General features: G+C 52.2%; 1 protein-coding gene across 7 annotated transcripts; it reads left to right on the top strand.

Annotated features, from left to right (window-relative positions):
* The first annotated feature begins 22,012 nt into the window (after nucleotides 1–22,012).
* Nucleotides 22,013–136,935, top strand: NECTIN1 (nectin cell adhesion molecule 1). Of its 7 annotated transcripts, none has more exons than XR_008463010.1 (11): nucleotides 22,013–22,772; nucleotides 73,866–74,216; nucleotides 74,869–75,171; nucleotides 75,591–75,708; nucleotides 80,930–81,081; nucleotides 118,283–118,430; nucleotides 120,694–120,781; nucleotides 121,282–121,392; nucleotides 126,107–126,291; nucleotides 128,316–128,360; nucleotides 134,070–134,113. XR_008463010.1 is itself a non-coding variant. In XM_054176217.1 (11 exons), exons 1-11 carry the CDS (start codon nucleotides 22,691–22,693, stop codon nucleotides 134,116–134,118), a joined length of 1,557 nt encoding a protein of 518 aa, XP_054032192.1. In that variant the 5' UTR covers nucleotides 22,013–22,690; the 3' UTR covers nucleotides 134,119–134,226. The 7 variants fall into 7 exon arrangements, 6 of the variants coding, with proteins under 6 accessions (XP_054032192.1, XP_054032194.1, XP_054032195.1 ...); XM_054176217.1 differs by having other exon boundaries at nucleotides 126,107–126,216; nucleotides 134,070–134,226; XM_054176219.1 differs by lacking the exon at nucleotides 128,316–128,360 and having other exon boundaries at nucleotides 126,107–126,216; nucleotides 134,070–134,226.
* Nucleotides 136,936–140,254: the final 3,319 nt, after the last annotated feature.

Here is a 140,254-nt window from a genome sequence, read left to right as displayed (position 1 = left end):
CCAGAGTGGCAGCTCCCTGCATTGCCATCAGCTGCTGGCTTCACCCAGCAAAGGCAGCACTCTGCAGGAGGTGAGAAGCATCTCCTTGGAAGCTGAGTCAGCTGAAGGGACATTTAGGTTCAGTGGAGGATACCTTGCTTCTCCAGCAGGATTTTAACAGCCAGCTCCCATCAGCTCTGCCTCTCTCCATAGAAGCTGAGATTCTTCTTGGTTTAGTGACCAAATTTCCCCCAGAGGAGCAGCATGTGCAGCATGTTTGCCAACTGCTGTACAGAGCTGGGTGTGTAGCTGTATGAAATATTGGGGGGGTTGCTCCTGTTCTTAACATCTGAGCCTCTGCCTCCAGCCAGCACCCTGACACTCCCACTGAAGGAGCTGCTGCCTTCTCAATTGCAACACACAAAATCCCTTCAGATCCCAGTGAGGGAGAAGGGACTGCAGATGTTCTCAGAGGTGGAGAATGAAGCATTTGTGGCCTGACATCTATGCAAGACCCCCAAAGACTTTGGGAGACACAGAGCTCTGCCTGCCCCTGTGCACCAAAAACATCCTGAGGTGGTGCCACGGCTGCGTTCACCCTGCACAGCTCTGCCCAACCTTCCTTGGCTTCTTCACATCCAGATGACCTTCTTCAGGGACACTTCCCCCTCTCCACCCTGCTGCCTGCTCATCACATGTGTGGCTCCTGGCAGCCCAACGTGACGCTGACCTGAGCTTGCCTCCCGCACGGGCCGGTGCTGCAGAGCACAGAGGCAAACCCAACAGCAGCTTGCTGGCAGCCCCGTGGGTAATCCTGGCGAGGAGAGAGAGCCTGCCATGCCCTCATCTAGACAGCACTGTGGCCTCCTCCACACAGTTCCCAGTACCTGAGTCCTCTGCTACACCAGCACAACCCATTTGGGATTTGCCCCCCCCTCCCCCCGCCCTCCTCTGCCCTGCTGCACTGCACCCTTGCAGGGTGGCTTTGTGAGCCCCTGAGCTGTCACAGGGCCACTGTTGGCTGCCTCCACCCCACTGGAAGTGAAGCTAATGCCGGGTGACATCTCACTCCCAGCACATCACACACCAAAGACAAGACCAGCTGAGGCTCCTCCCTGCTTCCTGTCCTGGAAACTTCCAGCACCAGACACTAAGTCTCCCTGCAAAGAGCTTTTTCAAGGTGGTGGAGAGGGTTTGCAGTGCATCTGAAATCAGTCTGTGGCTGCCTCCTTTCACCCCAGAGCAGGGTCAGTAACTCAGCAGCAGAAGACTGGGTCACAGGCTGATTCCTGCTCCCATCCAACCAAACCAGGAGAGGGAATGTTAGAGGAGACTCAGAACTGCCAGGAGCAGTCTCCACAGCTTCTCTCTGCTAGAGGTTGGCTGCATCGCCCTCGGCTGTGCATGGCAAAAGCCATCAATAAGGTCTGCTAGCAAGGAAGCTGGGTAAAGGTTTCTGTCCTCTCCTCCTGCTTCTGTAGAGAGGGGGGGAAAAAAAAATCATCTCAGCCCTGCAGGCTTCTTTTAGCTGCCTCTTTTCCTTCTGTATGCAGAGAGTCACAGCCAGGCAGGCATCCCAGTGCCTGTGCCTTACCTCCTTGCTGATAAAATGCCCCTCACGACAAAAACAAAGAGCAGCATCTAACTGAATCTACTCACCCTCTACCTCCAAACCATGCTGCACTTCTGATTGACAGCTTAGGAAAGTTCCTAATTATGGCCCCTGGACACTTTGGAGGCGACCCACCCCTGAGCACGATGTGATGGCTCAGCGAACGGATGGCCTCGTTTGTACTGATTTATCCCACAGAGCCAGAGCCAGCCTCACCAGCCTGCCCTGACCTAGTTTTTTTCTTCCTCTTGTATAGGTCAATAAAAACACTGCAAACAGAGCTAATCAGGCACTGAGCATGCACAGTTCATTTGAGCTGGTCCAAACTTCCAGCAGCACTGCTAACTCTGCCGGGGTGAGGAGGGAGAGAAGAAATCCTTCCCTAAAAAGTCTGCATGCCAGGCTGTGCTCTTGCCTCTCCTTTCCCCTGCCTTCTGTGGAGATTTTCCTGCCTCAGGTGAATGAGCCCAGGCCTGAGTGACAGCCTAGCAAAGGCATCTCACAGCCATCTGGAAGGTGTGCAGAGCCCACCAGAGTTCAGGGCTGCCTTGGTCTGGGGCTGAGGTCAGGAGGATTCATTTCTCTAGGAAAATGACTGGTTCCTTTCTGCCAGAACAGACATGGTGCAGACTCTGCAAAGAGGGCAGGAGCTGCTGCCTTTCCCAGGCAATGCTCCCTCACAGGCAGCTGCAGGAGAGGCTGCTTCCCTGTTTGCAGCCACTGCTGCCATCTCCACTCAGGGACTGCAGCTTCAGTGCTGCAGGCACTTGGAAGCAGCCTCATAAGGGCAGGCAAAGGGGCCAAGGTCACCCATACTCAACGCTTGCACTCAAGTGAGAGCAGTCAGCACAGTGCTCCCATGAGAATAAAAGCTGGCACCAACATGCCAGGAGTGATGAGGTCTCCACTTCTGGACTGAGCTGCAAAGCTCAAAGTGGCCTCAAACCACCCTGGTAAAAAACAACAACAACAACAACAACAAAAACAAACCAACCAAAACCCCACACCCAGCAATCCCTGCAGGCACTGAGCAGCTGAATCTCAAAAACAAACAAAAAGAAGTGGCAGGGCTGCCTGCATGGGGGGAGAAGCGGGGGGTGAAGCAGGGCTAGTGTAGCTTGGGCTGAAGCAGCCCACGTAGAGCTGCAGGGCACTGTGGCTGGCTCCTCTGTTAAGTCACAGAGGACCAAAGGGCAGAGCAGAGAGGGAAGGAAGGGGCTCCCAGCCCACTGCAGGGTGTGCAAAGCCCACCTGCACGCTGCCCTGAGACTGGACATGTGGGTAGCAGGCTCCATGCACCACCCTGGGGAGCCATGAGAAGTGCACCAAATACCTTCACCAGAGAGGGAGAGAGAAGCAGCAGGTTCCAGCTCTGTTTGCCCACGTGCTGAGAGCTCTTTCAAGAGATGCTTGCACGTTTGCAGAGAAACGGCAGCTGACAGAGGCCATTCCAAGGCAATTAGCCCCAAGAGGCCAGGGAGGGCTACAATTGCTGTGCTACATTGCATCCATGTTTGACTGTGCTGTTGCCAGGGCAGGGGGAAGAGGCAGGAGCTGCATGCACAGAAATATGCCTGTGCAGGAGCTCCCACCCTTCTCATGACAACGTGAGGGTGTTTCCACATGGGGATCCAGCCCTTCTCCTGCTGCACAGGGAAAGTGCAGCTGTGAGATTTGGTCCTTGGCTCCAGCTTTCCACATCTTGACCCGCTCATTGCAGCAACTTGGACGAGCTAGGTGCTTTCAGAGACTCATTCCTCAGGGAGGGAGTTGTGCAATTCCAGATGCTTGCAGTGACACAGCCTGGCTTTCTCTAAAGAACAGTTTATTCAAGAGATGACATCATGCAAAGATTACAGTATTGGTGAGGGGAGGTTGATCAGCAAGGTTAAGCTCCTAGGCCAATGTCTTTGCAGTGACTCAAAGAAGAGAAAAACACAGCAGCAGTGCTTAAGGACATTGGAGATGTCTGGGTTTTGTTCCCTCCATTTTACTACCATACATCATAGAATAAGAGACTCATAAAATGGTTTGGGCTGGAAGGGACCTTCAAGATCACCCAGTTCCAACCCCCTGCCATGAGCAGGGACACCTCCCACCAGTCCAGGTTGCTCAGAGCCTCATCCAACCTGGCCTTGAATACCTCCTCCCTGGACAACCTGTTCCAGTGTCTCCCCACCCCCACTGTCAAAAATTTCTTCCTCATCTCCAGTCTAAACCTGCCCTTCTCAAGCTTCAATCCATTCCCTCATCCTACCACAACATCCCAGCTCTACTGTCCCTTGGAAAGCACAGCAGGGCCAGGCACAGGGATGCCAGAGCCAAGTGACACCCTTAGCTGATGCTAGCCCCCAAGAGAAGCTTGCCCTCCCCTCCTGCTTCCAGGAACACCCTGCTTCAGTGTGCCATGTTGCCAGGACTCCAGCAAAGCATCACTATTTGCAGAGCCAACTCATCCTCCTGCCTATCAGCCCTCGCCACATCCCACCCCAGCGCCTCATCCCTGTGTCTCTGGCTCAGGAGCATCAGCGTAATGTGATGTGACACCTTCCTCCACACGTTGTTATAAATATCATGTTTCACTGTAACTCTGTCTGACACCCCCTTGGAGGCATTTTCTCATACTCCAAGCCAAGATGTGGGCACATGCAGTTCCCCCCCACCCCCCCACCCCCCAGCATGCACTGTCTCTGATGGCAGGGGGCTGCCCTCCATACCCTCTCTTTCCCCCACCACCAACAGCGAAGATATTAGTGGCACTGGGGCAGGGTTGTGTGGGGTGAGCTGTCTGCAGTGATTCCTTTGCATTCAGTTTGACTCTCCCAAGAAATCATGCTGCTGGATCACAGAGCTCTCCCTTTCCTCTCCCATAAGATGGATGCCACTGCGAGAAATGGGAGCTTATATTTCCCTGCAACCAGAGACTGCTTTTAATTTGTAAAGCAGAAGCATCTCCTTGCCACCACGTCCCACCACTTGCCCCGGCACCCCCTTCTTAGCCATACGTGCCTGTAGTTAGTGTAAAATGCCACTAGATGTCTGTCAGGGTCCTGCACATTGTCTGCTAGGGACAGCCCTGGTAAACAAGGGAGACAAGGCTGGGGTGCGAGCTGTGCAGAAAGCTCTGCCTGTTTCTCACTTCATTATTCCACTTAGGACCTGTGATCAAAATCTTGATTTTCTTTTTCCCCCATTTATTTCCTTCTATGAAATGTAGGGGAGCTGAGGATTATCCCTGTGTGTCATAAACTCTTCTCCAGTTTCACTGCAGCTGGTTTTAGACAGGTTTTGAAAGGTTTCCCCTCAGGACACGACCTCTAGGTAGGGAACCTGCATTGGCACTGCTTAGAAAGGCCTTCACAGGCATTGGAAGACCTGGCCAGGGAGGATTAGGTTGGAGATGTCTTTGCTGCAGGAGTGGTCAGGGATTGGAACAGGCTGCCCAGGGAGGTGGTGGAGTCACCATCCTTGGAAGTACTCAAGAAACCTGTGGCCATGGCACCTGGGGCCATGGTTTGGTGGCCATGCTGGTGATGGGTTGCTGGTTGGACTCAATGGTCTTAAAAGGCTTCTCCAACTCAAACAACTCTGTGAGTCTCTATACCTTACCATTTGGGTATGGACAACAAAAGGTGCTGTTGCAGTACCAGCCAAGAGCAAAGTCAGCCATTGAACACACTCTTCCTTGTAGCAAACCCAAATGGATCCTACAAGGACTAGACATTTACACTGCTCAAGTGCTTTGAAGAGCTGAGGGTGCCTTGCAAAGGCTACATCACTTCTGGGACACCCAGCAGGTTCAGGAAGGTGGCAACCTCTCTAGAAAGAGGACAAAGCCACTTCCATGCAAACACACGTGCCTGTTTATTGCCCAGTCTGGTTCTCTCTCCTGGGTCAGCCTGGGAGCAGGAGCTGCGAGGTGCAGCAGACCTGGCTGGGTTGGGGCAGTGACTGCAGCTGCCTCTGCTCCTGGAGTCACTTGTGGTGCTGGGATCAGAGGTCAGATGCTGCCCAAGAGCCATCACTGAGGCTTCTTCCAGCAAAAGGGCAGCTGCAGCTTTATGGTTTCACCTCTTGGGTAAGTGCAGCAGATGCGGTGCAATTACCATCCCTGATGTAAGCACAATTACTGCTTGAGAAATGCCAGGCCTTTTGCAGAGGGAATTTGGGAGGGAAATCAGCTCTTTTTGTGTGTTGAGGAATTTGAAATTTCCACCAGCTTCTTTTCTCTCAAAAGAAGAAGCCTGAGAATCAGGCTGTGCTTAATGGTGTTGATGTGAAAACATATTAAGGAAACACACAGCATAAAAACAAGAGAGAGGAATTTGTAAGAGGGAGGAAGCTCCTTTTGAGCACAAAAGAGAGCACATTACATAGTTTGTTGGGTTTTCTTCTTTTAATTGGCAATGGGGGGAAAAGAATCTTTCTCTTTTTTTTCTATTCCAAGAGTATTTCTCTTTCTAGGGTAATAAACATAGAGGGAGAAAAATATTAACCAGCTTTATGGCCAGGTCTCTACATCTGAACCAGGTCTCTACGTCTGAACCAGGTCTCTACCTGCAGAGATCAGGATAACCTGTGAGCCTCTGCGTTCAGAGCTGTCCCTCGCCGTGCCTGCGTGCTCCAGGAGGCCAAGGAGATTGTGACAGTCATGGAGAAGAAAAGCAAATCTCCTTCCCCCTTTGCTTCTCAGTTGACAGCCCAGTATGAAACCAAAGAGAGACCTTGTTAAAACCACCCAGAAAGGCAGCTGTCTGAGCACTGAGTGGGGGAATAAAGGCAAAAGGCAGTTAAAAAATTCATGGAGAGGACAGAAGAGAGAGGCAGGGATAGGTACTTGGCTCCCAAGATGTGGGGATGTAACGAGCACAAAGCATTTGGAAACGCTCAGAAGTTGTGTCTGAAAAGCTCCCCTGGCTGATGTGTCAAGGAGCTTCCAATCGCCTTTCAAAAGCTTCCCTCCTCTGTGCGGCTGCTTGCTCCCTTTGTAATGGGTGGCTGTTTCTAATTATCTGTAAATGTTAAATGTTCCCTAATTCAATCAGAACAACTTGTTCACAGATGGCAAAGCCTTCATCTGCTCAGCTTTCGGCAGAGCCTCTGACTCAAGAGCCATTGATCCCTTCCTTCCCGGAGAGGCTAGCTTGAGACACGCAAGGAGGGTAGAGACAAAAGGAGTCTGCAGTGTACAGGAGCATTTCCAGGTCTTCCCATTCTCCCCTGATAGCTCTGGTTCTATCCTCTGCTCCTGTGTAACTCAGTGCTCTCTCTTGGGCAGGACTGCCCAGGGAGATGACTGAGTCACCGTCCCTGGAGGTGTTCCAGAGAGGATTGGACGTGACATTTGGTGCCATGGTTTAGTAGCCATGAGGTCTTGGGTGAGAGGTTGGACTTGATGATTCTTGAGGTCTTTTCCAACCTTACTGATTCTATGATTCTATGAGTCTATGACACTGCAATCATGCCAGTGGCAGATGCGTGGCTTGGGTTCAGTCTTTTCTCCTCTCCCCGCTGAGCTATCAGCTCCTTGGATCATCTGAGCGAGCAGTCCTGTTCTGTGCCACCTCATCCCGCTTTGCAAGAGGTACTTCACAGCATCACAGAATTGCAGGGGCTGGAAGGGACTTCGAAGAATCATCTATTCCAACTTGTGGTATCCTGGATCCCCATGCAGTTATGCCATGGGCCTGTGCTTTATCTTACCCTGCATCCCAGCTCCTGTCACCACTGTGCTGGCTCTTGTCAAGCTCATGCCCAGCTGATGATTCTTGAGGTCCCTTCCAACCCCAGTGATGCCGATCCCGTTGGACTCTGCATGTCTTACCCTGCTGGCTGCTGGTGAGTAGCACACACTGACACCGTGTCCTCTCCTTCCCTGGCCCCAGCACATGCACTCACCCGTATCTATCCCCCTCAGATGTAACACTTCTTCCCCTGCTGCTCTCCAGACCTCTTGATTACGGCAGAAAACTGCTGGCCGGCGCCCAAGAATAGCTGTGAGGGATCCTAAACGAAGTGTCCCCATTCATGCCACTAACGCTTGCAATTTACATTACACAAGCCAGGGAGGTTTGAGGACAAAGGAGGGGAGTGGTGAGGCTTTGTCGTTAACCTCGGGGGCAAATTCTCTTTCCTGAGGATTCCTAATGATTTATTGAAGCATGTAGTCTTCCCCTCAGACCTAGAAAAGGGTCTTGCCTTTGATCAACCAGTGACTCACCATCTGCAGCCGAGGTGATTTACGACAAATGCAAGCTATTTCTGCACATGGAAGGGGAGAAAAATAGGTCTCATCACCAATGAGAGGGTGGGAAGGATGAAAAACAAGCCGCCCACAGGATAATGCCGGCTGGGCTGCTCCTCGCAGCTTTGCTGCTCCCCCAGCACCTCAGCAGAGTTCCTGGCTCCCTACGGCACAAACACTGCCGCAAAGGGTTGCGTGGGGGAGACTTTTACATCTCAAACAAACGGCTTCACGCCAGGATCGGAAAAGAACAGCTTAAATGATGCTCCTCACACTGCGCCGGGGGGCTGGGCACAGCCATGCCAACGGAGAGGGGCTGCGAGCACAGCCCGCGGGCGGAGAGCATCGACAGCCGCTGCTGAGCATGCTCTCTGATCATGCTTCCAGGTCTGAACCCGCTGGTTTCAAGACACATCCTTCTCTTTCTCATGGCATAGCCAAAATCTAAGCACTTCCCGCTCAGGGATCTGTATTTCCTGGGAAATCTTTTTTTATTTTAGGGGGTTTGTTTGTTTGTTGGTTTGGGTTTGGTTTGGTTTGGTTGCTTGGGGGTTTCTTGTTGTTTTTTGGTTGGCTGGTTTGGTTTGGTTTGGGTTTTGTGTGTGTGTGTGTTTGTGGGTGGGTTTGGTTTGGGTTTTGGGTTTGTTTTTTTGTTTGGGTTGGGTTTTGGTGTCAAAAATCCCCATCTAAATTCTGGGTCTAGAATGAAATCCTTAAAGACCCCTAAGCTCTTTTCATGACATGCCTAAACCCTTGAGGTATCACCTCCTCCATCCCCTTACCCTTCACTTTCTGACTGCAAAAATGCCTTTGGCTGAACAAGGGCCAATGGATGCAAACTGGAGCCCAGGAAGATCCACCTCAACAGGAGGAAAAACTTCTTTACTGTAAGGGTGTTGGAGCAGGCTGCCCAAAGAGGTTGTGGAGTCCCCTCTGGAGCCTTTCAGATGCATTCCTATGTGATCTGCCCTGGGTGACCCTGCTCTGGCAGGGAGGTTGGACGTGATGTTCTTCAGAGGTCCCTTCCAACCTCTAGATTCTGTGATTCTATTAAAGGCTGGCCCCAGTTTAGAGAAGGAAAATGTTTCATTGTTCAGGACATGAGCAGCTTCACAGCTAACATCCAGCCACCCATGCGAGCTATGCAGAATCACTGCTCTGTATCCTGCAACAACTGGCTAAGGAGAAGCAGAATCATTTAAGTGTGCATTACACTCACTGGAACAATCCTTGGGCAGAAGCTTCATGCAGAGCCCCAGTGGGCAAAGTGCTTCACTGCTCAGAAGCAGTGATTAGGGAGAGTTTGTTAATGAAGCAGATTTTAGTGACTAAAGGCAAGTAGAGAGAGAAGAGAGAGAGAGAGCAGACTCTCATCAAATGGTATAATGTGGTCTTGCTCCAGCTGATCTTTACTGGACATAAATCACTTCAGTTCTCCCAGCTTTTATCAGCTGAGGACCTGACCCATGGAAAGTGTGAATCATTGAAGGGCAATAGTACCAATCACATCATAATCAAATTGCTCCTCTTTGGACACTGGCTGCTGCAGATCTCAAAGCCTTTTGCAGATGTCCAAAGCTGCTTCAGAGCCACAAAGGTTTTGCTCACGTTTCCAAACTTGCCTTTCTCATACAGTCCCTGGAGGTTCAGCTGCCTCAAATCAGGGTGATTCCCCCCCCCTCAAAGCAGAGGAGGGGGGTGTAAAGGGACCCTGAGTTAAAGCACAGTCAGCCCTGCTGTTCTGATCTTGCTGGGCTATCCACCTCTGTAATGAAAATCAGCATCAGCCTGTGGATAGCAGCAGAGCACGAGCAATTTACTCTGTCTGAGGCTCTGTTCCCAGCCCTGTGGTACGTGTTTTGCCCTGCGTGAGAGATGAAAGGGTGGATCGGTGCTCTTAAAAGACCCAACGTGGTCCTACCAGAGCACAGATGGTGTGTACAGGAGGACTAGACACACAGCATCCCCAAATGCAGAAAAATATGCTTCCTGTTCCCTTCCTCCCTCTTGCAATTTGTCATCCTGCTCTCCACTCCCATACCTTTCTCCTCAAGCAGGAGCAATGGCTCTCTACAGCCAGACAGATCATTCCTATTTTGTGCAGCAGATTGCCAAGTACCCAGGTGTGGTCTTCTGCCTTTTACAGCTTTCCCTCAATGATGTAACTCCACAAGAGCAAGTACCCTTGGAGCTGTGAGTCCCTGCTCATACACAAGTTCAGCTGTGTCCCTGTTGCAGTGCAGAAGGGTCACGAGGAAAGAAATGAGCTGGAGGTGAAGGGGTTTGGCAAAGGGCAGAGAGGTCACTGTCCCAAAGTCTCTGGAAAAGGAATTCACAGCTGTTTGCTAACCTAACTGAAGGTAAGATCAGGGCAAGTCCTTCCCCAGAATGACTCCTTTTAGAGGCAGGACAGATGTTCCAAACAACTCCAGAGCACTTCCCAGAGGATCCAGGCACCAGGTGCATGGCTTTCCCATGGATTTTTGGTACCTTCTGTTGTTGTCCATAGTGTGGGCACTTCCAGGGGCTGTAGTCTCCTGCCCCATGCTGAATCGTTTGTGACTGAAGGAAATTTGCTTTGATGGGAACAAATTCAGGAGAGAGATGGAGAGTGAAAAAGAAGGGAAAGAAGCCTCCTCCTGTGGTGCTAGGTGGTGTACAAGCACAGGAAAGAGAGGCAGAGAGATTGCAATCAGATCCTACACAGGCTTTCCACACCTCCTTCAGGCACAAGTACTTCAGTTTGGCAAGTCCTTCTGAATCTCAGCATTTAGCTGTAAAAATGAAGCATGTTCCCAGCCATCATCTGATCCTCTTCATCAGTCACTGCTCTGCACTGCCCACCCACCCATCCCTACTCATCGTGAGGATAAAACCCACTTAGCCAAGCCCTTTCCCATACAGCCCTTTATCACTGGGGATCGATTTCCTATATTGACTGAGCAGGTCCCAGCCATTAATGTCTTCATTTTCCATCACTTAGATGCAGATGGATTCCCTGAGGAGCCCCAGGGTCACCAAAGTTTCATTAACAGACACTGCAAAAGTATTTAAATCCATTTTTAAACATCACTTGACAAGTGGAGTGAGCCCACAGTCCTACTCCTCTTGGGTTATCTTAAAAGATGAAAGCAACCTCTGCTGCCCACAGAAGGACAGAGAGCCCTTAACAGCTCGTCCCTGCTATTATCCATCTCACAATGCATCGCCTCTAAAGAGGTCCAGCTTCCCATAATGCTCCAGAAGGAAGCCATCTATTCATTTATCCCAGCTTTGACTGAGCATATTCCAACCACTAAAGGGCTTTTGACCTCCAGCTTTCCTGTTAGCTGTGACACCTTGTCTGGTGGTAAACTGAGGCATGAAAGGATGCCCTAAAGGAGGCTTGAGAGAGGAGAGGGACAGCCTCTTTTCCCTGGTGGCAAGCAACAGGACTGGAGGAAATGGTTGCAAGCTGTGCCAGGAAAGGTTCAGGCTGGATGTTAGGAAATATTTCCTCACTGAATGGGTTCTCAACCGCTGGAATGGTCTGCCCGGGGCAGTGGTGGTGTCACCATCCCTGGAGGTGTTTAAACAATGTGTGGAGGTGGTGCTTAGGGGCATGGTTTAGTGGTGACCTCGCAGTGCTGGGTTGGACTGGATGATCTTGAAGGTCTCTTCCAACCTAAGATATTCTGTGATGCTGTGAATGCTCAGACCCAGCCCTAGATGCTCAGATCCACTCACTGAATAAGTACCATGGACAGGCATTGGTAGCTCTCCTGCAACGTGAATCCTTTGTCCCAGTTGTTTTTTAAATAGAATAGGATAGGATAGGAGAGGAGAGGAGAGGAGAGGAGAGGATAGGATAGGATAGGATAGGATAGGATAGGATAGGATAGGATAGGATAGGATAGGATAGGATAGGATAGGATAGGATAGGATAGACCAGGTTGGAAGAGACTTTCAAGATCATCACATCCAGCCCATCATCCAACAACATCTAATCAACTAAACCATGCAAGCAAGCACCCTCTCAAGTCTCCTCCTAAACACCTCCAGTGATGGTGACTCCACCACCTCCCCAGGCAGCACATTCCAACAGGTAATCACTCTTTCTGTGAAGAATTTCTTCCTAACATCCAGTCTGAGCCTCCCCTGGCACAGCTTGAGACTGTGTCCTCTTGTTCTGGTGCTGGATGCCTATCGGGGGGGATGGGGAAATAAATCTATAACCAAGCCCTATCTGGTCTTGGACACCACACAGAAGATTACATGGGAAAATATGTCAGAAAGAAATGCTAGCCTCAGAAGTTTCCTTCTGCTGCTAAAAGATTTCTGTCTTCTTGCCACAGATCTCTAGGAGACACACCGAATTTTATTGTCACAGAACTCCAGGTAGATGCTGGCTCAGCTGTCAGGCCAGAAGTGGAGGAGTTTGGAAGCCTCACCAGATCTCCACCACAAACATGGCCACGGAAAGCTCAGCCCTGCAGACCCTTTCCACCGAGAGCTCATTTCTGTGGCGAGCTCAAGCTATGCATCTGAGACATTTGCAAACAGAAATGTAATGTGACATTTTTCTCCCTGCTTGGAAAGAGATGACTCATTAAGTCACTCCTCAGCTCTTATTGGCTGCCCCAAATGGCAGGGGCTCACAGCACTTTGAAGCATCATTATCCCCAAACGTTAGGAAGTAGGACAAATAAACCTGGCTCCCCCAAGTCCCAGGCCTCCATGAATGCTTTCTCCTCACAGGAAGGCTCTAAAGAACCAGAGATGTACTGACTTTTTTTTTCCCCCCTGGTATCCCAACCAAAGAGCTGGCAGAGCCTGGTTCTTTGGTTTGCTGAGTGAGAGGCTGGGTAGGCTTGCCATGAGGACAAATGCTTGCCCTCAGTGCCAGGCCAGCAGCTCTCCCAAGGAGATGGGCAAAGCTTCCCTGTCCAGCATCTTTGGAAAGAGCTCAGGATCTCCTAGGAGTTCGGCATAATGAAGGTGACCTCCTTCCTCCAGCATCTGCAGAAGAAAGCAGAAACTCATGGATGGAGGAGAAAGATTGCTCCCACAATCAGACAGGAGAAGGGAACTGGTCCATGAGGAGAGGTTTGTCCTCTGAGAGAAAATAGTAATGTCACTTCACTGGCCCCTCTGCAGTTACTCCAGGCTGACAGAAACATTTCCCTTGGAGTCCCTCCAAATTCACATCTCTGACTCCTCACACTGCAGCAAAACTCCTCAGAATAGAAACCAGCCAGGCCCAGCTGGCATTTACAAGCCAGGCTGCAAGGAGGATTACTCAGGGTTCACAAAGGCGCTGCCTGCCCCGGGACGGCGGCAGGGTGTGCACAGGAGCCCTCCACTGCCCGCACACAGCCTGGCAAGGGTCTGCCCTGCTCACCAAGAGGAGATTCATTAATGTCGACAAGGTAAACTCAGCCTGTATTATTCATATCTGTATTTATCAAGTATTTATGCTGACAGCCCAGAGGGCAATAAATCAGCATCACAGGGATGTGTTGATTCCCGTGGCTGACTCCCATGCTGACAAGGCTGATGCCTACCTCGCCTGGCGCAGGGGGGCAGAGGCCTTGCTGGCAAAGAAACAGCTCGGTTGTGGCAGCTGGAAATTAACAGCCTGGCTGGCAGCAGGTGAGAGGGGGAGAGGACAGTCATTGCTGGATGTGCCTCAGAAGCACAGAATGGTTTGGGTTGGAAGGGACCTTCAAGATCAGCCAGTTCCAACCCCCTGCCATGGTTAGGGACACCTCCCACCAGCCCAGCTTGCTCAAGGTCTCATCCAGCCTGGCCTTGAACACCTCCAGGGAGGGGGCATCCACAGCCTCCCTGGGCACCCTGTTCCAGTGTATTCCCACCCTCAGTGTAAAGAATTTCTTCCTAATCTGCGCTCCTCCATCTTCAGTCCATTCCTCCTCATCCTATTGCAACAAGTGCATGTCACAGTTCCTTCACAGCTCTCCTACAGCCCACTTCAGGTACTGGAAGGATGCTCTAAGGTCTCCCCAGAGCCCCCTCTTCTCCAGGCTGAACAGCCCCAGCTCTCTCAGCCTGTCCCCATAGAAGAGGTATTCCAGCCCTCTGATCATCTTCATGGCCTCCTCTCCAGTAATTTGATGTCCTTATTATGCAGGGAGCACCAGAACTGGACCATGTCTGGGCTGGATGTGCTGCAGATTCTCTGCAGTTAATACTTTGGTGTTGCTCCAGAGGTACACCTCGACAGGAGGAAGTTGATCTATTTCAGTTCCTGGGACTGGAGTGGGGTGACAGTGAAGTTACCCTGCAGGTGGCAATGTGCCCATCCAGACTCACTGTGGTCACTGCAGGGGCATCATTCCTCTTCCACAGCAGCAGCTCTGCTGCCGTAGCATCAAATTTACTCTCTTGTGCTATTGACTTGACAGCCTGCAAACGAGACAGGCCTGCAAACCTCCTGACTTCCCGCCCCATGATCCACAGATCAGGTCCCAGCAGAGCTTATGCAAGAAGAGAATCCTATTTTTCTAACTAGTAAAAGCAAAGGGCTTATTTCCACTTGTGAATTTACAGCAAGTCCTGATCCTGATTCAAACCCAAAGCAGAGCATGTCAGTGAATTTCCAGTTCAGAAGAAATCCTCTCTGTGGCTTTTCCCTCATGGATGACTGCACAGCTGCTTATAAACCCCTCAGTCAGAAGCCTATTCTGGGTATTGGTTTGGGACTCTGTGTCCTGCCTTCCCTGCCACGCATGGGCAGTGCCAAGGCACTGAGGAAGGCAGGGCGACAGTGTTGCTCAATAATGCATGCTATAGTCTAATACAATAACCACTGAGGCTTGTGCGTGCTCTGAATGAGCTCTGCCAGGGCTGGGGAGCCTTCAGATCTCCACAGAGCCACAGAATGCTGGAGCTGAGGGTCAAGTCTTGGAGAGAAAGAGAATTACCTTTGCTGGACCTCATTAAGGGAGGGGCTGTTTAGAAGGGCTTCGACAGGACGAGGAGAAATGGTTTGAAACTGGAGCAGGGGAGATTTAGGTTGGACATCAGGGGGAAGTTCTGCACAATGAGGGTGGTGAAATACTGGGGCAGGTTGAGGTCCCATCCCTGGAGACATTCCAGATCAAACTTCCTGTGGCCCTGGGTAGCCTGTGGTGTCCCTGTTAGCTACAGGGGGGTTGGGCAAGATGCCCTTTGCGGGTCCCTTCTAACCTAATGCAGTCTGTGAAGCTGTGAATTAGCCATGCCAGGAACACAATGCCCTGTGAAATATTCCTGCTGGTTTCATTTGTGATTTCTCCTCTCTGTTTTCTTTCTTTTCCCACGGGCAGGGACACCTCCCACCAGCCCAGGTTGCTCAAGGCCTCATCCAACCTGGCCTTGAACACCTCCAGGGAGGGGGCATCCACGACCTCCCTGGGCAACCTGTCCCAGTGTCTCTCTACCCTCACTGTTTCATTGCTTCTTAGATGTCAGCTCTATCAAGAGATATGATAGCTCCTTCTGTCGAGCATCAGTCCCTTCTGCTTAGTAACAAATGACAGGACAAGAGGAAATGGCCTCAAGTTGCACCAGGGGAGGTTTAGGTTGGACATTAGAAGAAAGCTCTTCACTGCAAAGATTCTCAAGCACTGGAACAGGCTCTTCAGGGAGGTGGTTGAATCCCCATCCCTGGAGGTGTTTTCAAAAAGGCAGAGATGTGGTGCTGAGGGACTTAGTTTAGCACCAGACTTGGTAGTTACAGACTGGTTGGACTCAGTGATCTCAAAAGTCTTTTCCAACCAAAAGAGTGCTGTGATTCTGTGGTTCTGTGATTCTATGGTTCTGTGATTCTGTGGTTCTGTGGTGCTGTGGTTCTGTGGTGCTGTGATTCTGTGGTTCTGTGGTGCTGTGGTGCTGTGGTTCTGTGGTGCTGTGGTTCTGTGATTCTATGGTTCAAGCAGCTGTGCTGAAGCAGGTGACACGCACCCGGACCCCATGGAGAAGCAGGCAGCCAAGGTGCGAGACCTGCCTGCGCCGGGAGAGGCTGCAGCGCTGGGATGCTGCACGGGGCTGGACCGCGGTGGCTGCGGGCAGATGAAGGGCAGCTGGGCGCCGCCGTGCCCATACCTCCGGTCCCCGCACGCCCGGCGGGGCTGCTCCCCGGGGCAGGGCGGCGGACACTAGATGGTGCTCGGCGGTTGTGCTTGGTGCCTGGGGCCAGCTCTTGGGCTCTCGGTGGGCACCGACCGGCTTCTGCCTGCCCTCTTCCTTGCCAGGTGTCTGCTCCACCAGAAACTCATCTCCTGCCTTGCCATCTGCCCCGGTGCCCCAGTCCCGGGAAGGGTGGGATCGGCTGCACAGCCTCCTGCCCCACCACGGGAGAGGGGATCCCTGACCCCGCAGCTGGAAGCCTGGAGACATCTCAGGAGCACTTGGAGTCTTTGGTGCCCTTTTCCTAACAGATAAACTGCTGGACCTTCCATTCCTGTCTCTGCAAATTAAAACCATCTCCCAGCAATGCCACTGCTGTGGAGTGGAAGGTGTGTGTTGGCACAGAAAGCCAGGAAAGAGTGGACTAAAGAGCTTCACGGTGCAGTTGTTTGAGCTAGACAAGGATGCTGCTTGCAGCAGTCTTACCAATGCAAGAGCACTCCAGCCCAAACTCACCCCCAGAGTGTGGCTGCTTGCCTTGAAAAGCACTCAGCCGTGGTTGGGCATTTCCAAACTGTGGATCCTCCCAAGACCACCACCAGCCTTGCACTCCCTGCCTGAAAACCCGCACCAGAACTCAGACTGCTTTCTGCAAGGCTGAGATTCCTAATCTCCCCGGGTTTCTTTTCGCCGTGTATAATGAAGATTATGGTTTAATTCCTGCCTCACAAGGGGGTGCTGTGGGGATTGAGAGGGTTAAGGCACTCAGATAGCATTGCTGCAAGGCTATTACAAACCCTTCAACAAAGGAGGACAGAAAAACCTCGCTGCTGTTCGCAGACTGCTTACAACTTGCATCAGCTTCCATCAACTGGGAGGCATTTTCCTCACCAGTTCAGATTTAATTTCTTCTCTGCCTGCCTGCCCTATCCGGAGAGCAGCAGGACAGGAGTGGCTATCAGCCCTGAACTCCCTTTTTACAGGGTGGTGCTTTCAGATCTGGAGGAGTGTCTGCTGTCTGCACACTGAATACGTGTATGCATGTGTGTCAATGCAAGCATGTAGGGGGCTGCATCGGGAGAGCTCAGAAGTGAAGCCAAGCAGAGAATCTGCTCAGGAAGCCCTTTCCACCTCTGATCCTTCATTGTTGACTGTGCTGCAGACACATTATGTGTGTTTACAGATGAAAAGGGAAAAAAAAAAAAAAAAGAAAAGAAAAAAGACTGATGCTGGCTTTAAAATTCCATTCAGCACAGCCTTCTGCACTGATTCAGAATGTTTATAAACATTGAAGCTAATGTAATCAGCACTGCAGCAAATACACACCAGGTACACAATGGAGACAGGAGTGTCAAATGCACTCCCAGCTCAGAATGACAGGTCTCTGCTGTGGGCTCTTCATCCTACAAAAGCAGCTGAAGAACCCCACTGAGGAATGCTTTAAAGAGCAATTCTTGTCCGTCTCCCCTCCCCCCTCCCTCCTTCCAACCCCCTCTGGTAACCATAATTATATTTTTTAAAAAAATAATAAAATATATAAGATGTCCATTCCCAGTGAGCCTTTCAAGTTGCAGGGGCTTGCCAGAGCGTGTGTGTGTGCAGGAAAACAGCCACTGCTCGGGAAGGGAAGTGAAGCACAGCCTCGGACATCAGTGTGGGGGAATTCCTGGGGAATTCCTTCTCGGTGGCCGGCAGCAGCCTAGAGGATGGAGAGGCCGTGGTCCCCCGAGGGCTATCCATCAGCCCAGCCCCATTGTCCCAGAGCAGATAGGAGCTGTGTTTACAAAGAGTTGGATGAGCCACTTTGCCCATACTCAGCCCGGCAACCTTTCAGCCCCAGGGAAAGGATGTGTGTCAGCTTGCCAGGAAAGACTCCATCCATGGGGTCATTGCAGAACCCTTACCAAACCCATCCTGTGTCCCCATGCACAGTTCCACATTCAACCACGTTAGCAAGGGGAAGGATTTAGCAAGAGGATGATTAGAGGGCTGGAGCACCTCTCCTGTGAGGACAGACTGAGGGTGTTGGAGATGTTCAGTACGGAGAAGGCTCCAAGGAGACCTTCTTGTGGCCTTCCAGTATCTGAAGGGGGCTACAAGAAAGCTGGGAAGTGTCAGGGAGTGATAGGACTGCGGGGGGATGGAGCAAAACTAGAAATGGGTAGATTCAGATTAGATGTCAGGAAGAAGTTGTTCCCCATGAGGGTGGTGAGACACTGGCACAGGTTGCCCAGGGAGGTGGTGGAAGCCTCATCCCTGGAGGTTTTGAAGGCCAGGCTGGATGTAGTTCTGAGCAACCTGCTGTACTGTGAGGTGTCCCTGCCCTTGGCAAGGGGGTTGGAAGTGGCTGATCCTTGAGGTGCCTTCCAAGCCTAACAACTCTATGATTCTATGCTTCGGGGAGGTGCGTGTGAAATGTCCTATCACAGCAGGTTGCTGCAGAGACGTTACCTCACATGTCAGGATCAGCAGAAAACTCTTGTGCTGGCTGAACAGCCAAAATGCTGGGAGGACAAAACAGTGCTTGACTACAATCAAGCCTTCTATTTTTTTTTCCCCTTTCCACCCAGCCAAATGTTGTTTCATGCTTTAATTGCAATTTTCAAGAACTATATTAGCGTGACAACTTATGTAAGTGTCAGCCAAGTTACTACACCACTTTGAGTTCTCTGTGCCTGAAACAGATTTTTACAGGGGTGCAGAGGAAGTGGTTTGTGCAACTTTGGGATCTCTCTTCTCATGGCTAAAATGAGACTTCTACCAGCCCTAAAAAAATATCAAGAGGTAGTAAATAGCACTGTTGTGCAGTTAAAGGGGTGCTTTTCCTTGGGGAAGGGAAGATTCCTCACTGCCCACACCTTCGGACTATCAGAAGCACCAGGTGGATTGGTTCTTTTCTCTCTCTTTGTTTCTAGTGGAATATGTTTAAAGATTCATGAAAGGGATTTCTGAGCCTTAGAGTGGTTCAGATGTCCCTGTACCAGGTGTGGAAAGGATGGGGGAAACCACTGAAACCTCTGATCTATTATTACAGGCACCATGGTATATAAAGTATTTAGGGGCTCTCCTCCACATCTTAGGCTGGGATGTGCTTTAGAGCCCCACTGCTGTGAGGGTTAGAAAGGAAGAAAGAGACAATTGCTGATACAGCAAAGCAGAAGTCAGTCCCGTCAGCCTCTCAGAGAAGATGCACAGAGTGACCTCAGAGTCACAGAATCACCAAGGTTGGAAGAGACCTCAAAGATCATCAAGTCCAACCTGTCACCACAGACCTCATGACTAGACCATGGCACCAAGTGCCACGTCCAATCCCCTCTTGAACACCTCCAGGGATGGTGACTCCACCACCTCCCTGGGCAGCACATTCCAATGGCTAACAACTCTCTCTGGGAGGAACTTTCTCCTCACCTCCAGCCTAAACTTCCCCTGGCACAGCTTGAGACTGTGTCCTCTTGTTCTGGTTGCCTGGGAAAAGAGACCAACCTCCTTCTCCCCCCCCCCCCCCAAAAAAAACCAACATAAGTATGATGCAATTAAATATGTTACATATGATGACCTTGCTCCCCTAGAAACAACAAAAAACTGCCAGACCCAAGTGTTCTCCTCCTGCCTTTCCTGCTCATGCAGAAGTCTCTTTGGGCTTCACAGAAATTTTGGACTCACACACACACAAAAAAAAGGCTGCAGAACTGGGGGCCCCATGGCACCGTGTAATAAATCTCGGAAGTTAACAGCCAGAACTGTGCCAAATGTGATGGGGCTTGCTTTGTGCAGGATCAGGAAAATAATACATTCTGGCTCAATAAATTAGGCCTGATACACCAGGGCTAATGGTCTGCTGCTGCTGCTGCTGCTGCTGCTAATGGATTTGCATTTTGGTCTCACATGTTTGAGGTCTGTGATTCGGGAGGCTAAGGCCCAAAGCTCTGTCAAATCTCCCCATATTCTTGAAGGCAAATCTCAACTGGACCCCAGGTGGAGCCCTGAAATGTCACTTCACTTAGCTCAAGCTATGAGCCACCCCAGCTTTTCCGTTCTGCAGTTCATTTCAGATTCGAGTTGGCAGCAAACTCAGGGGGTGGGGTGGGGGAATTTTGTGCCTTGGCCACGTCTGTTCTGTGCCACCTGCAAGTTCTCAGGGGCAGCATTCCCCTTCCCAGCCCTCAGAGTGAACGACTTGGGCAATCTCAGTGTTTGCTAAACCATCACTGCTCCCCGTGGCCAAGCAGGTGCACCAAAGAGTTGCCAAGGGTGAGAACAGACCTGCCTGGTGTAATCCCAGCTTTGGTTATTCTCTTTCCCAGAGGAAAACCTTTTAGCTGCCTCACCCTGACCATGTGAAGCACCCCACGCTGTCTTTGCCTGGGTCTGCAGAAAGTTTAAAACAGCAGAGCTGAGGTCTGGCCTGAGCCACACATCTCAGCAGGGGCAAGTTCAGGTGCCTGTGGCAGTACATTAAAAGGGAGATGGGAGAGGAGAACTCTGGGTAAAAGATAAAAATAAAAAGTGGAAGCATTTTATAGTGTGGGGGCTTGATGGCAACCCAGAGAGCCCTGCCCTGGGGAGAAATGTCTCACCAGAAGTATTTCTTGAATGGAGGTGGGGGGAAGGGGATAAATTAATGTATTAATGGTGGAAGTAGCCAAACACTGCAAGGACAGGAAACCCAGCCACTGAAACAGCTGTTGCAAGGATGGTGGAGCTCTCCAAGGACAGGGGGGTGCTCTCCTAAGCTGTGGACTGCAGCTTTACAGAGGAGGTAGGAGGCTGAAATCATTGGGGCAGGCTCGTCAGCCTCCAAGCAGGCTGTCCAGAGGAATTCCACCAGCCTTACAGCCTGCGAATCTATTCACTAACCCTCGTTACTACGTAATAACTTCTGTTATTTTGGAACAAACCTTGTATCAGGCTAATCCGCTTTGTTACCGAGCTGCCCATCCTTCCCTCCAACAGGAATTAAGTGCTAAAGGAATTAAAAAGAGGAGGAGATTGCTGAAGTGGTCCTTAGAGGTATCTTTTTATAACTGCTGGCTGCTTTCCCCCCTTTCTTTTCCACTATGTGCGGTATCCTTCCCCACTGATTCTGTCCTTTTCTGCTTGCCAGGCATTGATTTGTTCCTGTGTTGTTCTAATGGAGCTTGAAATCAACATGACTTTGTTGTTCGTTGTTGTCATTGTTGTTCACATCTTTGTTTGGGGTTCGGCATCCTTGTGGAGGCCAGGGCAGCTCAGGAGCTGGCGTTAAAGAGGCTAAATACCTCCTTAGCACAAGATCCACAAAGGCTGTGTCGGTGTCCAGCATAATAAAGGCTGCTACACAGCACAGCAAACCAGTGCCTCCCTCCTCCCGAGCAGCAGCCCTTGTGCTGGTTCTGAATCCCCTACACACACACACACACACACTTATCAGTGCACACAGAACGTGGCCAGATAAAGCTCCTTCTTCCAGCAGGCCCCATAAAAACGCTGGGTATCACTCAGGATCCACACCCAAAGCGTTCACGAGTATCTGTCTCTATTCCAGGGGAGATCTCTGCTCATTTCACACGCAGTTTATCTGAGACATTTTTATCTGCCGTACCAACGGCCAGACAGGTAGGGACAGGCTGCCAGGGGCAGCAGCCACGGCACAGGCGTCCCACCATCCCGGTTCCCAAAAGGAGCCTGCAGCTTACATCACGCGGGTGGGGAAGCACTGCCGAAAGGCACCACCGGAGCCCCACCGAGAGGCTCTCCGGACTCCGCGATTCCCCCCTGCACGCACACCGGACTCTCGCCGAACAAAAGCCAGCTGCCGACAGCAGCCCGCAGGGGGTTGGGAGATAACGGCGAGGGGCGAGGCCGGGCAGCCCCGACCCCCACCCCTCCGCTTCCCGCAAGCGGACAGAGCCCGGGGCTAGGCGCAGCCCCGGCGGAGCGGCATCGCCCACGGCGGCAGAGCGAGCCGTGCCGGGCCGTGTCGGGCCGTGCCAGGCTGCGGAGCAGGCAAAGAGTTAACGCCGCTCCGCTCCTCCGCCCAGCGCTGACATCACGCAGGAGAGGCCGAGCGCCGCCGCCGCCCCGCCCGGGACTGTCTGCGTGTGCGTGTGGAACGGCCGTGCCTTGCAGCCCCCCGCCCCGCGGCCGGCCCGGCCCCGCGCCCCCCGCCCGGCCATGGACCGCCGCAGCCGGACCTCCGCCGGTGCCCCCGCCGCCGCCTGAGCGCCGCCGGCGCCCCGCGCCCCGGGAAGCGGAGGGCAAGAGGCAGCGGGCGGGGGCTGCCGGAGCCCCGCCGCCGGAGCCACGGGACCGCCGCGCTGTGAGCGGCCGCTGCAGCCCGCGGAGGGCTCTCCCTCGCCTCTCTTCGTTTGTTTTGCCTTCTCCCTTCCATTATTCTTTTGGCCCTTTTCCCTCCTCTTGTTTTTGTGATTGTATTCCCACCCCCACCCCCTACTTCCCCTTCTCCCTCGCCCAGCTCCGCGGACGTGCCCGCTCCCGGAGGAAGGCACCGGCACTGCCCCGCGCCCACGGAGAGGGGCCCCGCCAAGCCCCCGGGCCCCTGAGCGGAGCTCTCCTGCGGCCGCCCGTCCTCCCTGCTGGGCGCACCGCCTCTTTGTCCTCCCGCACCGACTTTTTTTATCGTTATTTTTATTCCCCCCCACCCCGCATTTTTAAGCAGACCTGAACATCACCGGGGGCGGGGAGGGTGGGGGGCCCAGCGAGACGCTGCCAGACCGACCCCTGCCCATCTCTCCTAAGGAACTCTCATGGCTTCACAGCTGCAGACAAGTTGCCGTGCATCTTGCTGGACTATCGGAGTTTGCATCCTGGCGGCCGCGCTCCTCCCAGGTGAGCCGGTGTCCCCCGGGGAGCTGCGGGGGTCGGGTGAGCCCCGGAGAAGGGCTGCGGGCTGTTGGTGGGGGGAAGGGGGTGCGGGAAGCGCTGCGGAGCGGCTTTTTGAGGGTGCGCGCCCGGCTGTGGAAGCATCTGCGTGAGGGGTGGGAAAGAGTTGGGGCCGATTTAATCTCTAGCTTGGAGAGGAGCAGCACGATCGTTTGTTTTGGAAGCGGCTACAGGCAGTGGGCACCGGAGTCCTGCGAGCTGAGGCGGTTTGTTTGCTTTTTGGATCGAGCAATGTCTAGCGAGGCATAGCAGCCAGGCTTCCCGGGAAAGGGAGCCACGAGGCTGGGTAATGAGCGCAGATGTTTGGGAAGGAGAGATGGAAGGTTTCAGCCGTTCAGATCCCCGAAAGCCCCACTCAACACCCACGCTTCCCACGGGCTCTTTTGCGAGGGACTGGACCGCTCCCAGATTTCAGACCTTCCCTTCCCTGCTTTTGCTCTTGGGTGCCTGATGGCATCTGATCCGTCTCTGGAAAGGAGGAGATGGGCAAAGCTTTGGGTTGAATTCTCCCCAGCTCGTTCGACCGCTGCTGGCGATTGCAGAACAGTCACTGTGTCCACACCCCAGGGTTTGGTCCTGCCCCGGGCTCTAGCACAGGTCTTAGAAGCTAGAGAGTGACCCACTTTGTGAAGTGCCCTGGAGGGGACTGTTTTATTCTGCTCCAGTGCGGAGCGGGTTAATGCCATACTGGAAGGCTTTCTGGAGTCGGCAGTGGAGACACGGAAAGGAGACCAGCAGCTGGGTTTACATCACTTGTGAGCGAACTGGGAAATGCAAGTAGAACCGATGTTTGCCTTTTCGAGGCTAGGTTCCTGGCAGCTGGGTCTGGAGTGCGTGACAGTGGGCACATGTGCCACCCCCAGATTGATATCCAGCCTTCTGCAGGATCTGTAAGAGGCAGCCTGTGCCTGCAGAAGTGGGGGTTCTGCCGCTGGAGAGAAGTTGCAGGGTGGAATTGCCTCCGCTTCTCCTCTCGTTGGGCTGGGGCAGCATCCTAGGAGAGCAGCCGGGCTGGATGGGCTGTGACAGAGATGTGACCACTTAGCAAGGTTTGGGCCAAAAGACCATCGAGCAAATGGCAGAGCCCAGCGTTCCACAGTGCCAACAAAGACAGAAGTGATAATATCCAGGGCATGGGAGATCAGTAAGAGCCCAGGGACTTGGTTGTCTAGTTAAAACGGGTGAGGACAGAGGCGAAATGGGAGGAGATGGTGGTCAAGAAAGCAGGAGACTGTGAGAAGGAAAAGGTTAACAGAGTGATGAGAAACCAGGTCTGGGCATACCTGTGTATTCCCAGGACAAAGGGATCTGGATCTGCTGTGCATTGCAAAAAGAGGTGACGGAAGGGACAGCCTCGGGCTCCCTGCACTCCTCTGTGCTTCCAGGCAGGTGCCTGGCTGAGCTCTGACTCCTCTCAAGGAGGCTCAGAACTTTCCATACCATTCTTTCCTCCTTCTCACCCATTCACCAAGCAGCCCCATGCGGGAAACCCTCCCTGCAACCCCTGGGAAAAGCACTGGAGGTGGAGTAATGGTGTAGTGACTGTGCTGGGCAAATCAAAAGGGGTTTCTGCTCCTCTAGTCCCCCTACGTATTGCTTTCACCAAGGAGATACACAGACAGTAACCCTGGGGAAGCCTAGCATCTCACCTTGTCCTGCCAAGAGGGACTTCTTTTCTCTTTCCTATCCTATTTTTGGCTGTTCTCAAGGCTTTGCTGCCAGCAGCCAGGCGTTCCTGTCTCCTGCCACTCTGCAGTAGGCTGGTAGTTTGTCTTGCACTGTCCCGCTGTCAGCTCTGCCAGGATAAGTCAGTGGTGCATCTAGTGGTGCCTTGCCAAGGAGAGGGTACAGCCAGCTCTGCAATGCTCCAGGAAATTAATCCTTCCTGACCCCTGCCCATGATCACTGAGTCCCCTGCAGCCTGTGTGGGTGAGACTCTCGGCTGGACCGGTTTGGTGGTGGATGCAGCACGTTTGCAGCAGTGACTGATCCTACATTACCTATTTATTCATTAATTCCTTTCATTCAGTTGTGCATTTAGGTGGTGGTTTGAAAAAAGAAAGAAAGAAAAAAAGAATAGCTCTATCCCAGCCAAACCCAAGACAGCTTATTTGTGCTCTGGATGCATCCCAGAGCTGCAGGGAAGGACCAGCACAATACTGTGCTAGGTGCTGCACAGAGCCACAGCACACTGGCAGTCCTTACTAGACCACAGGTCTGAGGCAGGCAAGTTCCTCAAGCTCATGATGAATTGTGGCAAAATCAGCTGAGGGGACATCTAGAACAAGCCATAGGGAAGCTGGTGAGGGGTTTGGAGCACAAACCCTATGAGGAGAGGCTGAAGGAGCTGGGGTTGCTTAACCTGGAGAAGAGGAAGCTCAGGGGAGACCTTATTGCTGTCTACAACTACTTAAAGGGAGGTTGTAGCCAGGTGGGGGTTGGTCTCTTCTCCCAGGCAACCAGAACAAGAGGACACAGTCTCAAGCTGTGCCAGGGGAAGTTTAGGCTGGATGTTAGGAAGAAATTCTTCCCAGAAAGAGAGATTTGGCCATTGGAATGTGCTGCCCAGGGAGGTGGTGGAGTCACCATCCCTGGAGGTGTTTAAAAAGAGTCTGGAGGTGTTTAAAAAGAGCCTGGATGAGGCACTTGGTGCCATGTTTGAGTTGAGTAGATGTTGTTGGGTGATGGGTTGGACTTGATGATCTCTGAGGTCTTTTCCAACCTGGTCTGGTCTATTCTATTCTATTCTATTCCAATACAGTCAAGCTTGCTTACCCAGGAGAAGGGGAGAGGGCAACTTAGGATCCCCTGTTGGTAAATGTGGTTTGGTTCCTAGCACCCAAGAAAGAAGAGAGGGAGGCAGGTGACACTACCTGCTTTCTGAACAGCCTTTCATGCTCATCTGATCAATGCCATTTCATTTTGTCCCCATCCACATATACTGCCTCCCCCTTCTGACAATGTTAGCTTTTCTTCTGATAAGGAAATAAAAGTTCCCCGCTGTAAAAGCTGTAAGGAGTCCCTTAAAGCCTGCTTTACAAATTGTCTTTAATGTGATCGGCTCAATCGTCCAGAACTGATTCAATTCAGGGTTCCTGCAGCCTTCCTGCCATGCAAATTTATCTGCCAGTCCATTTGGAACCAACAGCCAGGTATCAACTCAGCCTTCAGTGTCAGGGCTTCAAGATGCTGATATGAATAGGGCTCATTGAAAAGCTGTGGAGCACTGGGGAGGAGAGATCCTCAGCACTGATCTGCAGAGGTAGGAACACTTGCAGTTGAATTTATGCTTTACAGGTCTCAACAATCTGTCTGTTTGTCCCCACCGTGGAACTCGGTGCAGCTTGGGAGGCAGAGCAGAGGCATTCATCTTGAGCTTGGTCATGCATCTGCAGCTCTGGGCTTCTGCTTTCAAATGCTCCCCTCTGTCAGGGGACAGATTCTTCTCTGCTGTCACTGGGCTAACTCAGGCTCTGAGGGGATCCTGTGAGCCCTTTGCAAAGAGCAAAAGGAGAGCTGGAGAGGTGTCTGAGGCTTTGACACCGGGTTTTTCCATCACCGTGCTTGCAAGCGGCACTGACTGAGCCGCAGAAACCTGGAGGCTTTGGGTCAAACTCGGCTGCAGCTGAAGGAAGGGGGAGGTTCCTTTTTGGGGAGGTACAACAGTTCTCTGGAGTGCTGGGAACAGCCAAATTGTGTCACTGCGGGGTCTGGTCCATCTTGTACTCAGCAGAGCTACTTTAGTATCCCAAAGCGGCTTCCAAAAGACAAAAAGTTACCAGAGTTTTATTCAGCCTTTGATTTGAATTCTTAGTTGCTTTTTCCTCTCCCTTTCCTATCTCCTCCCACAACTCAGAAGCAACACCACCAGGCTATTTCAGGCAACCAAAGTGTGTCTTTTGCTGATATTTTCTCCTTGAGCCTCGCTTGTTGCGGTGGAACCAACTCCTCTAGCTCTAACCCAGCCCGCGTTGATGAGCTCATGTGTGTGTCAGCGTGGGTGAGGCGACAGGCTGCACTGAGAGCCAGCTCAGCCCACGAGCAGGAGGGTGTCTGCCCCATGGCCAGGGCCAGGAGATGACTGTGGAGAATCATAGAATTGTTAGGGTTGGAAGGGACCTCAAGGATCAGCCAGTTCCAACCCCTCTGCCATAGCCAGGGACACCTCACACTACAGCAGGTTGCTCACAGCCACATCCAGCCTGGCCTTCAAAACCTCCAGGGATGAGGCTTCCACCACCTCCCTGGGCAGCCTGTGCCGGTGTCTCACCACCTACATGGGGAAGAACTTCTTCCTGACATCTAATCTGAATCTACCCATTTCTAGTTTTGCTCCATCCCCCCAAGTCCTATCACTCCCTGACACCCTAAAAAGTCCCTCCCCAGCTTTCTTGTAGCCCCCTTCAGATACTGGAAGGCCACAAGAAGGTCTCCTTGGAGCTTTCTCCAGACTGAACAGCCCCACCTCTCTCTCTCTGTCCTCATAGCAGAGCAGCTCTAGCCCTCTGCTCATCCTCATGGCCCTCCAGTACTCCAGGTGAGGTCTCACATGCTGGCTGTGCTTCTCTTGATGCAGCCCAGGATGTGATTGGCTTTCTGGGCTGCAAGTGCAGACTTTGCTCTCTGGACCAGCAGCGTTAGTCAAGCTTGCAAGGAGTCAGCTGGAGCAGGGGCATTGCCACATCCACAACACATCCAGCATGAGGCAAATGCTCACAGCTAACTGGTGGCTGACAAGATGCTGATGCTGGCAGAGCCTGGCACATCTCTCCTCACATTGCCCCTCCTCTGGGCTGTAACTGTACCAGCCACAAAGCTAAGTTTACAGGGAGGCACCAGAAGGATCCTTTGGGCACAGCTCACACCTCAGCTGAATCATGAAGGGAACCAGAAGAGCTGGTTGCTGTGACCTGCTTCCCAGGCCTGCATTTCCACTGGCAGCCCTTGCCCTCTGCTAGTGCTGCTGAGGCTGGGGACAGCAGGGGGAGAAAAAAACATAACTTGGAGTTCAAACCAAAGGCTGACTAAAACTCTGGCAACTTTTGGCCTTTTGGAAGCTGCTTTGGGATATTAAAGCAGCTCCACCGAGTACAAGGTGGACCAGCCCCTGCAGTGACACACTTTGACTACTCCCATTCATTATGAGGCAGGCAGAGAACAGTGAGTGGCCACCACTGGCCACCTTTCCCTCCTCCAGTGCCCTGAGTTGTGGCACAGCACTGCCAGCAGGCAGGCACCTGGGGAAGGTGGTGGGGCAGCACCAGGGCAAGAAGATTTGTTTTTGAAGAGGAGAAGCCAGGCTGCCTGTGAAGGGTGCAGGGGGGATTTGGTGTCCTCAGATGTATGACCAAAATCCTCAGGGCCTCTGAGAAAAGGTTTGCATCTTGCAACATCATTGCTGGAGGCTGTGTTGGCTCAGCCTCTCTCTGAAGAGAGTTGGGGCTGTTCAGTCTGGAGAAGAGAAGGCTCCAAGGAGACCTTATTGTGACCTTCCAGTATCTGAAGGGGGCTACAAGAAAGCTGGGGAGGAACTTTTGAGGGTGTCAGGGAGTGATAGGACTGGGGGGAATGGAGCAAAACTAGAAATGGGGAGATTCAGATTGGATGTTAGGAAGAAGTTGTTCCCCATGAGGGTGGTGAGAGACTGGCACAGGTTGCCCAGGGAGGTGGTGGAAGCCTCATCCCTGGAGGTGTTTGCAGCCAGGCTGGATGTGGCTGTGAGCAGCCTGCTGTAGTGTGAGGTGTCCCTGCCCATGGCAGGGGGGTTGGAACTGGCTGATCCTTGAGGTCCCTTCCAACCCTGACAATTGTATGATTCTTGCCATCCTGGCCTCCTTTTCACAGGCCACCAAGCCATATAAATGTGGAAAAAAAAAAGGGCAAAAACAAAGGAGAGAAAGCCAGAGGTGCTCCAGGCTGAGCAGCCCCTGGAGCATCAGGTGAAATCAGGGCAGCTGCTATGCAGGGTGAGTTGGTGCCGTCAGCCACTGGAGCTGGGACCCACTTTGCATTGGAGACACCCAAGGTGTTAATTACCAGAGCCCAGCCAGCCCAGCACAGAGAATTCAGAGCTCTGCAGTGGAGGTTCCCTAACCTAAATTATTGTTTCAGGTGAGAATTTGTTTAACTAAAGAATGGAACCTCTCATGGTACGTCCCCTTGCTTTCCTCCTGGCTGCTGCTGAGCCCCAGATGTGCTCCTGGCCTTACAGTTTTCTTGGCTTCTCCCAGGGGAGGTTCAGTCCAGGCTGGTCTGATGCATGTACCCTCCCAGCACACATAAGCCTACCCTCCCAGCTTCCAAGGGGAACCCCTCAAGCTCTGTAGCGGAAGAGAAACTCCTGCCCACGCTGCTCAGATGTGGAAGTATCATCCATGGGAGGAAGGACAGCTTCCCTTCAGCCTGCAAGGGAGAGCCTGTGGCAGCCAGGCAGGCACCTCCTTGTCCTTCCCCTGTGCCAGTTTCCAAGTCCTGCCTTTACCTTCTTGTCTCTGTCACGCACAGAAGTGTGCGGCAAAATGTGCAGGCTCAGAGGCTTCCCCTGCCCAGCACTGCCTTATTTTACATAACCTGTGCTGCCATTTCTGTGTGTCCCTGCCTCCATGGGGACCCAGGGAAGCATGGGCAGTGCAATGCCTTGCTGTCCATTCCCTGTTTCTCCCCGTCTCTGGGGTTGGTGCAGCCCTTCATGCAGGCTGGCATCATAAAAGCTGCAGCAGCGCTCGGCTCTGCAGCGGTGCCAAGGCAGAGGAACAGCAGCTAGTGGGCATGAGGAGGGGAGGGGGAGCTGCAGTCCCTTGCTGATTGCCTAGCCCAGGAGGACAGGGGGGCTCAGCTTTGTGAGGGGGGATCTTGCATGGCACAGGTCTGCATGGGTCAGTGCCAGGGGAAGTCTGGGCAGGGGTCTCTTGTCTCTTTGGCATCTCTGTGGGGTGCTGGGGATGGATAGGAGGAACTGACCCAACCTGATGAACCATCTCCTCTCCATTCCTCCACGATAAAGCTGTCCCTGCAGGAGGTTTATAATCCTCCTTTGACATTGTTTGGTGTGGTACAAGAGGAAAGCCTTTCTAAGCACTATCCACCCAACTCTGCCTCTCACCCTCACTCTGCTCCAGGCCTGTTGTCCCTGGCTCTGAGCCAGGCCACTCAGAGACTGGTGCACAGCACTGCTTTCCCTCTGCATTCAGCCTACCAGGTGAGAGGTAGCATCCATGTAACTCTCCTCCCTGAAGGAGAAAACACAGGGATGGGGGTTTCTGTTCCCCACCCCAGCCTATTTGCCTTTCAAACTGCAGGAAACAGCAAAGTGCCTCCATCTGCTCCCCACCACGGAGGGATGCTACAGAAGGACCTGCAAATCACAGCACTGCCTTGAAGCTGTGGCAGGTACCAGATGGACCACCTAGATGCATGACAGCAGGTGCTCCCAAGCCTGGTTAGGCAGGAGGACTCTGCCTGCATCTCTCTTCTCAGCACTTCTCTCTCTACCTGGGAAAGCCCTGAATCAGGCTGATTCTGACTCGTTTTTCCTTTCCCACGGAAGATCCACCCCCCTCCCCTGTGCTTGGAGCATCCAGAGGCAGCACCAGGAGTGACAGAGGGTCCCTGCAGCTCATAGCCAGTGGCTAACAGCCAGATTTTCAGCTGTGGTGACAGTGAGAGCAGTTCCCAGCACAAAGGTCTGTCTGTGCAGGAGATGGCAGGGCTGGAGCTCAGTGTCATGTGGCCACCTGAAAGCAAATCCAGCTTTGCTCATGGTGTGAGGCTACAGACGTGGTATCAGAACAGAGCACTGCAGTGAAGGGGCTGTGGCCATGGCATGGCTTCAGGGGGACTCTGGATTTCAGCTGGTCTTAGAGTTGTCTTCTTTTTGCACAGAGAACCCCACACTTGGCAAAATCAAGTTTCATTTCTTATCCTCTGGCAAGATACTCTCTGGACTGAGAGGGGTACTGCTGGAGAAGCTTCTCACTGACCAGTTTTGCTGTCCCTAGGAAAGACAGCCCAAGGGGGCAGAGTTCTGGCTGTGGACTCAGAGTCTAATGCTAAGGTGTAGAAGAGGCTGCTGGGACTCAAGAGCTCAAGCAGAGGCTTGTAATTAGAGGCTGTTGTGCTGAGTGTCCTGGCAAAGCCAGGGGTTACAAACAGTGTGTGGCAGGCAGAAGTCATAGACCTAGGGGAGAGTTTAGTTTGATGAACAGAGTTTACTCAGAGGCACATGCAGAGGGCAGGAGAAAGGTCATGGTTTCCATCACCACCTCCAGGTTTCTGTGTAGAGTAGCTTGATATACCTTGGTTATGCTGGCCTGTGCAAGGCACTTTGGAGCTCAGAGCAGAGGAGAATAGTAAAGGAGAAAGGAGCCCTGCCTTGTCCTTGAAGAGCCTAATCAAATGAGCTGAGCTCAGAGTTTGGGGCTGGGTGAGATATCAGCACCCTGCAGAGTCATAACTCACCCTTCACACACACACATAGCCATGACAGAGCTTCTCCTTGCCTTGAAACATCTTGCCCTGCCTCTGAGCCAGGAGGAGAAATAAGGACTGTGTCCTGGTGTCTCAGTGTGTCACAGTCCCAGCTCTGCTAACTAACTGCTGGAGCTGCAGCCACTGCGCCAGACTGCTGCATGCTGTGTGCCCAGCACAGGGAGTGCAGGGGTGGGCAGGGGAAAGGATGCTGCCAGCACAGGGAACATCCATGCAGCCTGCAGGACACTGCTTTCACTGGAGAATTAAGCTGGTCTGAGCTGGGGCTACTTTTTTTTCTTAGTGAGAGGCATCTCAGGGAGCTTTGCTCTTTGGCTTTTCTTGGGCTAGATAATCAGCCCTGAGACAGACCCCTTGTAGACAAGCCTAGAACCACATCCCCACCAGAGCAGCTGTGCCAATGGCCTGAGAGTGCTAAAGGGAGAGGAAATGTTTAGGACTAATAATCAAAGTCAATTCAGGGGCTGGGAGTGCACACACAAGGAAAAGATCACCTCTGTTCCTCAGAGGCTGCAGCTCACAGTATCTCCTTGCTGCTCTGACTTAGCACCAAGGCCTGGGTTATTCGAGGAGCAATGTTGGTTTAAGGGCTGGAACAGAAAGCAGCAGCTACTGATTTGGTGGTGTACAGCAGGGACAACTTGCACAGCTGCCCATTGCTGGGCCTGTTTATGCTCTTTCCTTTGCCAGCTGCAGCAGCACAGTGGCCAGGGACCAAGTGGCAGGAAGGGCATCTTCTGGGGGCAGGGGAGAGCCAAGGCTGTGCCCATTTATGGTCGTTGAAGATCAGGGATGTGTTGTGTAGCTGCATCCTTGCCATGCTGTAATTTAGAGCAGCTGCCACAGTTTCCATTGGATACAGGACCCCTCCTGACTCAGTAGGCAGCGCTGCTGGGTGCTGTCAGTCTGTGCATTGCACCCCACAGCTGGCCACACTGGAGCTCTGTGTGTTACACACAGGGAGGATGAGTTCATTCTTGTGTACCATGGGGCTGAGGCTTAGATGGGAGATGGTGAAGAAAAGGGCAGTCTCAGACCAGCCCAGGATCCAGATCTGAGGACACCTATGGTCACAACTTCAAAGCCAAGTGCTGTTTATTATATCAGTGAAGCACATGGGGTCTTATGAAAGCCTTGAGAAAAGGCTTCTTGCTTTTCTCTTCAAGGCCATGGTTATGAAAGCCACTCCTGTGCAGCAGCACATGAATCACTCTGCATGCACTGGAGTGCCACTGCTGTCCTGCTGTGTGCCCCTGTGCACACACGTCCACCTGCTGCCAGCCCTCCCATCCTCCCCAGCTTGCAGTGGTTTTCTGCTATCTCCTGGAGGGATTCAGGGAGAACAGAGGGTCACAAGGGGAGGGGACCTGCTGCTATTGCTTCTGACATCTGTGGCAGCCCCTTCTGCTGCCCAGCCTGGGTGGTGTGTCCCAGCTGCAGGCAGGGAAGCAAGACCCAGACCTTCAGGGCAGCAGCAATGCCCTCCCTGCAGCAGCCTGCTAACATCTGCAGGGGAGCAGGGGGAGACCAGGAGCTGTGTGTGTGCAAGTTTTATGAAGAGATTTTCCTGGTGATGAGGCTGAGCTTGCCAAATGTGCCTCATGTGCTTCAGTTCAGCAAGAACCCAGAGAAAGTGGAAGAGGGCTTATTGGGATCTCCTTGCAGAGGGAGTGATTACGGTGTGCTCTGATCTTCAGAGGCAGCTTGGGGATTTGCTCGATGCTCTGTTACCTAATGGGTGTGCTCATGAATCCCTTTGATACAAGCTGAACAGGATCCTTTGGGGAGGATGAAGGCAGTCATGGTAAGGGGTGGGAGGGATGGAGGGGTGAGAGGGAGGCTTGAGCAGCTTGTGAAAGGAGGAATGTTCTCAGTACCTGAGGAGTGGGGAGGGAATTAGGAGCAGGACTGAGTCTGGCAGGAGGGAAGCTATGGGGGTTGCAAAGGCAGGCAGTGCTCTGGCAGCTTATCTTTGGGTCCTCTAGGACCCCCTTGAGAGCAAGGCTGAGAACTTTCACATCATTACACCAGTGGCAGAGCTGCTGCCATGCAGCATTGGTCAACCTGTGATCAAACCCATGTGCAGTCAGCCTTTGACAGGAGTTCCTTGATGACCATGATAAAAGGAGTCCACCTCCCTCCCCACCCTCTGCAGGGAGCACAACACTAACCACGTGGAGAAGCAGCAAAGCCTCCAACAGCAAAACTGATCTGGCAATCCTGCCCAAGCCAACACATGGATTTCCCTGCCCCAAAGCTCAGGTGGCCTTGGCATGCAGAACACCTGGGACACTGCTCCAGCAGGCAAAGCACCACGTGAGGCTCTGTCTGGGCTCTTAACTCCAAGGGCATGTCCTTTAGTTGACATCTGTGAGCAGGTCCTTGTGCCCTGCTGTCCCATCTCAGAGAAAGAGAGATTGGCCATTGGGATGTGCTGCCCAGGGAGGTGGTGGAGTCACCATCCCTGGGGGTGTTTAGGAAGAGCCTGGATGGGGTGCTTGGTGCCATGGTTGAGTTGATCAGATGGTGTTGGGTGAGAGGTTGGACTCAATGATCTCAAAGGTCTCTTCCAACCTGGTTAATTCTAATTCAGGGACATGTCCTGTATTTGACATCTGTGAGCAGGTCCTTGTGCCCTGCTGTCCCATCCCCTCTGCTGGGGCTCCTGGCCCAGCAAACCAGGTTGCTGTTCCCATGAGGGTGCCTCAGCCATCTCATCTCCTGTGGGACATAATCCCAGACACCAGGGCAGCAGGGACAGTGCAGAAGTCACCCCTCAGGATCCCAAGGAGCTGATTTTCATTCACAGCTGATTCAGCTGGGAACTGAACTAGCAATTTGCCACTGAAAGAGCCTTGAGCCCCTGACTCCCCCCCATTCCTTCTGGGAGTTGGATTTCTCAGCTTACTACAGAATGATGGTGGTAGGAAGGAATTCTCTGGGGGGCTAATATTTCCAACTATCACACTGGAGAAGCACAATTCCTTCTTTCTTGGCATGGCAGGAGCAGACTTTCAAAAATGTCCTCTGATTTTTAAACACCCTTTTTGCCTCTGGTGTAAATACCAAAATGCCCTTCTTTTTCCCCCCCCTTTTTTCTCCTCTTCCCTCTCTCCCAGAGATTAAAAATATCACTAGCCTGGGGAGGTGCATCCTTCAGTGAGATTTATAATGGCTGCTCTCAAGTGATGTGGAAAATGAGCCTCCCTCTGCCCCATCCAGCCTGGCACCTTCCAAGAATTTATTTCCTTTATTTGCCTGAGCCTAAGAATACTTAGAGGCTGCATCTCCACCCAAGCACTCTAATTATTTAAGTTTTGTTTATGGCCAGTCTCTGGGGAGCTGAGCATGTCCAGGCTGCTGATCCTTCCCTCCTCTGGGTAATTCAGCCCTGCATTAGTGCTGCTTGATAATGATCAGCACATCACAGCTGCTCTTATCTATTGCCCAATATCTATCACCCTGGCTCCATCAATTGGCCATGCCTTCAGAGCTGGGGTGAGCAAGATGTGATTGGCCTCTGCTTGCCAGGGCTGCTGCACAGAGCCAGGGAGCAGCCGGCGAGGTCTGGGCAGGGGGTTGTGAGTGGGGACCTTGCTGAGGCAGGGACTTTTGCATAGCACTTAGCATGGAAGGGATCCTGACCTAGCTGAAGCCTTTAGATGCTGTCTCAGCTTTGCTTGTACTGGGGTTAAGCCTCTTCTATGTGAGCACAAAGCTTTGACTCATTCCTGTGCAGCCACCCGAGTCGCAGCCAGTGCCCTGTGCCATGCCCATGCCAAGCTGCCACATTGTTTGTAGACTCACAGAATTGTTTGGGTTGGAAAAGACCTCTGAGGTCACTGAGTCCAACCATCCACCTAACACCACCATGGCCATCAAACTGTGCCCCCAAGTGCCACGGTCACACATTTCTTCAGCACCTCCAGGGATAGTGACTCCATCACCTCCCTGGGGAACCTGTTGCTGTGATTCCCCTGCTCACTTCTGTCCCTGGCAGCTGGTGAGACCCCCTCACTGAGGGGATGGGTGAGCACTGCTGGTGAGGCAGGAGCTGGGGATGTCAGGAGGCAGAGAGAAGGAGGCACCTTTCCCCATGCTCCCCATGCTTGGTCAGCATAGGCTCCTTCCTTGGCATGGCCAAGGGCTCTGCTGCTGAGCAGGGTCCAGCTCCACAATCAGGCTGGGGCTGCCTCTGGTCTTTGCAGTTCCTTCCCACAGCAGCTGCTCCACCATCACCTCTCCGTCCCCATCTCTGCCTTGCTGCTGTGCCCCAGCATGATCTCTACCCAGGCTGGCCAAGCTTGGCTGTCCCATTCCCCTGCTTAGCCAAAGGCAGGCCAAGAGAGTTTTGGCAGTGAGGGCCTCTTTTCCCACCCCTGTGGCCAAGCATCCCAGCCCCAGTGTGATCCAGGGGACTCTGCTCTCTGGAGGCCTCGTGGTGGGCAGCGCCTGGGCTCCCGTCACGCTCCATGGGAAGGAGAGCAGAGGGGTTTTGATTGCATTATGACAAACAGCAGAGAGATGGAGTGAAAGCTGCAGCCTGCCTGTTGTAATTCCAATTAGCAGGGGTAATGTGGGCAAAGCTTGACAGCTGTATTGATCCAAACTTTGTATGGGAAGGACCTCTAATGCAGTTTCCAGAGGTCCCCCGGGGCCGAGCACAGGCATTGCTATGGGGCAGGAGGGGAGAAGAAAGGCAAAGGAATGGGCAGCTGCATCTTGCCACCTGAAATGCCAGAGCCAGCCTGGTAGCTAAGCTCTCTCTAGGGCTGGATTTGCCTCAAAATCTGTGCTGCAAAATCCACTTGAACCCCTTAGGACTTGTTTCTACCCACATGATGAAGCAGGTCTGCTCGGTGTGCATGTGGAATGAGTTCATCAAGACTCTGTTTCTTCTCCAGACAGAATGGACCCCAGGAAAAGAAACCAGCAGCAATCTCCCTGCTGGGGAACAAAAGCCCTGGGCTGCACAGGAAGGGGGGAGGAGGGAGGAAGGGGGAGTTTCCCTCTTGCACTTCAAGGCAACTCCTCAAGGTCAGATCTGAGGCAGGCTGGCAGAGATTGTGGGCAGGCTGTTCCTGCAGATGCTGCCTCAGCTGTACCCTTTCTGTGGCTGAGGGGAGGACTCCAATTTGCAGTTTTGCTGGTATTGATCTGAGACCTTTCACTGGCTCTAAGCTCACTTCAGAAGAGGCTAAACCCATTCTTTTTGGGTATATATGGCTTTGGTTTTTATTGCTCTTGACATCCCAATTGCTGCCATGCCTGTGGAGTACCTTAGAGTACCTCAGTGGCAATGGGGAGATCTGCTGCCTCGCACTGACTTCTACCAGGCATGAATCAGCTTTTACTTGAAGGGAAAGAATGGCCTGGAGGTGATGGCAAAGGCAGGCTGAGCTCAGAAGGGCTGGCATCATTTCCTGGCTTTGCCACAAGCTCCCTGGAATACCCTTGGCCAGCTCACTTCACCTCTGTGTGCCTTGCCTTGTCAAAAGCTGCTGGTAGCAGCCCCTCTCTTCTCTGTTGGGGTTGCCCAGCGTCTGCAGGGCAGCTTGCACAGCTGGCCTTGCCTCTTTGGAAGCAGGAGACCATTGGTGAAGCACAGGGAGAGGTCACTCTCTTGGTTTTGTCATTTTTCAGAGCAGCCAGGAGCTGACAGCTTCTTGCCTGGTGATTTTAAGAGACAGGAAATAGTTTTGCCTGGATCACTGTACAAATATTCTGTCAGGGCAAACGCTGGACCCAGTTTCTTCCTGCTGGGAGTGTGAGATGTGTGGGTTGAAGCCATGGAAGTGGGTGAACATGGCCCATTGGCTTCCCTGCCTGGTTTAATTCCAAAGCCTCTTGATTTCTCACTCCACTACTCTTGCATTTGGGTCACTTGTGGTTTCCAGACACTTCTCTGGGAGGGGTTGCAGGTAGGTGAGAGGAAAACAACCTCTTCCCACAGTAGGCTGGGTAGCCCTCCAGATCCCTGCTACCCTTCCAGCCCAGGGCAGCTGCCACCCACACCATGGCTCTACTGGACAACACACTGGGCAGGACAGGGTTCACATTATGTCCCAGCTGTGCTGTGAATGCTGAAGCAGGAAGGACAACTGTGTGCTGGGGACAGCAGTGTAACCTTTCAGGTACCTGCAACGTGCTTTGCTTTTGCCACTGATTTCCTAGGTGGCTGTGAGCAAGTTTCAGAACACCTGAGCTGCCCCACTGTAGGGTGCAGGCGACACCAATAACCTACCTGTTGCATGAGCAAGCACTTCAGCAGCTCTGGTCCTTCCATAAGAGGGGGCAAGTAGCAATGGAAAGCCAGGGCCTGTGAGCCATCCAACTTTCACATGTGAGCAATCACTTGGTGCTGATTATAGTTGTCTGAGACAGCAGATGGATTTCAACAAGTGTCTTTGTGCCATGAAAGCTTTCTAGGCTGTATCCTGGGTAGATCAGGATTTTAGCCATATGCAGGAGCCTGTGGTATTCCAAGGCTGAGGGGGGAAACCTCCCTGGAAAGATGTGCACCACAACAAGCTGTGGCTTTTTGTGGCCAGAGCAGCTGCAAGGTGCACTGAAAGATGGAAGGGAGGTGGAAACTTGGGAGCTGGAATGCTGCAGCTCCGTGTAAAAGCAAGGAAGCAGCAAGCTCAGCAGCTGCCTCCTGCCTGCCCCGGAGTCTGTCTGCATCCAGCTCCTTACCTGTCCTGCCTCAGTCTGCTCCAGCAAACCAGGCTGGGAGTGTTTCAGACTGGATGAATTATTACAGAACCCTGGTCAGGACAGGGAGAGGGAGAGAGATGGAGAGTTTAAAGGGTTTAAAGTCCAATAATTGTTAATTATTGCCCAAGATTCCCATGAGACTCCCTGGGAAACAGACATGCTGCTCTTCTGCAGAGGTGCTTCGTGGAACATTAGTCTCTGTCCTGGCCACACTGAGGCCTTTCTCTCTGCCTTCCTTCTGCCTCCAGTGGGATTAATAAAGAGCTGCTGAAGAGCTTCTTATCTAGTAGCTGGATAATGTTTGTAATACAAGGAGGAGAGGCAGCTTTGAACCAGGGAAAAGAGCAGAGGGAGAAATAAAGGGGGGGTGGTAGAAGAAACAAATAAAAAGAAGGACTTCTGGGGCAGGGGAAGGGTAGGGTGTGGGCCAGGCTGGGCTGGGCTGCTGCGTGGGAAGCAGGCATGGCTGCTCCTGCACCCAACCTGTTCTGCAGAGAACAGATGTGGGTTTCCAGGGCTTGTTGGGCTGGGGAAGAAAGGGCTGAACCCAGACGCCAACAACAACCAAAGCAACCCCAACCAAAACACCTGGGAGCCCCCTCTGAAGGCGAGGAAGCACAGAGAAGGGCTGCTGTGGTCAAACCCCATCCACACCAGGAGGCTCTGCAGCCTCCCACGAGCCGCTGCCCTGGCACCCATCTCCCTGGCAGGGTGTTGCTGCCCGGCAGCTCCGGCTCCCCTTCTCTCACCAGCCAAAGGTGTCCACATGCAAGCTGGCAGCAGGCAGGAGCCTGGAGGCGAAAGGGCCACACCTGAGAGGCAGGCCAGGCTCTGGCTCTTCTCACGGGTGTGGGCTGGGAGCCGGTTGGGCCGGGCTGGGCCCCCGAGGCCAGCATCTCTGTGAGCATGCCAGGGCCACGGCAAAGGGAGCAGCTTGGTGCAGCACGGGTGGTGCAGGGAGAAGCGATTGCTGGTAGGCAGGAGAGGGTTTAGCTCCCTCCATCCCTCCCTGCAGTGCTCTCTGCAGCCTCCCAACACACTCCTCTCTCACCCTGGGACCACTTACTTTCTGTCCCCAGCCTCTTTTCGCCCTTGAGACCTGAAAAACTCTGCTTCCCAGCTGGGATGAAAGCTCCCTGGGACTCCCTGGGCAGGAAAAGCAGCTGCCTGGCCCCCGTGAATCTGGGGACAGGGCTGCAAGACTCAGCCACGAGTCCACAGGGACACAACTTGTCTGGAGCTAAGGACATTGTGATGATGGTGGGAACAGCTCCAAAACTGGCTCTGGAGAGTGAGGGTTCCTTTGTGTCCTCCAGGAGAAAATGGAGACAGCTTGTGCCAGGAGCAAGGGTTCCTAAAGGAAAAGCCACTTCTGTCATTTTTTGCTTCCCTGCACCCACATTTTGGCCTCTGTAGCCTGTGTTTCCCCACAGAGAGTCCTTCCCCTCTGCAGACCCTGAGAGCTTTGCAGGCTTACAAGTGTAGTGTCACACTTGCTGCTTTCCCCCCAAATGCAGCCAGGTTTGGGGCTGACCACACCAAGCTGTGTCAGGTTTGCAGCTCACCCTGCAAATCCAGCGAGGGGAGAAGGGCTCTGTGCCCCAGAGGAAGGCTCTGTGCCCCAGAGGAATACTCTGGGGCATGCCTGGCTGCTTCTTTCAAATGCTCCAGAGGAGCTGTGGGTGTCTCCAGCATGTCTTAGATGTTGTTTGCTCCAAAGCCCCACACCATGGCCCCACGTGGACAGGCTTGACAGTTAATCCACAGGGAGATTAGTGTCTGAGTTTTATCTTCACCCACCCCGGTTCTCATCCCTGGTCTGTCCAGATGAATCCATCTGGGAGACTTGGCAGGGCTGTGCCAGCTGAGCCCTCTGCCCATTCACTTCACAGATGAGCAGGTCTGGCCCCTGAGCTCACCTGCTGTGCCAGCCCCCACCTTAGGGGTGAGGTTTACTAAAGGCAGGCAGGGAGATGCTGCAGGTGCTTGAGCAAATGGGGCTCTTGCCAGAGCCAAGCAATGGGATGGTGGCTCTCAGAGGATTCATGCCCCCTGGGAGAGGAGCATGGATGTCCCTCCCTCCTGCAAGGCCTCTCCAAGGTGCCACCAAACCCATTTATGTCTTGCTATGGCTGGAGGATGAGGGAGAGGAGTGTGAGAGGGTCTTCTTCGGTGTGTGGCTGGGGTCTGCTCCTGCCCTGCCCCACAGCCCTGCATGCTCCCTCTCCAAGTGGGATTTGGCTCTCCAGGACCATCTGTTCCTCTCGGCCCGTTGCCATGGTGACAGGGTGGCTTGAGATCTGGTGGTTTCACCAGCGGCAGCCACGATGCTGGGGAGGAGATCCAGCCTGGGAGAAGAGTGCCTGTTCTGGGCAGACATGGAGGGGAGAGGCAGGCTGCAGCCCTTCCTTCTTCCCCAGGCTCCCACACAGCTGTCCTGTCCCTGGGCTCCTCCTGCTCCCCACCCTTCCTGTCCTGTCTCCCCCTTCCCCTCCAGTCTGAGCCTCCAGAGCCACGTTGGCAGCAGCAGCAAGATGAGTTGTGTGTGCTGGGAGGTGCCCCGGTCCCTGGGCATGACAGTGGGCACTGAGCCCACAGGATGCTGCCAGGAGTGGCCATGGTTCCTGCTTCTGCCCCAGCCCTGCTGCTGCTCCCCACCACTGCCATCATGTGTGCTGCTGGAGCTTGCTTCCTGACCAGGGGAGAAGCTGCTGTGGTCCCCACAAGCAGTGGCTGTGTCCCACCACTTGCCCACTGTCTGTCTGGGCTGGTGGCTCTTGGTCCATCGTAGCTCAGGCTGGAGCCACCTGTGCAGTGCTGAGCACAAGGACATTCAGGATGTCTGCTGAGCTCTGTGGCTTGGTTTGTGCTCATGCTCAGCCCCAACAGTGGGAGCAAGACCGTGGGCTCCTGCTTGCTGGGCTGTGGCTGGGCCCCTCCTCTCCCCATGCAAAGGCTGTGGCTGCCTGGGAACAGTTGGCTGGTGGGCAAGTTTGGACTGGCAAATGGGCTGAGATCTGCTGCTGGCAGTGCAGACACGACCTGGCCTCCTGCTCTGCCTCTGCACCAGCTGAGCCTAGGCCATGCAGGGCAGCTGGGCAGCTGCCCTCACCCTGCCAGGCTGTGGCAGTTTGGCTGTTAGTGTGAATGCAGAGAGCCACTCGCAGGACCAAGCTGCTCCCAGTCTTCCTCACTCTAAACAAGCCTGGAATGGAGAGGAAGCCTGATGCAAAGGGTGCCCTGCTGTCTGTGTACCTCTGCCTGTTTCTCTCTGTGTGTTGGTCAATGGAAGTGGAAATGGCTTTGAAAGAAACAAATACAGACACAAAAGAGAAAACAATAACTATCAGCTTGTAGACAGGAAGAGCTGGGCTAGCTGTGACACCTGGAGATGAAATGGACTGGCAGAAACAGACATGGGGTTTGTGCTAGTTTAGCATCCTGATAGAAACAGAAGACAATTCAGGTTGCAAAGGACCTCAGGAGGTCACCTGGCTACCTGCTGAAGCGGATGGGTGTGCTGAGTGCTCTCTGCCAAGAGCTCCATACCCCTTCACCTCACTGCAGGCTCACTAGAAGGCTGCTCCTGCTGGCAGGGCTTTGCAGGGCCATGGCAGCAGGAGCTGCAAGGCTGAGTCTGGGGTGGTTCCATCCCTGCAGGTTTTTTAAGGCCAGGCTGGATGTGGCTCTGAGCAATCTGATCTAGAGTGAGGTGTCCCTGCCCGGGGCAGGGGGGTTGGAACTGAATGATCCTTGAGCTCTCTTCCAACCCTGACAATTCTATGGTTCTGTGCTGATTGCAAACTGATGGTAATGGGGCTAAGAGCAGCCAGGGGCAGAGGGTCAGCAGGCAGCAAATAATGCAGCAGCAAGCTGGGGGAAGCCTAAGCAGAGATTTCCTTTTGGGTCCCATACTTGCTGGAGAGGCAGTCTGGGGTTTTCGATGATGAAGCCTTTTTGTTTGTTTCCACTAAATCCAGGGGCAGAGGATCGATGAGGCCAGTTGTCACTGTATACCTTTGTGCTGGAGTCCTGCTGTGCTGTCTGCAGGCCCTGCTGGGAGCTTTTCCAGTCCCTGACTTTACCCCTGCACAGAACCTGTCTCTGCTCCCAGGGCAGGAAGGCAATAGAGGGCATTTGGGCTCTGCTGCCTTGAAGCTAAGTCTTGGCTTTCCCAGTGAGAGAGTATCAGACCTGAGTCTTTGCTGACCTGCTCTGGGAGCTGAGAGGAGGAATCAGGGGCTCATGTGGCCCTTGTGAGTGCAGAGCTGACTTAAAGTCACCTTTCTCTTCCCTTTGCATCCCTGATCTGAGTGCAGCAGGACTGAATGTCACCTGTTCCCTCGTGACTAGCGATTTACAAGCACTCATCCTGCTTCTTGTTTGCAGAGCAAATGCCCTTTTCCTGTTGGCTCTGCCCTCCCTGCAGCAGGGACTCAGCATATTCTGGTCTTGAAGCTTCTCCCAGATTTATGAGCTTGCTCTTCACCTTGAGACTAAGGCTCCCTTGCCCTGGGACAGCTTTGAAACCCCAAACATTAATTGCTGACTTCAGCAAGCACCATCGATCTCCCAGCGAGGAAAGTTTCTTTCCTTTTCCTTTTTCAGGATGTGGGTTTGTGGAGGTTTTGTTGTTGCCCTCTCTGTATTTCTCTGGAGACATGGAACCCAAATGGTTCTGAACAAAATGTGACTTGAGAAGAGCTCATTGGTGATGCTTATGATTGGGGGGGGGGGGGGAAGGGAATGTTGCCTCCTTGCCAGAGACCAACAACACCCCCCCCCCCCCACACACACACAAAATAAGTCCCTCAGTTTCCTCTCCACTTGAGAAGCAAGGTTCTTTAATTGGCTTTTAATCTGGGGAAGATGAGAGCTGTTTGCATTGAATTGGTAATAGGGGATAATATCTTACCCTGAGTGCTGGGTTATTTGATCTCTGTGCGTCAGAAACCCAAGCATATGGCTGTGAATTCGGGGGAGAGGGAGGGGGGAAGAGAACACCAGGGCTGGCTCAGGGCCCAAAGAGGAGCACAGCTGCTTTTTTATTCTTCTTATTATTGCCAATAATAATAAATAAGAGGAGGAACAATCACCTTTTGTCCTGTGGTTCCAGAGCATCAAACGATACCAGGAAGCTTGTGGGAAAGCCTTCAGGGACGTGCATAGGGCATGCAAAGGGTGTTACACTGCCCAGCCACTGAGTGGGTCAGAATGGAGCCAGTGCTGCCAGCTGCCCCACATCAGCCTGGCTTTAGGGCAGCAAGCTGAGGGCAGCAGCCTTGCTGCTTTCAACACCAGGATTAAGGCCATTTCCCTGCTGGGGAAGAGCAAATTGGTGGACAGGAGTTTACTGCAGCTGCATTGGTGTCACCCATAAAGGTTCAAAGCTTGCACCAGGTTGGAAGGGACCCTCAGAGGCCATCTTGTCCAATCCCCCTGCAGGGGATCAGGCTGCCCAGGGCCACATCAAGGCTGATCATGAATGTCTCAAGGGATGGGGGCTTCAACCACATCCCTGGGCAACCTGTTCCATTGTTTCACCACTCTCATTGTAAAGATCTTCCTCCTGCTGTCCAACCTAAACCTGCCCTGCTCCAGTTTAAAACCCTGCAGCTGCTCACCTCCTTCTGGTTCTCTAAATGTCACTGGCAGGTCTCTGCTGGTCCCAAAGTGGGCTCTGAAAAGGGAACAGAGGTGTGTGTGGGGGGGAGATGATCAGTCAGGCAGTCACCAGTTTACCCCTCCCAAAGCTCTGTTAGCTCTGGAGGCATCACAAGAGGTTTTGCAGCGAGCTCCAAAGCAGAGCTCATTGACGTCATTAGCCTATGGATTGGGCCTGCAGAGGGTTCACTCATGCGGTGCAGGGAGCAGCAGTAGGTGCTGGGAGGCATGTGGGGCTCAGAGAGCACTGCCCTGGCAGTCCCTGAGCGCTGAGCCCAGTGAAACGTGCTCTTAAATGCCTCCTGGCTTCAAGCTGACTCAAGCACACAAGGGAAACTTGTTGCTGTGGATGACACCGTTCATTCCTGGCTGGTTTTTGTTTGTTTTGTTTTGTTTCTTGCTGAAGCTGCCTTTGGAGCAATAAATAGCTGTGGATCTCGCTTGTGGTCTGTGCAGAGTGGTTAATATTTAATCAAAGGTCTGAAGCTGGATTTCTTTGGTTGGCAAAAGATAAAAATGGATTTTTTTTCTTCCTCCCCCTTCCTTTTTTTCCCCTCTGTTTACAGAACAAGGCAGAGAGAACCAGACTTGGGGTGGGGGAAGTAAAAAAGAGAAAGCTCAGGGTCAGCTTCTAATTAATGAATTATTTTCAGCTTGGTCAGTGACAGATTTTCTAAACAGCTCAGCTCCCAGCACCCCACCCTGGTAAATGCCAAAGCATCAGAAATGGCTGGCACCCAGCAGAGCCCTGGTGTGAAAAAAATATTTATAGGAGAGAAAAAAGTCCTGCTGACACATGCTAGCAAAGTGTTAGCTCCATCCACTCCCCCTTCTCCTCTTCCTTCTTGGGGTTTTCCTCTAGGTCTGCTCACATAATTGGATTCTGCTCCCCAGGCTACAGGTGGGAGGCAAGAGGGTTATCCTTCCTGCAACAGGATCAAGCTTTCTTAGGAGGTCTTCCCTCTAGCTTTGTTGGTATTAGTGATCCAGGCCCTTTACAACTGTTAGTGTGGAAACCCTGCTGCAACCTCCTAAGGGAGAGAGGTTGAGCTTTGATTCCCCCATTAGCAATTCTTGCTGGCTACAGAGATATTTCCAGCAGGTATCTACAGTTGGACTCCGTGGCCAGGCCCTCTGGACCGCTGCTCCACTTCTTCTGACTCCTTCAGGCCAAGGTTGGAGAACAGAAGAGACACACAGGGGTTTGAGGGGGTCTTTGCCAAGCTGAAAGGTGGCAGCTGGCACATTCAGACAGAAGCATCCATGAATGCTCCTTGTCCCAGGCCCTGAACTGCTGGAGTACCAGAGGTAGGATATCACCAGCTGCTCTGCAGCATCCAGCCTCTCCCGGTCTCTCTGGAGTTCTTACTGCCCCTTTTGTCCTCTCTTTTGGGAAAGACAGTGACCCATCAGCCTTAGAAATGTACTGTTCCACTTCTTCACATCAGAATCCACAGTCTCTTTCCAGGGAGATCTGAGTGACCCCTGCCCATACCTGGAGACAGCTAAGCTGTGTTAGCAGAGAGCTCAGTCACTGCTGGATGGATCCTGTCCCTCTGCAGAGCACAGCTCCTGAGCTGCATCACAATTCTTCCAGTTTGCCACATTTCCATCTTGACTCTGGCTTGCCTCAGGAATTTGGCAATCCATGGGGTTCTCCAGTCCATTTTGCAGTGACAATTCTCTGGATCATTATCCCTTGAGACTAAGCTGGCCAAGAGTAGCCAGCTGGTGTTTTCATTGTGTAGGAGGGCAGGGTTTACTTGCCAGGACCCAGCACCAGCGTGTCTGCACTGTTGCCTGATGGTCAGAACATCATCACTGATTGCTAAAACCCAGCCATTGTATTATTAGATCATGGAGTCCAGCAGTCCACCTCTGGGGCCAGTGCCTTGTCCAGCCTTGTTTCTGAGGGGGCAGGGTTGTGTGTGCTGGCCTGGCAGTGGACACCTCTGCCAAGTTGAATGTAGGAAGTTCCATCCCAAGGAATTTCTTTACTGTGAGGGTGACAGAGCACTGAGGCTGCCCAGAGAGGTGGTGGAATCTTCACCTCTGGAGACTTTGAAGGGCCAACTGGGATGTGTCCCTGGTTTAGGTGACCCTGCTCTGGCAGGGGGGTGGACTCCACGCTCTTCAGAGGTCCCTTCCAACCCTCATTACTCTGTGAGGGGACAGAGCGCTTGGTTCTGCCCCTGCTGATCCAAACACTCCAGGCTGGGGCTGCAGCACAAGGCTGGCTGAAGCTGGAGCTACCTTTGTGAGCTGCCTGTGGGACAGCCCTTTGCCAGCCCCACCTTGCACTGTCGCGTTTGTCATTGGAGAGGTGATGCTCAGCGCAGCCCGCAGCCCTTGCTGTAGCCAAGCGCGAGGGGATGCAGGGCTTGCAGGATGGGGTTAATGCTCTGCCAAGACATCTTTTGTTCTGGGCAGGCTGCTGAGGTTTGGAAATGGAGAGCTAAGAAGTGAGCACCAGAAAATCTCTACGCCTGCACTTTATGATGCTGATTTTCAGTCTCAGCAGCTGTGCCATTTGGAACGGGGGAACACGGACTCTGCCTTAGTAGGAGTCAATTAAAAATAAACCGAGGGAGAGGGATCGGTGTTGGACGGGAAAGTTGCATCCTTTCAAGCCTGGATTTTCGCTCCAATTTGCCACAGGCAGCAGGAGCTAACTCGGGAGCTCTCATTAGCATAGAAATGCACTTAGCTCGCTCTGAATTCCTGGCCCCATCGCTTTGTTCCTGCTCATGGCAGGAGCGGTGCTGATGAAGCCTCCTCCCAGCCGCTGCGGTCCCCTTCCCCCCAGTGCTCTTTGTGCGGGGGGCCGGATGCAGGGGCAGGGGATCAGATCGCGTCGCCTCCCGCGGGGTGACACTGCTGGCCGGGTGACACTGCTGGCCAGGACAGGGAGGAGGCTTTGGAGCCTGGCTACGCAGGAGGATTAGCCAGCAGACAGCAGACATCTGCAGGGAGGGGGCAGGGGAGGGCTGCTGTCTCTTATTGTTGCCGTTGTGGCCAGAGCATGGCCATGGGTTGCAGCCATCCTTGAGGGTTTTTTTTTTCCTTCTGCTTCCCCAAGGTGAGGAGGAGAGGAAAGGAGAGATTGGTTTAGCCTTACAGCTGTGCTGGGGAGCATCCTGCTGGCTTGGGTGCACTGCAGAGGAATGCTGTAGGCAGGAGAGTTTGATCATAGAATTATTTTGGTTAGAAAAGACCTCTAGGATCATCCAGTCCAACCAGCAACCCAACCCCACCATGGCCACCAAACCATGTCCCCAAGTGCCATGGGCACAGGTTTGTGGAACACCTCCAGGGATGGGGACTCCACCACCTCCCTGGGCAGCCTGTTCCACTCCCTGACCAGATAGAACTCCTGAACTATCCCTGCGCTTTTTCATGGCCCAACCATGTCTTTCGTGGCAATCCTTGCATCCTTCTGGTTGTGGTTTTTTTGCCAGCAAGGTGGGGAAGCACAGGGTGGGCTGCTGTGTGTGCCATCCTAATGGAAGAGACCTGCTGGCCTGCCACAGGATCTTGCTTCCTCCCCTTCCTACTACTGATAAATCGATACTCACCTGCAGCACCTCTTTCTGCTGCGATGGGAAACACCATCAAGTCCTTGAAGCATCAGACTGGCAGTGCCTCCTGCCCTGCAACAAATACATCTGGGTTACCACTGCCTGTGTCTGTGCAGGAGGGCAGGAGGGGGGTGGGCCAGAGAAAAAAAGGCCAAACATGGTTGGGCCAGAGTGCAGCATCTTTAAGTGATGAGTGTGAAATCTGACCCACAGGCAGTGTCACTTTTCTTCTGCTTAGAAATTTGGTCAAGAACCACTACTGCCAAGGAGGCTCTGGAGGAGAAGACGAGGTTCAGGTGATGTTTGCCTTGTGGCTTGTGATTTGGGCTGCCTGGGTGAAAGCCTGTTAAGGAAGCCAGCACTTCAAAAGTAATTCCTGAAGCAGCAAGATCTCATGATGTGGGGTTTCCATCTGGGCAGCCCCTTCAGAAAGCACAGGCCAAGGTCTCCTGCAGAAGTGTTTTGAGCAGCTGTTAAGTTGCCCGTGAGCAGAGCCTCCTCTCCAGGTCAGTGAGCAATTCTTGATTTCACAGGTTCCTGCAAGACCCTGCTCTGACATCAAATGGAAATATGGAGCTAATCATCCAGGGCTCCTTCATGTCCAAGGAGACAAATAAGCAAGGCCCTGGGTGAATGATGCAGGAGAAATTTCTCTTCATTGGCTCCATGGTCAGTGCAGACAGGCAGCTAAGATGGAGATGTCTGCACCCTGCAGCATGAGCTGGTTTCCACCGTGGAGCTGCTGCTGGTGCAGGCAGAGTTTCAGCTCCTCTCACCTTTCTGCCACTGCAACCTGAGGAGCTGTTTCAGTAGCCTGGCATCATTCCCTGGAGATGCCAAAACAGCTTTAGAGAGTGGAAGATGCTCCCTTGTTTTGAAGCCTTCTTTTCCCCTTCCCTGCTTCCCTCCTTGTGCCTTCTAACATTTTTAGTAGGGTGTTTGTGTGACAAGAAGAGAAAACACAGGGACAGGAAGTGAAATCTGGAGAATAAATGAGAGATTTATTAATTTATTAATATGACAGAACTAATTACTGCCTCTCAAAGATTCATCTCCTTGCCTGGGTTCCCACATGCCAGTGACATGGTCCCAGGAGTCACATTATCACAACAGTGAGACTGAGAAGAGCTTCCTGAGGGGGAATGAAGAGCAAAACACACAGTCTGGGCAGACAGGGCACAATGGCATCCTGGCATGGTGCCATCCTGGCACTCAGGCTGGGTGTGCACGGGAAGCTGAGGATAAGATAGAGCAGGCATGACTGGATAGAAGCTAAGCCATCACCTCCCTTTGAGCTGCTTGTGCTTGCTGGGGTCATTCCCAGTACAGTGCTTCCTCTGGGACACAACCAGTGGTGTTGCAGAAGATAACCCAGGCCCAGTGGTGTGGCTGCAAGCTGGTGTCTGCACTGCAGGAGCTGCTCTCCAGTCATTCAAAGGAGAGGCTGCCTCTAGAAGCTGAAGTCTCCTGATTGTGTCTGGCAGCAGCTTGTGTGGTACTGAGTGGCTGGGAGGCCTTGCACCCCTGCTTGCACTCCTGCTCCTGTTAACATGTTGTTTTAACACCAACATGGGCAGGATTCTGCAGTCCTCTGGGATGCCAAGACATGCTGAGGAATCCCCTGGCTTCAGCCCCTGGCATTGTGAATGAAAAAAAGCTGTTTGTCCTCACTGTGTGCTCTGCAGAATTCTTGGCTAATGTGGTTTCTTTGCCACCTTCAGCCTATCGAGGCTGGGGACTCTGTTTACAAACTATTTGAACAAGGGTTCAAAGGTTTGACAATGTTTATTAAGGGCAGTTGTCTCAAGGCAGGCTGGATAAGGAGAGGTTTCTGCAGTCAGATGGGGTCAAGTGAGCCTCCTCAGCTCTCCCCTTCCCACACACCCAGCTCCCTGGGTGCTGTTGCTGAGCTGTGCTGCTCTCAATTTGCCAGGTTGCTCTTGCTGGCCGTGAGGGACAGCCCTGTTGGGTGCTGAGGAGCCAGGAGTGCAGAGCAAAAGGCTGGGGAGAGGGTGGGAGGAAAGGAAGAGAGAGAGAGAAAGGCTAAGCCAGGTGCATTTGTGTGCATATCTGTGCATGTTTCAGAGCCTGCCACTCTGCTTCCCTTTCCCCCCGGGAAGGCAAAGCTGAGAGACTGAGGGGGAGCTCCGCAGGCAGCTCTGCGCCGGCTGCCCTTGACACGCGAGAGGGAAATCACCCTGCTGGCAGCGACCCCAAGGCAAGCAGTTCCAGCACAGCTTGCCTCCTCCACACGCCATCCATCCCCCAGGAGAAGGCATGCATGCTGCCAGCAGGCCCTGGCACCACAACCACACTGAGCATCTCCAAAGGGAGCCCCAAGCTTTCCTTGGTGCGCTGCAGCCCTGGCTGAGCAGGCGCTGACGCTCAGGACCCTGCTGCTGGAGGCCCAGCCTTGGCTCCCACAAAGAGCTGGAGCTCTGCCTCTTGGAACATGAGAGCTAAGCTGCAACACAATTTGAAGCTCACACAGTCACAAAATGCCAGGTTGGAAGGGACCCCAAGGATCATCTGGTCCAACCTTTAGTTAGCAAAGTTAGCAAACAGAAGAGCCCAACACCTCCTCCTTTTGCATCAGGTCTCCTGGCACTGTGGATGCTGACATTATTCAGCATCTCCTCCACTGCAGACATCCCTTTGCAGGAGGCAGTGGCCTGGTGGCAACAGAGCAATTTGAAATGCCTCTGTGTGTGATCACAGCTCTGGCTGTTAGTGGGAGCTGCTCACCAAGTCACTCTGCACAGCAGCAGTCTGCATCCCAACAGGATGGTGTGAGCTGTAGGAGCTGTTGGAAGTTGCTCTTTCATGGGATGTGAAATAACCAAGATGCTAGAAGGCAGCAGGGATTTGAGCCTCACTTCTGCAGGTATTGGGTTTGGAACTAGGTTTTGCTTTTCAACCAAGAGGAAGTGTTTGATGTTAGTAGGAGAGAATGGACAGTATCATGCCTTGAAGAGACAGCTCTTTCCTGCTATGGCAAGCCATGATCAGCTCCTGCCCTCAAGCACAAAGGCTGAAATGCTGTCTATAGTTTCCTGAGCTGTTGCAAAGGGCCCCATGGGTGGCCTGCCTTGAGGGACAGAGGAAGAGCCTCCTAGAAAGAGGCTGAGGCAAAGTTATGGCAGAATCCACTGTGAGTCTCACACCTCCCTCCTTCACTAGGCTGGGAAGGGCAGCTCTTGGTTTGTGGAGGTGCAGGGGATTGGTCCCCCAAGCACCCCAGGGGCTTTGCCACCAGGGCAGCTGGTGTGGGTGAAGGTTCCTGCCCCCTGCTGCACTCCACCCCAGGACAGCTCCTGCACAACTGAGGCTTGGCAAGGAAGCACCACCCCTGCTTTCCTCCTGCTCTGCCCAGCTGCTCCACGCTGAGCTGGGTGTCTAGAAAGGTTTCTCATTTATGGGCTGGGTTTCTCTTTTGGCTGCTTTGTTTACAGGGCAATAAATGACACAATCAGGCAGCCTGATCTTGTGTGTTGGGAGGGAGGAGAAGATTGATCCAGATCTTCATTGCTGCTGCAATCAGCTTAGCAGTTCCCAGGATCAGGGTCTGCAGAGATCAGGCTTGGTGGGGAGACCAAGGCCCAGCTCTGCCCACAGGGAGGGTAGTTTCTGTGGGAGCATGACTGGCCTTGGTGTCCTGCTGCTGCTACAGCCAGATGGCTTTGCCAGTTTCCCAGCCCTTTCCTTTCCCCCAAGTGCTTTTCAAGGCCCATCACTGTGGGCAGATACAAGGCAGCCTGTCACTCCCTGTCTTGTTCTCTGTGCATTTGTGTTGGCTCGCTCCTTGTCCCATGCTTCTGGGTGCTACCCTTTCCAGTGCAGCTCCTGACACTCTGCCTTTCCCCATATGCCACATCTCTTTTCTCAGCTGTGCTGTGGTTGGAGGGATAAAGCAGAAGGCACAGGCACACCTGTGCCTGCCAGCACCTGAACAGCCATGGCTGGCAAGCTGCTGTGGTAGCCTTGGCTGAACGTGGGATGGAGAAGGTGGGTAGAAAGAGAGCGTGGGAGAAAAGGGCTTGTGTATGAAATATTCCAAGTAGGGAAAACTGGCATGTCTGCTAATGCTACAAAGAAAGAGGCAGCCTTTTCTCAAGCCCTGGGGCAGATAGGTAGGCAATAAAGGAGAAGAAACCACTAGAAATGAGATCAGCCAAGCTGACGGCCCAAGCAAGCTGAAACCTGCCTGGTGAGGAGGCTTGTTCCAGAGTGGGAAGGGGCAGGTTCCCAGTCAGGACTGGCTCTGCTCTGTGCAGTCCCTTTCTCATGGTAATGGAGCCCAAAGTCTCCAGGAAAAGCTAAGCTTTCACTATCTGGAGGGGAACTCTGCCCCCAGCCCTTAACCTTGACTTGAGGCTGCTCCAAGCTTGAGGGAGCCTGTGAACCTCCTTTGAAATGCAAACCCAACCCAACAATTTCTCTCTGCAAGTCCCAACTCACAGAGTTTATCTGGGTCCCATCTGAAGCTAGGGCTAAAAGCAGCACAAAAGCAGCATAATTCTAGAGCCATGCCAGCACCTTTCACTTGTGCTCAACTATGGAGAGCCCAACAGAATAGGAATGACAGAGGGAAGCTTTTTAGTGGATCTTGCTCTGACAGCTGAATTTTTCCTCCATGGAGGACTCAGGCAGTCCTGGATATTACCTCACAACCACCCCCAGTGGTCCCTCCCCTGGTTCCTGTGCAATATTTGCAGCTGCCCTCAATTCTCACCCCAGAGCACCTGCATTTCACCTGCATTTCACCTGCCCACCCTTGCTGAGGTTGGAAGAAGGGAAAGTCTTTTCTGCACTGAATTTCCTGTCAGTAGGGCTGGGAGGCAGAGCACATTCCTCAGCACAAGCCAGCACAGACTCCCCTCCCAGCACTCACATCTCTCCCTGCCGTACACATCCCCATGCTTAGGACAGCCCTGATAGGTCCCACAGCATCAGGGACTGATTCTGTGTCCCTTCTGCTTTCCTGCTGATGTTTTCTAAGCAAAGTTGCATTTCAGGGGCAAGTTGAAGCAGGTAGCCCAGTTTCTAGTTGGACAGGCTTTGTTTGTGCTCTGGGAGAAATAGGAAGGTTGGCTGCAGGCTTCACCTGGGATGGGAGTTGCACAGTTGTGGCCTGGGAGAGCAGGGACCTGTTGCAACTTGCTGCCCCTTGCTCCCCCTTGCTCCCCCTCTCCTTGGTTCCTTCGCAGGGTTTTGAACTTTGGAAATGTCTTCCTGCTAAAAAGGGGTGTGAAATGGTGCCAGAGGGAAGCAAAGAAGGAAAAGGGGGAGCAGCAGAAGCAGGTGGTTCAGTGTTATGGAAGTTCACTTGCTGGAGTTTGAGCACCGAGTGCCCATTGAGGCTGTGCGGTTTGGAGGTGCAGGGAAGAGCAGCCCTGCTCCATGCTCTGCAGTGAAATGGTTTCTAGTCTTCAGTCCCCTTGGGGAATGCCACCCCAGGGCTCTGTGCACACAGAAAGGTCCTCTGAGTTCCCAGGGCCCACACACAGCCGGATCCCTGCACTTGGGGTCCACACTGCACTGGTGGAAGGCAGCCTGCTCCTCGCCATGTGGCTGCCCCTGCTGAGAGCTCTGTGCAGCTTCAGGCTGCTTCCCAGGTAGCTGAGCACCTGATGGGCAGCTGTAGAGAAGGGCAGAGGAGCATCGTGGGGCACCTTGAACATGTGGCTGAGGGACTTCCAGCATCAATCAGCCATGAGCCAGGCCAGGTCTCATATCTGATGAGAAGGAATAGAATTGGTTCCCTTTCTACACATCCCTCTCTTCAGCTTCTCCTTGAAGTTAAATGTTGTGGGGGGTTCTCCCAGCCCTGTCTCTCTCTCCTACCCTTTTGTCTTTCTCTATTTTAAGCCCCTTCCTACATGTCTGCAGAATGCCTCTGCCCAGACACAACAGATGCTGGAGCTACTCTAGATGCAGTCTCCCATTTTGCTCAAGGATCATTAATTACCTTGATGATTAAATACAATTAAAGATCCGTAAGACCTTCTTGCCATCAGAGCCTGTATCACAGGCAGCTTTTAGAAACCTTCACCAACAGGAAAACAAAAGGAGGACATAGACCAGTAAATCAGGGAATCCCAATTAAAATCCATGCTGAGCTCATTAACCTAATTACACATTGTTTTGTGCCAGTCTCAGCTGCACTGAGGGGGAAGAGAGGCAGCAGTGGGGGCAGGCTGGCTACCCATGTGCTAACCCTACTGGGTTGTTGATGTTAGATCTCTGTTGTCCTTTTGGCTGAGAAAATGGCTTTTGTGGGGGATTTCTAGCTGGGCTGTGGAATTGAGAAAGGTGTGTGCCAAGCCCTGAAAGGTGGTGTGTGTGTGCATGTAATAAGGGATGTACTTCCTCTTCCCTGAAATGTTCCTTTCCACACACACCCTGCTCCGTACCCTGCTTGCCAGATGGCACAGCCAAGGCTGGGCAGGAACCTTCCCACACCCAGTTCACTCTCACCCCTTGTCCATGGGGAATGAGCTGGTGGAAAGAGAGCAGCTGAAGGGGATGATAAATGGAGATGAGGAGGAGACAGAGTCTCGGAGACTGGGGAAAGAGGTTGTGCTCAGCATGGAGAATCCTTCAGCTTCAGCTGGGGCTGAAGCATGCCAGACCTCCATGACTTGTGGCTGGCTCTGCAGGAAGCCATCTGCTCTGGTTATCTGCTGTGGCACCAGACATGTCTGTCTTTCTCTCCTTCCTCTTTCCCACAGCAGGGACACCAGGTTGCACGAAGGCCTCCCCTTTGCCCACCCATGATGCCTGGGCTCAAGATCCTGCTCCCCAAGCCCTGCACAGCCTAGCAGGCAGAAGCCTGTCCCCTCTCTGAGCATTATGTCAGTTACTGGGGAAGGAGAAGGGAGCCATGGTGTCTTGTGAGGAGCACTTGCAGGCCCTGTGTGCCGAATCCAGGTGCCTGTGGATTTGTGGTTCTTGCAGATGAGAGTCTGAGGGCTGGCTCCCGCGGTGTGCAGCTGCGCCCAGCGCGCTCCGCTGCCTACGTGTCTGTGCTCAAAGGCACAGGGAGGAGGTGGCAGGCCCCAGCATGTCTGACCCATAACCAGCAGAATTGGGAAAAGCAAGTCAGAGCTGGAAGAGGTCAGGGTGCGGCTTCCCACGTGGCAGAGCAAGGGAGGCAGGAGCACGCTGGAAGCCCTGAGTCCCATGGGACCAAGCGGTGACTTTGCTGTGCTTGTGAACAAGGGGGAAGAAGGGAAGGAGGCAAGGAACCAAGAAGGAGGGATGCTCCTCTCAGCAGAGCAGCTTCCCCTGGGGGTCAATGCAGCAGGGCCATTGCCAGCTGGGAAGGGGCAGGTTTACCCTGGGGAACATCACTGACTTGACAGGGAAGATGGCAGGGATAGGACGGGACCATTCCAGTAGGAGCCACCTGGTCCAGTGCAAAGTGTCCCTGCCCATGACAGGGGGCCTGGAACTGGATGGTATTTGAGGTCCCTTGAGAAACAGGAGATTCTCAAGCCTGGTGCCATTCCAGAGCTAGGAACAAACTCTAGCTTTTGGGTTAATTGACTCTCATTTGGCTCCAGTGACTCTTTCATTTGGTTTGATTCAGTCTTTCATTTCACCCCAGCTTATAGGTACACTGGCAAGGCACCAGACTGCCTTGTGCTGGTATTCACCTAGGGGGGTTGGAACTAGATGATCCTTGAGGTCCCTTCCAACCCAAACCATTCTTATGATTCTGTGACCATGGGGAACTACTGGGACTTGGGTAAGGTGAGGTAAGCTGGGGACAGCTGGAGCTCAGTGGTGCAAGCGAGCTGCTGAGTGGGTGAGCCAGGATCATGACAGAATGAGCTGCCTTGCAGGCTCCCTGTTAGTCCTTGGCTGAGCCATGGTGAATGTGTTTTGCCTGGCACCAGTTTGCTTGAGGACAGTGTGGAGGAGAACAGCTGTTCAAAAACTTCCACAGCAGGTGCCAGCCTGAACTGAGAGTGCAGAGGCAGCCAGGAGGCGTAAAGGTGATCAGAATCCTTTTAACTTTAAGACAACAAATAGAAAGCAGGTGAGGAAGTTCAGGATGTGGCTTGGGGTTCTTTTTCTTCCTCCTCTTTTTCTGACTAATTTGTCCTTACTGTGGAGAGCAAAATACCCTACTCTCTCAACAAGCTGTGTGTCAGTTTTGTGGGGTTGCTGTGCTAAACCCTCAGCCCACTGCCTGTGGCCCAGTAATGACTGTTCCTGGGGATGACACAGCCCAGAAGACACACAGATCTCCTGAAGCTCTGGGACACTGAGCTCTGGGGCACCCTCTGCAATGATAGGAATGGAAAAACAACGACTTTAAACCCTGCTGAAGTCACTCACCCTGGGCTTTTGCAGGGTGTGTTGTAATCCAGATGGGAGGTTTGCAGTTGCACTGCTGTGGGATCACAGACATTACCCCAGCCCAAACAAGAGACTCCAGGGTGCAGGAACAAGTTATCCCCATTGCCATAAAAGCTCTCACAGAAGAATTTAATCTAGCAGGAGATCAGCAAAGCAGCCTTCCTGAGACATCCCAGCCTCACTGAGGCAACAGGGCTTGCTTTACACAATGACCATTCTTTGGCTGGTGCTCTGCTTCCAGGTAATTAAAATGGCTTAACCCTGCAGCCCCAACAGCTGCCTGCAGATAACTTGGCTTGATGCCCAAGGGACCCTTACCTCATTGTGTACTCCAGAGAACCCCTTGACTGCAAGGGGAGGATAGGTTTTCATTACACAGTGAGTGAAGGCAAAAACTCAAATACCTTTGTCTGGGATCAAGACAATGGAAAAAAGGTATGAGAGAAGAGGGGGGAAAAAACACAACCACAACCCAAAACCCCAAAACGATGCAACAAAGCAGGTTCTAGGGGTGTGAAAAGGCTCAGGGTTTGTAGGTCTACAATGGGAGAGCTTGGAGTCTGTTTCTCAGTTATGCCAAGTGTATCTGGAGTACTCCCAGGGCAAACAATGCAATTACTTTAGATTCACACTGTGCCAGTGAGTTGTGAGGCCTGAGGTTCAGACTCCCAAAGGGTCCTGTGCAGACTTGCACAGAAGCTGTTACACTTTCCTAAGGGATGTGGGAGCCCTGGGAGGAAAGCCTGCATTCACTTTTCTGGGGGTGACTGTAAACTTCCTCTTCCTCTCAGGCTTCCTGCTGCCTCCCTGTCTGAGTCCTTTGCTTGAGGATATCCACAGCAAAGGGGGGGAGGAAAAAGAATCCCAGTCCTTTTCTAAGTGCTGGTTGAGCTTTGTGTAGCCCTCAGCATTGAAAACAGCCTTGGGGAGAAGATTGGGCTGCCCTTGTAGGTCGCCTTCAGCCCTGCAAAGAGGCAGTTATTTTCCATTTCAGGGGTGTCATTTGTTTCTGATGAGATCTCTGCTCAGGAAGGTGTGTCTCCCCTAAATTAAGTCTCTCCATTTCCCTTTAGGGCACATCATTCTTATCTTCTTGTACTGCTTCCTCCTTCTCACTGCCCATGTGTTTTGCTGGGTCTGGGCACAGAGAGACATCAGATGCAGAACTCATCTCCTGTGCATTCTTGCATGGGACTGATCTGCTTGCTGCACTGCTGATCTGCTGAGAGCTCCAAACCCAAAGATCTATTCCCTATGACTGTCACAGATTTGATGCTGTGACAAGCAGCAGACACAGGAGATTCTCAAGCCTGCTGCCATTCCAGCACTAGGTAGAAACTTAGTTTTTGGGTTAATTGATTCTCATTTGGCTTCAGTGACTCTTTCATTTGGTTTGATTCAGTCTGTCATTTCATCCCAACCTATAGGTACAGTGGCAGGGCACCAGACTGTACCTCGTGGTGGTATTCATCTAGGGGGGTTGGAACTGGATGATCCTTGAGGTCCCTTCCAACCCTGACAATTCTGTGATTCCACTCATAAATGCTGAGTGTTCATCTGAGCACCCTCCTGCTTACCTCTTCCTTCTCACCATGGATTTATCTCTTCCTCTGTCTACAAAATCCATCCACCTCTTCTTTACCTTCTCACCTGTTTGCTGACTTCCCCTTGCTTAGCCCAACCAGGCTGCTTGGCACAAGCAGTCTTCTCCTAGAGTGGCTGTACCATTTTCTAGTGCCTGAGCTTACTTCTGATGAGCAAGTTGATCAATTTCTGCATGGCACTGTGCAGTGCTAGGAGGACACATCCTGCTCTGCTCTGTGCCTTAAAACTGCTGTTTGTTTCTGCCCACCTTTGCCTCCTCTCAGAGTTTCTACAGATAAGTGTTGCCAGACACAGCCCCTGAGACCTCTGCCCTTAGCTGAAGGCTGACCCTTTGAACTCTCTAACCCCCACACTAATAGGAGTTAATGACATTTATCTACAGAGTTATCTTTCTTTCCCACTGCCTGCTCTGTTCCTGCTCACACCGAAGTTTCTGGACACCTTACTGCCAGGAATGGTTTATGGCATCCAGGTGACATTAACTCTTTTTCTGTAATGAGAGAATGGCTGTTGAAACAAATTGAGAAGCTCCATTTAATCTCCTCTCCCTGGCTGCTTTCTTATTTCTTTCTTCCTTTCTTTATTTTTGTCTCCATTTAATACCCAGATGGTTATTTCTGGAAGTCCTTCTCCACTACTATTCTGGTCAGTCTTACTGAATTGGAGATGGGACTTTTTGTCCTCTTTTCTCTTGCTGTTAGCTATTTATATCCTTCCATCCATCTTCTTAGGTAGTCAAGCATCCAGCTGTGCTATATCTGTCACCCTGGTACCTAAGCCACTAGTAAAGATGTTTCCTAACAGCTGTTAGCTCAAACAATGGCTGCTCTAGAGCAGGGTGGCAAACCAGTGACACTTGAGCTGCTGTGCAGCTTGTGAGCAATTCAAGCCCACTAGCTGTGCCCAGAGCTGCTGAAGCAGCAAGGGGAGCTCCATCCATCCTTGTTCCATCCTTCTTTGGAGCATCAGGACCCCAGGGGAGGTGCTCTTGTCTCCTAGAGATTCTCTCTGCACAGCTGCTCTTTCCTGTGCTCCCTCACTTGTGTGATGGCCATCAGCCATTCTGGGACCTGGCATAACAAGCCAAGAAAGTCCATCACACCTCACCTCCAAGTCTCCCTGCTTCTGTCTCTGGTGTTTTGGCTCCAAAGCCATTTCCCCCGTGCTTGGGTGCTTTCCTGGCAGAGGACAGGGCTGTCTGTGTGGTGCTGTGGTACTGAGGAGCGTTGGTCCTTGCAGGAGGTGGCAGACAAGGCCTGCTGCTGTGAGAAGTGCTGGGGGGTGCTGTCACAAGGAAGATGGGGAGCAGGAATTCAGCCTGGCATTTGGACACTGCTGTGCAGGAGCTCCTGCTTGGCAAGCCAAGGGTGCTCTGCAGCGTGGCGAGGAGCAGCTGCTGCCTGCTGTAGCCAAGCACTTGGCCTCCTGACGATGCAGTCAGGTGCTGAGAGATCTTGCCCAGTTGTTTTCAGCTTTCCAAGGGGGGAAAGAGGAAAAAAGTTTTGCTTTTGAAGGACCCTTTCTTCCTTTTCATTCCCACCAGGGGAAGTTTGTCTTTAAAAATGTACCAAGTTCTGCAGGGACTCTGTCCATATTGCCATGTCTGCTGGAAAAGAGAATACTCTGGTTTGTCTTGGCTCTCCTCTTCCCCCCTCCCTTCCCCACCTCCCCATCTGCAAAGCACATAAATTCTTTTAAATAGCCTCCCATTGTAGTTGTTAGCAAGTGGGGAGACACAAACAGCAGAGAGAGGAGGAGCTGGGACCAAATCCATCTTTTCATAGACTCATAGAACCATAGAATGGTTTGGGTTGGAAGGGACCTCTAAAAGTCACCCAGCCCAACCCCTCTGCACTCAGCAGGGACATCCTCCACTACATCAGGTTGCTCAGAGCCCTGTCCAGCCTCACCTTGAAGATCTCCAGGGGTGGAGCCTCAACCACCTCCCTGGGCAACCTGTTCCAGTGTTCCACTACCCTCATGGTGCAGAACTTACTCCTAACATCCAGACTAAATCTGCTCTGCTCTAGTTTGAAGCCATTGCCCCTGGTCCTTGTTGAGAAATAGGAAGGGACATGTAGTCCAAAGGGAAGGGTGCTGGAGTGGTTCCATCCTAGATCACTTTGCATGGCTGTGTGAGTTAGGTTGAGGCCCCAGAGAACCCCTAACCCAAGGACGAAGTGGGATGAGCCTCTTCCAGAATGAATCCAGATGGACTGGAGCTCAGAGTGGGCTGTGGAAAATGAAGGTGGGCAGGTTCAGAGGGGCTTTCTCTGGGTGTAAGAGCTGTTGGAAAGGTCAGCTTGTGGGGATGCCTGAAAAAAAAGCAGAATGGAGCTTGCAAGAGGGGAAGTTGGGTGTTTCAGAGTGAGTCTGCCCTCTGCTTTGAGACAAACTGGCACTGAGTATTTCCACAGAAATGAGATCTCAAAAGGAAACTTTGGCCTGGCTTGATCCAAACCAACCCACTCTGGTGGCAGTCCTGGTCAGGGTTTTGCCATCTGCCATTTCAAAGAACTGCACAGGAGCTTTCACCTCAGCAGGAGGGGGAACTTCTTCACTGTGAGGGTCCCAGAGCCCTGGAGCAGGCTGCCCAGAGGGGTTGTGGAGTCTCCTTCTCTGGAGACTTTCAAGAGCCATCTGGATGTGTTCCTGTGTGACCTGTGCTGGATTCTATGGCCTTGCTCTGGCAGGGGGGGGTTGGACTGGAAGATCTCCAGAGGTCCCTTCCAACTCCTAAGATCCTGTGAGCCTCTGAGTCCAAAATGAGAAGTTGTTCTACAAGGAATTTAGTGAGTCTTAAAATGGGGGAGGAGGTGGTGGGAGGGGGTTAAAATGTATTTATTTGTTTATGTTTTAATCAAAATGGGAAAAACTGAAACAAAAAGGAAAGGAAAGGGGAAAGGAAAGGGGAAAGGAAAGGGGAAAGGAAAGGGGAAAGGAAAGGGGAAAGGAAAGGGGAAAGGAAAGGGGAAAGGAAAGGGGAAAGGAAAGGGGAAAGGAAAGGGGAAAGGAAAGGGGAAAGGAAAGGGGAAAGGAAAGGGGAAAGGAAAGGGGAAAGGAAAGGGGAAAGGAAAGGGGAAAGGAAAGGGGAAAGGAAAGGGGAAAGGAAAGGGGAAAGGAAAGGGGAAAGGAAAGGAAAGGAAAGGAAAGGAAAGGAAAGGAAAGGAAAGGAAAGGAAAGGAAAGGAAAGGAAAGGAAAGGAAGGGAAAGGAAAGGAAGGGAAAGGAAGGGAAAGGAAAGGAAATATAAAACAAAACAAAATCAAATGAAACATGGATTTTCCAGGTTGGCACAGCCCATTTGAACCTCCTCTTTTGGAGAAGGTAGGTTTGAAGTGGTCTCTGCTAACCTTGAAAGTGAATTTTGGTGGTTTTTTTTTTTTTCCCCCTATTTTTTTTTCTTTTTCTTTTTTTTTCAGTTGATTTTTATCAAAATCAGTATGTTCCACTGGATAGTTTGGTTTTTTTTTTGGCTTGGACTAACTGACAGTTTCCATCAGAAAAAAACCCAAAGCATTTTCCACTAGCTGCAGTGTGGGCTTGGGGGTTGGTTGGTTTGTTTGGTTTGTTTGGTTTTGAAATGCTTTCCATTTTTGTGGTGACTTCGCCAGCTCCCAGTTTCAGCCAGTGAGGCCAGAGAGAGTAGTTGACCTCCTGGTCTTTGAAGCCCAGCATGACTCACTGGACCCTTCCTCAGAGGCACAGAGGGAAATAAAGCTGCCCCACTGAGCAGCTTGCTGCCTTTTGAACAGGGCTTGCTGCAGAAGAGGGAGACAGAGCAGAGTGCTGCTGCAGTTTCAGCAGAAGTCAATGAAACAGCTATGAAAGTCAATGAAATGTGTCAATTAAGGCCGAATGAGTTATTTAACCCTCAGTCTCTGGGCCTAGTTTCTCTGGCATGAGGCTGGAAATGGGATGTTGACTCTTGGCTTGCTCCCTTCTGTTGGTAGATCTGCATGAGGGACTGATGGCTTTTTGCTTCTGGCTTGTCTTTCATGAATCCAGGCTTCAGGATCACTTAGGTTTAGAGCAAATACGTGATTCCAGCCTGCCACAGGGATTCAGACCTTGCATCTCCCCACAGCTCCTGTCACAGTTGTTAGTATCCCAACCTGCCAGACTGGGGGGAAAAAAAAGTGGAACATGAAGAGAGAGGCCCCCAAAACCCAAGCCCAAACGGCAGCAAGGCAATGTGGATGCTCCGTCAGGCTCTGGAGCTAGCTGAAGGCTGCCTTGCTGGAATGCCTGCTGGGATGGGTGTGAAGGGACATCTTTGTACCTGGGCACAAGAGGCCTGGTGAGTCACAGCAGGTCATTGCACCTCCTGAGTGACATTAGGCATCCAGTTCCCCAGAGTGCTTTTGTCACCACCTAGTTCCTCCCTGGGGCTACCTGGGAGCACAAAGCCACCTTGTTTGAGGAGAGGTTAATCAGTTATGGAGAAGCTTTTAGTTTCTCTCCCTGGAAGCTTGCTTGCCTCCCCCACTGTACTAAACTAGCAGTATACAGCTCAGAAGTCTAAGGCCTCATTTCCTCCTGCTTGCTGCAGCTCAGGGGCAAGCCTTGCTCCCACTGAGGGGTGTCCAAAGCAAAAGGTGATGTGGTGCCTCTTGTAAATTCCTCTCTGCAGGACAAATCCTTCTCTTCCTGCAGAAGTCCTTTGAACTCCTGCTCCTCCTGACTTACCCTCTGCCCTGAGCTAAATCTTACCTGTCTTTACAGTGCCTGCCCTTACCTTTCTAGGCAGGTAAGAGTGGATATAACCATATTGGTCTCCCCTACCATTCCCAGAGGAGTAAAGCCACCCCCACACACACCCCACACACCCTCCCCACCCCCCATGCATCCCAGAGCTGTGTACCAGGCACAATGAGGCAGGGAGCATGACCCTGTGTGGGAGGCCTCCCTGCTGGGCTCTGACCCTCACTCCTTGCCTTCCACCCCCTGCTTCATATGTTCATGATTTGGGCCAGCACAGGCTGCCTGTAATGGGTGGTCTTGTCACTTGTTTACAGCCCCGAGTCTCACAAGCTCATCAGGCTGCCCTAAGCCCCACCTGTACAGCTGATTTGAAGCTCAGCAATCATTCCTGAGACAGCCTGGATAGAAGCTGTGACCTTAGCAGATAAGAGTGCTGCATCTCCATCCAGCATGGAGCCCACCCTTCTGCCAGCTGCTCTCTGCTCAGCCCCACCAGCTGCTGTGAGGTCTGGAGTCAAAGGGACTCCTGGGCACCTAAATCTGTCCTGGTTAGGTCTCTCTCCTTGCTGAGCCATACCAGACCTCAACCCAGGCTAAGAGGATCCCAGCAGCCACTGATCTGCTAGCAAGAGAGAAGAGGCAAACCTGGAGTGCTTGTCAGCTCCTCATGGCACTGAGGACTGGAATTGTGGAGCTGGCTTTGTTCAGAGGTTGAATGGGACCTTTGCTGTCAGCCTCCGCATCTCTGACACGTTCTTAACACTAAATGCCACAGGTTTGGTCCTGGCCAGTTTGCTCACTGTTGAGAGCAAGGTGAGCCACGCTTTGGGAACCTTTAGATGTCGATGTGGATATGTTTTATGTTTGCTTCAAGGCTCTGTCAGCAGGCTGGGCTTTACCCTTCACCCCCCTGTGCCTCAGTTCCCTCAGCCTTAAAAATGAGGGTGACCTTTTCCATTTGCATGAGTGGTGGGTGGAGCTGTGAGGCCTTAGCACCAGTGCCTTCATGCTGCTTCTTCAGGTGAGAATTGTCACCATGATCTGCAGATACCCACACCTAAACCAAGCCATTCAGGTGAGATTGTCAGTGACTGCCTTGGGTGGCCTTGGGCACATCTCTTTGCACCTCTCTTTCACGTCTCTTTCAGCACCTCTGCTCTCCCCGTCCCTGAACGCAGGTGTAATAATACTTTCCTGCCTCTCAGGAGTGTTGGAGGATTAATTAGTTACTGTTTGAAAAGCATTTGCTGCAAAACTTTCCATAAATATGCAGACTTATGCCTACAGATGGGGGCTCAGTGGGGATGGAGCCTGGTGTCAGTCACTGCGCTGTGGGGGTCACAAATCCAGGACGAGCTGAATTTCACCAAGTGAGTTCCCTGCACGGTGCTAAGAAAGCTGAGCAGCAGTAGGCTGGGAATCAGGCAGGGCACTTTTGGTTTCTATGTACACACTGCTTTCAGCCTGTTGCTCGTGGGCAGGAATCCTTAAACACTCCAGACAAAGTGGGGAGGTCTGAGCCTCTTCCAATTTGCTGCAGGAATCTCTCTGTGGCAGGATCAAGCACGCTGCAAGAGACACCAAAGGCAGTCATCTGCAGAAGGCTGGCTGTCCATTGCCATCTGTTGGGTGCCATGTTTGCATTCATGGAGTTTGCAAAGATTTCCCCCTCCCCCCCCCCGTCCTGCTTGTCAGTTCTGATGGGTCATGAGCAGCCAGAGCATAAATCCCATTTTCCTGCTCCCAAAACAAACAAACAAACATGTAGTTTCTGTCTTGGAACACATTGCAGCAGAACAGGACATGGCATCCCCACTTGCAGCCACAGAAAACATTTTAACTTGAGGAGAGAGGGAAATCTCAGCAATATTTTATATACTAAGAGGGTAATGGGAGGGCCACAAAGATGATCAGAGGGTTGGAGACCTCTCCTATGAAGACAGGCTGAAAGAATTGGGGCTGTTCAGCCTGGAGAAGAGAAAGCTCCAGGAAGACCATAAAGCTACATTTCAATATCTGAAGGGGGCCTACAGGAAGGCTGGGGAGGAACTGATGGGAAGAGATTGGAGTGATAGGATAAGAGGCAACGGTTTGAAACTGGAGCAGGGGAGGTTTAGGTTGGACATCAGGAGGAAGTTCTGCACAATGAGAGTGGTGAAATGCTGGAACAGGCTGCCCAGGGATGTGGTTGAGGCTCCATCCCCGGAGACATTGAAGATCAGCCTTGATGTGGCCCTGGGCAGCCTGAGCTAGTTGGAGGTGTCCCTGCTGATTGCAGGGGAGTTGGACAAGATGACCTTTCAGGGTTCCTTCCAGCTCATTGCATTCTTTGAATCTGTGAAAGACAAGAGGAAAGCAAGACCACAGAGAGCTGTGGCTGGTTAGCATGCCTTTAAACTACAGGAAAGTAGGAGTTTTGATCTTCACAAATTACAGGCCTGGCCAATACCAATATGGTTTGGCAGGGCTTGCCTTTTCCACCATATCTTGGCCAGCAGACCAGAGAGTTTGTATCCTTTAGTGATTTCCCATGAGCTGGTGTCTACCCTTCTGATAAAAGTGGCTGGATTTGAATGAGGACAGAGAGATTCCAGGGGTGATGAGGCTGGTGGGGGCAGTCAGCTTAGGGCTGGCAGCTATTAAACCTGGTGCTGAAGTCACGCCTGAGTCAGCAGAGTTTCGGCTTCGTCGCGTTCACATTGTGAGAGGCGAGTGAGTCACCACCCAGCCAAGCCCTGATTGCTCCCTGATTTCCTGCTCCAGCTCTGAGCTGCCAGCCCAGAGAGGGAAGGAAGGATCTGACGTTCTCTCTTTCTGTGCCATCAAGTTTATTTTTGTTTTGGTTTGGTTTGATTTTCACTGAGTCTCTTCAAGCTCAAGTTCCTTCATTTCGGAAATGAGGCTCTCTCTGGGTTACTATCTTGATCCCCTCTTTGCAGCTCTTCATTGAATCCCTCCCTCCTTAGCACCTGGAGAGCTCTACTAGTGGGAATATTTAGCTCTGGACCAAGGCTCCTTGAACAACATCCAAAGCAACACGGAAGTCCATGAGAAAAAAGCAGGGCAGAGAGAATGGCTCATGGACACTCGGGGACTCAGCCCATCCAGATAAAGTCTTGGGACAGTCTGAGCTTAATTAGCTTCCCTCTGCTCAGTTCTTCAGCTCCCTCCCCCTCCTCCACACTTGATTTTCCAGCTGTACCATTCTTTTCTGCCCTCGCTTCCCCACCCAACCACCAAATAAGCATTGGCTCCAAATGTGGTTCCCCCTTTCTCAGCCTTCCCTCTTGTTCACAGGCCAGAGTTGGTAAACAAGAAGACCCTGGCTTTTTCCTTGCTGGCAGGCAATTAGATGACTCTGGAGAGAAGCAGCTTTGATTTTTGCTGTTTGTTCTTTGTCCACCCTTGTCTTTGCCTGGCTAGCTGCCTGCTTTTCCCAGTGCAGAATTAAGACTGTGTCCATATTCACTGGCCCCCTCCAGAGGAAGTAGTGGCTAGGTAGGAGAAGAGGCAAGTGAGTGGCCTGGGGTTTGATGGTGATGTTGGAGAGGCACAAGAGAGGTGGGAAAATTTGTAAGGCTAAACAGGAGGGAGTGCAAGTCAGAGCAACAAGCACTGTAGACCTGGTTGAGAAGCTGTCTTCTGCTGGCTGAGGGGCCAGAGTAGTGGGGCCAGAAGGAAAATGTGACTGAGCTGTACCAAGTTGCACAAGGAGATGAGAGCTCAGGAACAGGTATGAGTAAGAAGGCACAGTGGGAAAAGAGAGCAGGAAGGCTCTCTGGAGTAAAGTCTAGTCCAAGAGGCCTGGAGGGCCAGGCTGCATGGACAGGAGAGTAGGCCAAGTTCTGAGCAGTGGGGCACGTCAGGTAGAGGCAAGGGGCAGTCTGGTTTGCTGTTCAGGTGTGTGGGAACTGGCAGCTCCTGGGCAGGATTAGCTGACATGCATGTGGGGCGGGGCGGGCAACAGGATCTGGCTCCTCCACAGTGACTGAGGAGCCTTTGTGCTTTGTTGCTGAGCATGGGGTTTCATAGCTTTATTGCAGGAAAACCTTTCCCAGTGCTGTGTCAGCTCTTTTAGCTGGGAGCCCTGCTCTGCCAGCCTTCCTGCTTTTGCCATGGGGCATGTTCCACTCCCCTTGACTTGGGGGGTGAAGCAAAGCACCTGCATGAAAGCCAGGAGCAAAGAGTGAAAGCCAGGAAGAAAGGCAGGCATGGTGGTTCCCTTCCCTCTCCTCTGGTCTGCAGCCCTTTTCCTAGAGAAACAGAAGGCTGGCTGCAGCTGAGGCTGTTTGCAAGGTTGATGCACAGACAGCAAGTGGTCTGCTCTGGTGTTCATCTCTGCTTCTCGTTGTCTGTTTGATCTGCGGCAGGTCTCACCCTGGCATCTGCTTTTCTTTTACCCATTTCTGTGAAGAACACCTAGGAACACCTAGGACAAACGTGGCCTTGGTCTTGTTTAGGGCCTTTGTGTGAATCTCAGTGGTGGCTGAATGAATAGACTTCGCAGAGCTTAACAGAGAACAAGAGGAGCATCAATGGATCAGGCCCTTTGGGAAAGATCTTTCATTCAAGTGGATCCTGAGGCTTCTCTGTGCTCTATTTATCCAAAGAGGAAATACTGCAGAGGCAGGAGAAGGCAACCCTGCTATATTCCAAAGGCATCTCCACTGTCCTGTCCCAGGAAAGCCAATGAAGGGCTGGCTAGAGACCTCGCTCAATACAAGCCAGTGAATGGTCCTCAGATAATAATATCTCCGCTGTTGCTGCTATGTGCTGGTTCTGGATATGAACCAGTGACCTAGAGTAAAGGGCCCCTGTGTTTCCCATTTGCAAGCCAAAGCCAAGCCTGTGCTTTTTTTCACTGAGAGGGACTTGGATGAGAGCCAGATGGGCCATTGTGCACCCTGCCATTTCCCGTCAGCTCCCAGCTCTCAGCTGGGGGAAGGGATGGTTGGGTTTGCAGTTTGTCTTGGGGTGCTCCTACCCATCCCCAATGTTATCTCAGGCCTTTCGTTTTCATGTGCAGCCACATCACCTGGAGCTCTAATCTTGCCACATCTCTTAAGTCTCTCATCTTCTCTCTAAGGCCCTCTGCCCTGGTGTTGGAAACTCAGTTTTTCTCTTCTGACCTTCTGGTGTTCACAGCTCCACACTTCAGTGGGGCAGAACTGAGTCAGTGCATGTCAAGAGTCCTGCAGTGCAAGTTGCTGATGCAGGAAGGTGACACATTGATGAGTCACTGGAGACCACTCCTGCATTGCAGTGCAGCCATTGACCAAGTTAGGTGAGGCAGGCACTGTGCTCCTTTGGAAGAGCAGCAGAGCCCTGATTTGAGTGCCTGGCAATGGACCCAAGGGCTCTCTGGCAAGAGGAAAGCCATTAACCTCACACCTTGGTGAAGCTCCAGCTCACACCTTTGCTTCTTGTCACCTGAAATTCCCCTGCTGGGATTTAGGATTTCCTTCCCCATTTCCCACCCTGCCTAACACAGCTGTGGAGTTCCTTTGGGCCATTGGAGGCTGGTTGTGTCCTGCCCAACAAGGGTTGCATTTTAGACCTTGATTTCCGCTTTAAAATGGAGAAGGCTTGAAAGATGAGTTCAGAAACACCAGGAGAAAAATGTGCAAGTGCACCAACTGGAAAGTTTTGAGCTCCTGTTCCATCTCAGTATTGTTTTCTTTTTCATTCATGCAAAGTTCTTGGAGTTCTGTTTGAAGTGTCTGTAAGGGGTACTGGACCTGTACAGAAGTTAAGGTGCAGTGCAAGTGGCTGTCTCCAAATCAGGTCCTTTGTGTGGAATCTTTAGTAGGTTGAAGTGTGGTGCATTGTTTTGTCCCTTTGTTAAGGTCCTGCTGTGACCCTTCAGTTAAGTTCTGAGTGATGCAAAGACTCTTAGGACTGATTCCTGTGACACCTTCATCAGCCCACCAAAGGGTGGCTCATCACACTTCTGCCAAGGGCTGTTTCAATGTCCTTGGGGTGAGATGAGTATCGGGGAGCAAGAGGGAGAGAAAATGGTGAGAGGCTCAGCAGAGGCAAGGTTGTGCAAAGCGGTGTGGAGTTCACATGGTTTCTTAACAAAGAGGCATTGAGTGGTAGCTCCCTGTTGTGACAGAGCTCAGTAGTGCCTGGAGATCATTTCCAGAGCTTTCTGTATGGGGAGCAAGAACCAGATTTGCAAGTGTGGGAGCCTCAGTGTAACAGCACCTCCTGGGCTTTCAGGGGAAAGGGGTTTCAGGTTCAAGAGCCACCAGCTGTCGCTTACTCTGCTCCCTCCCCAGCACCATTCACGCCCAGGGAGTCCAGATCTCCCTTCCCAGCCCACTGCCTCTGCCACAGGGCACCCTGACTTCTGCACAGGGCCCCCAGGGCCTTGCATGACCGAGGGAATATCTGAGCTTGGGATCGTGGGGAAAGGCATCAACACAAACCACTTCAGAGGCCAAGGTGGAGGAGCAGGATCTCAAAGGTCTCCACTAAAATGAGCTCTTGGCACTGACATGCCTTTGGCACCGGGCTGGGGCTCTCTCCCTGCTTTTGGTCCTAACAAAGAAATAACAGCAAAAAAACCCCACCAACCCAAAGCACCTAAAGAGTAAAACACAACTCGGTGCTGCCTGGGAGGTGTCAGGGTGGATTGGTGGGCACTGGGAGAGCTGGCAGAGGAGCTGCAGAGGGTAGGCTGGCTCCCAAGCCCTCCCTGTGCCATCTCGACCACACACATCATTCAGCACCGAGGAGGCAAGGCGAGCCCCGGTGCTGCACATGCAGGCACACATCCTGCTTAATATGTTCAAGCCTCTCCACAGGCTGATTAGTGATTTGATTTTCTCCTCCTCTCCCTGCCTTGCACGCTCACTGCCATCAATTATCTATGCATTTGCCCTGATGAATTATTGAGTGTGTAAGGGGGTGAGGGGAGATCCACCACCACCCCAGCTCTGTCATCTTGCAAGCAAATGCTCCCTGGAGCACGACAGCAGCTCGTTTGCCCTCTGCTTTCTGATTTAGGATGGGGAGCATGCAAAGCTGATCCAGTCAGCTGCAAAACCCCTTTGCTCCATCTGTTCTCGCAACAAACATTGGTACAAAGAGACACTGACAGGCTGGGAGAGTTGGGGCTGTTCAGCCTGGAGAGGTGAAGGCTCCAGGGAGACCATAGAGCAACATTCCAGTACGTGAAGGGGGCTAGAGGAAAGCCAGAAAGAGACTTTTTGCAAGGGCTTGTAGTGCTAGGACAAGAGGGAATGGACTGAAGCTCGAGGAGGGCAGATTTAGACTGGAGCTTAGAAAGAAATTCTTGATAGTGAGGGTGGGGAGACACTGGCACAGGCTGCCCAGGGGGGCTGTGGCAACGAAGTTGGTGAGGGGTTTGGAACACAAGCCCTATGAGGAGAGGCTGAGGGAGCTGGGGCTGCTTAGCCTGGAGAAGAGAAGACTCAGGGGTGACCTTCTTGCTCTCTACAACTACCTGAAGGGAGGTTGTAGACAGGTGGATGTTGGTCTCTTCTCCCAGGCAGCCAGCACCAGAACAAGAGGACACAGTCTCAAGCTGCACCAGGGGAGGTTTAGGCTGGATGTTAGGAAGAAGTTCTATACAGAGAGAGTGATTGCCCATTGGAATGTGCTGCCCAGGGAGGTGGTGGAGTCACCATCACTGGAGGTGTTCAGGAGGAGACCTGATGGGGTGCTTGGTGCATTGGGTTAGTTGTTTAGGTGGTGTTGGATTGGTTGATGGGTTGGACTGGATGATCTTGAAGGTCTCTTCCAACCTGGTCTATTCTATTCTATTCTATTCTGTTCCCTGGAGGTGTTCAAGGCCAGGCTGGATGAGGCCCTGAGCAGCCCAGGCTGGTGGGAGGTGTCCCTGCCCATGTCAGGGGGCTTGGACCCAGATGCTCTTTAAGGTCCCTTCCAACCCAACCCATTCTATAGATCTATGATTCCTCATCATTGCTGTTGAGGTGTGGATGTTGCTGCTGTGGCACAGAGCAGAGCAATGAGTTCATTATTTCCCTGGTGAGAGGCTTGGAGGAGCAGAGCCTCAAGAGCCTACCCCTGTCTTGCAAAAGAGCCCTGAGTTACTCAGTCACCTGGAGAGGAAGCGTGATTTCCGCACGGGGTTTGGGGTTTGGGGGGGTAGTTTTTGTTTGCTTTGCTATTCCTGCTGCTGGTTGTTGGCTTTTTCTTCTTGTTCTTTTTATTTTTTTTTTTCCCCTATCCCCTGAAGCCTCTAGAAAGTTTGGAATGTGTTTTTGTTAAAAGTTGCTACATGTAAGGGCCTGAATGCCAGCCTTGGCAGCACTTTGCTGCTGGCAAGCGGTCCTCAGCTGGCACCGACTTCTTCCCTAGCTCAAAGTCTGACTCTACACCTGGGCAGAGGAGGCTTCTGAAGGACCATTTCTGGGGTCTGGTTCAGAGTCAGATTCATCAGTACCAAAGTCTGCTCTTTCTCCAGTTTGTGTCCATGTACCACCTGCACTGATGCATGGATCCCATGGCAGAGGTTGGCTAGAAGGGGGAGGGTAGGACTGGAAATGGTTAGCAAGTCCCCGGGTTTCTAACAGGGTCATTCATTAATTTGCAGGGAAATCCTGGTGTAAAGAAAGGGCACAGTGGTGAAGTGAGGGGTTGGACTGATCTCTCTCTTCTGACACATGTCACATTCTCTGCCAGCTTGGCTGACAGTGTCTTTAAAAGGCACATCTTGGGAGAGCATCCCTGGACAGCGGTGGCCTTCACCCTGATGTGGTCTCCTGCATGCTGTGCTCCTCATCTGCCAGCCCTGCTAGGGAAGGGCTGGGGAGTCCCAGCTAATTCCAAGGAGAAGCCAGTGGCTTTTGGTCCTCTTCTCTCTGGGGTTCCTCTCACCTCTGACTTTCCTGGCACTGTGAGAAGGTGCTGGGCCACGACTTCGCCGTCACGAGTGGAGCTTCCTTTATTGGGATGTCGAAAGCCTGATTCAAAGGGAACCGCTGAGGCCTGTGGGGGGTCAGGGAGCTTGTGTGGGACAGGAGCCAGCTGTGCCCTCGCCCCAGCCCTGGGCAGGCTCTGCCTGGGGGGCAAGGGCCTTTTATGAAGGAGGTGGGGACCAGGTGCTGATGAATCCTCTCTCCTCCAGCCTTGGGAGAGAGAGGGAGTGCTGAGCACACCTACAGCCAGGCAGCAGCAGGTTGTTCCCAGGGCCTTCACTGCATGATTGCTTTTGCTCTCCAGCAAGCTCCCACACGCTTGGGGAGGCAATAAAGACTTCAGAGCCAGACTGCTTGGCAAATGTATTGCTCACCTCAGTGGGTGTGGGCAATTCTGCAAGAGGCTCCCTCACCTCCAGGGTAGAAGGAACAGCATATGCTGCAAAACATGTTGGAGACATCTCCACGCTCCCCATTCACCCATTCTTCCCTCAAATCCCAGCATGGCTTTATCTAAACCCAGCCCTGGTGCACCTGGTGCCCTCATTTCATCAGGTGCCCTCATTTCATCAGGAAGGTCATTGTGGGCACAGACTCCCACAGGGCATTGGCCAGACTGGTGTCAGAAATGTCTTTCACTCTCCTACTGCCTGGTCGTCGTTCTCCAGTAGGCTAATGCCTGTGGTTGGCATGGAGAAACATGGTCCAGCTGTTACTTTATCAGAGCAGGAAGGTCCTTTCCCTCTAGTTTCTGGAGGGACATGCATGGTTAAAATGACCCTGGCTGCCCTGTGAGGGTGGGAAGACACCGAATGGGTTGTCCAGGGAGGTTGTGGATGCCTCCTCCCTGCAGGTGTTCAAGGCCAGGTTGGAGGAGGCCTTGAGCAACCTGGGCTGGTGGGAGGTGTCCCTGCCCATGGGTTGGAACTGGATGATCTTTAAGGTCCCTTCCAACCCAAACCATTCTGTGACTCTGTGGAAGTCCAACCCTGCCACCTCAGCCAAAAGCCTCCAAGGACTCAATGGCTTCATGCATGCAGCACATGAGGGCACCAGTGCTTTGCAGTGGCTGTAAGCACTGCTGAAAAACATTCTTCAGCACCCAGCTGCAGTGCTGGGGTGTGGGGCAAACCAGCACTTGACTCAGGGAAGGGGGCAAGTCCACACAAAGCTCTGGAGACTAAAGTTTCAGTCTCAGCTGCTGATGACTGTGGTCAGCTGCTGGCGTCTGATGGCCAGGCTGGATTGTTGAGGCTTGTCCTCAGGGTCACAGGCTTGGTGTGGAGGGATGGAGAAGGAGAGAAAGATAGATGTGGAGACCAAGATCAATTTGAGCACAGTAAGCGTGGAGAGAGGAGGCAGAATAGAAGTGTGCTGAGAAAAGGATAGAGGCCATGATGTGGGTGAGAAGACTTCTGCAGGCCTGCACTTGTGTGTGAGAAACTCTTGCTCAGGTTCACAGCTGGAAGTCACAGGGCACATCTGCCTGGGGGCTGTGGGGGCTAAGACTGAGGGCTTCACTGTAGCCTTGCATGGGGAGCCCACTTCTGCCCTGGAAGAACAGAGCAGGAGTCAGGTGTCAGAAGTCCTCTGTCCCCACAGTCAGAAGATGCTGTCTCTTTCTCTTGCTAGGCAATTTTTCTTTCCCCAGCTTTCCCCTTTCATGTTCCTCACTCTTTGTACATCTTTCTTTTTTTTTATTACCCCTTCCTTCCCTTTACTCTCAGCCTCCCAGAATACATCCAGTTTCAGATCCTGCCAGAAGCAGTGAGCCAAACCAGCTTTTCTTGTTCTTGCCACCTTGCTTCTCTGTTGTATTTATCATATAAATGCTGCCTGTATAATTACCAGGGCATTATCTCTGAACATACAGATTAGGGAAAGACACAATGGCAGCCAAAGATGAATTTCAGGGTCAGTCTGGTGGGAGACATTTCTCTCCAGCTGCCAGGAGGAGTCAGCTGAGACAGAAGAGCAGCTCTGAACGCCAGCCACCACCTCTCCCAAGCACCTTTCCACCTTTCATCTTCACTCTGCAGAATCAAGGTGGAAGGTTCCTCAAGGCAGCCACTTCTGGGATTAAAAAACAAAAGGCCACAGAAACCAATCTAGATCATGGTGCAAGGTGTACAGACACTGCCATAAAGCTGTTCTGCTGTGGGAACTCTTGCTGCTCTGAATGCAGGGCTGGGGCTTTGCAGCTCAGTTAATTACTGTTGCATTTCCAGTAGGATTAAATGGATGTCTGAGTGTGTGCTAGCATATGTCAGGGTATGCTGTGCTGATAGCTATCAGCACTTTAATAGGCCTCCAGATAAGCATGCTCTGTGTATTGACAAGGACTGATTCAGTGTCATCCAAATTTGAAGACAAAAGGAAGGTCCCTTCCAACCCACTGTGAATTGTGAATCCATGAAGTATTGATCTGACCTTGTGCCTTTTGGTGATCGTGAGCCCCAGGTTGGCTGCTGAGCATTAGGGCTGGTTGCAGTGAAGTGTGAGCACAGCAGTGGGAAGGAAGGTGTTCCCAAACAGGAACAAGGCTGCAGGGGCTGCAGCTGGATGCAGGCAGTTGCAGAAGGTACCAAGTGCCTGTTGCCATAGACTGTTGTTGTGTCAGCCATACCAAGAAGGAAAAAATGGAACAGAGAAAGGAGTTCATGGGGCTGGTGTCCAGGAGCATCTCTCTTTCTCTGGGACTTTTTACAGGGGCTTGCAGTGGTAGGATGAGAGAGAATGGACTGAAGCTTGAGGAGGGGAGATGTAGACTGGAGATGAGGTAGAAATTATTTACAGTGAGGGTGGGGAGACACTGACACAGGCTGCCCAGGGAGTGGGTGTCCTCTTCCTGGAGGTGTTCAAGGCCAGGTTGGATGAGGCCTTGAGCAACCTGGGCTGGTGGGAGGTGTCCCTTGCCCATGGCAGGGGGTTTGGAACTGGATGCTCTTTAAGGTCATGGCTCTGTGACAAGCTGACATCCTCTCCTGTCTTCCCATTGCATTGCAGGACTGCAAGCTCAGATTGTCTTGGTCAATGACACAGTCTCGGGGTTCATCGGGACGGACGTGGTCCTGCACTGCAGCTTCACCAACCCCCTCCCCAACGTGAAGATCACGCAGGTGACATGGCAGAAAGCCACCAACGGCTCCAAGCAGAATGTGGCCATCTACAACCCTGCCATGGGGGTCTCCATCCTCTCTCCCTACAAAGAGAGGGTGACCTTCCGGAACCCTTCCTTCAAGGACGGCACCATCCAGCTGTCTCGGCTGGAGCTGGAGGATGAGGGGGTTTACATCTGTGAGTTTGCAACCTTCCCAACAGGCAACAGGGAGAGCCAGCTGAACCTCACAGTGCTGGGTAAGGCATTGCACAGTCTCTGTAGGGTGAACCTTTGACTCCAGCTAAACACATCCGGAGGAACCTGAGACTCGCAGAGCAAAGATGGCTCATGGGTGTCAGTTTGAGCTAGGATGATCTTTCAGAGAGGCAAAGGGCAGGGAAGCCAGGGTAGGTGGTTCACTGAGCCTACACAGGAACACCTCTTCCTCTTTCCAGGCCTCTGTTCCCCTGTTTCTTAATGTGACCTGATCCCTAAGGGAGTGGTGAGTTTTAATGAGCTAGCGGCTGTCAAGTGAACAGAGAGAAAAGGCAACGGAGAGATCCTAAGGACTTAGGTTTATGAGTGAATAGACCCCACCAAATGTCTGCCTGATTAATTTGCTCTCTGGTTTTGGTTTCTCATGCTAACAAAGGGCTTAAAGCCTTTGGCAGGAAGGGATTGACTTCCCGTTGTCTGTCTGTGCACCTAGGGCACTTTGGGCACTTTTACCATGCCTTCCCCAGAGTCGTTTGGTAGCAATTTGCAGCAGCACAAGGTCTGTCACAGGGGCAGCGATGCTAGATGTTTGTTGGGCTGCAGTAGGCAGGGTAGCATTTCTTTTCTAACCATCTCTTTGTATCCTTTCCATATCCTCCTCCTCCTGCTGCTCCTTTCTGCACCTCCTTGCAGCCAAGCCCACAAATCGGATGGAGGGCACCAAGCGGCCGCTTGTCGCTAAGTCTGGCAGGACAGAAAAGATCCTGGTAGCTACCTGCACCTCCTCCAACGGGAAGCCTCCCAGCACTGTCACCTGGGACACCAAGCTGAAGGGAGAAGCAGAGTTCCAGGAGATCCGGAACAGCAACGGCACCATCACAGTGATCAGCAGGTACCGGCTGGTGCCCAGCCGGGAGGCGCACCGGCAGCAGCTCATGTGTGTGGTCAACTACCAGCTGGATCGCTTCACAGACAGCATGACCCTCAATGTGCAGTGTGAGTGAGCAGGGCTGGAGGGCATGGGCAGGGCTGGAGGGCACGGGCAGCCCCTGGGCTGGCTGATCAAGCCTGGCCAAAAGGGATTTTTCTGAAGGGAAGGTGTTGGTTTGGGGGAGGGTGGGCGAAGCAGGGGGCTGCTCTCTTCTTTTGGAGAGCAAAAGCTGAGGTGATCCCTTGGAATAATCATCTGCTTGCTTTTTCTCACACCTCCTTTCTGTTCCTGCCTCTGTCATGTCCCTTTGTTCCTCCTGTTCTCTCCTTCCTCCACTCTCCCTCACATTGCTTGTCCCGTCATCTTTCCCACCTTGCAATCTCTCTCCTCCCACCCCTGTCCCCTCATCTCTTCCTATTTTCTCCCCCTTCCTTTTCCATCACTCTTTCCTCTTCCTTCCCTATCCTTTCTCCTCCCCCTGCAGATGAGCCAGAAGTCACTATTGAGGGCTTTGATGGCAACTGGTATCTCAACCGGAAGGATGTGAAGCTGATATGCAAAGCAGATGCCAACCCCCCGGCTCACACCTACGAATGGAAGCTGTAAGTGCCTGCAGTGCTTCTGCTCTCATAGGAATGTCTGAGCAGGGCCACAGAGCCTCTGTGGAAACTCAGACTCCCTCTGGTCAGTCAGGGCTCAGTCCCATCACTGTCAATGGTGTCACTCCAGGGTAAAACCCTTGCATGTGAGAGCAGAGTTGGATGCTCCTATTTCCAGGAGCTGTGCTCCTGCAGAATGCTTGGAGCTGATTCTGGCTCCCTGGCACAGCTCTGCCAGGTGGCCTTCAGTGCCAGGGAACTCATTTCTTTATTTGCAAACCAGGCAAGCTGCTATCTTCAGCCTTGGCCTTTCTGGCTCACCCCCTCCTGTGTTGGCCATTCTTTGAAGCTGAATTTGTCAGATCCAAGCCAAGGCTTGCTGCCCTGCCAGCCCTGTCTAGAGGGCAGCCTGTGCTTTTCAGGCAGGTAGTGCACTGCTTGTAGTGTCTAGGGCAAGGGACTTCTTTTGAGTGGATAGGCTTTATCAAGAAGTTTTGCATGGCCTGTGGCCCCAGCTGGCTGAACTGGGACAGGAGTGTTGGTTGGGTCACACACAGCCACCTCACCTTTCTATGCAGAGAGTTTTGCCCCTTTCAGCTAGGTCTGCCCCCAGCATCGTCCACTTCAGACTCAGAATCACAGAATCACCAAGATTTGAAGAGACCTCAAAGATCACCAAGTCCAACCTGTCACCACAGACCTCATGACTAAACCATGGCACCAAGTGCCACATGCAATCCCCTCTTGAACACCTCCAGGGATGGGGACTCCACCACCTCCCTGGGCAGCACATTCCAATGGCTAACAACTCTCTCTGGGAAGAACTTTCTCCTCACCTCCAGCCTAAACTTCCCCTGGTGCAGCTTGAGACTGTGTTCTCAGGAGGGAAGGGCAGTGGGTAAGGATTATACACAGCTCCTCCCCACAGGGCTGGAATGGAGCTTGCTACCAAAGCAGAGCAGCCTCAATACTTCCTCTTCCCATTGCACTGGAACAACATTCTGCCCTGGTGACGTGAGGCAGCTGAGATATGACAAGGTGAATTGCACTGTAATTTGCTTGAGGAGCTGGAAAAGAACCCAGGATTTCCCTTCCATGAAGGGGCACAAATAGCACAAAATTGATCTGCTTGTGGAAAACAAACCCTTTGCCTGGAATCAGCCCCAGCTGTAAGCAAGGGCTCCCATTTGGAGCTCTCATCCCCATGCCACTGACATTAAACAGAGGCAATTCCTTGTCCTCCAGGGTCCCAGCTTTTGGCTGAACAGACTCAAGGGACTGAAAAGTGAGGAAGGAGTGTCTGGGGAGTCAAATGGGGATTGATGCAACCTGATGTGGTTCTCTTCCCCTCTCTTTCTTTTCTATAAGCATCATGGAGCCTTAAAAAAAACCACCAAAAAAAAGAAAGATCAAATGGATCCTTTCTTCTTTTCAGCTGGCATTTGTCATGAGAAAAGAGGCTCTCAAAATGACTTTTCAAGGAGCTAGGCAATATTCTCTCTGTCATTTTGCTTCCCAGATCAAACTGCTCACAGTCAAAGTCTGAAGAGGATTGTTTTTCTTGCCTTTTTTCTAGTTCATGTCCCCAGCTTGCTCCCTCTGTTGGTTCTGCCAGTTTGACTTAAACTCCAAGGGGGCTCTCTGGCTTCCTCACAACATTGCCAGCAAAGTGTTAGAGGCAAAGATGCCCCTTGTGGCACCCTAGGCAGAAGAGATGCCAGTTTAGGCTCTCTGTGTGCAGCAGGGCTGGCAAACTGAGCTGAAGTGAGCCTTGAGAGATGGATCTGGAGGCAGGAGGCAGATTTTTCTCTCTGCTTTTGGGCAAGTAATTTCTTCCCTTTGTTCTACCATTGCTGGAGGCTGAGCGCTTGCTGAGCTCCTGGACATCAGACTGTCCGTGGCTGGAGCTCTGTCACTGTGCCCAGACACAGCCAGCAGCACAAGCAGCCCCTGGACTCTGTTGCAGCAGTCTGCTCCTGCTGTGCTAGAGATGCTGAAGGCAGGCTGGGAGCTGCAGCACAGGGGAACCAGGTGCCAAACGTCTCAGCCAGGTGATGCTTCTGTAGCCCAGGGCAGAAAAGAAGGTTAGATACCAACTCGGCTCAAAGACAGCAAGGGATGCAGGTGTCAGGGCTGAGCATGGCACTGCATGACTGAGTGTGAGCATGGCATGTCATTTGCACACCTGCTAATAAATGCAGCTCTGGCTGAAAGACTCCTGGGGAACAGAACCTCTCTGAGGCAGCCATGGAGCTGATCCCTATGTGCTTGTCTGATTGATGATGTTTGTTTGGTTTTAAGCACTGGTAAGAGTTGTTTTCCCAAGGATTGTCTGTGAGCTCTGTGTGTGTGTCCATTTGTCTGTCTTTAGCCTGCAGAGGTTGCTTGACTTCCAGCTAAGAGGCTGGGAGCATCAATATTTTGCTTTGAGAAGGAATGGTAGGGAATAAAATGAAGAGAGAGGAGGACTGAATTAAAGAGCAGGTCTTCTTTGGACAAATAGCACTTCAGTCTCATTCCTCAGCCTCTCCCTTTGTGCACATTTGGTAGGTCAGTTAGGCCTGAGTATGAGATTATTGATCTGAGAGGGTGGAAAAGAAAAATGGAGTGCAGCTGAAGGTCAGGAGGATGAAGGCAGAAGAAGAGGAAAGTAGAGAATGAGAGCAAATGAGACTGGGGGAAACAGAGGTGGAAAAAGGGGAAGGAAAAGCTGGGGCACAGATTGCCCCCCTGGATCTTTCAGCCCAGACTGCTGCTCTCCCATTCTTTGCTCCAGGCTGCCTGGTAAGTAGCACCCTGTGAGGAAGAGGCAGGCCAAGCAGATGGGATGAAGGCCTGGTAATGAACGCTGCTGCAGCCAACCACCTAGGGATGTGGCACATGTGCATGTATAGGGAGGTAAGGAATGGGAACAAGATCCATGACCATTCCCTTCCTTCCCACAGTGCCACTCTGGTAATACCAGAGTGATCCTTTGTTTCTTTCCCTGGGCTGACAGGGAAATAGCCACCAAGCATCTTGGGTTTATCCATGTGCTCAGATGTGCCTCTTCCCCTTCCTGAGGGTCAGGAAGCAATAACTGCTGCTGCTGGTTTGCTCCTGCATGGCACGGGCAAAACAGCCACACTTTGCACTCCAGATGGTGGTGAGAAACAGTCAGGGGAGCTGTTAGAGGAAGCAATTTCCTCCTTCAGCAGCCCACACCCCAGATTTTGGGATGTGCCTTTACCTTTGGAGATTGAGGGCCCCATAGGTAGAGGACCAACCTCCTTCCATCACCTTTGGGATCGTTGGCTTGATGGAATCATAGAATCATAGAATCAATAAGGTTGGAAGAGACCTCAGAGATCATCAAGTCCAACCTCACCCAACACCTCCTGACAACCAAACCATGGCTTCAAGTGCCACATCCAATCCCCTCTCAAACACCTCCAGGGATGGCGACTCCACCACCTCCCTGGGCAGCACGTCCCAATGGCCAATTCCTCTTTCTGGGAAGAACTTTCTCCTCACCTCCAGCCTAAACCTCCCCTGGCACAGCTTGAGACTGTGTCCTCTTGTTCTGGTGCTGGCTGCCTGGGAGAAGAGACCAACCCCCATCTGGCTACAACCTCCCTTCAGGGAGTTGCAGAGAGCAAGAAGGTCTCCCCTGAGCCTCCTCTTCTGCAGGCTAAGCAACCCCAGCTCCCTCAGCCTCTCCTCACAGGGCTGTGCTCCAGACCCCTCCCCAGCCTCCTTGCCCTTCTCTGGACACCTTCCAGCATCTCAATGTCCTTCTTAAACTGAGGGGCCCAGAACTGGACACAGGACTCAAGGTGTGGCCGAAGCAGTGCTGAGCACAGGGCAGAATGACCTCCCTGCTCCTGCTGGCCACACTGTTCCTGATGCAGAAATGGGAAAGACAAAATCTGTTTGCTCTGCATGGGTGTGTGTGTGGACGTGCAGGATGTGTGCACGTTCTTCTTTCCAGAACTCATCAGACCCCCAGCATTCCCTTTTGTCTCTTGCAAACTGCACATATTTTTCTTGGGAGGGAGGGAAAGGATGGCTTGAGTAATTTGTAATTGCCTAGGACAAGTAATTACTGCACTTTGCTTCAGTAATTAAGAACAGCCGAGGCCACGTGTGTCCTTCCCTAACACACAGGGTTTGGGGGTGGGTTTTTTTTTGTTGCTTTGGTTTTAATCTGCCTTTGTTAATTTATTCTGTGGGCCTCTAGATTTAGTTTTGCTGTATTCCAGCTTCACACTTCCCTGACTGTTCTGACCTGGTGGCAGGGCTCTAAATCAGCACCGCTTTACTCCAGCTTAAGCTGCAATTAACACTGGCTGATCAGATGTCCAAGAGAGTTACATGAGCAGGAAACTGGAGTAAAGCACAGTCAGGCTGGTGTCCCAGGCTGGTGTTTGCCATCAAATGGAAAGTACAGGCATGGAGGAACACTCTGATGAGATGAGCCTGCTAGGTGTGAGCCACCCAAAGCAGTGTGACTTGGACATCTCACCCTGAGCTTGGTGGCCTGCTTGGTGTTTGTGCTGGAGAATGAGCTGCTTGAAGGCTCTTCAGTGTGTTTTCTAGAATGAAAGTGTTGCTTTGGATTTGGTGTTAGCAAAGATCCACAGGGCTGTAGGTGACTCAAATATATCCAATCTGCCTTGAATTCCCCAAGTAGAGAAGCACCCCAACAATCCATGGGAAGAACCTGATTCTCATCATGCAGTGGATTTGCCCTGGAGACACTCTCCTGACTCTTGCCTGTGAATGCTGCTGCCTGGGGGTTTGGTTTCAAGGCTGACCACATTAAGGGCTATTTTCATAGGATCATAGGTCAGTAAGGTTGGAAAAGACCTCAGAGATCATCAACTCCAACCTATTACCTAATCCCTAACACCTCCTGACAACTAAACCATGGCTCCAAGTGCCACATCCAAGCCTTTTTTGAACTCCTCCAGGGATGGGGACTCCACCACCTCCCTGGGCAGCACATTCCAATGGCCAATTCCTCTTTCTGGGAAGAACTTTCTCCTCACCTCCAGCCTAAATTTCCCCTGGCACAACTTGAGACTGTGTCCTCTTGTTCTGGTGCTGGGTGCCTGGCATCACCAAGTTCTGGACCTGCCCAAGGTCAAGAGCAAAACCCAGCACGTCAGTGTCACCTCTGCAGTATGGCTTGACCCTACTGAATATCATCTTTGGGCTCAACCATGATCTTTGATTCCCCTAGGCCAAATGGGACCCTGCCAGGGAGTGTGGAAATCCAGAACAACACCATCTACTTCAAGGGGCCTGTGTCCTACAGCGTGGCAGGAACCTACATCTGTGAGGCCTCCAACGCCATTGGCACACGGTCAGGCTTGGTGGAAGTCAATGTCACAGGTAGGAAACCACTTGGTGTGCTTTGAAAGACAGAAGAGGAGGAGGAGGAGGTGGGGAGACAGCTACCAGTCAGTTACATCTCCTTCTAATGTCTGTCTTAATCACCTTCTAGGGGTGGGGAGTTTCATGATGCAAAGGGAGCAGTGAAGTTCTTTGCTTTGCACTGGTTTGGCTTGGATTTTTTTCTCTCCTTTCCTCTTGTTGTCTTTTCCTTTCTCCCACCAAGACACATTCAACTTGTGTCCCCCACCTTGTCTTCTGCTCTGGATTCAGAGAGATTGTTGGGCATGCTAAAAGTGAAGACATGTCAGGGAAGTATGTGTTAGGAGGCAGAAGAAGGAGCAGGATGAGGATGGAGGCTGCCACTGAGGCAGTAAAGCATGAGATGGATGAGTCATTGGTTCGGGATGATGTTTGGTGTTGCTGATGTCAGGCAGCTCTTGTGGCTTTTCATTTGTGCTCCCTCCAGTGCCATCTTGGTCTGTGCACTTGCTCACCTGGCTGGCAGGGATTACTGAGAGCATTTGAGCAGCTTTGTCTGGGCTCCAGAAAGGAGCAACACCACAGGATGCAAACCATGGGAAGTGAAGCGATGTGATGTTGTGTGAGACAGAAGGAATTTGATGACTTGCAACTCCATGCAGCCACAGGAGTGAGGAGAAGACCTGGAGATATGCTTAGGCAGTGGCAGGGAGATAAAGTGATGTCAAGAAACAGGTTAGTGAGAAGAAATAACATAGAGCAGTAGCCTGCCTTCAGAGAGACAAAGTGGTACTGCATCACCAAAGGGGAAGAAGTGGCTGTGGGAGCTTTGAGAGCAGGGAAGGGAAGTTTGCACCATTCCTTGGGGGGTAAAAGGAGTGATTTGTTTTATCAGTGAGTTAGTGACAAGCAGTGACCAGCAGCCATGGGTCCTGCAAGGGAGGTGAAAGCACCTCTTGCAGTAGTGAGCTGGAGCATTGCCACACTGCAATGAGCTCCAGGCTCTCGGGGGTCAGAGGAGGGAGTGACTATCTGATGAAGCAGCACTGCCTGCCTGGGAGACATTCCTGACATCTGGAAGGACTCACCAAGGCTCCCTCTGGCCCTCCAGCTGGCCAGCAGTGCTGTGGGAGCTCAGTGCTGATCTCCTTTGGGTGCTGCCCTGCACTACAGCATGGGATCAGTGCCAGGAGGGCAGGCAGCACAAACCATGACACATGGCCACATTTCAGGCTGGGCTCACAGCAGGGCCCGTGGGGTGTTGCAGGTCCAGACCTGCTCTCTCTGGGGAGAGACAGCAGGACTGTGAGTGCAGCTGGGTGAGCTGGAGAGCAGCCAGCTCTCTGTGCAAGTGCCATGGGCAGCAGAGTGCCTGCGAGATGGATGGGCAGAGAGGGGCACTGGGGGCTCCCAAATCATGGACAATACTGGACAGGTTCCTGGGGTTGTTAACCCTTCCTGCTGACAAGCCCAGGGCAAATCAGGGTGCCTGCTGTTCTGATAGCAAGCCACCTGTCTGAGCCACCCCAGGCCTGCCCTTTGGGTTGATGACTGCCTGCCTGTAATCTCAGTTTATTCCCAAAGGGCCAAACTGGGTGGGCTGAGGCCAAATGAGAGGGAAGGAAGGGCACAACCCAGAGCTGCCCCACAATGAGGGATTAGCAACCAAGCCATTAGGCCAGGCCTTCACCACATAAAAAAACCCAAACAGCACAAACAAACCTTTAAATAATTCATGGGATCTGAATATGTTTATCCAGGTTTCCCTAAGGACCTATTAGGTCAGTTCTGGGGAGGGCTCAGCCAGCCTCACTCAGCTATTACAGGTACATTTGTTTGGGTCTTGCAGGCAATTTAGGGATTGTCAGTGGACCACGAAACCTCTTTCAAGAGCTGCATGCAATAAATGGAGTTCAATTTAGTGAGCAGCCAGCCTTACCAGGAAAAAAAGAACAGAAGGCTGATGCAGAGAAAACCCTGCAGCTGTTTTTCCCCCCTCCTGTGTCCCTGGGTAAACAGATCTCCCCTCTGCTGTCATCCAGCATCCTTCTTCCCACCCCCAGCGAGGAGGACTCATGCAGCCATAGCACAGTTTGGGTTGGAAGGGACCATAAAGATCATCCAGTTCCAACCCTCTGCCATGGGCAGGGCCACCCTCCACTGGACCAAGTAGCTCAAAGCTCTATCCAGCCTGGCCCTGAACACTTCCAGGGAAGAGGCATCATGAACTTAGAGTCATAGGGTTGCCCTGGCTGGGGAAGGCCTCCAAGCTCACCAGGGAGTGCAGAGCTAGTTCCATCCTCGTGGGGAGGCCGATTTGTTCAGAGGGAGAAGGCTGACTGCTTCTGTTGGAGTTATAGCACATTACAGAGATTGATATGTGCAAATACAGTCTTTTATTCCAGCAATCTGTTCCTTTAATAGCCTCTCCTGCCTTGCAGGACCTTTGTCAGTGGCAGCCAAGCCAGGCAGTGTGACGTAATTATTTATTCCAGCAGCTGGGTGACATCATCCAGGGCTGTGTTACAGACTGCATGCATCTCCCTGCCTGCCTGCACATGGATTTGGTGGTCATCAGCAGAGAGCTGCTCCTCTCCACACACACACACCCCCCACACCTGTGTGTGACCCTGATCTGCATCCTGGCATGCCAAAAGGGCCTCCCAAACCTGCATGCCCTGTTGCCCAGTCATGTGTGCGTGCAGGATGTGTGAACCTGCACCCAGAACGTGTTCTTGGCTGGCTGGGCTTGTGTGCAGCACCCTGTGTACATCCCCTGGGCACTCTGCATGTCTCTGCATGTGGGATGGGGGGAAGATTCATGCCCTTGTGTGCTGGCTTCAGCCAGAGGAAGCCCAAGGAAGATGATGTTGATAAAATATCTCTTCTCTCCCTGGGCCTTTTAAGAACCAGGCAAACATTCCCTGTGGGGAAAGGCTGAGAGAGCTGGGGCTGGAGAAGAGAAGGCTCCAGGGAGACCTCAGGCAGCCTTCCAGTACCTGAAGGGGGCTATAGGAGAGCTGGGGAGGGACTTTTGACAAGGTCTGGGAGTGCCAGGAGGGAATGGATTGAACATTGAGGCGGGCAGATTGAGACTGGAGATTAGGAAGAAATTCTTTCCAGTGAGGATGGGGAGACACTGGCACAGGTTGCCCAGGGAGGATGTGGGTGTCCCCTCCCTGGAGGTGTTCAAGGCCAGGCTGGATGAGGCTCTGAGCAACCTGGGCTGGTGGGAGGTGTCCCTGCCCATGGCAGGGGGTTGCTACTAGATGACCTTCCAGGGCAAATCATTCTGTAAATCAAAAAGGAAGGGGAGCCACAGGATCACAGAATGTTAGGGGTTGGAAGGGATCTCAAAAGATCCTCCAGTCCAACCTCCCTGCCAGAGCAGGACCACCTAGAGAAGGTCCCAGAGGAACTCACCCTAGTGGGTTTGGAATGTCCCCAGGGAAGGAGACTCCACAACCTGGGGCTGAGGGAGCACAGAAAGCAACTTCACTGCAGGGCTCCCAGCTGTTTCCTGAGGCCAGGAAGGGATCTTTCCCTCCAGGATACTGCAGCTTCCCCCATTCGCTTGGCTTGCAGCAGTGAGCTGTTTACACACCACAGAGATCTTGTCCCAGCAAGGTCACTGCAAGCAGCCTGTGGGGCTCACTGGAGCCTGCTGCCATGTGGCAGCCTCTGCCAGGGCTCAGAGCACAAGAGGAAGCACTTTCTGGGAAGCTCCTGAGCCCAGAGCAGGTGCACCCAAAGCTCAGCCTCTGGCCAGGGTCACGCCACGCTGCACCAGCAGGCACTGGTGGCTGGGTTAGGAGGGAGGATTGTAGGGCCAGGGGCTAAAAGGGAGCAAGCCTGGGGGGCCATCTGATGCTGCTGATGTAGATGGCAGGCAGCAGTGTCTGCTGCATCCTGTCTGCTGGCATCTGTGCCAACAGCCCCTGCGGGAGCAGCGCTTGACTGACAGGCGAGAGGTGACCTGACAGAGAGATTAAAACCTAAGACAGGTTTGGCATCTGGCCTAAAAGCTGTCACACTCTGAAATGCCAGTGGCAGCTGCTGAACTTCTGGATTAGTTGCCAGTGGGGTTTTTTTTTCCCCCCACCCCCACTGCATCCTCTGCACAAGGCCAGCGGAAATTCCTGGTGGGGAAAGGAAAATCAGGATCCCCTGAAGCCAGAGATGGGCAGGCAGAGGTGCAAGAGTTGGGAAGGAAAGAGGGCAGCAGTGCTGCTGGCTTCTCCAAGTGCATCCCTGTGTGGACTGAGGCAGGTCCAGAGGGGTTTCCCTGTCTGCACTCATCTACACGTCTGCAAACACAGCGGGTCCAAGTGCTGGGATAGTTGGGTGAGCAATGTGCTGGCAGGGAAAGTTTCCCACCAGCAATCTGTCTCTTCACAAAACCCTCACGTGGTCCCCACTGTGTTTGCTGAGGCCATCTGAGAGCTGGGAAGGTCCAGGAACCCACTGGAATGAAGGTTCTTGGTCCTGGAGCTGCTCACCCCTGCTTGCCATGGCAGTGACTGTTTGGTTTTGCAAGGCAGAAGGCAATCCAGGGCCTTGCTCTGGAGGAGCTTCATGCAAGGAGCAGCTTGTGGGGTCAGAGTGGCTGGAGAGCAGCCAAACAGAAAGGGACCTGGGGGTACTGATTGACAGCTGGCTGAACATGAGCCAGCAGTGTGCCCAGGTGGCCAAGAAGGCCAATGGCATCCTGGCATGCATGGTGCCATGGTTTAATAGTCAGGAGGTGTTGGGTGCCAGGTTGGACTTGGTGATCTCTGAGGTCTCTTCCACCCTTATTGATTCTGTGATTCTATGACTGTGCTGGCACATGTCCAGAAGGTAATTTCTCATGGAGTTTGACATTTTTCCTCAATGCCCAAGGCTGCAGGGAGAGTCTCAGCTGGTGCTGGGTTTTTCCTTGGTCCTTATGATTGAAGGGAAAAGGATGGAAAAGTGACTTGAAGGAAGAATGTGTCCACAGGAGGTGGTTACCTTTGAAGATATCTAAGCAGGGTGGTGAGCTGAAAGGCTTTTGGAAGCTGCTTTCCTGTGGATCTGCACATCAGAGAAGAATTACCTGGGTGTCTAAAAATAGGCTTTTTGTGATCTGGGCCCTTCCTACCCGTGGGAAAAGCTTCTTGTCCCAGTGGGTTCTCTGATGTCTAATGAGGTTTAGCTCCCACCTCTGCCAGGGTTCCCACTCTGCTCCCTCTGAGAGCTTTCTGATAGGGATAATTTTGGCTCATTCCTCTGCCAGATAGCCCTGAAATTGGCCAGCAGGTTCAAGAAACAAAAGCATTAGATAAGGGCCTGATGGGCAGGCAGGGTGATTTGCATAGGGCTCCTTCTTACTGGAAACCAGCCCTTGAAAGAAAGGTCTTATTTTGCAAGCATCTCTTTCTGAAGGCTCTGGTGATGGGGAAGGGCCTGGGCTGGCTCTGCAGCGGCAGCGCTGCTCTGCCTGGGGGGCTGCAGGGGGAAGGCAGGAGCTGGGGCAGGGGCATGCCTGCAGCTCTCCACCTGGCACGGAGGGATCAAAAGGAACCCGTGGGCTCGGCCGGGTGCCAGAGCAAAGCCCAGGGTGACCCTCAGTCTCCCTGCACTCCCAGCTGCCGCTCCAGAGGTCTGGCTGCTGGCACAGGGACAGGAAGCTGGGCTGAATGCAACAGCTGGCAGAGCTGGGCAGCGGGCAGATAGTGTTGCTGCTTTAATTCCTATTCATACAGCACTCCCTTTTTTTTTTTATGAGGGCTGGGGGGGGAGTAGCAGGAGGAGGGGGGGGTGGGGGGAGGCTTTTTATGCTGGCCTTAAAGCCTAACTTGTTCCCTCTCCTTCCACTCTCCTGTTTCTCCAGTCTGCTTTTCACAGCAGCTTTAATTCTCTCCAGACTCTTCCTAATGGATTTTTCACATGGGGCCCTCAGCACACTCAGGCATCACACCAGGTTCCAGAGATTTCACGCACCTCTCCTGCACAAAAAGGAGATCCTTTTCCCACACTCTGCTCTGCTCCTGCACCCCAGACCCGAACCCGGGTGGGCAGAGCTGTCAGTGCCCCTTTGTGGGGCTGACAGCAGCGTGGGGGGGGTATGGAGTGACCCCACAGAGAACCAGCCCTGCCCGGAGCTGTTCCTGACCCTGGCACGGCGGCAGGAGGCTGCAGGCGTGCCAGGCTGTGCCCAGCAGCTGTGGGCATCCTGCCAGGGGCTGGCTGTAGGCAGGGCTGGGGGAGGCAGCCAGCTGCGGGGCGAGCCGGGGCTGGGATGCAGGGTGGGACGCTGCTCGCCGCTCACCACCTGGCTGTGCCGAGGGCACCTTGGCACGGGGCAGCAGGGGAGCCCAGCCCCGTGCCCCCTTCCCTGCCCAGCTCGGCACGGGCTGGCTGCTGGCTGCAGGTGAGGGCCCCGGGCAGTGCCCACGGCGGGTCTGTGCCGGTCTGTACCGCCATCCAGTGGCAGTGCCAGGCCGCTGCCCTCCCCGATCCCGAGCAGCTTTCCCCCTCCTCCTCCTCCGAGCTGGGGCACTCCTGCCTCGACCCTCCCTGTCCCCCCGCTGGCATCCCCTGGGCAGTGCAGTGCATGGGCGAGCCGGGAGGGAGCTGTGCAGGTAGTGATGCTCTGGCTGGAGGGGGGCAGAGAATCCCTGCATGGTGAGGTTGGAAGGGACCTCTGGAGACCATCTGCTGCACCCCCCGTGCTGAAGCAGGGTGACTCCAAATCACAATGTCCAGGCGGGTTTGCAATCTCTCCAGACAAGGAGACTCCACAACCTCTCTGGGCAGCCTGCCCCAGGGCTCCAGCAGCCTCACAGCAAACAAGTTTCTCCTCCTGCTCAGGTGGAACCTCCTGGGTTCCAGCTTGTGCCCATTGCCCTTTGCCCTGTCCCTGGGCACCACTGAGAGGAGTCTGAAGGGTGGTGAGGGGAGGATTCGGGCTGCCAGCTTGTCATCTTGCCATCTTTCTCCTGTTTGGGTTTGTGTTCTCTGGCATGGGAACTGGGCCACTGCAAGGAGGATGGGGGTGGGATCTGAGCATAAAATAGTTCCAGCCCTGAGCAAAGTGTGAAATCCAACACAGTGCTGTGATCGTTTTCGTGTCCACGGCGTTGGCAGTGGCAGGGGGGGTGGCATGTAGGCAAGTGCTACCTCAGGGGTGGGCAGCACCGAGGGCAGGGGATAAAAAAGCATAAATATATATATTAGAAAGGTAGAAAAAACATTTCCCCTCCTCAATTCCTGCATCCAGCCTGGGCTGGTGATGAGGTTTTTAGTGGAAAAGCGATCCAGGCTCCTTTTGCAGCTGTGCAGACTTCCCCTCCCTGATCTCTGTTTGCCAGAGCTGGGAGGCAGAAAGGATCAGCCTGGTGTTAGGGACCCTGCACCCAGCATGCACACCATGCCTTGCTCTGCTCAGGGTGGGGTTTTGGGACCCATAGTCCCATCTACAAAATCAGCATTGCTGTGGGGAAAAGTGAGGTCAGAAGAGGCTTCAGATTTGAGCTCTGTGGGGTGGGGGGGGGAGTAAGAGATAGCCCCTGGGGTCTGGGCCAGCTGGCTAAGTCTTTCCCTGCACCCATTTAAGCTCCAGGTAGACCCTTGCTTGGTTTGGGGCATTGGGCCCCACAGGGTTGCAGAGGCTGTGAAGGCAAGGAGCAGGCCTGGGGAGGTGGCATGAGGAGAGGTAGAAAGAGTTGTGCAGAGCATGCTTGTGTGGTTGGAGCTGAGCCCTCCGCAGCCAGAATCAGCAGGGGATGGGTGTGACTTTTCTTGCTGTCTGTGCAGGAAGCAGCTGCCTGTGACAAGTCTTCTGTTGATGTGAAGTGTGGTCCTGGCTTTCCAGAACCCAGTCCCAGCTCCCTGGGCTCAAGTACATTGCCCTTGTTCCTGCTCTGAGGGCTGTCTTTGGAAAGAGATGCTGGCTCCTGCCTGCTCAGCCTCTTGTTCCCCATTCTGGCAGCAGCAGGGAACCTCTGCATCTGATCTGCCTGTCCCAACCAGCTTGTTCTGCCCTCTCTGTTGCTCTCTCTGTGGTTTCAGGCTCGTGAGGCTTTGCTCAAGGCAAGGCAGCGCTGCAGAAATCCAGACCCTGTTGTTGGGATGATCACTCAGGAAAGGCTGGAATGAAACAAAAAGTCTGTGCCTCGAGGATCAGGCCAGCAGTTGCTCAAGTTCTGTGCCCTTGGCCAAAATCTGCAGCTGTTTCAGGATTTGCCTCTACCCAAAGGGAGCTCTTCTCTCCCTTCTTCCTTAGAGCCAGGCTGAGCTGTACTGCAGGGCAATTCACTCCCTGCCCAGCTCCTGCTTGTTCAGGGCTTCCTGCCCTGATGCAGAAATGTGGCTGCTGGCAGCAGGCAGTCCCACAGGCACGTGAAGCAGGGGTCAGGAAGCAGAGTTTGCCTTTTGAATTCACTGCCTTTGATCCCTGTACCCCTGTCCTGGCTGCTCTTCAGGGAGGGCATGCGGAGATTACTAGTCAGTCCACGCCTCTCCTTGCCTGCCAGGGTAAAAATTGAGGGCCAATGAGGCTCCAGAGCAGCAGTGAAGGCTGGGAGCTGTGAGCAGGGCTGGCAGAGAGGCTTTGGGGGTGGAAAAAGCAGTGTGAGGGTCTAAGCATGGTGTGAGAGGGCAAGGCTGCCAGGGGGCATTAGCCAGCTGCCTGCTGTCTAAATTCAGAGGCAGGTGAAGGACTGAGACAGCCCTGTGGTGCTTGATGCTTCAGGGATGCTCAGTGTGTGAAAGCTGAGTTTGGCCATGGCCTGTAACTGTGCCCAGGGAATGTTAGGAAGGTTGATCAAAGTCCTGGATGAAACTTTCTCTGTGCCAAGGTGAAGGTGTTGAACTGCATGAAAGAGAAGAGAGCTTCCTTCTCTTTTTCACTTTTGAGTTTGCTTCTCTTTTCTCCTTCTTTTTCTTTTAATGGGTCAGGGTGAGTGTAGGCCAGGATTAGCATCAGCAAGAGCTCTGTGCTGGCCACTGCAACAGCAGAAGATAAAAAGAAACAGTGGGAGGTTGTGTGTCCCTGTGCTGCAGAGCACAGCTGGGTCAGCAAGCAAGTTCAGGAGCCAGCTGTGACCCTGAGCAGCATCCTGCAGCCACAGAGGAGCCGTGGGGCACTTTGGTGGGGAAATCACAAGCTGCTGCAGCCTGGTTGGGGTCAGGCCGGACTGGGATGCCAAGGAGGGGGGATGCAGAGCCAGCAGGTGTAGCGTGGCACCAGCAGGTGTAGCGTGGCACCTACAGGAGCGGTGGTGGCAGCTTGGTGCTGGGTGGGGGAGGTTTGGGTCTTGCTCGCTGGCAGTACGCTCTGGTAAACTGGATCTGAAGCGTCACCCGATAAAATGGAAAGCATCTGGACTCAAGACCCTAGGCTGGTGGGACCAGAGCACATCTGGAGAACCCAGGTGGGGTGGGGAGGGAAACACTGCTTGCAGCCTCCTGGGCTCCCGCATGAGGCTTGGCCAGCTTGGCACGGCACGCTGCGCTCCCCTCGCTGAAGCAGAGCTCCTGCGCGCTGACCCTCTGAGGGCACAACCCCTTCCCCTTGCCCTGGTCTTTCCCTCCCCTGTTCCTTACCCTCATCTTCCCCCCCCCACCCCCCCACCCCCCTCACCCCTCGAGAGCCGGCAGCGAGAGCATGGCGGGCGGGCGCGTTTCCGCATGGTTTGACACTGTTCCCCCTTCCATCTGTCTTTTCCTACCCAGAATTTCCCTACACCCCGTCTCCAATCGATGATCGCAAATCCATGGTGCAGCCGAACATCCCCACACCCGTGATTGGGGGCATAGTGGGAGGAGTCTCGCTGGTCCTGCTGGTGGCCGTGGTGCTCTTTGTGGTTCTGCGGCGCCGCCGTCACACCTTCAAGGGTGACTACAGCACAAAGAAGCACGTGTACGGCAACGGCTACAGCAAGGCCGGCATCCCCCAGCACCACCCCCCCATGGCCCAGAACCTCCAGTACCCCGACGACTCGGACGACGAGAAGAAGCCGGGCCCCCTGGGCAGCAGCACCTACGAAGACGAGGACGAGGACGTGGGCGGCGAGCGCAAGCTGGGCGGCCCCAACAAGTACGAGGAGGACGCCAAGAGGCCTTACTTCACGGTAGACGAGGGGGAGGCGCACCCTGAACCTTACGACGAGAGGACACTTGGCTTCCAGTACGACCCCGAGCAGCTCGACATAGCTGAGAACATGGTGTCGCAGAACGACGGATCTTTCATTTCCAAAAAGGAGTGGTACGTGTAGCTGGGCACCCCGTGGCTGCACAGCCTCCCCGCCACACCCACAGCCACACCCACACCCCCCACACCCACCCGCCCCGCCCCCCACGCCCCCACGAGCGATGCCCTCCCGCTCGCCCCGCGTCCTCCCCCGGCCCGGCCCGGCGGAGCCCACGCCGGCCCCGGGGCACTCAGCGGCGACTCTGGACGCTCCCAGCCTCGGCAAGGAAACAACAAAGAGGGCAGGCTGGGGATGAGCGGGGAAGGGAGGGCAGCTTTGCTTACAAATCATTTTGGGAGGGGTTTTGGGGAGGGGGAGGGGAGGGGGTGTTGCATACAGGGGAGGTGGGAGGTTGGGTAATTATTTTCTCTCTTTTTTGGTTTTTTTTTTTTGGTTCTTTGGTTTGGTTTGGTTTTGCTTCTTTGGTTTCTCTTGGATGACTTTTTTCGTCCCCTTCTGTGGTGTTTGTATTGGTCGGTGGCTTAGGTGTTACTATTTGCTTTAATGACTGTTGCCCAGCCTGTATATTACACTCTGTTTTGTGTCTTCATGTCTCAGAGTGTGTCCTTCGGCCCCCACCCTCCACTTCCCTCCCCAGGGGTTCCTCCCTCCCAGCACCCGTGGAGCAAAAGAAAACAAACGAGAGAAAAACACTGGAATTTGTTTGTATGTTGTCTTCTTTGTTGCTTTTGTATCAGTTTGGGTTTCTTTGTTGTTTCTGTTGAACCGTGGGAGGGGGTTGAGTGAGTAGGACAGAGGCCAGGAAAACTTATGGTAGGTGCCATGATCAGGTGAACTGGTTTGGGGGTTTGGTTGGGTTTCTTGGGGGGTGGTTTTTTTGGTGTCTTTTCCCCCCACACACACACCTCCAATCACTTTCTTTTCAGTGGGGTCTGGGTACTCTTCCCCTTGCCCACCACACACCTGCAGGGATCCGCTCCCCGTTCGTGGTGGCTCAAGAAAAGGCAGTTAAGGAGAAAGGGGAACAAGCTGCAGGTGCATGGGCTGATAGCAGGGCAGGAAAACACAGCTGCCATTTTCCTCCTAGGATTTATTATTTCCTGGCTTTTCATTTTCTGTCTTTGTCTGAGTGTTCTTGTAAAGAGAAAGAGAAGGAGTATTTATTGCTGACATCGCTTCCCCTGCCACGGCTCAGAGCAGCGCTGGCTCTTTGTGTTCCTGTTGCTGTTGTTGCTAGCACCAGCCACAGAGCAGTTAACTGTGGCACAAGGGTGGTTGTGCACACACCTTGCTGCCACTGCCTGAGGAAGGGGACCAGCTGATACCCCTTTTGCTTCTCCCACAGCCTCACTGCCTTCAGCTCTGGGCTGCAGACCCTGGCAGGGCTACCGTCCAGTGTCTTTTGAGGGCTTCAGCACAGGATCAGGCCCCAGAGTTTCGTTATACCACTAAGACTTAACTGTCATGTGTTTACATGTTGGTGCTTTGTCAGGTCAGAGCACAGAGGTGCTTCTCTAACTCTCCTAGCAACAGCCTCAGCCCTTAGGTTTAGTGCTCAGTCTGCGCCGATTGCCACTTTCTCAACACCATATCCCCCTTCCAAGCAAAGGCTTGGTGGCCAGGGCCAGAGTGAGTGAGCCTGGGGTGCTGAGCTTGTCCTCCTTCCCTTGAGCCACTGCACTGTGATGAGGAGGCTTGCATTGCTGCTATGCTCTGCTCTGAGGAGCCACAGGACTCGAGACTTCAGGGCCCTCTGTCTGACACTGACCGTGTCCAAGTTAGATTCACTGGGTTGGGGATGATTTCTCTTCTCCTGGGTTGTTTTGTTGTTTGGGTTTGGGGCTTTTTAAAAAATTTTAATTATTATTGTTATTTTTAATTATTTTTTATTTTAATTTGCTGTAAAACTAGATCTTTTGTTTGAAAAGGAATCCCCATTTTCCTGAGCTGTATTATCATGCAGGTCTAAAAATAGCAGGACTCATTCTCCTCCTGCCTTATCCACTGGGAGCTGTTCCATAGCACCCAGGAGGTTAGCCTGCTGCGAGAGGGAGGGTGGAGAGTCAGAGCCATGCAGCTGAGTCGAGGTCAGAGCTCTGATCCAGGCTGCCTCCAGTGCTCTCCTTTAGCATGTGGTGCTTGGTCCAGACAAGGTGAAGCTCAGCCTGAGCCATCCCCACTTTGTAGCTTGCTCTTGCTCTGTTAGTGGTGTAGGAGAGTGGGAAACCCACTTGTTATGCTGTAATCTTTCTGCTGTTCCTGCCAGCCCTCCAGGCTCACTGGCTTCTGGCAGAACAGACAAAATGCCACAGGAAGGCTGCTTTGTGTCCATTTGAAGCAGGGCAGGCAGAGATTCCCTTGGGATCTCTTGGGTTGAACCTTAGGAGACATGGCTAAGCCTTCTCGTGTCCATCCGCTGCCACCAGGAGCAACCCCCAGTAAAGGAAGTGGCATCTCTTACATCTCTCCATAGCTCTGATTATTAGTAGAGGCTGATGATTAGGGGCAGTTGTTACCTGTATCCAGTGCCTTGGGATAAGAGCATCCACAGGGCTTTAATTCCTCCAAGTGTGAGCCCTGCCACCTGCATCAGGACAGAGCAGCATTGCTGAGCCCTTGTAGCTCAGCCACTCCTTCCTTTAATGGAACACAGGGAGTGCTGCAGAGCCTGCACAGTTCCTCATTCAGAGATAATTCTCAGCATCTCTCAAGTGGAAATTCTGCCCTTTAGATCTGAATTTCACAAGTAGGCTCTAAAAAGGGTTGTGACAATGGCTTCAACATCAAGCTCCGGGTGGTCCACGACCAAGCACAGAGGTGGAAATTGGTGGCACAGCCCCTCCTTGGCAGATTCCCCCCCAGCACAGATACCTACTGCAAGGAAATGGATTTGGAAAAAAACAACCTTTTAGAGAATCTGCAGGGTCCAGCAGTGATTCTTTCATGTTCTGCATTAGTCACAGGCAGGGGCCTCTGCTCTCATCTGGCAAATTCACATTGCACTGACTCCACAGCACTGCAGGGCCCTAGCCCACTGTGAAGTTGTGTCCTGAAGACCAAAGGTACAAAGCTTTGCAAACAGAGCAAACAGGCCTGGGAGAGGACAGGACCACTGTGACTGCTCCTGAGTTAAGCTATGGCTTGCAGGCCACAGGAACAAGTCCTCAGAAATATGCTTTGGTAGCTCCTAGCCTTGCACTTAGAGATGTCTGGGTTTGAGAGGTGGCCTCCTTGGCTCTTTCATTGCCCATCCACACACTGTGCAAACAGTTAGCTGAAGAGGGGCTCAAATAAACCAGTGGGATTCAGAGAATGAAGAGGAGATGGTGCAGCAGTGTGGTAGTTCCACGCTAGAGCTGTTTGCAGTTCCTGCTACATCCCTTGGGGTTTGTATTGTTTGTGCTCCCCCAGCCTGCAGCAGCACAAAGTCTAGGAAAGGGCTCAGCCACTTCTCTCATCAGTGTGGTTCAGAGGAGAGGTCAGATGCTTGTTTTTCATCCAGAGCCTGGGCAAGCCCAGAGTGGAAGATCCTTAGGCAATATTGCCTGCCACAGCAGTGAGGTACTTTGCAAAGGTTCAGGGTTCACCAGTGCGTTCCTCTCGTCCGTGAGCCCTTCAGCACTCGTCCATTGAGGCAGTTATCCCCAAAACCACAGAGAAATTCCCACCTCTCTGCAGTGATTTGCTTCTTGCTGTCTCTTGCAAGGTCAGCTAATTGGCCAAGAGACTCTAGGGGTGGTAATTAGCTGAGTGATTAGCCATTAATCCATAACAAGGTAAAAGAAACAGAAGTGGAGGGGGAAAATCAGATTGATGTTTCATCTGAGAGCTGTTTAGATCCAGTAATAGCATCACTCCCTTCTCTGAGGGGGCCCTTGAAGGTAATTAGATCAGGTTTGCCACCAGCATCAGGAAGCAACTGGGACCTGTCTCTGCCCCAATGCCAGACTGAGCTCAGTGAAGATGCCAAATTGAAGACCCATGTGCATCCTGCTTCCTGGGAGGTTCTGCAGGGCAGGGAAGGTGCTGGAGACCAGGCAGTACTCACTACAGGGACAGTCTGCCTGCTGGCCCCAAGGGCACCCTGGTGCCTGGGCTGCAAGGGGAGGCAGATGTGCAAGCTGTTCTTTCCTCAGGGGATGGTGTCACTTTTCCCTTCGTGCCTCAACTTCTTGAAATGGGCCAGATTCTGTCAGGCTGGAGTCAAGCTGCTGATTTTAAGTGGTGACACACTTCTGACAGCTGTGCACATGAACTCACAGGCTGGGCCACCTCTCCAAGGGACTCTCAGGCTGCCTCAAGTGACAAATCCCCTCCTTTTCTGCTCCCCCTTTCACCAAAGGTGCTAAGGAGGTGTAGCCCCATTGGGACCCAGCAAAGAGCAAGTGGAAGCTTCTAGTTGGGAGGTGAAAGCTGTTTGTTGTGGCATCTCTGCTTCCCAGCCAGCAGCATAGGATGGGGTGGGGTCCACATCCCTTTGCTGGGTGCTTGCCAGTGAAGAGCCATAACCAGCATGGTGCTTATCCCTTCCCAAGCCCTGATCCTGGATGGCAGCTTGAAGCACAACTTGTGGTACCTCAAGATTAAGATGGGCAGCAGGGGAAGCTGACCAGGCAGATAAGAGGGAAGGCAGTGTGAGCCCTGTGGTACAACCTTCTGGGTCTCACCACCACCTCAGCAAAGGAAATGCCAGTGAAATAGGGCTGAGCCCCCAGCTCCTTCCCTGGGTGTGCTCAGGGAGATTTCTGGAGCAGAGGCATCTGTGTCACAACCCAGAACGAGCCTGAAGTTGCTGCACAAATCCACCCCAGCTGTTTTCCTGCTGGGGCTTAGCTCTAGGATTATTCCTTGCATTTCACCCCAGTGATGTTATTTTCCCTTACTTAATTACCACACTTATTTATTTATTTTCCTCTTTCCTTGTTGTTAAATCATTTTGCATGGAGCCAGGGGAGAGAGAGAGAGAGAAAAATTAATTAAAACCCAAATAAATATCTAAAACTCTGAAGATTTCTTAGGGAAAAAAAAGAACTAATAATCAACTGGAAATGGTAGCAGCAAATTGATTGCAAAGATGTAAGGGACAAAAGGGAGGCATTTTCCTGATGTGGAGTCAAGAGGGGAACACAGCAACTGTTGAGCAGGAATCACTGAGGGTGAGAGAGAGGTTCAAAAGATTGATCTTTAAGCAACTAGAGAAGGGAAGGCAGTGAGGGTGGGGGCTGCTGCCTTCCTTTGCTGCATGCTCTTCCCATACACAAGCTTGCACACAAACACACACACACAGAGATTTAGGGAGCTTCAGGCACTGGTCATGATGTTGGGAGAGCAGAGGGGCAAAGCCCACTGCCCAGCTTGGTGAATGTGTGGTGCTGTGCAGGCTGCACTAAGCTCAGAGGTGGCTTTTTTCTTTTGCACACTGTGGAAAGGGAGGGAATAGCCCAGGCCTGTTTTGTTCTGAGAGGAGGAGCAGTGAGGAAGGTCAGAGCCTTTTGCCAGCAGGTTCGAATTTCCTCTGATGTTCCCACAGTCACAGCCCCTCCTCTTGTAGCACTGATGGCTTTGGGTCTGTTTGAACTACTGGTCTGTGGGCAGTGGGCTCTGGTGGGGAGAGGAGAGCTGCCAGCACCCATTGTGTGCACTGATGCCTGCTCTTTATTCCTGCAAGGCTTATGATAGCACTTTACTCTCCCCTAGCCTGCAATTTCACCCCCCTCATTCCCTCCCCTTTGCATTAGATGCAACTTGCTGTCAATTTGAGCAGCTCCCTGAGAGAGGCAGAGGAAGCCCTGGGCCAAGGGAGGGTGCAGGGTCATAGCACTGCCTCAGCATCCTCCCTCAAACCCTTGCCGGGGCTGCTGGTCTGCAGCACAGGGTGGAGAGGGCCAAGGGCTGGAGCTGGCAGAGGGATCAGGGCAGAGCTGGGGTGCCAGAGCAGGGAGTGCTGCCTTCTGCAAGGGGTGAAGGGGAGGGTTCAGCCCACCAGCAAGGGAAAGAAAGCCAAGCCTTAGGGAGGGGGGGAGGGGGGGGAAGAGAGTTTGTTCTGTGGCCCAGTGTGACTCCCCATCCGCAGTTTACCTGGAGGCGAATGTACCAAGCACATGGGGGCAGATCCTCTGCTAGCATCACCTGCTGCTGCTGCTGGAGCTACCCTTGCTGAGGATCTACTTTTGCATTTCTTTTGCCTTTTTCATTGGTTGGTTTTGTTTGTTTGATTGTCTGTTTGGCTTTTTCAAGACATTCCTTAACTCCAGTGATTTTTTTTGTTCCCCCCTCCCCTCCCTGCCCTGCTTCTCCTTGCTGTAATTATCATTGTGGAATAAAGACTGCAGACAGACCAACAACCCCCAACCCCACTTCATGTTTGGGTTTGGTGTTTTGTTTTTGTTTTGGTTTTTGTTTTTAAACTGCTTTGGTTTGGTTTTATTTTGGTAAATCTGTGTTGTAAGTGCTTTTGTATAAAATAAAAAGAAGAAAGAATACTGTAATGGACTTCAATGAGTTTTGTTGTTGTGCTTGGTTGATTGGTTACATTTGTTTGGTTTTTTTTTTTGGTTGCTTGGTTTTTTTCCCCATCTCTTTTTGTTTGTAATTTGTTTTGGGGTCCAGGGAGGATGGGAGGGTGGGGGTGGGGGGGGGAAGGGAGAGAGCATTTTTCATGGTTATAATTTGTGTGGACAGGGTGTTGCATCACCCTTCCTTTTACTTGTATAAAAGGCAAAAGAACAACGCCAACAACAAAAAAAACCAACAACCAAACACCCACCCAATAGTGGCTCAGCTGTGGAAACAAACAAAAAAATGTACTTTTTTATAAATAAAGAATTTTAAAAAAAGAAAAGAAACGAGGCTTTCCCTTGTTCTGGAGGGGTTGGGGGGAGTTGGGGGTGGTGGTTTTTCGGGTGCTCCTGGGACTGCGTCGTGCTGCGAGCTGGGAGCGGGAGCTGCAGGCGGAGGGCGCAGTAGGAGACCCGGCAGCTGCTTTCCCATCCGCCTGGCTCTGTGCTCATGGTAGGCAGGAATTTGGGAGGGGAGGTGCTTGCAGGCTGAAAGCTGGGCAGGGGTCTGGAGCACAGCCCTGTGAGGAGCAGCTGGGGGTGTTTAGCCTGGAGAAGGGGAGGCTCAGGGGAGACCTTACTGCTGTCTACGACTACCTGAAGGGAGGTTGTAGCCAGGTGGGGGTTGCTCTCTTCTCCCAGGCAACCTGTGACAGAACAGGGGAGGTTTAGGCTGGAGGTTAGGAAGAAATTCTACACAGAGAGAGTGATTGCCCATGGGAATGTGCTGCCCAGGGAGGTGGTGGAGTCACCATCACTGGAGGTGTTTAGGAGGAGACTTGATAGGGTGCTTGGTTGCATGGTTTAGTTGATTAGGTGATGTTGGATAATAGGTTGGAGACGATGATCTTGAAGGTCTCTCCCAACCTCGTTTATTCCATTCCATTCTTCCATTCCATTCCATTCCATTCCATTCTTCCATTCCATTCCATTCCATTCTATTCTATTCTATTCTATTCTATTCTAACAAGAGGACACAGTCTCAAGCTGTGCCAGGACAGGTTCAGGATGGATGTTAGGAAGAAATTCTTCCCAGAAAGAGAGATTGGCCATTGGGATGTGCTGCCCAGGGAGGTGGTGGAGTCACCATCACTGGAGGTGTTTCAAAAGAGCCTGGATGAGGCACTTGGTGCCATGGTTGAGTTGATTAGATGGTGCTGGGTGATAGGTTGGACTTGATGATCTCGAAGGGCTTTTCCAGCCTGGTTAATCCTGTATTCTGTAAGTGATCTTCCAAGCAGCAAGTGGCCCAGAGAAGGGTGGGGGTTTGCCACTTGTATAAGTGGTGGTGTGTGAAATTCTTGTGCAGAAGATTCAAAAGAGACAAAAGATTGGAGATGAGGAGGAAATTCTTGACAGTGAAGGTGGGGAGACACTGGCACAGGCTGCCCAGGGAGGCTGTGGATGCCCCCTCCCTGGAGGTGTTGAAGGCCAGGCTGGATGAAGCCTCAAGCAGCCTGGGCTGGTGGGAGGTGTCCCTGCCCATGGCAAGGGGGTTGAATTGGATGAGCTTTGAGATCCCTTCCAACCCAACCCACTCCATGAATCTATGGATCTACAGAAAGTCGGTGGCCAGCCTTTGATTTGCCACTGGAGAATGTTCCTTCAGTGCAGCTCTTGGCTGCCACGATGATTGTGCATCAAAAACATCTACAAGGGGATGTTAAGGGTCTGTTGGGGGGCAAGTTCAGTCCAACTGCATCCCTGCATCTCTGCCACTGATCTCTGTGTTGGGAAGAACTCTTTGCCTTGCCCCTTTCCGCCTGCTTCCTGACTGTGAATGCATGCTACAAAGAAAGCCTTGTTCTCAAAGATCAAGGCAGACAACTCTGCAAGACCCAGAATTCTGCAAGGGAGGGAGAGACAAAGCAAGCAAGAGATCAGAGGAAGCGTGCATGTTCTCCCTTGCACTGCTATCCACAGGCACTTTGCTGTGCCTCTGGACGAGCAGGTGGAATCCTGAAAGGATTTTTGCACCTGGCTCCACCACGTGGATGAGCTGCTGAAGATTTGAACTAGAACCCAGCACTCTCAGAGAGAGAGGGAGAGGGATTCTAAACTTCAGCTGGTCCCCTTTGTGAAGAGATGAGCTGGATGGAGAGGGAAGTGGTGAGGATTAGCCTGGCAAGGAATGGTTTAGGACAGACTGTTCCCCGTCAGCAGCAAAGCGGCCGTGGAGCATGCGCCGGCGCAGCGGGAGGCTCTTTGATAGCAGGCTCAATGATCACTGTATTGTGTGCTGCTTGGCAGACAGGCTCCCTCCTAACCCCATGCCACTAACACAGCCACTTCTCAGTCATTCTTCTGAATAAGGAGGGGTGCACCTCACCTTGGAAGGGGTTAAAGACAGCCCTGGGGAGGCCTTCCTCAGCTGCAGGGGGAGGAAGAGCCAGGAGCGCTCTTTGATGGCAGGTTGCAACGTGGCCAGGGAAGTGGTGACCACTGTCTGGGCTGTATCTATCTGTCCACATATTTTAGTCCTCGTTTTCCCCTATCTGCCAGCTCCTTTTAGCAATGGCAGATGTTGGAAGTGTTGCTTTGCTTCAGCTGCAGCCACTCAGGTCAGTAGCCCCAGGAGTGAGCATGACAGCGATGCAGAGGGACAGCAGCCTACAGAACTGAATCCCTAGCAGCTGGTTCAGACACATCAGCCAAGTTTGTGGGGGTGGGCAGAAAGAAAAGAAGCACTAGGGAGCTGGGATCTAAGTTGGAAAGAAGGCCAGGAAGGGCTATCTTTGCCCATGGACCTGCTGGGATGAGCCCCTGGGAAATGCTGCACTGATTTCCCAGGCCATGTCTTAGAGTTAAGCGATGATGGATAAAACCCGTTGCATGGGGCCTCTTCTCAGCAGCTCTGGTTGCAGAGAGCTGAGGACAGTGGGAACAGGCTGCCAGGCAGTGCCTTTAAGGATTGTGTTTCCCTGGAACAAACCAGGAACACGTTTGTGGCAGGAATGCCAGCAATGCATGGAGCCCATGGAAAAGTGGAAGCGTGGCTTGGATCTCTTCTCAAAGCCACATCTCTGCAGGCGAGCACTGCTGGCCCCAAAAGCAACTTCAGAGCCCTGACAATCAGCAGAGAGTCAGGGGAGCAGCTGGATCAGGGCAGGAGGACATGAACAAGAGGCTCATGTTTGCTCTCAGGCTGGATATCCACTGCTGAGCATGGTCCAGCAGCAGAAAGCCAGTCTAGAGCAGAGCAAACACCATGAGATTTACCTCCCTGCAAATGCCAGATGTACTGAGAGCTGAGGGTTGAAACACCCATGATGAAGACACAGAGCCACTTCCTGGTTGGTGCAAGAACACCCAAATATTCTGATTAGCAAATAAATGTGACCTAAGCAGGGCTTGTAGTGAATGAGAGTGAGATAGAGCCCAGTGCAACCTGCTCAGTATCCCTGGGCACAGGCACCAGGGAAGGAGATGTCCCTCCCATGCTGATGGGATCCAAAGCAGATGGATGTCCCAGGGAACCACATTCATGGCAGACTCCAGGACTGGGAATGCAAAAGCCAAAGGGCTCTAACAGACAGAGGACGAGGCAGAGTAACTGGGAGATGTTAGACCAGGCTGGCTGTGAAGGGGAGGCAGCTTGAGGGCCACCAGTGACAGATCCCAGAGCATCAGCCTGAAAATATGTAACCTTCAGTCCAAAATTCGTTGAGGTGAGAGGCAATCCATCCTTGAGGAGCACTCAAGGTCACTCATGCCACTGTCACCTAAAGCCAGTGCTGGAAAAAAATGGAGCTGAAAGCAAGCTGCAGCAGGTGAATTAGCAATGGCAGATCCGTGGTGCCAAAGGCTTTCAGTTCGCTTCTCTTTTGTGGTTTAAAAGATGATTTGCAATCTTGAGTTTGATTTGGACCAAAGTATTTGGTAGAGGAAATGGCTTTATGTAAATGTACTCCAGCTGGGGGGAACCTGTGACCCTGAGAAGTGCTGGTGAGCCTCAGACACCCTCGGTGGTGCCTGGGAGAATTCGGGGGGGGGGCTGGTTCGCTCCTCCCCCTCCTCCCAGTGAGGCATTTCACAGCCTTCCCAGACGTGTTCAGATGCAGGCTGTCTCTTCCAGGGTGTTTGCAAAACAAAGAGCAGCCTGCAAATAGGAAAACAAAACTGGATGTGTGTTGCATTTCTAACATGCCCCAGAGTAGCTGGCAGGAACCGTGGCCAAGGCAGGGGCACAGCAAGAGAAATGTGTGCACGATGAAAAGAGAGGTTCCAAACGTGGTCTCACCCCCTAAGGTTTGAGCTGTTGAAAGGTGAGCATTGGTGGGTACCACCCCTTGGAGCTGCTCCCTTTGCCTCAGCAGCTGAGGGTAATGTTGTCGTGGCTTCACCTGACTAAGGCCAGGGCAAGGTGAGGTAGGGACAGTCCCTCCTCCCTGGATTCCAGAATTGCTGAACCAACCCCAGCTCCTTGCAGGAGACAGGTAGAGCTTTTTGCCTGGGTGTGCAGGATTTGGGGAAGAAAATGGTTTGCATGGCAAGAAGATGAAAGGTGCCTTCTGCCTGTTTGCAGAGAGCACTCTTCTGTGGTTTGCTGGTGACCTCAGGAGGAACAATTCACAGATTCAGTCAGGGTTGGAAGGGACCACAAGGATCATCTGGTTCCAACGCCCCTGCCATGGCCAGGGACACCCCACACTAGATCAGGCTGGCCAGAGCCTCATCCAGCCTGGGCTTAAACACCTCCAGGGCTGAGGCCTCAACCACCTCCCTGGACAACCCATTCCAGGGCTTCACCACTCTCATGGGGAAGAACTTCCTCCTCATGTCCAGCCTGAATCTCCCCACCTCCAGCTTCATTCCATTCCCCCTAGTCCTATCACTACCTGAGATCCTGAGCAGTCCCTCCCCAGCCTTTCAGTGCTGGTTAAATCTCAGGAGATAAATATGGATGAAATCTTAAGAGATCAAAGGGAGGAGCCTTGAGGAGCTGTAAGAGGTAAGGGTTTCTCTTTTTCATCAGTGCCTGGTTGTGAAGCCTCACCCCTGAGTCCCTGCTGGGCTCTGCAAAGTGAACAACTTCCTCCATCCCTCCTGCCTGTGAGCCACAACCAGCCCCATGGACAGAGGGTACCTGAAGGTGGCCATTTCTGCCTTACCTCCCTGTTCCTCTCAAACTCCTGCCAGCCTGTTTATCTCCCAGTTTCAAAAAGAAAATTGCCAGCTTCACACTTGTCAGGTTTAACTGATTGCCTGTCTCTTGGAGAGAGGGGACCCATCCATATGGCCCTGGCTGCACAGGCTCTGCTTGCTGGGAGAAGTATCTCCATCCCTTGAGGGACAAAGCATTTCATTTCCCAACTCCTGGCCTCATCTCATTGTCTTGCTGTAGCTCCCAGCCCTTTCAGTTACCACTTTACAGTAATAATGACCAGTAGCTTTCTGCTGGCACACAGCTTTGTCCACCCAGGGAGCTGAGCCCATCATGAAACACTTAGCCCCTGAGGTTCATAACTTCCCAGCTGGGCAGTGAGTGTCCTCTTTGGGGGGGTATGGGGAGGGTGTGATACAGAGAAGTGAGATGACTTCAGCAAAGTTGTGAAGGGAACCAGGGAGAAGGCTCAGGGAAGACCTTGTTGCCATCTACAACTACTTAAAGGGAGGTTGCAGCCAGGTGGTGGTCTATCTCTTCTTCCAGACAACCAGCATCAGAACAAGAGGACACAGTCTCAAGCTGTGCCAGGACAGGTTCAGGCTGGATGTTAGGAAGAAGTTCTTCCCAGAAAGAGAGATTGGCCATTGGGATGTGCTGCCCAGGGAGGTGGTGGAGTCACCATCACTGGAGGTGTTTAAAAAGAGCCTGGGTGAGGCACTTGGTGCCATGGTTTAGTTGATGAGATGGTGCTGGGTGATAGGTTGGACTTGATGATCTCTGAGGTCTTTTCCAACCTGGTTAATTCTGTATTCTCAGTGGTGGGCTCAAGAGATGTAAATCCTTGCCTTGCTCATCAGAGCACTCCTCTGCCTGGGGGCAGGACACATGCTCCCTGTCACCATCCCCAGCAGGTGCCTTTCCACAGGTCTGCCCCCACCCTGAATGAGCAGAATCTGAAGAAGGCTTCATTCAGCTGTGCTCCTCCTAGTAGCTTAACCACCGAGGAGGAGGCAAGAGAAGGAACAACAAGCAGGAGGGGCACCCGGTCCAGCTGCTGCCAGCTGTGCGAGCTCCCTGGCTGCTGCTGTGAATGCTGCAGCTGTCTGGGGTTATGAATGGATAGCAGAGTGGGAGTGCCAAGTCTGAATGGCTCTGAGTAAACACTGCAGAGCAGCCCAGAAATAATGGCATGGGGGCTTTGTAATAGGAAGGAATCCTAATTAAATAGAAATTAGTTACTTAACTGGTCACTTCCTGGGGTTCCGGGGATGTCCGATTAACTTCACTCTAATTTGCATAAGCAATAAATGTTTAATTATGTTATTAATATATTGGAGTTGAGGAGCTTGTGGAGTTTCATAATTGGCATTTAACTAGATAGTTCCAGCATATTAGCTGATGTTTTATAGCTCCAGTCGAGGTTTCCCAATTATAACTGACCTAAAAAAACCTGCTGCAGGGACCTGCCTTGGAAGTGTTACCTGAGCAACAGAAGGGAGGCAGCTGATGTGTGGAGCTCAGAGGAGCATGTGCCCTGCTGAGAGCACAGCTGGAGGGTTGTGGCCAGTGCTGGGCTCCCCAGATCAAGTGGGACAGGGATAGACTTGAGAGTGTCCAGTGGAGGCTACGAAGATAATGAAGGGAAATCTGCCTGAGGAGGAAAGGCTGAGACCTGGGGTTGTTCAGCCTGGAGAAGAGAAGGCTGAGAGGGGATCTTATTGATCTTCTGGGGGTGCTGACTGACAGCTGTCTGAACAAGAGCCAGCAGTGTGCCCAGGTGGCCAAGAAGACCAATGGCATCCTGGACTACATCAAGAGTAGTGTGGGCAGCAGGAGCAGGGAGGTCATTGTGCCCTGTACTCAGCACTGGTTAGGTCACACCTTGAGTCCTGTGTCCAGTTCTGGGCCCCTCAGTTTAAGAAGGACATTGAGAGACTTGAAGGTGTCCAGAGAAGGGCAGCAAAGCTGGGGAGGGGTCTGGAGCACAGCCCTGGGAGGAGAGGCTGAGGGAGCTGGGGTTGCTTAGCCTGCAGAAGAGGAGGCTCAGGGGAGACCTCATTGCTGTCTACAACTCCCTGAAGGGAGGTTGTAGCCAGGAGGGGGTTGGTCTCTTCTCCCAGGCAAGCAGCACCAGAACAAGAGGACACAGTCTGAGGCTGCACCAGGGGAAGTTTAGGCTGGAGGTCAGGAGAAAGCTGGCATGGATTGGATTCCTGTCTTTTTAATTCCTTATTAACTGGAACCTGTGGTAGTTTTCCCTTTGGTGCCAGCACATCACTTTATGGCATTCAAGTCCTTCTCTGTGTCCTCTTCCACCCTGCTAGGATTTAACATTCCAGAACTGTTTTAACAAAGAGTTAAAGGGTGACAGCACTGGGGTCTCCTCTAGAGAGTCTGGCAGGATATAGTTTATAGTTTGATGATCTGAAAGCTCTTTTCCAGCCTTCATCATTCCATGATTCTCTGGTTGGAACCTATCTGTTCTGTTTATAACAAGAGGAGTATCCAAGGAGATGGTGTCCAGCAAGCTCCTCAGTCTTGTCATCCTCAGACCTGCAGAAATTGTTTTGCCATCTCAGAAGCCACAAACAAATGTCTGTTGCTCTCCAGAGACAGCTCATGAAGAGTTATTCAAATCTTCTGCCTTTTCTGAATCTTTGCTGCCCTCTTGACCACATCCATCTCTGGAAGTGCCTGCAGAGCACTGCAGAGATTGTGTTTATTCCTCTTGTAGTCTCCAGGGTACCTCTGGCTTTTGTATCAATTGCTTGTCCTCCACAGCTTCTCTTTCATGCTGACTGATCACTCTCTTTCCAGCCCCTCCATTTACTCTCTGCTGGAGATGAGGGAACCTCCCCATGTGCAAGCTTACAAATGCCCACTTCCAAGGCTGAGTATTGGTGGTTCCATGCTAAAGGCAGAGGCTGTTTGGCAGAGCTTGCCATGCATTTGAGAAGCTGGGAGGGAAGGTCTGTTAGGAGCCTTTCATTGCCAGGAACAGGAGGAAGAAATGAGGAAAAGGGTCAGGAACACAAAGTCTGAGTCACTTTCTGCATCATTGTGTCTCTCCTGGAGCTGCATTGTATGGGAGCAGCTGGGGACATGCTGCAGCTGCTGTTGCCCACTCAGTGTGGGCACAGTGACCGCTCAGGCTTGGGAGAAGGGATGTGAGCCTTGGCACTGTTGGTCAGGAAGATGTCTGTGAGGAGCAGGAGAGGAGGCAGTGGTGCTAAAGCCAAGGTCAGAGCCACAGGAGATCCAACAGCTTCATTGTCACACATCACTGCAGAATGGCTGTCAGCTGCCTCCCTGGGAAGGGGGCTTGGGAAGAGGCACACCAGCCTTAGAATCATAGAACTGTTAGGGTTGGAAGGGACCTCAAGGATCAGCCAGTTTCAACCTCCCTGCCATAGGCAGGGACACCTCACACTACAGCAGGTTGCTCACAGCCACCTCCAACCTGGCTGCAAACACCTCCAGGCATGAGGCTTCCACCACCTCCCTGGGCAGCCTGTGCCAGGCTCTCACCACCCTCATGGGGAAGAACTTCTTCCTCACATCCAATCTGAATCTCCCCACTTCTGGTTTTGTTCCATTCCCCCCAGTCTTGTCATTCTCTGACACCCCAAAATGTCCCTCCCCAGCTTTCCTGTAGCCCCCTTCAGATACTGGAAGGTCACAATTAGGTCTCCTTGGAGCCTTCTCTTCTCCAGACTGAACAGCCCCAACTCTCTCAGTCTGTCTCCATAGCAGAGGAGCTCCAGCCCTCTGCTCATCCTTGTGGCCCTTCTCTGGACATGTTCCAACATCCAAATCTTTCCTGTAGTAGGGGCCCCAGGATTGGATGCAGTACCTTCAGGTGGGGTCACACCAGAGATGAGTAGAGGGAGAGTCTCCTCCCACCCCAGGTGTGGTCACTTTGCCCTCCCCACCCTCTCCCCCATTTAGTCCCCACCAGCAAAGGCAGAAGCCCTAAGCTGAGCCCTTCTGGGCTGAGGGATCCTCCTCTCATCACTGGTGAGTGCCCCTGGTGCACACTGGGTGTTGGTGGTGGTGACAACAAAGGCCGGGGGGCCTGGTGGCCCCCCGGCTAGGTAGGAAGAGATTTGATGTCTGCTCCAACATAGACTCACAGAATTGTTCAGGGTGGGAAGGGACTTCAAGGCTCATGGGCAGGGACACCTCCCTGGGCAACCTGTTCCAGTGTCTGTGGTGGTTTTAGGCTATGAAGGGTAGAAGGTGACAGAGTTCCTCTTGGCAGAGAAAAGAATCTGTTAGGCAAAACTGTTTGGGTATTTTCTCCTTCAGGAGAGGCTAAACCTGTCCAAGGAGTGGCTTCTGCTGAAGGCCCTGGTCACACTTGCTGGGTGATGCAAGAGAATGGTGAAATTCAGTGTGTTCCCCAAAGAAGGCTAACTTTGGCTGGGAGAGTTTAAATTGAGTGTTGTGCAGGTACAACGTTGTGCCCAAAGGAAGAATCCATGAGGAACCTGCAGTGCAAGGAACCCTGAGAGCCCTGAGCCACCTGGGAGTCCCTGTTGCTTTGCTTCACCTCATCTGCAGAGGGACAAACTCTTTGCTGCTTTCTTTCTGGACTTCTGAATTATTGCTCTCTACAACTCCCTGAGGGGAGGTTGTAGCCAGGTGGGGGTTGGTCTCTTCTCCCAGGCAAGCAGCACCAGAACAAGAGGACACAGTCTCAAGCTGCACCAGAGGAAGTTTAGGCTGGAGGTGAGGAGAAAGTTCTTTCCAGAAAGAGGAATTGGCCCTTGGGATGTGCTGCCCAGGGAGGTGGTGGAGTCCCCATCCCTGGAGGTATTCAAGAGGGACTTGGATGTGGCACTTGGAGCCATGGTTTAGTTAGGCATGAGGTGTTGGGTGACAGGTTGGACTTGATGATCTCTGAGGTCTTTTCCAACCTTATTGATTCTAAGATTCAAAGCTGAAATCCACTGGTGGCTTCCAACGGACCTTCAAACTGTTCTTGTAGTTGTGCGAACGTCTGGGAGCCATCTGGTACCAATGGCACTTGCCAGAGAGCTTGAGATGTGCTGGCAAGTCTGTCCAGGGCCCAAAACAAATCTGAGCTAGCCAGCATGGACTGTGAACTTTATTTACTCATTGTTGTAGATACTGGTTTAGATTAGATGGAGAGCTTTAGCAGCCAAAGGGATTGCTTAGGAGGGGAAGGATTGTGGTGGGTTTGGGCTATGCCTTTAACATTTAGTTACAGATTTTGAGCAGAAAAGTAGAAAAATTATAAAGAAATCACTGTTGGGTGTGAAAAGGAAAAGGAAACTTTATCCTCAACAAATTCATTGGGTAAATGTCTAGAACAGGAGGAGCTGTGCCATAACAATTCTCTCTCTTCTTTCCTCATCTCAGCTGTTTTTCATAGAATCAACCAGGTTGGAAAAAACCTCAGAGCTCATCAAGTCCAATCTAGTACCTAATCCCCAACACCTGCTGACAGCTAAACCATGGCTCCAAGTGCCACATCTAAGCCTTTTTTGAACACCTCCAGGGACAGAGACTCCACCACCTCCCTGGGCAGCACATTCCAGTGGCCAATTCCTCTTTCTGGGAGCTTTCTCTTCATTTTGAGCCTAAACCTCCCCTGGCACAGCTTGAGACTGTGTCCTCTTGTTCTGGTGCTGCTTGCCTGGGAGAAGAGACCAGCCCCCACCTGGCTACAACCTCCCTTCAGGTAGTTGTAGACAGCAAGAAGGTCTCCCCTGAGCCTCCTCTTCTCCAGGCTAAGCAACCCCAGCTCCCTCAGCCTCTCTTCACAGGGCTGTGCTCCAGACCCCTCCCCAGTCTGGTTGCCCTTCTCTGAACACCTTCAAGTGCCTCAATGTCCTTCTTCAATTGAGGAGCCCAGAACTGGACACGGCACTCAAGGTGTGGCTTAAGCAGGTGCTCAGGAGAGATTAACCTGCTTGTCAGCTGGCCTTGGCTGAGCTGTTTAGTTAAGTGTAATCCACTGCCTTCTCTCTGCTCCTTTCCTCTCTTGGGATGGGGGGGTAGAGGGGGCAGGCAGTGGAACAGCTTCCCTGGTCTCTGACCAGGGTTTTGGTTTTGTGTAGTTTGCTACTTGTAAATATCTGTATGGTATTGTAAACACTGTATGTTGTGTACATGTTCACTGCATTCCATTGTAGAGTGTAGCTCTTGCTTGTAAATACAGCTTCCTTTGCTTTGAACTGAGTTGGTCTGGCAAAGTTAATGCTGGGGGGAAGCTTCAACCCACCACAGTCTCTCACCACCCTCATGGGGAACAACTTCTTCCTCACATCTAATCTGAATCTCCCCATTTCTAGTTTTGCTCCATCCCCACCCCCAGTCCTATATCCCCCTAACACCCCCAAAAGTTCCTCCCCAGCTTTCTTGTAGCCCCCTTCAGGTACTGGGAGGCCACAGTTAGGTCTCCTCTGAGCCTTCTCTTCTCCAGACTGAACCACCCCAATTCCCTCAGTCTGTCCTCACAGCAGAGCAGCTCCAGCCCTCTGCTCATCCTTGTGGCCCTTCTCTGGACACCTTCCAGCATGTCCAGGTCCTTCCTGTAGTAGAGGCTCCAGAACTGGACACAGAGCTCCAGCTGTGGTCTCAGCAGAGTGGAGTAGAGGGGGGAAATCATCTCCTTTGACCTGCTGGCCACACTTCTCTTGCTGTAGCCCAGGCTCTGCTTGGCTCTCTGGGCTGCAAGTGCTCTCTGCTGGCTCCTGTTGAGCTTCTCCTTCCCCCAGCATCCCCAGGACCTTTTCTCCAGGGCTGCTCTCAAGCCAGTCCCTGCCCAGCCTATAGCAGTGCCTGGGATTGCCCTGACCCAGCTGCAGGAACCTTGCCCTTGGTCTTGTTGAAACTCATGAGGTTGTTGTAGGCCCAGCTCTGCAGCCTGTCAAGGTCTCTCTGGATGGCCTCCCTTCCCTTGAGCAAGAGAAGTGCAGCCCTGTCCATTTGCCCAACTGTTCCTGCACTTGTGGCTAGGAGACAGAGAAGCAGAGTAGCTCCTCCTTACCCTGCCACCCATAGCCTGTGTCTGCACCTAACTCTCAGCAGCCTCTCTGTATGGCTGCAAACAGGGATTTGATCTCATCCTTTGGGCACACCCAAGAGACAGCTGCCCCCTGTTCCATGCTGTAAGCATCCCAGAGGCCAGAGGAGACCAATCCAGTCCAGGGCACAGGGCCAAGCAGAGTGAGACAGTCCCAGGAGTGCTGCTGAAGATTGTTGAGCAAATTAACTCTATTAAGGCAGATGATAAGACTGAGCTGCAACCCCTGTACCTTCTATCTGACAGAACTCATCTGGTGGCTGCTTGTAATAGCATGACCTTAATGGACTCATCAAAGGAGCAAGGCTGTATCTCTGGCTAAACATGGATTTGGGACCATGCTGTGCCCTGGATAGCTATAGCAGGCTGCTAAGATCAAGAGAGACCCACTCTGGTGTAATGAGGTTCAGGATCTAGCCCCTTCATCCCTCCAGGAGAGGCAATTTCAAATGTCATCACCTCCCTGAAACTACAGCAGAAGAAATAAATTACTAAAGGGATTTGATTGTTCATTACTCTGCTGAGCTGCAAAGAAATGAAGCAGAACCAAAATTAAGGGCTAGGAGGCAGAGGAAACATGAGGAAATCTGCCATCTCCTGCAAGGTTCATCATCTCTCCCCAAACAGGCAGGGGCACTCTCCACAATGCTGCACCAAGCTGTGAAGTCAAGCAAGGAGGTCTGTGGAGTTGACCAAGCAGGATGGAGAGAGGGCAGAGGGAGGTTTGTGCTGGGTTTGGAGAGAGGGATCATGTCTGGCCCCTCTGTTAGAGCCACTGAGTGGCAGAGGGCCAGGGCCAGCCCAGAATCCAGAGGTGATACAGCTAATGGCTAAATGGAAGGTGTGGGGATGCAGCCTGTGTGTGCAGACGCAGAGGAGCTCAGTTTCTGTGGGTGGACACTGCTGCAGGTTACTGCCTGCCTGTTGCACCCTCTGAGCAAGCAGCTGCGTCCTGCACGGAGCCTCTGCTGGGCTCTGTCCTTTCACACAGGGGAAAGCCAAGCTCCAGGAGTGGGATTAAACCCAGCCCAGCAAGAGGTACCTGCAGAGGAGCTCCCACTACAGCAGCTGCTCTGCAGAGGCCTGTCCTGGTGTCTGCTGGATCCAGTGGGGTTAACACAATCCTCCTACTGCTGCTGCCCAAACCCCATCCCTGTTAGTGGCCACTGGGAAGCTTTGCAAGGGGAGGTCACCAGGGGTTAAAGCCACATTCCAGACATGCTTTTGCTGCCAGCAACTACTTAACCAGATGCTACTTAACCAAGGATGACTCTGCTGCTTCCTCTGCAGGAGACTTGAGGGAGGAAGCTGGTCAGTACTGGAGAGAGCTGGGATGCCTCCACCCTTGGTGAGTGGCAGAGCAATTGCCTGGGCTGGAATGTGTGTGAAATAATATCTACTAACATCAAGCCCATCCACGTGTCCACTCACAGCTGGGCAAGGTCTTCAAAGCAAAGCACCCCAGGGAGGGCTGGATCTGGCCAAGCTCTCCCCAAACCTCATCAGAGGCAGGCAAGTGGTTTGCAAACTCCTGAAGTGCCTGCTGGGCTAGTAAAAGATTACAGAGGAAAGTGAAGTGGGCAAGGATCTTAAAAGGATGTTGTGATTAATGCCTAGCCAGTGGGCTAGCCATGAGCCAAAGAGAGCCAGGGGATGGCCAGCCTTCTGGTCTTCAGCAGGGAGGAACTGGAGAGAGGATGGAGAAGATTGCTTGTAGATGGCCTTGGCAGTTGTGGGAGATTCCCACCTGTGGGAGGGAGAGGAAGGACAACAGAGAAAGCAGTCAGCAGCATTTGCTCTTTTCACCACCCTTGGCCATGCTTGAGTAGCTTTTGGCCCCACTCAAAACACACAAACTAGCCAAGCCCCCCCCCCCCCCCCCCCCCCCCCCCCCCCCCCAGCACCCACTCACTGGGAGCAGAGGCAGGGAGGTGCAGAGCAGGGGAAGGAGTTCCAGGGGAAGGAGGCTGAAGCCCTGTGAGGCAGCAGTGTCAGGACTGCAGCCGTGGCCTGGAATGCTCCTGTGCCGGTGTAAATGACAGACAGCTACAGCAACAAACACCCTGCTGGGAGGCTTTCAAATGCCTTCTGTCTTCTCTCAGGGCACAGAGGCAGAAGGGCAGCTCTGCCTTCACTTCGGTGTTTAACTGTTGGCTGGCTGCACCTCCTGCCCCTGAGGTGACACAAAACCAGAAGCACCTCTTGCTAGCAAGAGAGCTCCTGAGCTGAAGGAGTCTCTGGGAGCCAGGGATGGGGAAGGGCTCTTGGATCAGCTCTGTCCTTGCTATGCTTTTGTAACCAAGTGAAACCCAGACACTGCTCTTGCTCAGCAGTCCCTGCCAGCCACCTTTGCTAACCAAATTGCTCCTCATGCTGAGGCCTAACTCCCCCTCTTTCTCTCATCATTTGTCCCCAGATAAGCAGCAGAGCTGGTTCTGGATGCTGCAGGGTGCTGCAAAGAGCAAACTGACCGCGGACCACTGCTTTGTGTTTGCACAGGGACAGATTCTCCTGACTGTGAAGGGCTCTCACAAGTATTTCTTGCAGCCTGCTCAGCTCCACCTGCAGTTAGGCAAGGATCTGAGCTGGAGCAGGGTCTGTCTGAGCAGGGCTTAGGTGTGAAGGGACCAAGGTGTTGTCTTCTCCTTCTGCTCTCTGCTTCAGGCCAGGACAAGAGGAAGGGGCGTGGGTTTTGGACCTGGCTCTGAGGGATGAAGGATGTGCTGCTGCTGAAGGGGCAGGATGGCACTGCAGCCTCACACAGTGATGGCCCAGTGCCACCAGATCACTTTTCCAAGCATTATCTTTCCCTTCTTAATCCCTTTTCTCCTCTGGATGTGTAGCTGTCCCTGCAAGGGATTCACTTCGTGTACACAGTGAAGGGAACGGCCCCCAGAGAAGCCTACCCCAGCCTCCTCCCCCAGCCTTTCAAATCCCCAGTGCCTTGCAAGCCCTGCTGTTTATCCTGCCCTTTGGCCCAGCAGCTCTGCCAGCTCACATCTCTGCTTCTCCTGGGAGCAGCATTTCATTAACCCTTTGCAAACAGAAGGCACCGTGGGGCTCTGAGCTAACACTCGTGCCTGGGGGCGTGAATGCAATTGGAGTGTGGCTCAAATTAGCCAATCCTGCTCCTGCCTTCCAAAACAAACTGGAGATGTGTTTGTTCTGCCAAGCTTTTCCACTCAGTTTAATTTAGCTCTGTGAACTTGTCGTGTCTCAGGCTCCCTGGAATGTGTCAGGTGGGGTGTATTATAAATATGCATCATCTGATCTCATTGTCTTGCTCCAAGGTTCAGCAGGCAGAGGGAGTCCAGTTAAGTGCTCACTCACTTCCACTGGGCCAGGGGGACAACTCAGGGCACAGACAGTGCCTTTGAGCTGGCACTCTGCTAGGACAGGCTGCTTTAGATCTGCAGGCAGCTAACAGGCATGCAGTTGAACACCAAGGTAACATTAACTCCAGCGAGGCTGGCAGCTAGGAGAGCCACAAAGCTGCCAGCAGAAAGAAAGGAGAAGGATTAGGAATCCTTCCCATGGATTTGCAATGTGTCTTGAGCAAGGCAGCACGTTGCTGAGTGCTTTGGCTAGCCAGCCATGAAATAGAAGGGGATTTGTTTTGTGTGGGGAGGTGATAAATGGAAAGGGAGCCCTGGATTGCAGGTGCAGGCAGATCTCTGAGCAAGTGGCTTAGCAGAGGTGGGGTGGGGTGCTGGTGTTCTGTGAAGCACTGAGGGATCAGGGTGAAGTTAGGAGGAGACACAGACAAGAGTGTGCAGCTCTCTGAGCAAAATAACTCCACTCAGGGCTGCAGGAAACCAGGCCCAGAGACTGATGCAGCTTCTGTATCTGAGAGGGGACTCACACTCAACCCTGGGACAGCTGAATGCATGGCAGTCAGGCAGGAAAGAAAGACAACAGCCCCAGGCCTGCCTGCCAGCCCCTCTGTCCCAGCCTACAGCTGACCATGCAACTCAGGCAGGACTCCATTCCACTGATCTGCTGCTGCCCAGCTGCTCAGGCTGGATGCCACCCTGCACACAGTGCAGAACTGCCTGGCTGAGCCCAGCTTTACAGTCAGGTCCAGCCCCTTGGTGGGCAGGTAACTTACCCTCTTGATTCCAAGAGTGGCCAGGCTGCCTCATGCTGCAAATGGCCAAGCCACAGAGGTAGTCTTAGGGGAAAAGGCCTTCCAGAGGTGTGTCAAACTCTCTCTCTTCTTTCCTTTGCTTTTGCAAAGTCCTCTACATCACTCCCTCCATACCAAGAGCAAGTGAGTCCTTCCCCCTGCTCTGACATACCCTTCTCTGGAAGCTTTCCATGTTATCCATCTTTGCTTCAATTCAGGATCCCTCTGGGCACATCTCTCTTGCTCTTCTGCATGCTGGTTCTCCACAGCTTTCATTGTCCCTCTGTTGTTATGTGCTATTGCAGGACTTCACCCCCGGGGCACAGCTCTGTCCCTTTGTCTGGGCTCTGAAGCAGACCGTGGCTGTTAGCAGCGACTCTGAGCCATGGCTCTGGCTGTGCAGACCCAGTCAGCCATCAGCCCTGGGGCTGTTTGGACAAGGATTTTTTTGCCATGAAACCATGCAGCAATTCCATGCTGTGAGTCTGTCTGATGCACCTCTCCAGGATGGACGTTTTTGTCTAGTGGCCATTCCTCCCTTGTTTGGGAGGTGTGAGCAGCTGGGTGTGATTTACTGAGCACTGGGGCTGCTGGATTCCAGGATCAGCACCTCACCAAATGTTTTAATTGATCTAAAGGGTGGAAAGGTCTTCATCTGTTACGAGGTACCCTGGGAAAGCCAGGCAGCCACACCACCAGGTGACTGGGAGGATGCTTTATGGGGAGATAACCACATCCCTGCCTTTCCTGTGTCTGCTTCCACCTCCACAAGAGCCACAGGAGAATAAAGCAATGAATGAAACTTCTCTGAAAGAGGCTGGGGGGTAGGGTGTCCTTCTTTTCTCCTTAATTGTAACACCATGAATTAATTCAGTTTCCAGCAGGAACAAGAAGTTCCCAGCAGCCCTCAGACATCCTGATAAAGCTGAGCTGTTTGCTCAGCCCCTTTGGGCTCTCTGCTACCTGCCTCACTGCCAGCTGCTTCACACAAACTTTTGGGAGAGTTTGAAATTATCTGAGCTTGACACAGAGCAAAGGCTTTTGCATTCTTAATTGCCAAAGCCTTTCCCCACTCCACTTTGGGGGCCCCTGAGCTGTCCTGCCCATTTATTCTGATTATCCTGATTCAGAAGCCTTGCAAATATCTTCCCAGGGCTACCCAAAAGCCCTGCCAGTGTAATTGAATCCTCATCTGCCTGTTCTTATCCTCTTCTCCTGAGGCTTTCCTGGTGCCCTCTTGTTTGACTTTCCAGCACCCCTTCTTGCAGCCACCCTGCCCTCCAGAAACACCTTCTTGGTGCCTCTGACTGGCTTGGTGAAGAGATCAATGCACCCAGAAGAGGGAAAGAAGTGGGCTGGGTTGCAGGTGAGCCTTCCCAACTGTATAGACACAGCAATTCCACAGGAAGGGGAGACTGAGCAAGTGAGGAGCTGGGGTGCAGGTGAAAGTTTGAAAAGTGTGGGGGGGGAATAAAGGAAAAAGAAAGAGGGAAGAGCCAGCAGAAAGGAAGCTCTCTCTCCACCTCTTCCCATTTTCCTCTCCTCTTCCTTGCTCTCATTTATATTCCTCTTCTCCTGGTGTTTCCTCTTATTGTCAGCAATTATCCCTGTTGCCTCTCACAGCTTCCTAGCAAGGCTCCTGCAGAGATGTGGCCAACACCCATTGCAGGATGGCTCAGCCTGTCCTCAGGAGAGAGATCTGCACATGCAGGGGCAGGGCTTTGTTGTCCTAGGATTTTGTCCCTGTTTGGTATTTGCTGTTCTGTGGAAGCACTGCACTGCCACACAGCTCTGTGGCAGGCAGCTGGGATGGGTACAGACAGCAGCATGTTCACACCACACTCCTGACAGCTTGGCAAGGAGGAGGTATTGTGATGTGCACTCCAAAACATCTGCATTTCTCTGTGTGCTCCTCTGTTCTCGACCACTCCTCATCCCCTCACTGTCTTGACCCAGTGGCCTGTGTTTTCCACTCTCTCTCCTGCAAACTGATGGTTCTATTTTCCTCTCTTTACATTTCCCTGGCCCCTTTCAGCTATGGCACAGCCCTGCTCATGTTCCTGGAGATCCAGTCCAGCTTTATTTATTTCTTTCCTTTCCCCTCATTCTCTTCCCACCCTCTTCCCCACTGCACGTAGACAAACCTCCTGATTTACAGCAGGAGCAGGAGCCTGATGTTCTCTGCTCACCACCTGCCATCCAGAGAGCCATCAGAGGCCAATCCATCATGGCAATGCCCCAGCCAAAGCGACTGGGAGATTCTTTACAGTCACTCTTCCTGCCACAGTCTCCAGTGCTGTCCAGGGGGTTGGATTGTAAAGTGTCAGCTTTCTGCCTGAGCATAGCTGCAAGTGAGCTGTCTCAGGGCAGAAATATTATTTACAAGGTAATGTGGCTTAGAGAGAAGGGAAGAGAAAGGAAAGTGACTGCCACTGAGGAGGACAGTGGGGAGCAGAGACTTGTATTCTGATGACTGCAGCATCCTGCCACTGGAAGACACACAGCTCTGAGCTCTTATGAAGGAGCAGGGGAAATCAGGGTGTGGGATGCTGGCTGTGGGAGGCTCCAGGGTGTCCTTGCAAGGCAAGAGCAAAGCAGGTTAGCAAGGAAAGGGATGGGGGATCAGTGTCAAAACAATTCCCAGGGCAAATTCTTCCTTGGTAGCAAGGTCTCAGCATGATGCTGGGAGCTCAGGTGGTTTGTACTGGTACAATAAACATGCCAGAGCTCTGCTGTGCAATTTGTTGGTATTGACCAGAGAGAGGATTTCCCTGGGAAATGTTTATACACCTCAGTTCACTCCTGGATGACAGCAGCAAATCTGAGAGGTGAAGAAGGCTGGCTGTGAGGTGAGAGCTGGGAAGAGGCTGCTGGCAGCAGCTCAGGGCAGTCAGTTCCAACTGGTACCCAGCCTTTGAGCTAGGCAGATGCTGGATCCATGGCTGGAAGGTGGCAAATTTGCAGCCCGCAAGGTGCCACAGAAGTTGTCCTGAGTGATGTGGGGATGAGTGCAGCCATGCTGCAGCCAAGCACACACATGAAGTGGGTATCAGTTTGAGGCCTTGGGGAGGGGGAGCTTAGTGGAGATCCCAACCACCACTGCAATACCCAAAGCTATAATTCCTGTGCAGCCCAGGACCTGGCCAGTAAGAGCAGCCAGGAGGCAGTGCATGTGGAAACCCCCAGAGATTAGGTGTGACAGGCAAGTTCTACAAAACACCCTGTTCCCTCATCCCTGTCTCCTTCCCCTCCTGTGAATTTCTTTCCCTTCTCTTCCTCCTCCTCCTTCTTCCTCTACTCCAATTATCTCCTTCTTTCATCACTGCTAGAGCTGTAAGTACAAAGTACCAATTAGCTAGTTTTCAAGTTTAATTAGGTTGGAAGGTAGAGTAAATTAAATCCTTTTATCATACATTTCAAAGCACTTTCCCATCAGGCCCGTGGGATAGGTTCCCTTTGAATGAGGTCCATGTGAGTCACCGAGGAGCTGGCCCAAGTCACAGAGCCCTCCAGCCGTGGGGCGAGCAGGAGATGAAATGCAAGATGTGATGTTTCTCCCCCCTTAAATTGTACAGTCAGGACATCATCTTTTTTTTTTTGTTGAGGTTTAGGGTGCACATACCTCTGCCTGGCCTCAATAAATTGAGCACTGGTCCTTAGCTCTTTTAAGGTCTACAGTGATAGCAAAGCTCTCCTTCGTTCCAACAGCAGCAGGAGCTCAGCACTGACAGTGATAAAGCCCTGCAGAAGGCTTTCAAGAGAGATAAATACTATCAGGTAGCAGGTCCACAGGAGTTCCTCTCCTCTCCATGGGCTGGCTGCTTGGAAGCACCTTGGTTTCCTAACCCCTTCTTCCTGTGAGGGCAGAAGAAAGGCAGCAAAAATGGATCCAGGAATAACCACCTGATGTAAGGAGAAGCTGCAGGAGAGAGCAAGGAAGCAATTGGTCCTTGAAGACACAGTGGGCTGCAGTTGTAGCCACAGATTTCTGTTCCTCTGGAGCTCTGACTACCACATCTCAGTGTGACTTTGTCTCCCTCAGTGAAGCTGCCCACACCTGGCTGCCTGAGACGGTTCCAGAGAGCTCTGGCACCTTTGCTTTTGGATTCTCTGCCTCCCCTGTGCTCTTTGTGCCTTCAGCAGTTGTGTTGTCCGATGCTCTAACCCTCTCTCCCCTGCTTCCCTGTGTGTTTGCAGACAAGCCACTACCTCAAGGCGCCCCAGGAGGCATTATTGGCATCGTGGGAGGAGCCATTGCAGCAGCTCTCATCATCGGGGTGGTTGTCACTGTCATTATTGTCTACAGGAGGCAGCAGAAGAACCGCACCGAGACCGACAGTGACCTGTGAGTAACCCTGCAGAGCCTGGTGCTGCTGGATGGAGCAGCAGACAGAGAGCACTTCTGGCTCTTCCCCTACCTGCAAGCTCGACAGCAAAATTTCCCCTGCCATTTCTTCCTGCCTGCCACCTTCCTCTGACTCTCTTCCCCGCCTTGGCACCCCTAGTGCTTTCCATCCTCCTGCCTTCCAATTTGTGTAGCTCTCATCACAAGCCTGAAGTGGAAGCTGAAGCGCGACGATGCTCACCCAGATGCTGCTCTTGCTGCAGCACATCCTTGGACATGGTGCAGCTGCTCAGTGCCACTCTCACCTCCTGCACTGGAGAAGATCCTGTTCATTTTTCAGAGAAAGGGCTTCAGGGTTATGAAAAAAACAAATGAAAATGGGGGGAGATTGAGACTGGAGATTAGGAAGAGGTTCTGTACAGTGAGGGTAGAAAGACACTGGAACAGACTGCCCAGGGAGGCTGTGGGTGTCCTCTTCCTGGAGGTGTTCAAGGCCAGGCTGAATGAGGCCTTGAGCAAGCTGGGCTGGTGGGAGGTGTCCCTTGCCCATGGAAGGGGCTTGGAACTGGATGGTCTTGAAGATCCCTTCCAACCCAAACCATTCTATGAATTAGACTGAATCAAATTGTGTCATGGGGTGGGGGGGGAATCTCTGGTAGACCCTAAGCACCTCTGAATGTATCCCAAAGAGTAAAGAAAGGATTAGCATCCACTCAGCCTTCCACTTGTGCAGCCATGGAGGCAGCCTGCAGACAGAAGTTCTGGCACCACAGGAGCAGGGAGAGGAGATGCTCCAGGGGCTCCTCTCTGACAGGTACTTGTGTGGCTCTGCCCAACACTGTGCAGCACAAATCCCAGGCAGGGAATTTAGTGGTGTGCAGTTCAGCCTATAAAGCATGAACAGAGCCCTCTTGAGAGATGTTTGCCCTGGCCTCTTCCCCAAAAGCTCTTCTCTTGTCACTGCCTTTCCACAAGAGCACACTCCCCACCCCTGCTTCCTTCCCACCTCATCGGGGAGGCATGGAAAGCCCAAGGGCTCGAAGTTGCTTTTATCTTCCATAACCCTTCTACCTCATTGTTGTTGTATCTTGGCCACATTTTGTGCTCCATTTAATCCCATTTGAGAGAGGGCATGGGAGGATAGGAGGAGAGGGAGGGAAGAGACCCAGGGAAAGCAGGAGGAGAGACAGAAAGGCACACACAGGCTCAAAAAAAAAGCAAGCACCACAAGGTGAAATTGCATCAACAGCATCAGGCTTGTGCTAGAGATGCATTCAGACAATCCACTTCCCACAATGGCTCTCCAAGCAGGCACAGGGAAGAGCCACTTTAGATGAGAACAGAAATACAAAGGTGCCCTGGTCTGCAGAGCTGCTGCCTCTCTTTGGAGTCTACTCCAAAGCCTCAGGAAGTTAATAGCCTTTCTTTCCTTTACAGCCATAAAGTCAATGTTGTGTAGAGCCTCAGGCACCCTTTTTGCTCTTCCCCTCACCCCATACACTCTGGTGCCATGCTGAGATCCATTAGGTTGCCCAGGGAAGTCACCCATCTCTGTGAGGAGGTCTGGTGGGGGGTTGCAGAGAGAGAGGAGGGAGGGAGAGGCAGCTCATTAGTGGAGCAGAGTTTTAATAAGTTTTGTAAAAGGATTAGAGACATCTCTGCATATGAGCAGAATGTGCAGAGGCAGGCTCCAGGCTGGGATTATGATGGCTGCCAAGCCTGGTGCTCTGGGGCCAAGGCTGATCCCCTGGGCAGGGGTCAGGGATAAATGTCCCTGTGGACATTCATAGAGGAGGATTCTAACTCCTCCTGGGAAACCTGGGGCAGGGGCTGCTGTTCCTGCTAAACTCCTGAACTGGGGCTGGAATCACCTTCTTGCTTTGCAGTGACCACTTGCCAGCAGCCCAGAGCCCTGCAAGGAGCCCTCTCCCATGGCAGGATCTGAAGCCATTCCAAAAGAGTCCCTGGAGTCTGACATCCCAGCTGCACCCTCAGGATCTGCAGCCTGCCATGGGGGTTGGCTTGGAATTAGGCACAAAATGCTAGAAGGGAGTTTATTTCTATTAACAATTGTAATTGGGGTGAGAAAGAGGGCATGGAGGGGGTGGCTCCTGAGAATTATCTATAAGATTATATTGGCAGGTAGGTGACAAACACAATCAAACCTTTGGTGCATGCAGGCTCCAGCTTGTTCTGTTCTCTCAAAGCAAGAAGCCTTGCTTTTCTCTTGCTCTCTGATCAGCAACCACTTCTTTACCTGCAGAACTGACTTGCCTCCATCCCACAAACCTGCCCCTCCACCAAAGAGGAAACAGGAGATGAAAAGCCACCTGACTGCAGAAGACATCCAGGTACAACTCCCCAGCCCAGCTGCAAGTTCCTTCCTCTGGCAAGGAAAACTGATGCCAAGCAGTTTCTGTAGTGCCTACATTTTGGGAAGCCAGGTTTCTGAGGGCAAAGCAGTGCCCAGCCTAGGTTTGAGGGGCAGAAGGTAAGGGCTTGTGTGCCCAGAACTCTGATTAAAAAGGGCTGAGACTAATGGAAAGCTGTAATTTGGGTCCTGCCTGCTGGCTTTTGTGGGGATTGAATTCCAAAGGAGGTGGTGCTCAGATGGACTCTTAGGTGTGAGGACCTTGGAGCATCCCCAAAGCCCATTTTGAATGTCATGAGTGGTGGTGAGGGCAGTGAGGATGACAGAAAGAGATCAGGAGGCAAAGCATGTGGTAGGAGCAAGGGAGAAGGTAGGATGCACTGCCCTTCATGGGGATGTCTTGTGGTGGTGTCTCCTGATGCAGACACTGTCCCAAGCTGTGACAGAAGGATCTCCTCACCTCTCTCTCCTTTGTTGCAGGTTGTTCACTTAGACAACATGAAGCATGAGGAGGAAATCCAGAGGCTTGCTTTGCAGACTCCATACTATGACATGGCAGCCAGTGAGCCCTCTCCCTACTCTGACAAAATGGTAAGGAGAGAAGGGTGCTGATGGTGCTACCTGACCTCAGCCTCACCCCCAGCCTGACAGCTTTCACCCAGGTGAAATGGTGAGAAACCTCACCAGCCACAGGGGGTGGAACAAGCAGCTTCACAGTCCAGGAGCTTTTCCTCTCCTGGAGGAAGGCAACATCTGCACTTTGGTCTCAGCCCACCTCCTAAACACCAGACTGATTCAGAGGTCCTTGTGCTGTGCTTTCCTGGGTCAGCCCTCAGTAGAACTCCCTGTTTCTTCCAAACCTTCATCAGAGGACTGTCACAAACCCTGGCAGTCTCATCTCAACCTACATTTGACAGCTAAGCCTACAAGGCAGCTATCTTAACCCTGCTGACACTTCACCTCCTGCAACTGAGCCCCTTCAGAGTCTGCAGCTGAAGGAAGCAGCAGAAGCTGCAGTGAGAGCTTCACAGTGCAATTTTCTGCAGGGCAGAGTGTGCCAGGGTTTGACTCCTAATTGACTACAAATTCTTTAAGCCCCCTTTTTATTTGGGGGGGGGAGAGGGAGCAGGGGGATTTGTGCAGCCTCAGACAGGGAGATGCTCACGGGAGGCAGCAGCAGCAGCAGTGAGATTAAGGGTCAGGGAGGGATGCTAAGAGCCATGAGGGAAAGGCTGCTTTGCAGGGACTGAGGCTGAAGGAGGAAATGTTAGATTCAAAGGGCAAAGACATAGGCAGGATTAGAATCCTCTCTTGGGGAGAAAACAGAAAACCCTCCTCCTCCCAGGCTTGCTTTCCCTGCTCACCCCATCCTCCATGGGAGACACAGGATTCCCATGAAAATGCTGCAGGTCTCTCTCCAAGCCTCCCTCCTTGAGGGCTGGCTCAGAATGGCACACACCAAGCCTGGTGCTGCTAGAGCTGCTTGAGAAGGCAGCAGAAGTATCAGCCCATAGTGGAGTAGCATTTCATGAGCAGAACTAATTACAACTCCCTCCAGTTCATCCTGGTATGACCCTTTAATGCATATTCCTGTGCAGATAATGGGAGGACAGGGCCCAGTGACCTTTAGCTAGCAGAAGTCTACAGCAAGGCAGCTGCTGAGGGCATTGGGAGTCAAAATGCAGAGCTCTGTGAGCTGCAGGGGTGTGATCCTGTTTGCTCCATCCCAGCTGGATGTGGCTGATGTCCCTGAGAACAAACTTCCCTTTGGAGGCCTCCCTCAGACCTGGGGGCTTTCTCCAGCTCTGTCTAATGCTTGCTGAGTGGTAGGGGAGTTTCAAATGAAGGACAGGATGCTAGAGCCAGTGCAGAGCATCTGAGAGCTGCATTTCAGGTGAGCAGGAGGACAGAGGAGCTCATTTTGGGAAATAACGAGCAGGCAGTTAATTAGGTGGCAGAGTTAGTGATGTGAGATAGGGCCTGATGTGGAGCTGCTCAGTAACCATGGGAACTGAGTTTGCTGCTCTCAATCCTGGTCTGAGAAGATGCATTTCTGTGCCCCAGGTTTGGCACTCAGTACTCCTCACCCCTGGCTTGAGGCAAGAGGCGATGGGCTCTGGAGCCCTCGTTTCATCTGGCCCGTGAAGAAGCTCCCTCTGCAGCCAGGATGTGACCTCTGAGTGACCCAACCACCACTGTCACAGCTCTGCCCACTCTTGGCACGAGTCTAGCACAGCTGTGAATTGGACCTGTCCTCTGGTCAGCTTGGCTGGCAGTGTCTGTAGGTGGCGTCAGGCTCCCCCCACACCTCCCCCTCCCCCACCTCTTGGCTTCTCTCCCCAGGAACGAGAGGAGGCTTGCTCCCATTTCTTGCTAAATCTCTCATCTCCTTTGGGCAGGCAGCAGGCTATTCAAGTTTGTGACTGGCAAGGGGAAGGAGGGTGTCACTTTGCTGCCAAGGAGTGCTGGTTTTGCTGGATTCTTCCCAGATAAGCCAGGCAGCACACACTGCACAGCCAGGCCCTGCTGTGCATCACGTTGCCCAGCCACACTTTGCAAAGGAACCAGCTTTTGCCCTCCTCCTTGCAAGGACCACTCACTGACATCCCTTTTCTTCACCCCTGATCATTGCAGAGGCCTCCTGCTCACGTTGGACTCATGCCCTGCCCTGCTAGGGGATGCTGTGGGGTGTCTGGCTGGGATAACTCCCGTGTGGAAACCTGCAGGGAGCTGCAGCAGGGGTAGTGGTGGTTACCAAAACCAGCACACTCAGCTCAGACCCAGCAGCAGGCTAAGGTGACCAAGGCAAGCTAGACCTGCACAGCACTTGACCTGAGAGAAGGGTCAGTATGAGGAGGAGGAGGGAAGCACATTGCCTTCAGCTTCGCTGGGTCTCTGCCACCTCATTTTGAGGTGTGTTGAGTTGCAGATGTAGGCAGCTGCTGTTTTATGTGTGGCTCTAGGCCCCATCAGAGGGCAAGGGAAAAGCAAAGCAGGATATTATTGTTCTGCTTGTACTTCACCTGGAGATTTTCCTTGGGAGGGGAGTGAAGAAGATGAGAGTTGAAGGGAATGGAGTCTGCAGGAGCATGGGGTGGATGCACTCAGCTTCAAATGAATTGTGCAAAACCTCCTAATTTGGGATAAGCTAAATTCATCTCAGGGCAGCATGAAAGCCACTGCCTGGGGTTGACAATTTCACAGCACTAGAATGGGAGTCAGAAAGTCAATAGAGATGGCAAAGAGCAAGGGAGAGGGAAATGGGAGAGGAGCCAGGAGAAAAATAGGAGGCAGGTGGAGGAGGGCGTGCGGGTTTGTGTCTGTGCTGGCAGGGGACCAGGTGAAGGGGAGAGGCTGGGACATGTCTGCAGGGACAGGATACCTGCAGAAGGGAGCAGGGCTGGGCCCTGTGTCAGAGACTGCAAAGGAATCTCTCTGTTGCTGTGTGGGAATGAGAACACAAAGCTGACAGCACAGAAACATGCAAGGCCAGGGGAGTGGACGATCCAGGGTACAGAAGCTGGTGAAGGGTCTAGAGAACAACTCTCATGAGGAGCAGCTGAAGGCACTGGGGCTGTTTAGTGTGAAGAGGAGGCTGAGGGGAGACCTCATTGCTCTCTACAACTCCCTGAAAGGAGGCTGCAGTGAGGTGGGAGTTGGTCTCTTCTCCCTAGTATCAGGTGATAGAAAGAGAAGAAGTGGCCTGAAATTGTGCCAGGGGAGGCTGAGATTGGAGATCAGGAACAATTTCTTTCCTGCAAGAGTGGTAAGGTGTTGGAACAGGCTGCCCAAGGAGGTGATGGAAGTACCATGCCTGGAGGTGTCCAAGAAACCTGTGGCCATGGCACTTGGGGACATAGTTTAGTGGCCATGGTGGTGTTGGGTTGGACTTGATGACCTATGGTAAGTAGGCAGAGGGGTTATGGTGTGGCCTGCAGCAGTTATCTCTGAGGCTCTTGTGTGCTAAAAGCTTTGGTTTCTCTGAGGCTGTCCAATGAAGAGTGAATGGGCTGAAAGCTCAGTGTGCTCCAGGTGACACAAAGAGTGTGCATGGTGCTGGCACCCACCTGTGTCTGTGCGCAGAGGGATGTGTGTGGGTAAAAGCAAAGGTGTGCCCTGGGCACACATGGCAGTGCCTGTGCCAATGGGGATGTGTGGCTTTGTGTGTGAGAGGGGGCAGGAGCCAGCAGCAGGTACAATGCATGTAGGAGCAGAGGTATGATTAGTGTTTATGTCAGCTACAACCATTTGCACAGGTAGAAGGGAAAGCCTTATTGCTGCAGACAGCAAAATAATTCCTTTCAGTTTACAGGGCAATTACTGGGGTGCCAGTGGTGATGATTTACACAGAGTGCTTGCATGTGGCACTGCTATAGACCTTGTACACAAGTCACATTATTGATATTGCAATAAATTCTGCACCAAACAAGCAACAGGGAGCAGGAGCAAGCCCAAGAGCGTCAGAAAGCAGGGAAAAGTCCATGGAGAAATCCCCTCCAGTGAAAAGGAAGCACTGCTGGAGCCACCTTTCCAGCCTCCACTTTCCCTGTGGTGCTCAGCAAAGCTGGAAGCTGGGAGCCCAGGAGGCTTGAGGTCACCTTCTCTCCTGCCTTTAGGGAGGTGACCAGGTGGCAGTGGCAAGTTGTTGGCATGAAAGATGTGCATCCTGTGGCCTCTCTTGCTTCATGTCTGGCCCCAGACTGAGTGTCTGTAGACATCTAAGAAAATTAGTAATGCCAGCTCCAGTCTCAGACCTAAGCCTGTGCTCTGCAGAACTCTTTCTTCCTGAACTTTGTATCTCAGTACCTCCTCTAGTCCCAGAGAAAGGCAGACCAAGTCTTTACCTCCTCATTCCTATCCTGTCTGCTTCACCTCACTGAATCACCACAGGCTAAAGAGGATGCTGATCCCAGAGGAGCTGATGGGAAGATGAAAGCAGTGAGATGTTGCTGGGAGCAGCCCCAGTAAAAGGGGCAGCTGCTGGGAGTGCTGCCAGCCTGGGCTGAGTCACTCAGCTCCGTGGTGGATCTGGGGAGCAGTGCCTCTGGGACCTGTGCTTTGATTTGGGGTTTTACCTGACTACTTGTTCATTATCTCCCTACCTCCTTCTTTTTAACTGGTTTTTTCTTCCTCCCTCTCTCTCACCCTTCTCTTCTTCCTCCCTCCACACGCTCCCTCTCCTGTCTCATTCACTCACTGCCCGCACGGTTCCTGTGCTCTCACTCCCCCACCCCTCCACCTCCCTCCTTCGACTCCGACTCCTTCCTCTCGTGTCCCCTCCGCCTTGCTGCTCTCTTCTCTCCAGAACTCTGGCAACAAGGACTGTGATGTCCACTATGCAGAGCTGGACACGTCCGCTCTGGCCTCGTCACCCAGCCCTCGGACCTCCATCCATGCTGGCGGAGACCTAGTCGAGTATGCAACCATCCAGCCCAGCTTACGCTAGCGCATGTCACTCTAGGCCCTTTCCCCTCAGATTCTGGCCTCAAGGTACACAAATGCACTCTGCCTTCCTCACTGCACCCTTCTCAAGTCAGTGCTGCCCACCCCTTGCATCTCCTCCCTCTCCTCTGGCGTGGTCCCTGTGCATCCAGTCTGTCTTCCTCCCGGCTCCCTCCATCTCCCGCACGCTGCCCACGATCGCTGCTCTCTCTCTCTGCTACCCTGATTTCGGGGGGTGCTGACAGGAATGCCTCTGCCTTGTCTTGCCTTCTGTGCATGCTCTTTGCAGTGCTTTCCTTTGCTTTCTACAGCGAGGTGAGGCATGTGGGAGGGGTAAGGGGTTAATGGCTTTGTTTCAGAACAGGGGGCTGCCCCCCTCTGCAGTCAGTGTGGCTGGAGACACAGGGAGAAATGAGGTGGGTTTGAAGAGCGCATCTTTGGGTGAGGGATTTGCTTAGGGGAAATCCTGCAGGGCTTAGCAGCATGAAGCAGCATAGAGCAGAAGCCAACAGCCTCGTGGAGATGTTAAGAGGGCCTCTCCAATCTAGTCAGTGTGAGAAGGGGAGAGAAAGCAAATGGGACTGGTTGGGAGGGGGAAATAACGAAGAGTTTGTGTGCATGGAAGCAACTCTAGCTAAGATGGAGCATATGTGCATGTGTGAAAGAGCAAGGTGGAAGAGTATGTGAGAGAATATGGGAACACACAAAGGTTCCTGCATCTGAAAGAGTCAGTGGATAAAAGAGAGCTGGAGTATGCAACAAAAAAATAGAAGATGCTGTGTTGCAGGAGGTTGGTGCAGGCAGCACGTTTGGCTGCTCGAGAAAGAGTCTCTTCCTTGATGCTCTCCTCAAAATTAGAGACCAGGGCTTACAATTTTCTGATCACTTCTTTTAAGTGTCACCAAGAGCCTTCAGGCTCAGGTCCTGCAGCAGGGAGTGATTAGAACTCAGGTTGTGTTTAAACCTACAAGTGGTTGTTTGGGACCATCTCTAGCTACCAGTGACCCTTTGAGGTGGAAGGGTGTTTGCAGTGGAGAGAGGCACCTTCAGCTCTTCTTGCATTCCCTTATCTTTTGTCAGATATTAAGGCCATCAGACCCCTAACTGAAAGGGAGAGAACTCTCCTTTGCTGCATCCTGGGAGATGTGCTGGGTGATGCCAAGGAGATGCCATTAGCAGTCCCCTCCTTGGCTATGACTCTCCCTGTCTCCTGTATGTTCCCTGAGCTGTAGTGTCTGCAGCTTCTGCCTTGCTCCTTCCCTTCTATTTGCTGCCTTTTAAGTGGAAGGAAGAGGCTAAGGGTTTGATGGGCTACAGCCCCACTGGGGTTCTCCATGAAGAGCTGTAGAGGAGGCTGAGGAGTCAAGGAAGGAGACAAAGGGAGAAATGGAACTGTGTTGCAGCTCACTGAATCCCTCCTGGGTCACTCAGTGTAGATCAAAGGAGGCAAACAGTTCAGGATAGCCTGGGGATGGAGAGGGAATGGTTTGGAGAAGAAGACAGAGGGTGAGGGAATGAGGTCCTTAGGAAGGACAGGGGAATGGTTTGCAGAAGATAAAGGGTGAGGGAATTGAATCCTTAGGAAGGACAGAGGAATGGTTTGTGGAAGGTAAAGGGTGAGGGAATTGGATCCTTGGGAAGAACTGGGGAATGCTTTGGAAAAGAAGATAAAGGATGAAGGGATCAGATCTTTAGGAAGGACATGGCAATGGTTTGTAGAAGGTAAAGGGTGAGGGAATTGGATCCTTGGGAAGGACAGGAACAGCTCTGTGCAGGATAAGCAGGAGGAAAATGGTGTTATTAAAGAGGTCCCACTGTTGATTAGTGCCTACTTGCAGACCAGGAGCATCTGGGTGGGTGAAGGTGGAGCAGGAACATGCCTGGAAGGTGTGCAACGGGTTAGTTCAGTCTGCTGCTCTCCCTGTGGTCCTTGGTTTTCCTGTGTTGGAAGCAGCCCTGTAGTTCCCTTGCTGTAGCAAAAGCCTTCCTAGGTAAGTGCCTACAGCAGGCCTGGCCCGGACCTAAAGAGTAACCTCTCTCTCTTGTGGTGTCTCATCCACCTCTGCTCCCAGAATGAGGATCAAGGTCTTCGTAGACGTAACAAGTGAGAGTGGACAGTAAGTTTTGGATCAGTTTGGTTTTTTTCCTTCCCTCCATTCTGTTGTGGGGTCCCTTTGTCAGCTCCCAGGAACCTGCCTGCCCATCACCAAGGGGCAGTGAGGATGGAGATGGCAGCCCAGAGGAGGATGGGGTGGAAAGCAGCCACTCTCCCTCATGCCTTCAGCCCCAATTCCCAACAGCACCTTGGACTGCACTGAAGGATTGTTCCCACTGCTAAAAAAAACCAAAGCAAGCCCTCCCTAAGCCATCTTGGGAGGTCTCACCTCGTCCTCCCTGGGCTGGAGGATTTTATTGTCAGCCACAGGGCAGTAATCCTCCAAATCCAAAGTTGGAAATCCTGCCAGTTTCTCTGAAGTAAAGAATAAAACCAGTCACATGGTGCTTTGAAGGTGTAATCTCCCTGTTAAGACACCACAGATCAGGGCAATTCCTTTCTCTCTCTCTTTGTTTTTAATGCTGCTTTAATTATTTCTTCCCCTCCCCATGCTTCTGCTCTCTGTTTTCTTTGGCAATTTCTTGTACCTCTTACCACCAGAACAGCTCAGAACTGTGAAAATGCCACCAAAATCCCAAGAAATGAGTGACCAGGGTGCAGATCCCCCCAGTCTCCTTTCTGAATGTCTCTATCAAAGTATTAAACCTGCACCAGTGATCTGGTGCAGCCTGGGCTGGGGATGCTGGGGAGAACCATCAAATGCAGCAGCCTTGGCTCAGTTCCCAGTTGCCACATCCCCTTCCTATCAACACCAAGGCTGCCTGGATACTTCCCCCAGGTCTTCCATTCCCAATTTCCAGGAGAAATGAAGCAGAGAGCTAAGGTGGCTCCTTTTCTAGTATCTCCATGAGGATAACAGCCCTGCTCTGACTCCAGAAGGCTAGAGACTTGGGAGAGAAAGGGCAAGGGAGGAATGCTAAAGGTTATTGATGGTCTGAGGTGCTATAGGAACACAGAACAGGTATGTACTGTGGACAACAAGAGTCAAAAGCATGCTGCAAGAAGGAATGCAACTTAGTGAGCAAGTTTGCTGCATCAGTAACACTTGCATGTGTCTGTGGGTGCATTCCCTCATCACAGGCCTTGCCCTTCAGGAGTTTCAGCCTTTGGCTTGTCTGAACCCAGGGGGAGAGCCCCTTTGTCCCACTTGTCCTCAGTTTTGTCCTCACAAAAGTCCACCACTCCTAAGAGCAAGCTCAGGGCCACTGGTTCCTGCTCGTTCCAGAGACATTGATGTTTGTTCTTTGCTAAAGACAATGATTATGCCTCCTAGGTAAGGTGTCAAACAGAGCAGGAGCAGCCTGGGAGGTACCTGTGGTTGCAGCAACACTTGGCAGAGAGGCTGAGGGAGCTGGGGTTGCTTAGCCTGGAGAAGAGGAGGCTCAGGGGAGACCTTCTTGCTCTCTACAACTACCTGAAGAAAGGTTGTAGCCAGGTGGGGGTTGGTCTCTTCTCCCAGGCAACCAGCACCAGAACAAGAGGACATAGTCTCAATCTATGCCAAGGGAGGTTCAGGCTGGATGTTAGGAAGAAGTTCTTCCCAGCAAGAGAGATTGGCCATTGGGATGTGCTGCCCAGGGAGGTGGTGGAGTCCCCATCACTGTAGGTCTTTAGGAAGAGACTGGATGGGGTGCTTGGTGCCATGGTTGAGTTGATTAGATGGTGTTGGGTGATAGGTTGGACTCAATGATCTCAAAGGTCTCTTCCAACCTGGTTAATCCCATTCTATCCCATTCTATCCCATTCTATCCCATTCTATCCCATTCTATCCCATCCCATCCCATCCCATCCCATCCCATCCCATCCCATCCCATCCCATCCCATCCCATCCCATCCCATCCCATCCCATCCCATCCCATCCCATCCCATCCCATCCCATTCTATTCTATTCTATTCTATTCTATTCTATTCTATTCTATTCTATTCTATTCTATTCTATTCTATTCTATTCTATTCTATTCTATTCTATTCTATTCTATTCATACAGGTAGCAGTCTTCAGATTTTTCCAGAGACTAGAGCAGGGAAATCCTCAGGACTTTGAGTTTTTACTTTTAGACCAAGAAGATGATTAAAAGTGTAGGATATGGTCAGCTCAAAGAGCAAGCTGCCTGCAGCACACCCAAGACATGATCTGCAAACAACAAAAAATAAGCTGGAGACCAGTGTAGAGGGGATGGAGAAGGGTTGAGAGTAAGCCATGACAGAAATGAAAGCTCACTCATTCCATCAAGTAAAGGTAATCTGCCAGGCTGTCTGGGATGGTTAGATTGCTGACATCCCCTTTAATCAAGCTCTTGAAAACAAAACCGAGAGGGGAGGATGTAACCCAGATAATGAGGAATTGTATGGAGAGTCAGGCTGGAAACAAAAGCAAGTGGGAGCAGTCAGGTGGGGGAAGGTGGTGGAATTGTGTGCCAGTTCAATTTAATTAGTTCATTATCCCTAATTTAATTGCAAACTTTCTTAAAGATAAATTAGATTTGGGGAAAGTCACAGTGGGACTGGGGAAGGAAGTCAAAGGGCACCAGCTGCTAAATATGTTAATAAACATCAGGCTGATTTTCTTCCCTTCCCTTTTCTTGCTGCTTAGAAATGAGATCAGGGAACAAGGCTGGAGAAATGTGACTCTTGGCTTCATGTGATGAAGGGAGGTGAAAGGAGATAGGGAAGTCTCTTCCTTCAGACCTGATGCTGGCATTCTCCAGCTGCTCCACTCCTGCCTGTGTAAAGTGAGCACAAAACTCTGGCCAGAGAGCAAAGAACTCATTGATACTGACCTGGCAAAATAAAAGTGCTGGAGGGGGGAAGTCCACTTATTTAGCCTTATTCAGGAGTGCTTGCTCCATGCCCACACTGACTAACAGGAAAGCAGAAAGAAACTTGCTTTACTGACTCAGTATATTGGTAATAGGCAGCCCATAAACCCCCTTCTGCTTCTTCCAGTGTCAGATGCTAACACCCAGCTCAGTTTATACAGGATGTCTATTTATGTTGAGAGCCTCATTGCTACCAGACCACTCTGTCTAGCAGACCTGTTGAGTGCTCATATTAGTGTGAAGTCCTATGCATGCCCAAAGCACAGCCAAACCCACCCTCCAGTTTAGCTGCTAACAGGCTGCCAGCCTTGCTCAGAGCCCCTCTTGCCTTCTATGTCTTACTAAACTTCAACCACTGAGACAACTTCCCTTTCAGGTCAGCTGCACAGCACCTCTCTGTCTTTTCACTCAGCAATTAAAAGCCAGAAGTGGACAAAAAAACCCCTCCTGAGGTAGCTGTGGGAATGGCCCAGCTGGTATTCAGGCAGCGAGGCAGGAATTCTAAATGGAAGGAGCCTACAGCCAGTTGTTATTTGCTGTCTGGCCAGGTCAAGATCACTGACTTCCAACACTGGGACAGGGAGTTTTGCCAAGGAAAGGAAAATCAGATTGACCTTAGCATTGCTCTCTTTTCTTGGTGCTCAGATGAACTTTCCATCCTCTAGCAGCCTTCACTGCTCTAAGTGAGGCTGCTCCTGAGCTGGTCCTGCTCTCAGAGTGTGCAGACCTTCAACTAGCTCATTGCCTCTTCCAGCAGCCTGAGCCATCAATAAATTATGGTCACACTTTGTTTCCTAGATGATTTTTTAAAGAGTCCTGGTGAAATATTTATCCAGGAGCCGGCAGCAGATGAGCAGAAGAGTTTGTTCTGTTCCTTCAGGCAGTTTCTCCTGAGGGTCAGATCTTTGCCCCTTCCACTAAACCAACTGTTTCTGGTGTATTGAAAGAGAGCAAGGAAGGACTCAAGGGCAAGTTGCTTGCTTCTATCAGCCCCAGTTCAAACCACAGGCATGAAAGGTGATTGCCAGGACATTTGCTCTCTCTTTGACTTCTCTTTAGAGTGGAGATTAGGAGGCTAAGGGGAGACCTTCTTGCTCTCTCCAACTCCCTGAAGGGAGGTTGTAGCCCAGCAGGGGTTGATCTCTTCTCCCAGGCAACCAGCACCAGAACAAGAGGACACAGTCTCAAGCTGTGCCAGGGGAGGTTGAGGCTGGATGTTAGGAAGAAGTTCTTCCCAGAAAGAGAGATTGGCCATTGGAATGTGCTGCCCAGGGAGGTGGTGGAGTCACCATCCCTGGAGGTGTTTAGGAAGAGCCTGGATGGGGTGCTTGGTGCCATGGTTTAGTTGATTAGATGGTGCTGGGTGACAGGTTGGACTTGACGATCTCAAAGGTGTCTTCCAACCTGGTCTATTCTATTCTATTCTATTCTATCCTATCCTATCCTATCCTATCCTATCCTATCCTATCCTATCCTATCCTATCCTATCCTATCCTCTCCTATCCTATCCTATCCTATCCTGTCCTATCCTATCCTATCCTATCCTAAATAAATTCTTCCCAGTGAGGGTGGGAAGACTCTGGCACAGGGTGCCCAGGGAGGCTGTGGATGTCCCCTCCCTGGAGTGTTCAAGGCTAGTTAGGATGAGGCCTTGAGCAAGCTGGGCTGGTGGGAGGTGTCCCTGTCCATGGCAGGGGGGTTAGAACTAGATGATCTTTAAGGTCCCTTCCAACTCAAACCAGTTTATGAATATGTGAGTGAGAGAAGAGATTAGCCCTTGGTGAGAGCCCATGAACATGGGCTGGTTTTGAAGATCAAAAGCACTTCATCCCTAGCTGTGCCTCCTCCTTGGGTCATCTTGCAGGAGCTGCAAGCCGAAGGTAGGGTCTGTGAAGAGGGAAGAATGCTTCCCATCTGCTGCCACCCTCTGGGAGTCAGAGTCCTGGGCTGTGGGAAAGCTCCACACTGCTCTGAGCATAGCCCTGCTGGCTCAGCAGGAGAGCAGGGGGGGTTCTGTCTCCTCTTGCTGCTCTTTGCATGGAACATTGTGGGAGAGGGAAGGGTCTCTGCTATTTTCATGCTCAGACAAGCAGGGTTTCTTCAGTACTGCTTGCCACAGTTCTGCAACAGTTATCTCAACAGAAATCACTTTGGACTGTGGGGTGGCTTAATTTCATTTGACCCTTCGAGAGGAAGACTCAGATTTTACAAAGCATCCATAAGAGCAGAGGGGAGATCATGGGAGCACACAGCAGCCTCCATCTTCTGAGTGCTCTGTGTTCTCTGTAGTTAATTTGAGTCACAAAACTGACCTCAAGGTGCTCAGTGGAGCTGCTGGCTTAGGTGAAGCTTAGCACAGGCACTCCTATCTGCTAGGCAAACAGCAGGCACAAAACCATATTTTTCCTCCAAAGTCCCTGGTCAGACACATGGAGCCTTTAAATCAAAGAGCATGAGCCTGGGTTGCATGAATGATGTAAGCTCAGGTATGGAAGGTTTAGAGAGTTTGGAACCAGCCTGTCCTGTCCTCACCAGCAGAGGGGCAGAGCATGTACAGGCAAGGGGGAAGCCCTCCAAAATCCCTACAAACTCACCAGGGAATAGACATTTTGGGAAATGAGAGCAAAATCTGGAACCATGGGGGAAGATGTCCCTGCTCCCTGCAGGGGGGAGGCTGGACCTAGATGACCTTTGGAGGTCCCTTCCAAGCTGGGTGATTCTGTGGCTCTGTGATTTACCACCTGGGTTTCTGGGGTTTTTCTCTGCAGAACTGTTTGATTTGCCTCCCTCCCTGCTAGATGTGTGCCTCAGCAAGGAGCTGAAGAAGGGTTAGGTGGTCTGTGGCCCTTGCTCCCAGAGTTTTCACCCCTTGACTTTTGTCTCTGCTTACAGAACTTTGGAAAGTATCACTCAGAGATATCGAATGCGAGTGATTACCTGACCCGCTGTTACTCACATGAAGATCGATATCTGGAGAAGATCCCTCATGTCTATACCCCCTTGTCAGACCTCCCTCAAGATCTTTATCCTCACCACTCTGACATCTCCTTCTGCTGCCCACCTCCTGGTTCCCGGGCTCCTTACATCTGTCCTAAGGAACAGTATGTTTAAAGTGGCGACACAGCAACACCAAGAAGCTCCATGTTTGGTTTGGTTTGGGTTTTCTTCCCCCCACTTCTCTTGACCCTGGCACTACAACCACCAAGGCCTTTTAGATCCCTCCCCCTCCCTCCCCACCACCTCCCACCTTTGCCATTGTTTATGTCATTGGTTGATTTTTAACTTGGGGTGCAATTGTAACTGACATGATTAGCTTAAGTACCTGCCTGGCTTGTTGATGCTCAAGGGAACGCTTTCCCTTTGCCTACGTCTCATTCAGCACCTGTGACTTTCTTTTCTCATCCCAGCCCTCCTGTATCAAGCTGGCTATGTGTGTGCATGTGTCTGTGGGTGACAACTGCCCTGTGTTGGATGGGATTAAATGTCCCTTGGTTCCCTCGTGTCTAATCTCTAAGCGGTTTGCAGCAGAGCAGCCAGGGGTGGACCCTTCACAGGTCTTCTTCCAGCTCGAGTGAAGTCTCACAGCACTGACAGTGCTCAGATCTGGGGCTGTAGTGTGTAGGGGGGGGGTGGTAAATCCCTTGGAGAAATTTGTTTCCCCCTTGGCATTGGGGATAGGAAATCCTTGTTGTGAAGAGCTGAACGACTGAGATTGCTGAACCAAATAATAAGATGCTTACAATGAAAGATGCTCCAAACCAACCCAAGAGTAGAGTAAAGGGCTTGGGGGTTGGGGGTTTATTTCTGTCCTTTTCCCCCTCCTGCTCCCACTCCCAGTCTCTTGGATTGACTCTCTTAAACCCAGACAGCATGGGGGCATACTTTGAAGCCAACTCATCCAGAGAAAGCATCCTTTAAACAGCTGCCTCCTAACCTGAAACTCAGAAGGGAGAAACTGAGAAAGGAAAACATTCTCTCTAATTTTCCCTTTCAAAGCTTAACACTACCTCCCACCAGCCTTTCCCCCTCTCCTCCTTGCCTCTGTTGATTGGGATTTTGAAAAGGAACTCAGGCAGAACATAAAGAATAACTAATGATTTCAGGTAACCTTCTTGCTCTTAATGAAGGATCAAAGCCAAGAAGGAATTTGGCCTCTTAACTTTTTAAACAGCATCTTGGTTTTGGGACTGCACATATTTATGTGTGTGTGTGTGTGTGTGTATATATATGAATGTGTGTGGGTGTGTCAATCCAAATGTGCACATTCCTGTGGCCACAAGGTGTTTCAGAGAAGGGTATTTATCTCCACATCACATTTGTGTTCACTTGTATTAGAGGAAAACAAAGCAACCAAATAAAATAAACATAGATAGCCACTTCAAAGCATAGAAATGTAAAGAAGAGGAAGAGAAGGGGGAGGGGAAAAGGAATGGACCTCCTGATTGGCTTGGTTTGATGGATAACTTTCATCTGTTTCACCCAGGTATGGAATAAAAGAGATGATGGCTGGGAGAGTTGTGAACAAGGGGATGTGCCTTCTTGGGGAGTGGGGATTTGCTTTCTTCTGGCTTGGGTTGGGTGTTTAGCATCCTGCAGACTTAACATCTCTCTGGAAACCCTGAGGATGGATGCTTGAGCAAAGTGCATGTGGGGAGGGAGAGGTGGGGACCACACCATCACGCTGCTGCCCAGACACTGAGCAACCTCTCAGTGAGACTTGTACAAAGGAGAAGTGAAAGAAGCATCAAGATGGAAGCCTCCCTGTAAGAGGAGGGATGGATATCATGTTGTGTGCTCCCAGCCCAGCTCCTGCCCTGCCACACAGACTGAGTCACTGGTTTGTTTTTGTATATCCAAACCTCAGCAGCTGTAGTTGTTCTGTGCACTGTGTTCCCATCACCCAGAGCAGCCTCCACGCTCACCCTGCTGGTCCCTCTTCCCCTCCACAGAGCAGCACATCTGTGTTACACTGCCTGGTGGATTCCCTGCAGGCTAATAAACAGATCTGTAGATGAGAAAGAAGTTGTACTTGAGTGAGTTAGGCAATAGAGCACCCTGTGAGGGTGATGCCACACACATGGGTCCCCCTGGGCCCTCACACAGCACACAGTGCACCCTCGGAGAGCTAACTCTTCCCCTTCCTCTTTCCCTTCTCCCCTGGTGCTCGTTGCCACTTTGTGCTTTGTGGAGGCATCATGGTAGCTGGTCACAAGGACAAGATTTCATCCCTGTGCTGAGAACTGATGGAACCCTTTTTGGAGCCATTTGGATTCACCTTTCCTCTGCCAGGCTCCAAAGAATTCAGCCACTTATTTCCTTTACAGCACCGAGCTCCAGTGCCATGTGTCTTGATTCAGATCATGTATTTCTCTCTCTTATTTTCTTCTCAGTATACCTTGGGGTACTTTCTGGCTACCACAGAGCTGGAGATTGGGTGTGCTCTGAACTGAAGCCCCAGCCAACACATTCATCTCAGCAAAGGAACCATGATTTGGAGTCTGCCAAATCTGCCTTTGGTCTCTCTGTTTGGCAAGGTGATCAGGTGCTGGAAAACCCAAGGGTCTCTGACATCGTGGAATCAACCCAGCACTACTTCCCATGGAGGAAAAGCAAGCAAAAAAATATATCCCATTACCTGCTTCCCCATTTGCATGCCTGTAATAGCAGGATGCTGCCTGCACAGTGGCAATTAAAGCAGATTTGATTTGGAGCCCTCACCTGATGCACTTCCAGACAGAGCTGAGAATTTAAATGCAAAGTAGAAGGTAGTCAGATCTTCCCCTACATCAGGAAAGGAGCCAGACAAAATGGTTGCTTGACAGAGGAGAACATGTTGCAGGTGGTTTTTTTTCTGTCTGCTGCCCGTGGCTGGAAGGATGAAGCTTTGATGAGGGAGGAGAGATACAGACTGTGGCGTTACAAAGGAACTCCGCTTGCCTTGTGCGGCTTTGCATTTCAGCTGTCCCCAGAAGACCAGCACAAAGGGGTCTGCTGTACTTTGCAGCCAAACAAAAGGATTCCAATCCTCCTTAGGAAGGGGGGAAAAAAATCAAGAAAAGCCTAAATTCAAAGCAGCAGTTCCACTCCTGCCAGCACATGTATTAACTTCATGTCTGTCTTGGTTCCCTTTGCCTCTTAACAGTCTCCTTTCTCCTTAAGAACTGGGTTGGTCTGCAAAAAAAACCACAAGGTGAAGGAGAGTCTCCACACACCACCAAATTCCTTTGTACCCTAGGGAAAGGGGGAAACCCCCAAGGGAAAACAAACAAAACCCAAACTAAAACACCTAAAGAAAGAGATAATGAGGTTCAAATCCAGAGAAGATCAATGAGGCAGAGGAGAGGTCTGGAGCACAGCCCTGTGAGGAGAGGCTGAGGGAGCTGGGGTTGCTTAGCCTGGAGAAGAGGAGGCTCAGGGGAGACCTTCTTGCTCTCTCCAACTCCCTGAAGGGAGGTTGTAGACAGGTGGGGGTTGGTCTCTTCTCCCAGGCAACATGCACCAGAACAAGAGGACACAGTCTCGAGCTGTGCCAGGGGAAGTTTAGGCTGGAGGTGGGGAGAAAGTTCTTCCCTCCTGCCCAGGGAGGTGGTGGAGTCACTGTCCCTGAAGGTGCTCAAGAGGGGATTGGATGTGGCACTCGAAGCCATGGTTTAGTTGTCAGGAGGTGTTGGGTGACAGGTTGGACTTGATGATCTCTGAGGTCTTTTCCAACCTTGTTGATTCTATGATTCTAAGTCCAGTGTTTCAGTTTTACAAAGCTGCATTCAGAAAAGCTTCAGATCCAGGGCTCTTCATTCCTCCCTCTTTCCACACAGCTGCACAATGTTTGCCTGATGGCTGTTCCCAAACTGTGCTGCACCTGCCTGCCATGGGCTTTGCTCCATGATAAGGCCACTCCTGCCTGCAGTGACCTTGCAGGCACAGAACTCCTGCTCCAGCAGTGCTAAGGAGAGCTGTTCCCCTCCTGAGATGGTGAGAAGTGGTTTCAATAGATCTCTGAGAAGAGAGCCATCCTGCAATGGTGCTGGGAGTAGGGTGCTGAATGAGTTGAACAGGCAGCTGGTGGAGTGGGGTTATGCCTCCAGGGGGCTGGCAGCACAGGGGAGGAGCTGGTGGTTTATTTCTGGGTCTTCCTGGTGTGAGACATGAAGCTGGGGTGGCATGTCATGGTTTGTGTTGGTGGCACCGACGTGAGCTGGGCAAGACTGATCACAGAACTTCAATAAAAGTGAACTGAAGAGTTGTACCAAATCCTCTCAGCTGTGGAACTGGTGTGAGGTGATTCACCTTTTCCTTGCTCCCTGTGCTGACTCCTTCCCAAGCTGTTCACTACATCCAGCATCCCTTGTACATTCACACCCCAACACAGGCACCTGTGCACACACACTCCTGCCTTCTGCTCTGCCCTGGTAAGACCTCACCTGGAGTACTGTGCCCAGCTCTGGAGCCCTCAACACAGGAAGGACATGGACCTGAGAGAGCAGGTCCAGAGGAGGCCACGAAGGTGAGCAGAGAGCTGGAGCACCTCAGCTATGAGGACAGGCTGAGGGAGTTGGAGTTTTTCAGCCTGGAGAAGAGAAGGCTCCAGGGAGACCTTAGAGCTGCCTTCCAGTACCTGAAAGGCTTACAAGAAAGCTGGGGAGGGACTTTTGACAAGGGCTGGGAGTGATAGGATGAGAGGGAATGGATTAAAGCTTGAGGAAGGCAGACTGAGACTGGAGATTTGGAAGAAATTCTTGATGAGACACTGGCACAGGTTGCCCAGGGAGGCTGTGGATGCCCTCTCCCTGGAGGTGTTCAAGGCCAGGCTGGATGAAGCCTTGAGCCACCTGGACTGGTGGGAGGTGTCCCTGCCCATGGCAAGGGGTTGGAACTGGATGGTCTCAACCCAAACCATTCTATCAAGCTATGAAGCCTGCTTCATCACACACTCCACTAACCCCCACGACTCATGGAGCAGGGAGTGGGCAGGTGTTGGTGTCCTGGATACTTCCTCAGCAGAAGCTGCCAGAGGTGCCCTGCAGCAGCTGGTGGGAAGTGCTCCCTGGTTAATCTGGGATTAGCAAGAGCTGCATTCCTAGGAGAAAGAGGCAGCAGAGTTAATGTAGCCATAGGTAGGCAGAGACACTGGATGTGAGCACACATCCAGTGATGGGGAAGGAGCCCAGGCCAGCTGAACATGAAGCTTGTGCTTACTTAGGAGGTGCCCTGTCAGACAGATTTGATCAATACACCATTAGAGAATTTTTAGCACAAGCCACTGACTCTGAGAATGAAAAATCCCCAGGATATGTTTTTAATAAAAAAGCTCCACTGCCCAAGGCTGAGGCCTCTGCATCTGCAGAGAGACCTTTCAGAACAATTTAGCCACAGATCTGGGCTAGCAAATGGCAGAGGGCTGAGCAGGGAGGGGGCACGAAGGGAGGGTGAAAAGGTGTCTGGTTGGCAGGCAGCGGGTTGAGCAGAGTCTGCCCGAGCAGCAGCCACAGCTGCTTATTGCTGGGGAGGTGTTTATTGGATTGCAGGAGATGAACTGCCAAGGCCACAGTACATTTTGCTGAGAACCTCAGCTTTGCTCTTGGTGGTTTCTCAGGATGGTTCAAGGAGAGTCACAGCTGCAGATCCCAGCCCTAGCACAGGATAGCCAAAGCAAACTGCTGGCAGTGCCGCCCTTGCTTTGCAGAGACAGGAAAGTTTAGCCTGCATTTCACTCCCCCCCCCCGGCCTGTATTTACTTTCAGAGCAGGGAAAAAAAGACCCTGGCTTTACCTCCTGTGTGGCAGTTTATATATAACACAAGTGCCATTTGCTCAGAGGCTCCTGCCAGTGCCCAGGTAGAGCTTTGCTCATCCGAGTTGAAAAGGCACACAAACACCCAGGCTGCTACCAGAGGGACTTTGCACAGGGAAGGTGAAAAGATGTGCTGTGAAACACATCCATTCCTGCTGCTTGCTTTATTTCCCCACTGCTAGCAGGTCTACAAGCAGGGTCAGCATTTATGATGGGTTTTGAGGTGTCTTTCTCTGGTGCTGTCATCAGTGCCTGGCTCAGAGTAGCTCCTGCTGGGTCACTTTATG

The sequence above is a fragment of the Dryobates pubescens genome, chromosome 34, assembly GCF_014839835.1.
Source record: "Dryobates pubescens isolate bDryPub1 chromosome 34, bDryPub1.pri, whole genome shotgun sequence".
Classification (NCBI taxonomy): domain Eukaryota; kingdom Metazoa; phylum Chordata; class Aves; order Piciformes; family Picidae; genus Dryobates; species Dryobates pubescens.
The sequence above is the reverse complement of the archived record's forward strand: the minus strand, read 5'-3'. Positions and strand labels throughout refer to the sequence as shown.

Excerpts from the sequence above, each read along its gene's own strand:
- NECTIN1 (XM_054176216.1), top strand. The coding sequence starts at position 22,691 with ATGGCTTCACAGCTGCAGACAAGTTGCCGTGCATCTTGCTGGACTATC. Across the intron at positions 120,782-121,281 it reads TGACTGCAGAAGACATCCAG|GTTGTTCACTTAGACAACAT; the intron begins GTACAACTCCCC and ends CCTTTGTTGCAG. Across the intron at positions 121,393-134,069 it reads CTCCCTACTCTGACAAAATG|AACTTTGGAAAGTATCACTC; the intron begins GTAAGGAGAGAA and ends CTCTGCTTACAG.